The sequence below is a fragment of the Daucus carota genome, chromosome 3 (assembly GCF_001625215.2).
Source record: "Daucus carota subsp. sativus chromosome 3, DH1 v3.0, whole genome shotgun sequence".
Taxonomy (NCBI): Eukaryota; Viridiplantae; Streptophyta; class Magnoliopsida; order Apiales; family Apiaceae; genus Daucus; species Daucus carota.
In genome coordinates this window covers 64,062,632-64,203,952 of record NC_030383.2, presented here as the reverse complement: position 1 = coordinate 64,203,952, position 141,321 = coordinate 64,062,632, and the positions used below count along the sequence as shown (strand labels likewise).

At 33.3% G+C, this 141,321-nt stretch overlaps 19 protein-coding genes across 23 annotated transcripts in view; 10 read left to right on the top strand and 9 right to left on the bottom strand.

The window, feature by feature from the left end:
• Positions 1–9,120, bottom strand: part of LOC108215258 (AUGMIN subunit 3) — a 12,770-nt gene extending 3,650 nt beyond the window's left edge. The window contains exons 1-10 of one of the 2 annotated variants that reach the window (XM_017387674.2): positions 8,724–9,120; positions 8,091–8,127; positions 7,372–7,475; positions 6,379–6,574; positions 5,454–5,520; positions 4,561–4,664; positions 3,663–3,747; positions 1,884–1,941; positions 950–1,081; positions 523–592 (exon numbers count right to left, since the gene is read on the bottom strand). In XM_017387674.2, the coding sequence (XP_017243163.1) occupies positions 523–592; positions 950–1,081; positions 1,884–1,941; positions 3,663–3,747; positions 4,561–4,664; positions 5,454–5,520; positions 6,379–6,574; positions 7,372–7,475; positions 8,091–8,127; positions 8,724–8,908 (1,038 nt within the window). In that variant the 5' untranslated portion in view covers positions 8,909–9,120. The remainder of the gene's footprint in view (positions 1–522; positions 593–949; positions 1,082–1,883; positions 1,942–3,662; positions 3,748–4,560; positions 4,665–5,453; positions 5,521–6,378; positions 6,575–7,371; positions 7,476–8,090; positions 8,128–8,723) is intronic. The other variant, XM_017387675.2, reaches the window with a different exon arrangement.
• Positions 9,121–11,987: 2,867 nt separating this feature from the next.
• LOC108213240 (EPIDERMAL PATTERNING FACTOR-like protein 9) lies at positions 11,988–13,211 on the bottom strand. The gene is made up of 3 exons (XM_017385010.2): positions 13,013–13,211; positions 12,574–12,629; positions 11,988–12,407 (listed from the first exon to the last, which is right to left on the bottom strand). The coding sequence occupies exons 1-3, from the start codon at positions 13,083–13,085 to the stop codon at positions 12,225–12,227; spliced, it is 312 nt and encodes a 103-aa protein (XP_017240499.1). The 5' UTR covers positions 13,086–13,211; the 3' UTR covers positions 11,988–12,224.
• Positions 13,212–15,026: 1,815 nt separating this feature from the next.
• LOC108212986 (auxin-induced in root cultures protein 12-like) lies at positions 15,027–15,749 on the bottom strand. The gene has a single exon (XM_017384702.2). It carries the CDS (start codon positions 15,747–15,749, stop codon positions 15,027–15,029), a length of 723 nt encoding a protein of 240 aa, XP_017240191.1.
• A 2,511-nt stretch (positions 15,750–18,260) lies between these two features.
• On the bottom strand, positions 18,261–19,939 carry LOC108211586 (serine/threonine-protein kinase OXI1). Its single transcript, XM_017383224.2, has 2 exons — positions 19,435–19,939; positions 18,261–19,261 (listed from the first exon to the last, which is right to left on the bottom strand). The coding sequence occupies exons 1-2, from the start codon at positions 19,818–19,820 to the stop codon at positions 18,457–18,459; spliced, it is 1,191 nt and encodes a 396-aa protein (XP_017238713.1). The 5' UTR covers positions 19,821–19,939; the 3' UTR covers positions 18,261–18,456.
• Positions 19,940–22,226: 2,287 nt separating this feature from the next.
• LOC108210879 (E3 ubiquitin-protein ligase CHIP) lies at positions 22,227–28,217 on the top strand. Its single transcript, XM_017382332.2, has 8 exons — positions 22,227–22,553; positions 22,687–22,754; positions 22,850–22,913; positions 26,595–26,666; positions 27,152–27,285; positions 27,424–27,577; positions 27,693–27,803; positions 27,881–28,217. Exons 1-8 carry the CDS (start codon positions 22,446–22,448, stop codon positions 28,004–28,006), a joined length of 837 nt encoding a protein of 278 aa, XP_017237821.1. The 5' UTR covers positions 22,227–22,445; the 3' UTR covers positions 28,007–28,217.
• A 2,270-nt stretch (positions 28,218–30,487) lies between these two features.
• LOC108215318 (U-box domain-containing protein 9) lies at positions 30,488–32,977 on the bottom strand. The gene is made up of 2 exons (XM_017387766.2): positions 32,520–32,977; positions 30,488–31,803 (listed from the first exon to the last, which is right to left on the bottom strand). The coding sequence occupies exons 1-2, from the start codon at positions 32,850–32,852 to the stop codon at positions 30,718–30,720; spliced, it is 1,419 nt and encodes a 472-aa protein (XP_017243255.1). The 5' UTR covers positions 32,853–32,977; the 3' UTR covers positions 30,488–30,717.
• A 12,366-nt stretch (positions 32,978–45,343) lies between these two features.
• LOC108211605 (uncharacterized) lies at positions 45,344–46,575 on the bottom strand. Its single transcript, XM_017383243.2, has one exon. It carries the CDS (start codon positions 46,413–46,415, stop codon positions 45,513–45,515), a length of 903 nt encoding a protein of 300 aa, XP_017238732.1. The 5' UTR covers positions 46,416–46,575; the 3' UTR covers positions 45,344–45,512.
• A 23,049-nt stretch (positions 46,576–69,624) lies between these two features.
• LOC108211334 (transcription factor bHLH62) lies at positions 69,625–72,305 on the top strand. Its single transcript, XM_017382905.2, has 8 exons — positions 69,625–70,686; positions 70,769–70,993; positions 71,065–71,130; positions 71,219–71,287; positions 71,363–71,434; positions 71,526–71,711; positions 71,799–71,850; positions 71,938–72,305. The coding sequence occupies exons 1-8, from the start codon at positions 69,958–69,960 to the stop codon at positions 71,973–71,975; spliced, it is 1,437 nt and encodes a 478-aa protein (XP_017238394.1). The 5' UTR covers positions 69,625–69,957; the 3' UTR covers positions 71,976–72,305.
• Positions 72,306–75,514: 3,209 nt separating this feature from the next.
• LOC108214200 (peptidyl-prolyl cis-trans isomerase FKBP15-1) lies at positions 75,515–78,974 on the bottom strand. The gene is made up of 6 exons (XM_017386047.2): positions 78,824–78,974; positions 78,619–78,668; positions 78,134–78,196; positions 77,503–77,593; positions 77,099–77,203; positions 75,515–75,778 (listed from the first exon to the last, which is right to left on the bottom strand). The coding sequence occupies exons 1-6, from the start codon at positions 78,879–78,881 to the stop codon at positions 75,675–75,677; spliced, it is 471 nt and encodes a 156-aa protein (XP_017241536.1). The 5' UTR covers positions 78,882–78,974; the 3' UTR covers positions 75,515–75,674.
• A 3,229-nt stretch (positions 78,975–82,203) lies between these two features.
• LOC108214199 (chloroplast envelope quinone oxidoreductase homolog) lies at positions 82,204–84,603 on the top strand. Its single transcript, XM_017386046.2, has 4 exons — positions 82,204–82,394; positions 82,986–83,127; positions 83,231–83,322; positions 83,763–84,603. The coding sequence occupies exons 1-4, from the start codon at positions 82,326–82,328 to the stop codon at positions 84,447–84,449; spliced, it is 990 nt and encodes a 329-aa protein (XP_017241535.1). The 5' UTR covers positions 82,204–82,325; the 3' UTR covers positions 84,450–84,603.
• A 356-nt stretch (positions 84,604–84,959) lies between these two features.
• On the top strand, positions 84,960–86,768 carry LOC108212985 (chloroplast envelope quinone oxidoreductase homolog). The gene is made up of 4 exons (XM_017384701.2): positions 84,960–85,225; positions 85,413–85,554; positions 85,687–85,778; positions 85,886–86,768. The coding sequence occupies exons 1-4, from the start codon at positions 85,064–85,066 to the stop codon at positions 86,573–86,575; spliced, it is 1,086 nt and encodes a 361-aa protein (XP_017240190.1). The 5' UTR covers positions 84,960–85,063; the 3' UTR covers positions 86,576–86,768.
• A 41-nt stretch (positions 86,769–86,809) lies between these two features.
• On the bottom strand, positions 86,810–91,942 carry LOC108214198 (probable xyloglucan glycosyltransferase 6). The gene is made up of 5 exons (XM_017386045.2): positions 91,045–91,942; positions 89,225–89,533; positions 88,195–88,485; positions 87,997–88,110; positions 86,810–87,857 (listed from the first exon to the last, which is right to left on the bottom strand). Exons 1-5 carry the CDS (start codon positions 91,750–91,752, stop codon positions 87,219–87,221), a joined length of 2,061 nt encoding a protein of 686 aa, XP_017241534.1. The 5' UTR covers positions 91,753–91,942; the 3' UTR covers positions 86,810–87,218.
• A 3,456-nt stretch (positions 91,943–95,398) lies between these two features.
• On the top strand, positions 95,399–101,004 carry LOC108211024 (uncharacterized). The gene is made up of 12 exons (XM_017382503.2): positions 95,399–95,591; positions 96,147–96,262; positions 96,822–96,851; positions 96,965–97,101; positions 97,908–98,081; positions 98,158–98,221; positions 98,362–98,469; positions 99,005–99,158; positions 99,368–99,457; positions 99,607–99,662; positions 99,958–100,015; positions 100,544–101,004. The coding sequence occupies exons 1-12, from the start codon at positions 95,510–95,512 to the stop codon at positions 100,705–100,707; spliced, it is 1,233 nt and encodes a 410-aa protein (XP_017237992.1). The 5' UTR covers positions 95,399–95,509; the 3' UTR covers positions 100,708–101,004.
• A 972-nt stretch (positions 101,005–101,976) lies between these two features.
• Positions 101,977–108,255, top strand: LOC108210536 (serine/threonine-protein kinase MHK). Its single transcript, XM_017381863.2, has 18 exons — positions 101,977–102,224; positions 102,771–103,082; positions 103,185–103,263; positions 103,358–103,426; positions 103,867–103,956; positions 104,119–104,257; positions 104,364–104,466; positions 104,584–104,636; positions 105,390–105,456; positions 106,311–106,419; positions 106,509–106,574; positions 106,650–106,718; positions 106,802–106,862; positions 106,949–107,053; positions 107,369–107,400; positions 107,497–107,542; positions 107,652–107,724; positions 107,844–108,255. The coding sequence occupies exons 2-18, from the start codon at positions 103,075–103,077 to the stop codon at positions 108,046–108,048; spliced, it is 1,374 nt and encodes a 457-aa protein (XP_017237352.1). The 5' UTR covers positions 101,977–102,224; positions 102,771–103,074; the 3' UTR covers positions 108,049–108,255.
• Positions 108,256–109,004: 749 nt separating this feature from the next.
• Positions 109,005–113,982, top strand: LOC108214990 (probable pre-mRNA-splicing factor ATP-dependent RNA helicase DEAH5). Its single transcript, XM_017387281.2, has 2 exons — positions 109,005–112,104; positions 113,437–113,982. The coding sequence occupies exons 1-2, from the start codon at positions 109,211–109,213 to the stop codon at positions 113,828–113,830; spliced, it is 3,288 nt and encodes a 1,095-aa protein (XP_017242770.1). The 5' UTR covers positions 109,005–109,210; the 3' UTR covers positions 113,831–113,982.
• Positions 113,983–114,764: 782 nt separating this feature from the next.
• On the top strand, positions 114,765–119,511 carry LOC108213734 (uncharacterized). Of its 3 annotated transcripts, none has more exons than XM_064090316.1 (5): positions 114,765–114,910; positions 115,563–115,656; positions 115,749–116,014; positions 117,155–118,025; positions 118,265–119,511. In XM_064090316.1, the coding sequence occupies exons 3-5, from the start codon at positions 115,937–115,939 to the stop codon at positions 119,068–119,070; spliced, it is 1,755 nt and encodes a 584-aa protein (XP_063946386.1). In that variant the 5' UTR covers positions 114,765–114,910; positions 115,563–115,656; positions 115,749–115,936; the 3' UTR covers positions 119,071–119,511. The 3 variants fall into 3 exon arrangements, with proteins under 3 accessions (XP_063946386.1, XP_063946384.1, XP_063946385.1); XM_064090314.1 differs by having other exon boundaries at positions 114,765–114,925; XM_064090315.1 differs by having other exon boundaries at positions 114,765–114,992.
• A 684-nt stretch (positions 119,512–120,195) lies between these two features.
• LOC108211306 (uncharacterized) lies at positions 120,196–125,372 on the top strand. 2 transcript variants are annotated; one of them, XM_017382867.2, is made up of 9 exons: positions 120,196–120,381; positions 120,571–120,634; positions 121,478–121,708; positions 122,182–122,363; positions 122,473–122,647; positions 122,733–122,941; positions 124,116–124,241; positions 124,339–124,442; positions 124,540–125,372. In XM_017382867.2, exons 1-9 carry the CDS (start codon positions 120,339–120,341, stop codon positions 125,236–125,238), a joined length of 1,833 nt encoding a protein of 610 aa, XP_017238356.1. In that variant the 5' UTR covers positions 120,196–120,338; the 3' UTR covers positions 125,239–125,372. The 2 variants fall into 2 exon arrangements, with proteins under 2 accessions (XP_017238356.1, XP_017238355.1); XM_017382866.2 differs by having other exon boundaries at positions 120,197–120,381; positions 124,333–124,442.
• Positions 125,373–126,659: 1,287 nt separating this feature from the next.
• On the top strand, positions 126,660–128,895 carry LOC108211781 (uncharacterized). The gene is made up of 3 exons (XM_017383467.2): positions 126,660–126,981; positions 128,379–128,497; positions 128,582–128,895. Exons 1-3 carry the CDS (start codon positions 126,746–126,748, stop codon positions 128,614–128,616), a joined length of 390 nt encoding a protein of 129 aa, XP_017238956.1. The 5' UTR covers positions 126,660–126,745; the 3' UTR covers positions 128,617–128,895.
• A 1,502-nt stretch (positions 128,896–130,397) lies between these two features.
• Positions 130,398–131,085, bottom strand: LOC108211780 (chaperone protein dnaJ 20, chloroplastic). Its single transcript, XM_017383465.2, has 2 exons — positions 130,624–131,085; positions 130,398–130,529 (listed from the first exon to the last, which is right to left on the bottom strand). The coding sequence occupies exons 1-2, from the start codon at positions 131,083–131,085 to the stop codon at positions 130,398–130,400; spliced, it is 594 nt and encodes a 197-aa protein (XP_017238954.1).
• Positions 131,086–141,321: the final 10,236 nt, after the last annotated feature.

Genomic DNA, 141,321 nt, shown 5'->3' with positions numbered 1-141,321 from the left:
AATGATTTTGTATTATATGCAGATGAATGGGGGAGGACAACTGGGAGGCAGAGGTTATCCGCTGATAATACTAATGTGTGGGTGCATCATGTCACAGAGGATGAGGAAATTAGAGGTTCGCTATGTGTCTATTTAAAATATAAAAAGCTAATTAAACAGCTATTTACCAAATAGTTTCATACAAAACAGTTAATTCAATCCTCTAGTCAAAACTGCTACTTCAATTAGCTAGTCAAAACAGCTAATTCAATCAATCTGCTAACAACTGACCACTAATTGCCAAACAGGGCCATAATCAAAAACAAGAACAAGTTTCCAACAACTATAAAATCAAATTTGGAGGGAATAATTAACATAATAACTGCAAGTCTTAAAAAAGTAAACTCCAGGGAAACAGGTATTAATGCAGATGGATTAAAAGGCAGGGTTATATAAGAACTATATATGAAAGTGATAGTTTACAAAACTTTGTTACATGCCTAGCAGATTATGATAACATTGTCACTAGCTGGATGTACAAACCTCAGACAACAACTTTTCTTCTTTGTGATACAGGTTTGTGATTTCTCCAGACAATTCAGCATGCTTTCTCCTATTGAGTAGAAGTAATAAACAGTTATTCAATATTTATATTGATCAAATAACTTCTAAAACACACACACACACACGTATACATTAATACATATAGTTGCTAAGGTAATACAATATTACATGGCATGAGACACTTAATGATGTTACAAAGATAATGGTATCACGATTTCATGAAATGGTTCAGATACTCAAATCTATAGTTTCTAACAATCACTGAAACATTTCTTCATGCACATGATTTACAGTTGGGATGGCATAATGCCATTATCATCATTGCAGAAACATTACATAATGAATTGTGTAATGCTTGAACATTATTATTACTGCTACAACAATATATATAAGAGAATATAGATACCTAAGAGAATGAATATCAAGATGAATGTGGGCTTCATCTGATGTTACTTGAGCTTTCAAGGCTGTGAGGATAGCTTGCTGCTTGGCATTTTGAACTTGTGCTTCCACCCACTGTCTTTCACTTGTTCCAAATCTGTTTCAATATGATTAAAAAGAGTGTTACACAGTAAACCACATATAAACATATTCAATAGCACGCGGCATCCATGTTTTACTTGTGTAAACTAAGAAGTTACCATGATGGTTCTGTAATCTAAGCTTGTCTATAAAAAAAAAGTAACAGCATCACCTTTCCAACAGCTGCTTTTAAAACTCGGTATATTCTTTAATATACAATCACAACTAAAAAAAAATGGGCCTGTTTGCAATGAAGAAGCAAAAGCTTTTTCTAGCTTCTTGTCACGGATGACATTCTGCTCTTTTTGACCCATTTGTGTAAATAAGTAGAAGCACTTTTAAGAAGCTGAGAATACTAGCTTTTCTTTCACAAATTCTGCTTCTTTTGCAAACACTTTATTAACTTCTTTACTTCTCACTTCTACTCCACTTCTTTAATTTAAGCAAGAAATCACTTCTTTTAAGCTAACCCAAACGGCCCCTATATATGTCCCCGTGTTCCCCTCTAGCTGTTGCATTGTTTACTTTAAACTTATAAATAAGTGCCCGCGAAAAGGTTTAAATTATAATTTCAATTCTTCCAAGTTCCAACCCAAGTGCAAATCTAAGGATCTCTTCTATAGAAATGGACTAAATCAAAATAATACACCTTAATCTTTTTTTTATATATTATTGTCTCCAGTCCTGTATTAAACCTAAGAATCTTGCAAGAAAATCCATGCATCCTTCGTATGTAGAATATAAATTTGCATAAGGTGAAGAACCAAGGATGTTACCAACTTAAAAGGCAAAAAATGCTGAATATAATTTTCACATACATGGAGCGAAGCCTTTGCAATTCAGATACACGCTGATGATGTGATTTTTCCATATCTGCTGCATCAATTTAGTAAAACAATGCAGGTCAAATCGGATTACTTATTAAATAAACATATAGTAAGCTAGTGCAACTTGATGCCTCCAAGCAGGTCTGGATGTGTACTCTCCATGTTAGTGTTTGCCAGCAGGAATTGTTCAATGCAATCCTGCTGATTGCAGAAATATCTCTAGCTCAATGTACTCACAGAGTCACAGGAGTACAACAGATATGAACAACTTTCAGAAGAAACAGTTTCTTTTAAATTATTTGGGTTAAATATGAAAAGAATTTAGTTTTCCCATATAAGTGCGTGAGAGCATCTCCAGCAGTGTTGGATAATGTTGGTTGGCTAATTGACCTGTAAGCGAATGTGTAAAATTTGTTGAACCTGTAAGACATTTTGCTTCAATGGTGATGGTACTGAGTACTGACTATATTTTGAAAAACGGTATGTTATTATTATTTCAAGTTGTTATAAATAGAATATATTGTTTTAGTATGGTAATAGATGATGTGGAATCTTGCTACAGGTCTCTAGAGGTTGGCCAAATATAGCCAACATCGATGGGTAAAGGGTTTTTGAGGGTTGGAGATACTCTAAATATATGAAATCCTTAATATATATATATATATATATATATATATATATATATATATATAGGCTCATGATCAAATAGAAACCACTTTTAAAATAAAAACTAGAAACCAATACAAGTTAGTGATATCCTCAGTACAATTTAGTGATATTCTCTTTACGATTTAGTGATATGTGTTGCACGAATTAGTGAAAACTTGCGGAAACTGCCCAGAATTTCTGAATCTGTTCTAGTTGCCGATTCAGGTGGTGGTTGCGGTGGTGGAGATAATGGAGGTGAAGGTGGAGATGGAGGTGGTGGACATGGAAGGAGCCTTTAGCTTTGTCCGGCAGATTTTTGGCAAAGATCTGGAATTTAAATCGGCATTAAGCTAGATATACGGTATTGTAGGTGAGGAAGACCGAGGTGGAGGTGAGGACGAAGGTGGAGGTGGAGGTGGAGGTGGGGGTGGAATGGAAGGGGCGGTGGAGGCCGGAGGGGGGTTGGATTTGGTGGTGATATAAATAATGGAGGCCGACATGGAGGTGGTGGCTATGGAGGGTCGGGCGGCATGGAGGTGGAGAGAGTAGCAGAGACTTGGCGGGGGTGGTAGGGTGAAGCTGCCGGAAGTGGGGTGGAGGGTTGGTGGGTTGGAGAAGAAGAAGGAGAAAGTGGGGTTGTTTGAGAATTTAGTGATATTCTCTTAGAAATTTAGTGATAGTTTCTAGTTTCTATAATAAGGAGGTTTCTATTGGAGTAAAACTATATATATATATATATATATATATATATATATGAACAATTGGACAATTTTTTGTACGAATTTATGGAGGAAAACTTCAAATGTTAAGTGTCATGAACCCAGCTCCAATGTATGACCAAAATGAAGTTGAAGTTCACACGAATCAATTGGAACTCGGAAACACTGAAAGAAATGAAAAGATAACTGAAAAGGGGAAATTGCTGCATTCTATCACACACAAACACTCACACACAGATAGAAATCATCTTTTCAGTAAAATTGAACAGCACAAACATGAAGGTGGTTTGTTTTCCATATTATATTGCTTTATTTTTAGATATATCAGTGGGGAATAAAATGACTGTAACTGTGGAAGTGACTGCAAGAAACATTTTGTGGCATCGTAAGAAAAAAGGAATACCTTGTACTAAAGTATTTGAGATGTCATCAAGGCTCACTCTGGAACATTTAGATTTACCCTCTTCAGCCACTAACCGGAAAGGACCCTGAGTCAAGTTGGACCAAAATCAGAACTGTAAGGAAGATAGAAAAACTACTAGTACAGGAAGTTATTATGAGGAATAATACATGTGACCAACAAAATCATGGGTACATACAGAAACTACCACTAGTTCCCTGATTGACTACTTAAATAATGAATACAAAAAAAGATCGAGAGGCAATCCATACACATGTTGGCTATGTCATGCAAACAATATGTTTAAATTATGTGACAGCCCGCGGCTCACTGTAGGAACCTTCACTCTAGCAAGTATAATGTTCATCATGCTAAAGGAGTTTTAATATTTAAAAAATATTTTCACCATCTTTAAAGGCACAAACAACTTGACGAAAAATTGCAAGCACAAACCCAAAGTTCAAATTAGAAAATTTTCGATATCTGAATGTGCAGGAATGATTAAATAGGATGATATCAGAATTGTTAGCACACAATTTTCAATTCTATAGATTTGGTGAAAATTGAAAACTGCAATTTGAAAAAAGTAATTTCATCACATAAAGAGAGGACGAAAACAAGTGGTTTTCCAACAAGTCACAAGTAATATAAAAAGAGAAAAAGTTATAAAACGGTTTATATTTCAACAGCAGATTTCTAATAGTTAGAATTTGTCCAAATGTCAGCAAATAAACTCACCAGTTTTTCAATTAAGTTGCATGAATCATACGTCAAGAGTGGCAAATTAACACAAGAAACATAAGATTTTTAAAAAAAAAAACATAGGTATTTGTTGCACACACACAACTTAACCAAAATGTACAAAAAAACATTTATACACAATAGTTCAAGAGCCACCAACCGTATCTAGTTTCTTAGTAAACCATTGATTCAGCTCTTTCACATATGACGTATCCACGAGCAAGTATGGATGAAAATCAGAATAAGATAAGTATATGCCATTTTCTGCAGGAAGAATTCAAATACATCATACAGACAAAATTTAGCAGAATTGAAACAATTTATTTGAAGCGAAAACAAGAAAATGCAAATTCTAGCATTTGTCCTAAATCTTCGCTTTTACCAAAGATCTCCTAATCAAATTCTAGAACATCAACCCTATATGTGATATTAGGACATCAGCAATTATGGAGCAAGATATGTACAACTTATTAATGGCTTAATAAAAAAATCGTGTACTTCAACAGGTAGTCTTTAAGATTCCACGTCAACCATCGGAATTCAGGAAGCTGTTACTTGGCATAGAACTTTAACACTCAGATAAACCATAGTAATCAGACATTGAACTTGTATCTCTCCCAGAATTTAATATTTTGTGCTGAGCTGGCTGTTCGAGATAATGCTACTTAAGAAGAAAATTTCATGCAATCTTCCTCTGAGATTTTCACCGAGGTGAGTCATTTTTGAATCTATATGAAAATCAAGTCTAGCTATGTTACAAATTCTGAATACCCAGACTCGAACAGGCCAGTGATCTAAAATTTCTTTGCAACAAAATTCATATAATTGTAAGTATTTTAAATGCAACTCAATTCTTTTACCCGGGAGAGCACTTCAAATACGAGAGAATAAAAAGCATCATTCATTCATTTGAGAATTCATATTACTTGCAGAGCCTCACCCAAATTATGCTGAGTATCTACGCCTATTTAAAGTCATACATTTCGTACTTTACTAAGAAATATATGTACATATAGTAAAAGGCACAACTTAATTCATGAACGGAATATTTACCTTCCCCTGAATGATAGTGAGACAACTCTTGAGTTGTTGAGGCAATTCTTCCAAGAACTGCATTCATCTACAACATGAAGTATAGTATAAGGCTTGTGTAACTGTTGTCTATTATGTAAACATATCTAGAAGACTGCTAAATGAATCAAAATGCATATAAACATTGATCGCGAAAAATGCATAGCCGTATAAAGCAGCATGACTGATATGGTGAACAGCTATGAGATGTTCACTCTTAAACTTCAGAAGAAGAAAAGTCTGAACTAGGGATGACGTTCAAGTATGTCAATTTGACAGTGTTATTCTATTATTACTGATACACCTACTGACAACAGATCCAGAAATTGCTGCAATTAAAAAAGACAGAATATATGACTTCACTGGTATCCAACAAGTGTTCTAGAGTAATACCATGCATTCTCCTGTGGCGGCATTATGTGAATACTAGTATAACATAAATATGTAGAGTTATATAAGATAATACAAGCTATGAGTAAGGAAATAGGGAAGGATGCAGCTTACTTAGCTAGAACTTTTTCTTTTCGCTGTATTCTATATGATTGCAAAAGTTTAATCTAGTAAGATATGATATGTATGTATTTACTCATGCATTCCACATGTATAGTATTAATTTTATTTATATTACAATCAGTTATTAGATTAAATATGCGAAGTGGATAAAAAATTAATTAGCTACAATCTGGAGGTTTCTCTTATATTTGTGTCAGTGTTTGCTATTTAATGAATCCAGCTTAATAGCAGATATGGTCCACATGTATCCAACTTCCTAATTCCTAAGTTCCCCACTTCAATAAACAGAAATAATGGAGATACATGTTCCACATAAAATAAAAAGGATGAGTTTCCCGGACAGAAGACGGGAGAAAATTATATTTGCATATAGTATAATATGACAACATGTTACCTCCAAATTTCTTGCTGAAAGGCTGTCATCAATGTTAGTTAGTTGTCCATTTACAGTAGACGTAGCTGCCACCCGTGCCCTTCTTCCTTGTATTAAAGTTGAGGCCTGCCCAGAGAGCATATCATATTGAGATTGCAGATGCTTCAGTTGTCTCTGCAAATCCAGCGCTTCAGCTTTAAGCGCAGATGTAGCGTCCCTGTACCATACATCTCATCAATAAGTAAACCAAAGGACACAAATAAATAAGCATCTGCATTTAAGAATGCTTTAAATATATTACCTAATATCTAAAGATAGAGAGAAATACTTGTTATGCATATAAGAAAAAGTAGAGATATATTAAAAAGTGCAATTTAGACAAATAATATAGGATGTAGGAAATATGAGGCATTGCGGGTTTTGCAAAATTATAAGAAAATAAGAACTTAAGAAGGGGTTAGAGCTTGAAAATATAAGTGTGAATATGTGTAGAAAAATTGGTTTGTGATTGGGATTTTAACATTCTAAAATCTTGTAAGATATATTAAGATGGATGAAGATGCCATGGTGGAACTAGATTATTTTACAGACTAGCCAACAGTATACTGAAATAAGTGACAAGTGTATGGAGTAAATATCTGCTAAATGTATCTTCGAAAGCTCCTTGAAAGAGTCGTAACTCCTATACAAAGGTATCAAATTAGAGATATTAGTCATTAGTGTATACAGTGAATCTAGGTTACATGAATTAAAGAACATATTGTGCAACTTGTAACATACAACAAGAAAAGAAAGGCTGATTCTAAGGGGCGCACATCATCCACTGAAAGATTTAAAGGGAAATAGAGTCTACATAAATATACCGCTCTTGCAGCGAGACTTCATTAGTTTGAGTTCTGATTTCATCAAAAGTAGCTATTGGTTTGAACTATTCCGATTAAATGCACTCTGTTGTATCTCCTGAACTTATATGAACAGGCAGAACAAGACAAGTTGATAAGAGTGACCAGTTACCTTATGTCTTTCACACCTTCTTCAGCTCCGAAAACAGCCTCCTGATTGTCTCTCCTTGTCGAAAAGGCTGCAATGCTTTCATAAGCAAAATCTAGGTCTTCCCCCTGTTATGTAAATACATCCAAAAATGAGAAAAACTTCTTCCTAACTGAAATTAATTGTAAAAAGTAATGAGCAAATAAAGAAGGGAATAACTATTCTAAATGAAGGAACTGGATATGAGATTGCTTCTTATCACCAGATGTACAGAAGAATGGATTCCACTACATGACACGCAATTCAGATGGTCAAGCCTAAATCCTAATGCGAGGCCCACCGCCTAAATCAGATTCAGGAGCGAGAAAGATCGAATTTGGCCAAAATTTATTTCAAGTCTGACTATGATATATATAGATATAAGGTATCATAGTATCAGATACTTATATTTACTAAATCTAAAGTGGAACAAGGACTGAAGGATACATTATCTCACATGGAAAATGCAGGGTTATCATAAATACTCCCGATAAGGGAAAGATATTTAGAAGATGTATGGATTTTGACATAATGCTTACAAGCTGCTTCATGCACAGACTAATCCTAATTTCTGTAACATTCAACAATTTTTCCACGAATATATTCTCCCAAGTCATATGAGCATCCAAACTCAGTAGAAATGTGAGGAGATTTCATGTGTATGTGTGTTTTTAAGAGGGGAGGGGGGAGCCAATTGATAATACCTCCAGCATTTTCCCTTGTTGTAAAAATTGCTCATATCTGAAAGCAAAGAGAAGAAATGTATTAAGTATCAGAAAGGCAATCACTTAACGGCTAAGCAATGAATTCTAACAAACTCATATGCACAATGAGAAAAAGTAAATGAAAATAAATACAGAAAACTCAGTGCACAATAGGCAATGACTAGATGCTTGTTCATGACATGAAAAGGTAACTACTATCAACTATTAAGCTATTGCAACTCTGATTGTATATAATCTTCCTACCACACGAAAACATAATTAAATTTACTATATATGTACTCCCACCCCCAATATAATTAAATTTTCATTGCATATCTAGTAGCTCAGGCAACCAAAACACAATTTCACAATGCACATTGTTGCATAAGCCCCTTTCTATATGTGCAGGTACAATACAGTACAACAGAAACCAAAGCACACCACATTGACCATCACTCACTCAAGATTCCATTTTTAGCACATTTTAAACCCCAAACCTAATCCGCCCTCAAACCACAACTCGAAAAAACAATCACCAATCAAACCTCACAAATCGAACAAACCAAACAAAACCCAATTCACAAATCCACAAAAAACAAACACCAAGATCAAAGAATAGAGGAGAAAGCTTACTGATTGAGCTCAGAAGGGGAAAGAACATTAGAAGGGCGAAGACTAGAGCAAAGCCAATCAAGAATTGGACGAGCTTCATCATACTGAAAAGGCCATTCAAGACTATCTGGGTCAACTACACCTCCTTTTGAGTCTTCTTGGTAGCCCAGTTCACTCAACAATCTACACAATCTAGCTCCACTCATCTTTTCTTCTTGCTCACTTAAAGACTACACCTTTCTTTAACTACCCAGATCCAAATTATCATCACTTTTCGGATCAAAGCCCTCTCTCTCTCTCTCTCCACCTCTCTCTCTCTCTCTCTCGCTCTCTCTCGCTCTCTCTCGATGTAGGGGGTAATTTTTGGCGCCGGCCGGGTTTTCTAATTTCTTGCTTAAAGTTTTGATTTTTGTATGTTGCTGTCGTCTATCCCCCTCTCTCTCTTTATGTTATTTTACTTTTAATTAATTTGATATCAATGAAATCATGAAAATTCAGTCAAAAAAAATGAAATCATGAAAAGAAAGCATGTGCATAAAAATAAAAAATTGATGTATTAAAAAAATGTGAACTGATATCACACTAAATATTATTTATATATTAATACTGTTTTTAATCATTAATATAATATATAAAAACATCTTGTCTCTGTTAATAATTTTCTTAATGTTATCAATATTTCGGTTACTCGGATCTGTCACATAATCTCGATAAATGCATATTTTTGTTAAATACATATTATTTTTCCCAATCTCTAAGTGAATAAAATTTTTTGAGTCCGAATGCACACCTGCACATCAAAATTTAAAACACCATGTTGAATGCATTCTTGATGCACAACAAGGAGGGACCATAGAAAACAAGTCTAGAAACACATATATTTTCATTAGTTCTTACAACTTACAACCAGTACATCTTGTTTACAATCATCAGCAAAGAGGAAACAACTGAGGACGAAAGAAGACTAGAGAATCATAACAAGCTTCAACTAGTCTCCCATTCAACGACATTGCTGCAATTATTTTCTTAAACATCTGCGACGAATACACCACTCTCAGTTGCACTACTCGTCGTGCTCCAAACCAAAACCCGCGCTTATTCCCCAGTCTAATGCTGCCTATTCTTCGCCTCCTCACTCTTCGACGTAGTGGATACCATCCAACCACCACATTGGTGTTGGAAAGCAGAGAGACTGTCAGAATATTGTTCTTTACCATTGTAACACTTGCTACCACTGTTTGTGTTTTTGCTTATGCTTAGCTCTTGAATAATACTCTTTATATAATGTTCATCTCGAATCAGCTGTGGCGCTAATGATGACATTCATTATAACATCAATGATAGTTATGATTATTAAGAATCAAAATTTTCCTTTATGCATCTTTAGAGTTGTGAGGATCATGATCAATAAGATTGCTTTAGTCTTTTCATTAGTACTGTGTATAATTGAGGCTTTTAATAATCAGGCATAAATTATAAACTGGGGCATTTCATGAGGACCACATATTTTATCAGTACATATAATCTGAATCCTTTATTTCACGCCTTAATTTAGAGGAGTACGATTCAAGATACATATCTCGAATACTGATATAACGCCGTTATATTCTGAAAGCACAAGTGCATTAACCTATTATAATCCATTCTTTTGTCTACAGAAACGCATAGCTAATATTAGAACGAATTTCATAGCTTACTATATCTTTAGCTTCTCTCTGAGTGTCTGATTGCAGAACTCATTTGTGAATCGACAAAAACTATACTTAATTGCATGAATCAACATTTCTTGTAGAAACAGATTACAGAATCAGTCAATAGATATGAAGGTATATCAGAAGTTTCAATGTATGAATAAGTTTTTCTTTGATTTTATGAGCTAATAAAATTTATATCTATGCTTTGCTAACACAAAAAATTGTTTCTTTGAAGAGTAAAGAAAGATCACATGGTTCTATTAGTTGAATTGTAAAGAAAGATAGATCATATTCATGTTATGTAAAAGTTCATGACAACACACTTACTGTGACGGAGGGCATCAGGCAAAAGCCAAAGAAGAGGTACACAAATTCATGAAAATAAATAGTCTGGCAATAACGTATGCCTAATTAAGCAACTAAATCAGTTAAGGTGTGTAGAAGTTAGAACCGCTACAGCATAGACATCAACAGTAATATCAAAGCAAGCTGCGAAATGAGTGTGCCAGTGACTGAGTATGTTCATTATCAGAAAAATGCCTTGATATTGATCCAAACAGTTTAATTAAAACCCAAGTACAATGCAACTGCTAATCAGTGTTATGCAAATTCAAATCAGGGGCAGATACATTAATCCAAACAGTTTAATCAAAACCAGGGTACATTGCAACTGCTTATCAGTGTTATGTAAATTCAAACCAGGGGAAGATTCCACGTACATGTCAAAACCTTAGACATATTCATGTGTGGTGTTTTTATTTCTTTGAATTTATTACCCCTTGAAGTGTTATTAATGTAAAAAAAATCTCAAGAGTTATATGACCTGTTGAAGTGTCAATTTTTCTTCAAAATCTCTATATTTTGTATTTAAGTTATGTCATGGAGATTTTTCAGTTAAGAATTTATCATGATTAAAGACACTAGGTACTTGAAACTAATCCAAAGAATACCATGACAACTGAAACAACAACTGTCATGACTTCTTGTGTTTGTAAATATGTCATCAAGTTAAAATTTAAAGAAATAAAAACACCACACAAAGCTTTCCTGGACTGTTCAACAGTAAAGTTTGAATTATTGTTCTTGGCCAAAAATTGTAAAAACATTTAATCAAAGAGAACAATAAAATTTTGTTTGGTGGACCATATGAAACGGGTACCTCTCCTAGTTAATAGTAAAAGACACTGTGAGTCTGCCACCTTTTGCAAATACTGGATTTTTAATAAAAACATCCATGTGACTCATTGGTGACTTATATACATAAAATCTGGGACCATTTCTCCATCTGCAACTTGCAATTCTAAATTTCCATGCCCAGAAATTAAATTTCGGACCTTTTCTTCTGTTTTTTTCTACTTTCTTGCAATTTAAATTTGGCTCGACAGGAAAAATAAAGTACAGTGTTCACTAGGTGAACACCAGGTCCCCAGACAACATTCTTACTGAGCAATGCTTCAACTTTGCTCTTTTCCAATGCCATTCATTCCTCATATGGCATTTGCAAACTGATGTAACTGTTAGTTTCTAGAAATTTAGTCACATTCTATTCGGAACTTGCAGTAAATGGTACTTTTTTCACTGAACATAGCAGGAAAACAATGTTTTTTTATAGCAGATGAAGAAAAGGATACAAATTCATAAACTCTCCGGACCAAAATTTTCATACATTTCAGAATGTTAATACAATCCAAGTTGACGGAAAGATTTAGTACTTCAGCTAACCTTAGACATAGACAAATAGACAAGACATTTTTTCCGGATTCTGGCTGGTCGAAATTTCTCAACTAAACTTACATTCCACAAGCACAATGCCGCAGACAAATGATGATTACCGATGGCAAATACATTTGTAATGATATGCGCTGTTCATAGGGTCGTTGCCTTCCACTGGAACTTGCTCAGCTCTGCACCTGAACTTGCATCCTCTGCATTCATTGTAAGTGCAAGTAGGAGCTACTGAGCCAATCATCAACCTTCTTGCATTGCTGCGAATCCACTCTTTGTCATGAACCTAAAAATTTGATAAAGAAAGACAACAATGAATTTCTGAAGATTCCAATGAGACAATTCAAGCGTTGAGTACAAAGACAGAGGAAAAAATGACAAAGCACACTCTGATAAGATAAGGTTTATGCAGGCCTTAAACTTCAAGAGAAAAGCTACGCAATTGCACTCACCTGCAAGTCATTTTCCGGTGCTACTGAACCACGAAGAACACGTTGAGGACTGGCCCCTGGAACGAAAAATTGAAACATTTCAGATGACGGACTCAAACAACATAAATACATATAGTGTTAGGCCGTCTTAAATTTGGCGTTTCCTTGAAAATAAGGATAAGATGAAAAGATAAGAAGTTCACAGGAAGGCTAGGACAATCAACATCCCACACGCTCAACAAAATTTAAGGAAAAAATGGTTCATAAATAGCAATTGAGACAAGTTGAAATAGACAGAGATTTCATTTCTAGTGCAATTCAATGCACAAATGAAACAAAAATCTCAGCTTATATGCAGTCTGAGAGAGTGCCGTATGCAGGAGGGAAGCTCGGAACTAGTTGCACATGGTCTAGTTCTAATCACACACACACACAAACACACACACAATTAAATTAAGACCTTGCGAAAGTTGTGCAGACCACATTAAGATGAAGCACAGCAAGACTAAGTGGAGAAGTTTAAGGTTGGCCATTCTTAGCCTTTGGTATTGAGATGAGATAAGTGTGCAGGATAAAAATTGACCCTTTCTACAGAATGTAAGTGATAAAGAGGAAGATAAAATCAAGTGCTATTGGTCTAGTAGTGACCATATATAAGAGATAGATTCACCAGTTTCTGAGACACCCACATATCAGACAATTTCAGACTTGAGCTTTGCTCCATCAAGTCAAGTACATAACTACCCTTCACACAAATACTAATTTGGTTTGTGAAATATGGCTTGTGAGATGATTTGAAAGGATGGTTTAGGGATTTTTGTTTATAAAATTTTGTTTGCATGTTCTCAACTTGGCTTAGATTCTCATCCCCCACCAGCAAACTGGTAGAGAGTCTCAGAATAATAGGGAAAACATGAAAAGCTCGCTCACAGATTTTTCTACTATTATATGATTAAAAGAGCCCTTTTATAATTCACTAGCATATCCAATAAAGAATGCTGGCAATCAAACTCGGGAAGTGTTTCTCAATATATTATTAATTTGTCCCTGGTTTCTTTTTATTAAAATAAATGAGTATCGAACATGAGTACAAGATAGGACACTGGTTCCGGTTCCGGTTTTGATTAGAGTTTCGAATTCTGAGACCCAGCTGTGGACATTTTTGTAACGTGAACACTCAACAGACAGGAGCTTTTAGTACTGTGTTGTTCTTATTGTCTTAAAATCAGTGGTGGAATTGATAAGAAACAAGAGAAATTATAAGGTTTGGTTGGTTATAATAAAAACATTTGTCATATGTCAATTACACTTTCTTCTTTCTTGCTCTGTACATTCAAATTAAACTAATGTGAAGCGAGAGATATGTCTATGTAAGATTGTACCTGCAATGTGATGTGATGGTCACCGTTGTTTTCATGGATCTTTCGCTGCTCTTGACTGCCAAGTTGTTTTCAAAATTAGCAATTAATTTTTATGTTAAATTAATTACGTGAAGAAGAAAGTGGACCATTCATATTTGGTGAAACATTCTTTGCGATACGCACGAATTGGAAGGCCCGTTTCCATTCGGACAGTACTCTGTTTTTAAAAAAAAATTCAAGATTTGATGACATTTCCGTATTAATAATATAATTATAATTTTATATTAAAATATGTCTTAAAATGGATTTGGAGTGTCATCCTCTTTTCCGATATGAGTTACAAAAAGTTGAGGAAAAATTATGATGGCTTTCTCCGGGTGCAAAATAGTATTGTTCGTCGTACAAAAAAGAGTTAGGCAATCTGGCATATGAATTATTGGTGGCATGCACCAAAAGGAGAAGCCTTTGTACTTAAAAACTGGAAGTGAAAATGAAAAGAGAGAAGGCTTAATTATGAGCTAGGACCCCTCTTTTTAATTTAGCTGATTAAAGATTTAAAATTATTAGACAAAATAGTAGATGACATGGATACTTGATTTGTGATTGTAAGTTGGGGATTGATGTTTGATAGAGGTCATCATCTAATTAGTTGCTCATAACATCAATATTTCTTCATGCGACTCCTTACCAACGTTTAAAACAAACGTAGTATCCCCGCTTTACATCAAGGGCCCCCATCAACCACCCACCATTACAATTTACAACCTTATTATTTAAAAAATTAATTATTTTTATTATTATATTTTTATAACTAATAAATCATTTATATTTAAAATTAATCAAATAAACAATTTAATATATACATCATTTTTATTTTTAGATTTACCCGAACAATATGTTGAGTATAATATAATGCAGTATTTGACATATGTAACTTGGATACAAAAAGTTACTAGTGTACACCATGAAGCAGGAAGATGTCATTTAAAGTTTGTTAAGAAAAATAATAGGAAAATTTGAATAAAAATACCAATACGAATTATTGCATGGAGAATGAAACAGTATAAGAAATTTGAATTCTAATATCTACATTTGACAGTAGATGCCGTATGATCAATAATCTAAAATTCCAACAAAAATAGAGTATAGCATTACGAAGACTGCAACTTTCGTACTCACGAACTCTAAACTGCGACTGCCACTATTGCTGCTATGCTTCGCAATGTCACCATTAACATCACCGCTTGTAGCATAATTAATCGTCTTAGCATGATCTAGCAGCTGCAGCTTGCCCTTAGCATTCAAATTCGCATCCTCCAGGTCATGCTTCCCCGGTGTTTCACCGTCCACGACGGAGCCACCGGCCTGCCACAGCTGATTCACCGCCTTCGTATTCTCTGGTAATGCCAGTGTAGCAAATATTCTCATGATTCCATTAGAATAATCAGCGGACAAATTCGAGACATTGAATAAAATGTCCGACTCAACGACTGTTTCGTAGGAGCTGATATTGTAGGTCTTGACAGACATTGTTCCATCGGATCGTCTAAATGCGATCAAAGCCTGAGCCCCGATCATTCCAGCAGCGGAGGGGTTGATGGCCCATGAGGTCCAGCCACTAGGCGTTGTTGACGAGAGGAATGCAATGGAAAGGAATGAGTTCGAGGTCTCGTAAGACCAGTGGAGGTAGGAGTTTAGGGTAGGGAGATCGATGCAATTTTTGTAGAGGAAGTGATTGTTTGTCAGGTTTTGTGAAGTGCAGATGAGAGAATGCGAGAATGGAAATGAAATTTGGACTAAAAGAATCGAGTAGCGGAGAAATTGAAGAAATGCCATATGTTTATTTTGTTTCAAGGGAGAAAAGAGAGCACAAAGGGGTGGGAATTATGAGAAATGATGAGATTGTTGGGTGTAATATGGGAAGATTGCACGTATACAATGTGAAAACTGGATTTAGAAGCATGTATTCAGACTATAATTAAACACGGTGGTTGCATCTTGCATGGACGTATAACCAATGTTTCATGCATGGACAACGAGGGATCGTGATTTTGAAATAACCGAACTAAAATCATAGCCCTCTAAATTGGGAGCTCGGCTAAGACCGGAAAACATAGTTCATCAAATTTCTACTAAATTTTTTGGATTTTGAAGAAAATTATGTTGATTTTTGAAGTCCTCATATGAACTTCAAACTTGACCCTCAGCTGCGTTCAGATTGTGCTTCAAGCACATCGATTGTAAGGCCCAAAAATGAACTACAGTGAGTCCTGTCTCGGGCACTAATATGAATTTTACAGTAGTCGGCCCAAATAATCTGGGTAATGATATAACCGTAGTCCTGATTTTAGCTTTCATTATCACAATAATTATCATTATTGTTCGGAGTATCATGATCCGGAAAAATATTCTCCAAATTCATTTATTAACGCTAAAACGTGCAGCGTTTTGGATATATATCAAAAACGCTATATTTTCTAGCATTTATTAGAGTTAAAAAAACAGAACGCTACTTCGTGTAGCGTTCTGCTGGGATTAAAGAAAAACAACGCTCCTTCGTGTCGTATTTTATTGAGTTAAAAGAACAAAACACTACAATTGTCGACACAAACTAATTTTTTTCATAAAATTGAAAACGCTAGATTATTTTAATGTTACTGACTAGTATATGACGTCATTTTTCTAGTTATTTTGAACATTATCATCGTGCTTTGTGAGAAGTAGGCTTTTTTCGATTTTTATAGGGATGGTTTGCTTCAGAGGATTGTAAACTTATATTTGACGTTTAGTTACGGACAATGTTGTAAAAAATGTAAATCGAACTTACTCGGTAAAGTCACGGAACATGAATTTAGAATTTATTGCAATTAATGGAATTGATTGGTGATTAATCGGCATTTAATCAGTTCGGTGAGTTACGGAACATGGATTAGTCGGTGATTAATCGTGATTAATCACTGATTTTTGGAACAAACGATACAGAAAGCAAAATTTATATCAATTTTATCTATTTATTTATTCGAGTTATCAGCATTTAACGAATATCAAGTTGAATTGAAGATCTCTAGCCAAATTGCAGATGCAAGTATTTTGATTTCTGATTTATTATTTTTTTTTTTTGCCGAAATGATTACTACTACTTGCATAAAAATTCCAAAAACCACTAAATTTGGAGGGGACTACATACGTTTGATATGAGCATCCAAAGAACGAAAACAGAGTTAGTTGAAATGTAACAAGTAGATTTCGCGTACACATCTGATATCATACCACCACTTCCCGTCCTAAGCCGACCACAAAATTCCTTACGTGAATAGGTCATGCTTTCTAGAACCCTCATTATTTTATGACCAGACTCAAAGTTTAAGCTCTTGTTTTACCCATTCAGGTGGAAATCCACAAACAAGACGCTAAGTAACACCAAACCGATTCATTCATTCCGTAATTTGTGGAAAACTTGGAAGCTTGGAATTTAGAGGTGTGTGAAAATAATTAAAGATCTGGACCACAATTTGTGATTTAAATATAAAACAGAGATTTAATACCAAAAAGCATTGCTATATTTCACAAAAACCCAATATAATCTTCTCTCTCAGAATAACATTTCCATCAAACACCAGTGCCGGAAGAAACCAATATCAAATTCAATTAAACATTAAATTTTACCGAGCACAATTAGATAACATGTAATTAAAAATTCACCCCATGTTGTTTCAGGTCATGAGTTCGACTTTATTAGGTTATAAAAAAATATCACGTAAAAATTAGAATGCTGTTATACAACTAGAATTTAATAATTTTATTTTTAAACACACAACGTCAAATAGCTAATCATTACTCCCTCCGTCCCATTTTAATTGACACTTATTCCTTTTTGGGACGTCCCAAAAAGAATGAACCTATTACACTTACTATTTTTGAACACTACTTTTCACTATTACACCCACTACTTCTTCCATTATCTCTATTCTATAATAATATAAACACTATTACACCCACTACTTTCCTCCACTATCTCAAATCTATTATTAAAATTTTGATGGGTCCCATCACTTTACCAACTTTTCAACCATTTTAATTTCTTTTACTACCTTTTTCTTAATCTCCGTGAAAGTCAAAGCATGTCAATCTTTTTGGGACGGAGGGAGTATAAAATATGAATCCCAACTTAACAGAAAATGCAGTTAAAATGACTTTATGTCAAAATATATTTCTTTCAACCTGACCGCTCAAACATTGAACAGGCCCGTGAATTTTACTTTGCATTTGCCTACGTCATTGCTTACGAACACTATTTTTCACATTAAACAAAACAAACAAACAAACAACATGAAATCTGTATGCACGTATTTCAACAGATACTATCACACATGATGTATTGATTTACGTAATATTAGTATTATTAAAATTAACAAATCTACATCTCTTCACGTAGATTCGTAGATACATTTTCCGCTTGTTAAAATAAGAAAAAGGGGCCTCCTCTCAGACTTCACCTACTTTTTCCATATACTTTAATTAAATTAAATGCTCAAAATATAAATTAAAAAACCAAAAAATGGTTAGATTCGTTAGGAAGCTCATTCTTGAACTCACCAAACTCTTTTTCCTTCTCCCCATCAACTTTAAACACTCCCCGGACAAATAATTCCACATCAATTCCATTATTTCCATCCATGTCCTTAGGCTTAACACATGGCTCCACTGGAATAAAAGGTGGTCTCGTAACGTCCAGGACAAGACTCCAATCAACTCCCACGAAAAATTCGTGAGCCTTGATTTTTTGAATCGAGATCCTCTGTTTCGGGTCCTTTTCGAGCAATTTCCCGATCAAATCTCTCAACGGTGTCATTTCACCGACTAAGTCCGGAGATTTTGCTAAAATACGATAATACGTTTCCTTTCGATTTATTCCCTTGAACGGAGTCGAACCGTACAACATTTCATATAGCATCACTCCCAAGCACCACGAGTCCACCGCGAAATCGTGGCCCTTGCCTTGGATCATTTCGGGCGGCATGTACTCATCCGTTCCGACAAATGATTTTGATTTCGAAACCGTCGAGTCTGACTCGACGGTTTCATTCGATTCCATTGTGTTATCGGGTGAAACACCTGAGTTTGAACGTCGTTTGTAGAATGATTTCTTCTTTTTGACATTTGTTTTCTGTACTAAGTTGACTCGAGGCTCCTGAGGCTTGGCGGAGAGCTTAGTTGAGAGATCGAAATCGACAAGCATTAAGTGGCCGTTTTCTTGGATCATCACGTTGTCCGGCTTTAAATCTCTGTAAACGATGCCTAATCCGTGGAGATACTCCAATGCCAGTACCAATTCAGCCGCGTAGAATCTGATAACACAAAACAGCAAATAAATTAAAAACAAATATGAGTTTGATTTAAAATAAGACTGAACTATGACATACTCCCTCCGTCTCATGACTAGGATAGAATTATATTTTACAAGAACGATAAAGTACAGTGAAATGAAAATGTATAGAATTGAATGGGATAGAGGAAGTACCTGATAACATCATCGGAGAACATTTTTTCGGACAATTTCATTCGAAGAGAATGCAGATCACCTCCGGGACAATAATCAATAGCATATCCAAGGATGTTCTCAGTCCACAAGACTCCGCGGAGTTTAGGCAATAACGGATGTCGCAGGCGCCTCAAAACCTCCTGTTCGAAACAAACACGCTTGTACTCGCTGCCATCCCCGTTCCTCCTCTTCTCAATCGAAGATCTGGAGACAACTTTGAGCGCAAACAGCTCCTGGCTAGCTGATTTGGTCTGGACTAAAAACACCACGCCTTTGCCGCCTCGGCCGAGCACCGAGAGCGCCTTCAAGTCGTTGAGGTGCAGAGTTTGAATTTCTTCGCCATGTGGTTCATCTTCTTGTGTCATGCTGGAAATGATGCGAGAAATAGTTTGTTGAGCTATGTGATGGCTGTGTGTTGTGGTTTATATAACAAGTGTTTTGAGTGTTGGCCAAACAAATTGGGAGGCACGCGTTTATTGACTCACCTTTTTTAAGTAGTGTAGTTGTATTCTCTCGTGAAGTAAATGGGGGAATGTACTGTGTGTTGCCAAAATGTGCGGGATTTTAGATCCCTTCCACGAACCTGGATATCTTATTCTATTTTCTTTTCCTTAGCCTGCTCTACTTTTACTAGAAAATAATATATATAAGATTTTATAGAAGACGTTGTTTCATTTGAAACTGCTACTAATTAATTCTGCAGGCAATTACTAGAAATTCAACGCGGAATTCTAAAATTGTATTTCGAATCAAAAAATCAAAACTTTAGAAAGATCTAGCAGAGATGACTTGGCAAAATTGAAATTTTTTGTTGATACGATTAATGTTCATAGTAGAAAAGCTTGTATTATTTGCTGTTTTCATCAGTTAATTACTGTAGAATATTACACTTTTTATGCGAATTATTTTTAATCAATTTAGAATTCTTTTCCAATTTAGCAAAATTTTGCCTTAATAGTTAATACGGGTATATTCAAGAATAACGGTGTCTTCCATGTATACCCGACAATTTGGCACGTAACACGCTAAGACGAAACGAAATAAATGGATATAGGTTTTGATTTTTGATACACGAAACACAAATATACACGAACACGAAATTACACGATAGCGGCTGCACCCGAACGGTAGCGGCTGCGGATTCCTACGCTAAAAAAAAAAAATAAAAAAATTATACAATAGATTTCGTGTCGGACATGGGTTTTCATTTTGGATACACGAAATACACGAAAGATACGAAGTATTTGTAAAATATAAATAGAAAATACATATAAATAATAATTATTATAATATTTAATATATTATACTATTATTTTAAATAATTATCCAAGAGACGCATCGGCGACACGATAATTGAGGTACTTTCGAACATTTTTTAGGGCTTTGTACCCAAGCTCATGTAAGCCTATTCTCATTAGTCCTTACTGGGTTAAATGAATCCAATAATCATCAACAGGCCTGACCCAAACAAAAAGCATGTGGGCTGGTAAGTCGAGTCAAAGAATGAAAATGTGAAACCCCAGCCGTGAGCTCTAAGAAGATTTGTCGCCAATGAATTGCTGATGACTATTAGCCTGCCGATCCAGAACCTTCCACTCCAACCCACCACGTCCGCGAACATGCTGTTTTCCACATTTTCCTCCTTAAAATATTATTTTTGCACGTTCTAATAATTTATAACAAGATATTCGTTTAATTCTACGTCTCAGTCCTAATTAAAATATTTTTCATCGATAATATATATTATTTAAAATAATAATAACAAAAAAATTTAAACTGGAATCAAAATTATTCTATAAGTTAATACATTTTTCATCAAAAAATTATTTGGAACTGTAACATATTTTATTACCCTTGGTGCCCATGTTATTTTAAATTCATGTTTGTCAACAAATTTTATTTTGTTGAAAAAATTACACGGTATTTGAAAAATCGAGTAGAGCATAAATAAATTCCTTATGAAGTCACGATCAAATGATTTGTTTAAGTTGATATATGTATATGGAGGAGGTTCATCACAGTCAATATCAACTATCAACCGCAGTTGCAGTTTCATATAAATTTTTATTATTAAATCATAAATTTGAAAATTCAAAATTTTTCACATGCTGAACATTAAATTACATCAAAACATACCAAACTCTTCTATAAAAAAAAATAAACAAAATTTAAATAAATTGGTAACAAAACTCACCCGTAAAATTTTTTATCAAACAAATAATATAATATAGAGAGATAGAATTCCTTAACTAAAAGGAGTATTATTGAAAATATAAGAATAAAAAATAATTGATTAGTAATTTTTCACTGATGAAAATCGACGAAACGTCGACATCAGCTAGTAAAAAAAAGATGTCATGAAACTTTTGAAGGTTTGATAAATACTTATATAAATTGAACTAAAAAATGATAAATATAGATACCATATGCATGCCATACATCTCATATTGTTTTTTTTTTTTGAAATGATATATATCTCATATTGTTATTCCATCACCCGTTTTAAATTACATGTATGTTTCTAATATTTTTTACTCGAATTAATCTTGTCTTATGTTTCAGTAATATATTTAGTTATTTCTTTGAAAACAATGATATATTTAGTTATTGTTCTAAGTTATAACATACATATAAATTTTTACCGAATAAAGAAAGACATAATTTAACACATGTATATTTTAAATTAGATTATTACCAGTAATTGTGAAAAAAATATTTATTAACTAATTTCCGGTCACACTACAAAACTTGGAATTAACCAGAACTAAAATGAAGTTTCTCAAAAAAAAAAACCAGAACTAAAATGAATATCGTATAGATGTTGACTGACCGCGAAACTTAATACTGAAAATCAAACATACCTTTCTTCTTCATCATCTTCATCTTCTTCTCGCTTTCTTAAACATCCAGGTCACGCAGAGTATATACATACAATCTGGAATTTCATTTTAGGGATTTAATTTTAATCCTAAGCCGAAACAAGACATCAAATGGGCCCCACCGCTCCTCCTACCAAACAGGCCGAACAACTTCGACAAGATGGCAACTCTTACTTCGCTAAGAATAAGTTGTCTGCTGCCATCGACGCTTACACCGAGGTCCATCTTATTCACTTCTTTATTCATCTAATCCTCATTTATGCTTAATAATTGTTTAATAATCTTGTCTTAATAGTAATAGTTTAGTTCGGTTGACTCATTGGTTGATGTTCTGTTTTGTTGTGTTGTTTAGGCAATTACTTTGTGTCCGAATGTTCCGATTTATTGGACTAACCGTGCCTTATGTCATCGAAAGCGCAAGTAAGCTTGCTCTCTCCTCTATTAATTGTGTTTATGTTTGTTGTGTTGTTTAATGACTTGTCATTTGTTGAGTAATTTTATGGTGCATTTTGTAGTGATTGGATTCGAGTCGAGGAGGATTGCAGGAGAGCCGTCCAACTCGATCATTCTTCGGTCAAGGTCAGACTCAAACCGCATTGCTTCAATTAATTTGTCCATCGTATTGTTCTTGTGTTACTTTTTATTAGTATTTTGTTGTGCTATGTGTGTTTTGTTTTCTATTAATAGAATTGAAAATGTGGACTGATTTTCTGATGCAATCATGATTTGTTTATCGGTGATCATCTTCTAACAGAAAAGAGGTTATTGAAGCTTGATGAATGCTTTGTCATTGACACAACTTCAGGTTTTTGTTAGTTTGCAATGGCCGATGTACTAGACTATTTTACTGTCAGCTCATTTCTGAAAGAGGTCATGTGGATTTTATATGCGTTTCTTGTTATGCTATAAAATTTAGCGGGAATGTATACCTAAATGCAATGTTACTGTGACTCGGGTACGAAATGTCAGACACAACACGTATCCGAGTGTCGGACTCGAAGAATCTTAAAATTGGGGACACGGGGACATTGTCTTATTTTTTGGACACGGGTACAGGGACACGGCATAATACATTAATAAACAAGCATGAAAAGTAGATACCTTATCATAAAATAACTATCATTCTCTGATCAACCACAAGTTTGTGAGGAATTTTACAAATTAGGGATCTTCTCTACTTGTTTTATGTTTTTACTTCTTTATTTTTGTCTTTTTTTCTGGTTTGCATTGTATATTCAGCTTATATGTGGTCTTTTAGTTGGTCAAAGTGTCCAGATTTCAGTCAAGGGATCCGACACGGAATAAGTGTCCTGTCCGAGTGTCCAAGTGTCGGACGCCGCGACACAGGTACGACTACCTAAATAGAAGAGTAGAGCAACATAGCCTAAATGGCAATTTTTTTGCTCAAGTATGACGACAGGTTGACAGCGTATGCTGCAGGTTCCAGCTACTTTAGATGTGAGTTGTCAATTTTTTCTTCAATGAAAGCAGGAAATTTGTGACCCAAGTATTCAGCTGCCATGCTATGTTTAGTATTTACTTGTCGCAAATTTTGACCATGTTTGTTTCAAGGGTTTACCGTCCCTGGAATATCACATAGTTTTGTCTAAATTAAAGGACTATTATCCCATATAAATTAATTTCCACTATCTTTTTAATTCTTTTTCATGGGATTGTAATACTTGCTCTAACTATGTATTGTAATCCCCTGGAACTGAACTAGGAAAATAATCAAAATTTAGATCTCTGGGATAGTAGTCCTTTAAATTTATAATAAAGAAGATGATAGTCCGAATTATATTCTCCTATATATAGCAATTTTAAAGAAAATTCTTCTGTAACGTCAAAATTCTAAGGGAACTAAATTACAAAACATCCATTAATTGTTTCTCCCGCACTTTGTTAATATACATTCAGAATTCAGGGTAAATTTCCTTAAAAAGGAAAACAAAGGCGAACGAGGGTTGTTGAATATTAAAGAGCCCATAATTCTAAAATTTTTAGAAGGAGAATTAAATATGCTATATTTAAAGCTGTCAAAGGTATGCGAGTGGTGCTGTGCATAATTATTTTAAGGAATAAATGACTAGTGTAGTAAATGGGCCCTTTTAACAGACTGCCCAGATCTATAGGAGTGTCCGGTAGCTGGCTTAACAATAATGAACCGAAAGTTGAATCTTGCCCGACTTGCCCATCTGTCATTCTAAAAGAGAAGTTTTGTCTTAAATGTGAATGTGAAAGTCTGAAATTTCAAGTCATCAAGTGAAGAGATTTGTATAGCTCTTTAATATATCGGATAAGGGATTTACTGATAAATCAAGCCTCACAAGGATTTTCGTGGATTTGTGCCGAACAACTTTCTACATTTATATATAACCTTCAATGCTAGGATTCTTAGTATCTGCAGATGCGGCCCCTCACTTCTGTGGAATGTAACATTTATCCTTTTACACTATCTCCTATTGCTTTAGGCTTTAATAAGGCTGGTTTTGTACAATCTTCACCATGGGCACTTGATAAAGTAATGAGCTCCCCAGTGTTAGGGGTTTATTCTTAAATTGAGATGATGAAACTTATGTATACTTCAGCTAGAATCTCACCTTTTAGTAGTAAGTTAGTTTAAATCCTAATGTAGTAGTAGTGCATATCAGAGCATAGCATTTGCCAACCTTTTTCCATACAATATGAATGAGTGGCTTTAAAAGCCTGAGTGATTTTCAATTTTTAAGAATCTGTTTAAATTGAAAATCAAGTGAATTAAGTTAAAGACCTCTACCCAAGCATTTTTGTCTCATCGATTAGACAGATCGCTTTATAGCAGTTTGGTCAGTTTATTAGTTTCTTTCAGAGCTTCGTGAATGACACATAACTTTTATAGCACTATTTAGTACTTGTAATGTTACAAGTATATTGCTGAAGAAAAGAGGATGTTAGCCTCGTAATTATTATGTGGTATAGGAGTATTGTACACTTCCATCTTACACGTGTTTATGCATTTTAATATACAAAATGTTATAGTAAACAATACAGTTTTCCCCTTATTCCTTGATCTAGCTGTAGCAGCTAGAATGGTGAAAACGCACGCACAACCTGTGTTTGTTTGCTGGAGAATCTAATATCTCGATTATAAATAATTTGTAATCATTTCATACTTAATATGGTTTCATGGACTATGTTGGGCCCTTTATGATTTAGTGTGCCATTTTCTGTGTTTGTGGGGGTGGGGCTTATTACTAAAATAAAATGGACAAAAAAGTAAATTTTGTCATGAGGTAGCATAAACATTAACTGAAAATAGCACTTCATGAACAAGACTCCACATTAGTACTCAGCAGGGTCTAAAGGTAATGGTTCTTGTGTACGAAAGCCAACCCATGTTTTTATTGAAAATATTTGTTATAAGGATTGAACATATTTGCTAGTAGACAACAATTGGGCACTTTGACCATCACATTAATAATCTATGATATTAAATCTGGAAGGAAATTAGAACAAGGCCAATACATTTTTTTACCAAATATAGTTTGTTTTTAGTTGAATCTTCACATTTTCCATGTTTGTGTTGTTTAATTGTATGTGTAATTGCTTTGACCTATGTTGTCAAGGCAATTAAAATTGCAGTATCAAACTCTGTCGTCTCACTAGTTTGAAGATGTTGATGACTTAGGTCTTTACCACGGCTAGAAAAATAAGTTTAAGTACTAGCGCCTCTCCCTTAGTTTATCATCATTTTATATTACCATAACCATTAAATACATAAGCAACTGTTTCACTTTGCGTGACTACTGGAGTATTTCAATTCTGTCTCTTACTAGTGTTGACATAGCATTCATAATATCTGATGGTCTTTTTATTATAGTGTTCGGGAAGTGTGAAGTGTTGCTGACTTGCTGCCCCTCTTTGCACACTACCGTCTTGTGCCTTATAATCTTCTAATAAAGTATCTAGTACATACTATCTGACATATAATATGTTTTCACTATGTGTTGCTTCCCACGTGCAATTTTGACCTAAATAGCCTGGCTAATTGGCTATGCAATTTTGAAGTTTGGGGGCTTAAGTGCTGCAAACTACAGATACTCCTGCAGTGTCATAGTGTATAGAGTTAATTATATTCTTGTGTCTATGACTCTATGCCGTATGCCTTAAACTGCAATTTAGCATAAGCATGTGTCAGTTATTGTTGATCACAAGTTCACAACTAGTCGACGAGTTTCTGGTTTTACTTATTCAACTAATTACTCGTGACTTGCTATGCAGGCTCATTATATGCTTGGACTTGCATTGCTACAGAGGGAACAATATGCAGATGGAGTTAAGGAATTGGAAAAAGTATGAACTTCCCTGTTTTTCTCGTATCATATAGGTCGTCATTGTTTAAGTTTTCATTTTTATCATTAGGATTGTATATAGTTACTATGTCACCATTTGTAGAAATTCGAAAGATGAATTTTGGAGTTTTTAAATTTGCATAGGCTTTTGCACTAATTGGTGAACAACTATACAAGTAAACTGTGCAAAAGTGATTTAGATGGTTCTTCATATTACACAGCTATAAAATTTTGCAAATTCTTGGAGTTATATGCCTTGGTTTAGAAATATGGTTACTTAAAAGCTGAAATTGTGTGGAACAACAACATAATGCCTATTATAATGGGATCTATCATGTGGCTGTGATACTAGTTTGCTTTCCTTTTCATAGAGGCTAAATTACATATTAAATGAAGTACGCAAAAAAGTTTTATTTCAATTTGGTGACACAAAAGAGTTTGTTATCATACTTAAAGCTTAACTTTTGCGATCAAAAATCACATTAGGCATTGGATCTTGGTAGAGGAGCAAACCCAAAGAGTTACATAGTGGAAGAAGTGTGGCAAGAGCTTGCTAAAGCAAGATATCTAGAGTGGGAGCATGCATCAACTAAACGGTCATGGGAGCTGCAAAGCTTGAAGTATGTGCTCTTTTCCAAATAATTTGTTGGCTTCGCTGATTCATGCTCAAACTAATTCTATGAAGGTTTTATATTTTTCAGTTACGAATTTAGGAGGAGGTATTTCCTTCATCTTATATCTTTGTTTGGTTTTCACAGAGAAGCTTGTCAGTCTGCTTTGAAGGAGAAACACGATCGCAAATATTCTGAAATGGAAGGATTTGTAGATGATATTAATGACGACTATTCCAAGCAATTGGATGGTCTTGAACAAGTATTTGCTATAGCTTCTGAAGCAGATACGCCAACGGAGGTGAGCAATGACATTTCCATAAGCTCAACCTTTCCTCTTGTTGTATATGAATACTGTCTAAAGCAAAAAATAAAGAATACGTTATACTTATCGAAGGCTGTGATTGGGACTCCAGGTGCCAGATTATCTATGCTGTAAAATTACGCTTGATATCTTCCGTGATCCAGTCATTACTCCCAGCGGGGTTACATATGAGCGCTCAGTGATTCTTGATCATCTTAAAAAGGTGAAATTTCTATCTTATATTCCAGGGATTCATTTTCATTGGGTGTTATGTTTGATCCCATTACTATCTCTAACTAGGTGGGCGAGTTTGATCCAATCACGCGCAAACCACTTCATCAACACCAGTTAGTACCAAATTTAGCGGTGAAAGAAGCGGTGCAAGCTTTTTTGCAGAAGCATGGCTGGGCTTACAAGATGGGTTAGAAATTATATCATGCAACATGTAGTTGAGTTTATAATATTCTTTATGAACAGAAGTGTGTGCATGCAGATGTAAACATTTTTGTGTGGCCTGTCTCTTTGGAGCACAGGGGCTTAGCAAAATGTAATGTTGAATATTACTGTTAGTTGCATAGACCCAAATTCTCATGGTAAATATTTTTTCTGGAGGAGAATTGGACTCCCATCTTTTTTATTTTGAATCTTAAAGATTATTGATAGGCGTGATCAAGGGAACGATTATTTTGATAAAGGATCAATAATAAGCAGAGAAAATGCATTCAGTGTTGCAGAACAAGACATAATCTTTCACTAGAAGAATCTGATTCTTTGCTTTTCTGTAAACTGGTCGCATGTTGTTGAGATCGGAAAATGCTTTTCTAGGTATCGAAAAATCATACTGGTTGCACAAAGCTTTCTCGTCAAGCTGAGCCAGAAACATACTGGTACAGCTTATAATCACCAGCTGAACAGGAGCTTTTTCTCTGGAAACAAATTTATGTAGAAAGTAGAGTTGGCAAATTAAATTGGCCCAGTCTTTGCCCACACATTTTCATCTGATGATGAATCTGGCCGGAAGAAAATATAGAAAGTTGAGAATTACTGTATATTTTAATGCAGATCAGTAATGCTGGTTACTGCTTTTATCAATTTCTGGTTAACTTATTTTCGTTGTTCTACTTGCTGATGGGTAACAAATACTGTATAAGAAAACTATCTAGTGTATAAAGAAAATCTCCTTGGATCCTAGTTTAATTTAACTTGGGAGTTTATGAATCATTGAATTCTGGTTCAATAATACTTACAATGAGATAGGATTCTCGGTTAGTAGAATAATTTTCATTCATTTATTTTTATAAATACTCTCTTTTTTTTCTTTCTAATTTCATTTAAAAAAATCCATTGATTACCTGTTCCAAACACTGTTCCGTTGTAAAAAACGGAAATCGGACTTGATCGGTGAAGACACGGAACACGGATTAATCAGGAGATTAATTGAATACATTGGACATCATTCTGATAATTAATTAGATAATCGGAGATTTAATTAGTTGACAAGCTGCGGAACATGAATTAATCAGTGATTAATTGTAATTAATTACCGATTTTTAGAACGTTGTTTTGAATCCTAACACGTTATCGAGAATCAATTCCAGCAGCAGCAGGAGAACAAGGTGCCAAATGCTGAAGTAAAACTTAAAAGAAAAAACAGAGCTACTAGTGTACATACACATTGTGACAAAACTTCAACATCTAAAAAAGGGTATACCAGAACTACAATGGGCACGTATGACTCCAGTCCATATCAAACAGTACTGCACTGTCCAGCATGCACAGATTCCTCGGGTCTACGTGTGTGGACGAAGAGAGTGTATTTCAGAGAATCAGAATCATAAACAAGGAACACAAATTGACATCGATTTGAAATCTCAATCACTCCTCTCCGGTGAAGCATCACTTCAAAACCTTTAAGTTTCGGTGGACAATTATAATGTGCCTTTCTTTTCTGCTACGTGTTATGTTACTGTAACATCATCTGTTACGTAATAATATATATGAAATTTAGTTTAGACGGAAAGAACACGTAGATGATGTTACAGTAAGGCTTCCAAGAAAGAACTAAATCACAGCATACCGGACCCTTACTAGATCCGCCAACTGAGGATTTCAGAGTTTAGACGGAAAAAATCACAGCTTAAAATTCAAATCTTTCTATACTTTATACTCCATATACTAACCAACAATCACGCCCAGACTCAACAATAATTCGGCCTACATCGCTTTCATGTACGCATAATTACTGCTACGCAGGCAACTAGGTCATGCAAACAAGAATTCATTGAACTAGGTTGCAAGAGTCAAGCTTGTTGCAAATAATGATCATATCTAATCACATAGGATGGAGAACCATGGATGGTGGTGACAGAATTTGGTGCTGGGGTAGCAAGAGTTTTAATAGACTACTTGATCAAAAAAGTGATGGGTGACATTTTTGGATGGACCACATTTCTAGTACTATTCAAAAAGGCTAAATTTCCCCCATTGTCTTCCATACCTAAATCCTAAGCCATTCATTTCCATTATCACCATTGAATAATTCATAGTGGGTAACAATTCCTTGGCTTTTTGCTCAAATGGGACCAATATCTAAGTAAGAAAAACCCAAAATGCAGTGCCAGCTCTTCTACTTCTAGTAAAATTTTAAGAAATACCTAAAGCATGCAAGCCATTAGCCATGTGGAATGTGACAGATGAGAAACTTGAAAGAAAGAAAAATTGGTCTGCAGACAAGTTAAGAGTTTTGTTTATTGGTATTTCAACTGGAGTTGTGGCATCAAATCTACCAAGTGATCCATGTGCAGGATCAGTGGATAAACAAGTACTGAAAAAATGATTCTTATTTTTAATCTATTCATTGATATACAGTCAAATATTGATCAAGTAATGTAGTAAAGAAAAGCCATGTGCATGAATTATTGGATAATATATTATAGAGGACAACCAATCTTATAGATGAAGCTTCCATTCTTCATGGGACTTATTTACAGTGACTATGACTTTATCAATCTGAAATCGAAAGAACTCAAGAAAACACAATTTACAAAATTTTAAGCTGAGAACGATACCCGGATCCAAACAACAGCGGTGCAATGTACAATTTACAGATGTTGGTGTTGACAAAACTGATGTAACTATCAAGCAGTATGTGTGATATTCATAGCTCTATTTATTCTCTCAAGAATGCCACTAGCCTTCCTCTTGGCCCTGGAGGTGCCATTTTGAGCAACCTGAGATATTGTACTGTGTTTATTTTCTTCCTCCCGTATTTCCCTCCACTTGGTCCTGTCACTGAAACATATCGTATGAAGTATCGCTACGCAGTTTTCTGTGTTCCGAGGACATGAATTCTCTCTAATAATACTAAGCAGGCATGAAACGCCCTCAAGTTCTCCTATTTCCTCGACAGCCCTTTGATTAGTTGATAGCATAGCAAGAATGGCTAATAACTCATCAACACGTACTCTATTTAAGAGTTTTTCAAGGATCACTCTCACTGCACCGTCCCTGACGGCCCTCAACTTATTTTCATGAAGGATACAGAGATTAAAGATAGCTGAAGCAACGTCCTTCATAGCTAGCGGGTGGCCATCTTCTAAAAGATGGATAAGTGGTTTAAGAGCACCAGATTTTCCAATAAGCGCTTTATTAGAGTCAAGTGCTGATAATGTAAAAAGAGCTGCAGCTGCATTGCTCCTTGTTTCAATTGTTCCTGATCTCAAAGCATCCAAGAGGAGAGGGATAACCATTGGTGTTTCTGCAACTATCTTCTTGTTGTTGTCATGGATAGAAAGATTCAAAACTGTGGTAATTAAGTCTTCTTGAAGATCAAGGTGGTTTTCACTTTTCGATTTGTTTTGGGACAGGGGATTCAGTAATTGAGGTATTGCATCAACAGATTCACCAAAAAGTGCACGGAATGAGGGTGTTCTCTTGGTCAACAACCGCAATTCCCTAGCAGCTTTCTTTTGATCAGACAATGATGATGACAACTTCTCAAGCAAAGAGATGAAAAGATCTCGATCTGATTTCGTTAATCCATCCTCATCAGAGTCTTGGTTAGAGTCTGGCAACTGAACACCACGGCTCTTGCACCATTTTACTATCATATCCCGAATTAAGTTGTTCGGGGTAAGAATAGTGTGACTAAGGACTTGTTGAGTTTGAGGGCATGTCCTATTACCGGATTTTAACCATTTTTGGATAAAAGGTCTATCATACGTCTGCAAATCAAACAAACTAAAATGAGTTAAAATCAACCAACGTTAATGGTCGATCTCATAAACAAAACACCCCTAACTAGTAACAGAAAAACAATTAAGATCAAAATGAAGGAACATCAATGCAGATTTCCAGACTGCATCAACAGACAACATATATCACAGAATCGGACTCAAATTCTTGCAATTCACACTGAGGCTTCGGACGAAATTCTTCTCTTGAATCAGAAAGTTCATCAAAATCCCACAAACTACAATAAATCACAAGTGAAATTCTGATAACATAAAACATTGTCAACCATATGCAGCAAATTTATAATCATCTTCAACAGCATTTCATCAACCTTCAATCACAATTCACAAAGACACCAGGATAAAAAGCAAATTACCTAAATCATGAAAAGAACAGCCAACATTACAGAACTTCAGCTCTGCCAACCACCACCATACAGATTCAATCACAATTTAACACCAGAAAACACATAAAACCCAATAAAATTCCAAAGTTTATCAATCAAATCCCCCCAAAAGACAGTCGCACACAAAAAACCCAATAAAAATCCCAACTTTACCAATCAAATCCACCAAAAACACACAGTCACACACTAGAAACCAAATAAAAATCCAAACTTTATCAATCAATCCCACCAAAAGAAACACAGTCACACACTACAAATTCAACCAAAACTCAACAAACCCACATCAAAAAACACACTAACCTGTCCAGTAGCCACAATAACAGGATCACCCATGAGCTTCTTCGAAATTGGACACCTAAATTCTTGAGGCAAACCCCACAAAGACTCATCCTTTCCCTCATTCCCATCATTTCCACTCTCATTCTCTTGATGGGCCAGATTAAAACTCAAAGATCTTCTCAATTTCATCTCTTTCAATGCACACAGCATCTGATTAGCCTGATCAATAGCTTCCAAACTGAACACCTCATCATCTTCTTCAACCACAGCTTTCACAAGCCTCTGCAACTCCTTTTTCAACTCTGCTGCTTTTGTAAGCATGCTTGGATCATCCTCGAAAACCCCTTTAGCCATCTCCAAGGAAATCAAAGAGCTAATAAATTAAATAAATTCTGTAAGCATAGGTGTATGTATAGGTGAGTGTTTATGTGGAAAACAGTGGGGTCCTAGGGTGGTCCCGTGTGGACGCTATCACGGAATCCCTGGGCTACACAGCTGCCACTTTCTACGCGCATTTATACTGTTGAAATTGAATTTTAATAAATATATTTAATCAAAGTTAAATTAATAACACAATTTCTGGTATTTATACAAATCGTTTTATTTGGGATATTTAAAATTCACAATTTTCCTGAAAACTATATTAATTAATTTCTGGTAATTTTAATTTTATTATTTAAAATATAAAATTATAATTTTTATTATACTTTCAAAATATTAAATTAAAAAAATGTGTTAAAAGTCGAATGATACAAAATATTATGCATCTATGTTCTTTGGGTGTAACCGATGGTAGAATAAAAAAGTATATTGAAGATTTTATATTAAAATCGTGGGTAATATTGAGATTTTTAACAAGATCCAGTGATATTCTTATGGATAAGCAAGTAGTTGCTAGATTAATTTATGAGATACTGCAGGATCTTACGAATTAATTGCCACTCCATCAGAAAACTGAAAGGAAATAATTATTTAATTCAGGAGATGTATTCTTGATGCAGTAACATTCATGCTCCATTAAATATGAATTTATGAGATTTCAAGAAATGTTATAAAATTTATTAAGGGGTAGTTTATTTCGTAAAGGTCATATGAATTTTAAATGATAAATCAATTGGATTAATGTAATACGAGGACGGATTTTGAATGAAAAATTGATTAAAATTATTTGATATAAGTTGAAACTTGATTAATGATACCAAGTATTCAAATATAATTAATTTATTGAATTAGTTGTTCAAAGTTGTTTTATTTAATCAAGCACCGAAGGTTCGGCTCGATTACTTTCTCTGTTTTGAAATATTAGTCGTTTGATTTTTTGACATACACTTCAATATTTTTTGACTGCTAAATTATTATATTTAAACTCTTTTTTTTAGATTATAATATTAATTATATACTTTCATTCAAGAAAAATACTCTAAAATAATACTCCCTCATTTTAACTGATGTTTGATTTTTTAACACGTATATTGAGAAGTAAAAAAAATAATAATTACACTTAATGAAAAAGTTCAGTTCTTATATCAAATAAAAGTTTAGATTCTAAACTTTTATTTGATATAAATTTTATAAAGAATAGCTATGTTTAGATATGAATTTTTTAACGCCTTAAAATACGTGTAAAAAAGTCAAAAACAATTAAAATGAGACAGAGGGAGTAGTAATCTTAATTATAAGATCAAAAACTTACAAGTCAAAAGTCAAACTTCTAAGAAAAACGGAGGGAGTATCATTCCTTACTCGTAGATTTAATTGGCTTAATTAGCGGTAAATACGAATAGAGGAACCAAGGTTTGATGGTTTTGGAAGTGGAATTTTGAAAGTCAACAAAGATTAAAGCTAAAACCACTATGAGAGTATCAGCTTATGTCGAAACTTCCGGTACAAAACAAATTGCCTGACGTTTAAGCTTTAATCCCCTGCTAAAGTTGTTTTACAAAATTATTAACAAAATTTAAAGGCTAAATTGTGCTGCAGATGGTATTGATTCATTTTGTGTCGGCAGGGATAATGCTATTCTGCCTTTTATTAGTGTTTTGTTAAGAATTTATGCCCCCACTTTATACTCTACATCATTCTTTCATCGGATTGCCTAATCTGGGAATGAAATTATTTGGGGAAGAATTATTCTTTCACTTAAAACTTATAAGTAATTTATATATATATATATATAATTATTTATTTTAAATAAAGTCACACTTTTGTTTCATTATTTATAATTAATTTATACGTCCTTGAACTTTGGTCCATTTTTGATTCGCATCCTTGAACTAAGTTTGTCAATTTATGCATCCTCAAACTTTGTAAATTTCCAATTAAGGTCCTTCCGTCAGTTTTTGACTAACGGAAGTTAGTCAATTAGGGTTTTTAATTTGAGGGTTTTCGATTCGTTCATGGATTGATGAAATTGATGGTATGGGAAGTTTCGGGAGATCAAACCGAACAGATTAATGTAGGTTTCAATGATGGAGGATTGCCGGAATGGTGGCAATGTCTCCGCCGGCCGGAAAATGACCATTGATTCCGGCAATCCTCCGCCATTGAAACCTACATGAATCTCTTCGGTTTGACCTCCCGAAACTTCCCATACCATCAATTTCAACAATCCATTAACGAGTCGAAAACCCCCAAATTCAAAACCCTAATTACTAACTTCTGTTAGTCAAAAACTGACGGAGGGACCTGAATTGGAAATTTACAAAGTTTGAGGATGCATAAATTGACAAACTTAGTTCAAGGATGCGAATCAAAAATGGACCAAATTTCAAGGACGTATAAATTAATTATCCCTTTATTTATAAACTGGTTGAGAAACAGTACGTTGCGGCGGCCGATAAAAATTATAGTAAAGATTCAAAATTAATACTTAATAAAATAAATTTGCAGTGGTCCATAAAAATTATATTAATGATTCAAAATTAATATTTATAGAATAATTAATCATGTTCATCACTAACATTGTCATGAACATCGATTTAAATCAGATATATCCGATGTTTTAAGAACTTATTAATCTTTCATGATTCTTCGATCTCTATTTTTCTAGCCGTCACTGACGGTTTTGATGTCACCAAATATGTCAAACAACCAATAACATCTATATAAATAGAGATCAAAATAATATTATATATAAAACATGGAGTTTAAAATTTTGTAAGTACACACATATATATTAATATTTTGTATGGGAAAAACATATCGATGAACATTAATCATGTCGGGACGTATGAACTCAAATCCATGCATGGGTATATTAATGACTCCTTCCTCCAATTTTTTGGATTGATTGTCCGCAGAAACATCAATTTAAATTCATGAGATATCGGTTTATAATTACCATTACTTGCAAAAAATTTTATTTTTTAATACTGTATAAACAACTTTCACTTAAAAGGTGCTTGAACCGAGTAAACAGATATTGTGGTAGTGTTGCATGAATAATATTTTTCTGTGTACAAAGTAAACCATATAAAAATTAACAACAATACACATGTTCGACGAACAAAACAAATATTATAGAATAATCAACAAACATATATCATTAATAATTAATTTATTGACTTTTTCATTTATCAATATCATGTCAAGATTGTATTTTTCTCCCGTGTTTGGATTTGTCGACTCCTACATTAGACAAACTCCATCTCTATGGCTATTCAAAGCATCTAGTTACCATAGTGCAAGTCATTATTGCATTAAATGAGAAAATAAATAGGCAAAAAAAATTTGTTTATGTTAAATTTTATGATACATGACTTCAATTTATAGGGGTTGATTTTCGAGAAGACCGACATATCATATAAATTTTCTGTTTTTTATATACACATTTTTCAAAAATATGATCATCGTCTTGGAAGAAATTAAGCCTTTTTCGGTATTAAGATAATTAAAAAGAAGTTTTAAATTCTGATTTGATATTAATTAAGGTAGGTAGTTTTTATTTTTGATATATTAAAAAAGATAGTTTTGAATTTTTTTTCCAATATATCCGAAACTAAAAAGATAATTTTTATTTTCGATATTTTTTAAATTAAAATTATAATTTGAAATTTTCTTCCAATAATCTTAATACTGAAAAAGTAGATAGATTTTATTTTTGATATTTTAAAAAAGGTAGTTCTGAAAGTTGCTTCAAATATATCCAAAATTAAAAAAAGTAATTTTTATTTTTGATATTTTTCATTCAAAAATTTCAGAAAATTAGAAAAATAAAATAGAGATATCTGAGAAGCGCCACCTACCCGCCCTCGCTTCTCCTTTATACAAATATCTTGATTATTTAGTGCATAATATCCAATAATGCTAGGATTTTCAACTATCAAAATTACTAAACATCGGTAAACCCTATTCAAAGTTTCAAGATCGATGTTTACGTTCACATAACTGTTGAATTGTTCTTACATTTGAAGAGGATATTGCTCAATCACTTTCCTCGTGTTTATTTGTCTTCTTCTTTTGGATATCAACTAATTTTAGCAAATTAACTGTAGACTGTAGTTAGGACCATATTTAGATAAGAAATCATGATTAATTAATGAGGTTGGTTTAAAAATCATAATCAGTCACTGACAGTTTTCTATTTTAACAAGTGTATATATTTAACAAGTTTTTCATTATTCAAATAACTAATTGTGCCCATTCAAAAAGTAAAATAAAACAACTTCTCTGATGCATCGTTTTGTTAGTTTCTTCTTGTTTGGTAAAGGTGAGCCATAAAATAAATATCTTACGTGTATTCTACTTCTATTGAGGCTTTTGTGGTAAAAGAATTTATAATTGCTATCGTCAGATTGTAAGTATTTTTCTAAGAGTTCGATATATTTTTCACAATTATCATATATACATTTTTGAAGCTTAGGATCTTCATATTGATCGGATGAGAAGTAAAATATTTTGCATGATTGTCAAGTAGCCGGCTGAATTCTCGTTAAATCCTTATAGGAACATACTTGGTTGATTATAATGATTGATTAAATTGGATCTACAGGATATTATGTAAAATTTTCAGAAGCAGTAAAACTTTTTTATTCGATAGGATTGATTATATTGGTTGACTATAATTTAAAAGTAGTATGTTAATAATATTTTAGATTGTTATAAATAGAATCTATTACTTTAATATGATAACAAGTGATGTGTGATATTCTTACAGATTTTTTACAGAACTGCAATGGATCGACAAATATATTCATCCATAGAAAGTTGGTTATAATTATAGACAAGAAGTGTCTATAGTTGAAGTGTCGTTTTTTCGAAAGCGTTAGTTATCATTTTTATATTTTATATGCCAACTAAGGTTTCAGGATTTCTATGGTGGGAGATGCTTTCCATTTTAAAATATATGACAAATTTAGGCTAGAATAGTAACAGGATCTAATAGTAACTTGTGCTTTTCATGTATTAAAGGAAATATGAATTTTATTGATCATGATTATTCTTTAGTGATAGTTAAAATATGAGTTTTATCGATTATTAAAACGATCATGACTAGTCTTGAACGTTCATTTAAGAATTTTATGATCTATTGATCGATTAAATTCATGTTTGTCATAATAATCAATTTATTCTAAAAATCGTCGACTTTTTAAGAAATTCTGATTAATTTATATTAATATCTAAAAAATATTAAGCTAATTTCTCGGTTACACTTAATTAAAATTTCCTGAATTATAAAACAAATCTCAATGAATCCTGAATCGTGAAGTCAGTCGATTAGTCTGGATTTTTTTTTAGTTCCTGCAATAATGATTGTATGTTAAAATTATAATATTAGAATTTCGTTTTATATATAGATACATTATATGATTGAAATATTTGTATGCGGAAAAAATAATCATAAAAGAGGGAATATATGGTTGTCATTAAATTTGAGAAAGAGAATCGACATAATACCCGTGAAGTTGTTAAATTCAGGGAATACCACACAAATCGGCTCAATCCTCCATATGCAATTTATTAAACGGTCTTTCTAATGCCTAAGGGCATACAATAAGCATCAACTCTTATGAAAATGGCTTCATTTGGTTGGTGGACTTGATATAAATGCATGGGGTCAATAACATTTATTATCTATCCACCAATCAAAATCATATCTTCATGAGAGTTATTGACTATTGTGTGCCCATAGGCACACCATAGAAAATTCGTTTATTAAAACGTATAAACAGGAGGCACTAATAATACTGTGATGCCGTCACGTACTCACAGTTTGAGATTCATTTCTCTTTATAAATAATAAAAGAATCCAAGTTGATTAATAAGCACAAAAATATTGGATGACAATATAAATAAAAAATGTGTATAAACCTAATCACTCAAATATCACCTGCCAATTTGTTTCTCCCTATTCAGTCGGTCTTATCTGATATATCTCCCCTGCTGATTATTATCATTATAATGTGTGCTCAAAAGCACACAACAAACACCAATTTTTATAAAAAATAATTATTTTTTATCGGTGAAATTGGTGTGAATGCAAGAGCTATTAAGATTTAGTATTTTTGTGGGAATTAGTGAGAGCATCTCCAACGGCGTTGGCTATAATCGTTAGCTAAATTGGACCTGTAAAACATTATGTAAAATTTGCTGAACTTGTAAGACATTTTGCTTCAATGGTATTGGCTATATTGGTTGGCTATAATTTAAAAATAGTATGTTATTAATATTTTAAATTGTTAAAATAGAATATATCAGTTCAATATGGTAATAAATGATGTACAATCTTCCTACAGATTTTCTTACAGACCTGTAGAGGTTCGACAAATTTAGCCATCCATAGGGGGTTGGCTAAATTTATAGACAACAGGTGAGCATGGTTGGAGTTGAGTTTTTGGAGCTGTTGGCTAAATTTTTTTATTTTAAGTAAGCCAACTCACCTTTTAGTCAAGGGATTTAGACATTTGGAGATGCTCTGACTAGTGTGCGCTAATGGCACACCACATGAAATTGGTTTATATTTTTATAGCAGTGAATTGTTGGTTTGATTGCCTCTTTCAAAGGAGCAAATTGACTGGTTTGACTTGGAAATGGGGAAGAAAGTTAAGTACAGAGAAGATATATCCGAGATCTAATTATAACTAGCTGTCCATGATTCCCAACATCTCATGATGTAGCTGATAAATTAAATGTCATGTATTGAAAATTAGTGATTGGTAGGCCAGATTTGTAAACACCATTTTATTTGGTAGAACATGGACATTCTTTAGTCTTGACTAGGTCTTACATGGGTATATTCGATTGGGATTTTAATGCATTGTTTTTAGTCCATGGATTTTAATGGATTGTATGGAATTTTGATTTTTTGCGGATTCTTGATGAAATGTCGCAGAGTTGATAGGATTTAGGTACAATGCTTCAAAATCCCATTGAATTTGGTGGGATTTCAAAAAACTTAAAATACACTGAAAAATGCCACAAAATCCATCATTTTATGAAATGAAATAAAATCCATCAGCATTTGAATACCATCAGATTTAAATGGATTTTAAACAATCCCAATTGAATACCATCGGATTTTAAAGCATAATTTAAAATCCCAATTGAATACCACTAGATTTTGTAGCATAGTTTAAAATCCCAATTGAATACCTCAAGATTTTAATGGATTTCAAACAATCCCAATCGAATAACCTCGTATTTCATGAATGCAAAAAAATGCTTTAAAATCCCAATCCAATACACCCCTCTTAATCTCACAATGGAGTAGCTGTCAAGTGTTAACTATATACGTCTTCAGCTCTCGTTTTTCGACTGGATATTCGCTCACTCTAACGAATATATAGTCACCGCCACCGGCATTTATTTTTTACTGAAGTAAAATTATTTGAAACATTTATCTCGCAGAACTGTTTTTGGCTTAAAAATTGTTAACAAAGCAGGTCTCCTAAACTTTAAAAATAGATAAATTAACGCGATGGATAATGTCATTTGTAGTTTGCGAAGAAAAAACCGCTTATTTGTAGAACAGAGGTTAAGAGGTTATCTTCCGTCATCCCAGGTCCCCTGGCTCACCACGAGAGTTTCGTAGAACAGATACTTATAAGTCATATTTGTCAAAAAAGAATTAAAAAACTAATTCAACAATTATTGAACAAACAGTTTCATATAGAAATGTCAATTCAATCGGCTAATTATAATAACGGATTAAATCTGCTAACCGTGCCAGATAGGGCCAAAACTTCACTTATATTGTCAATATTTTATTTCAAACCAAATTTGTGTCGATGAATAATTAATCTACATCTGTGATTTCACTTAAAATGAAGATGTTATTGGACACCAGTCCATTTCTGCTAGAAATATTTTACACCAGAAACAGGAGAAGGTATCCATAAAAAAACAGAGACCTACAAAACAACGACACCTTAAAAATCATGTGGATAATATATAATTTACGTTCTCTCTTGTCTTTTTGCAACACGGACAAATCACACTTGTTATTCTCCTCATGGCCATCTTTACCCACCGCCAATCATTGATTCCAAAAACTCTGTACTATAATTTATTCATCCAGCTGCGATTCAATTCAAGGAATGTCACTGTCAAAAAATAAAAATGCTAATGAATGTTAAATTTCGAAAATAAAGTAAAAAATTATGGTTATTTTGTAGCCGAGACAAAAAGGTGCATTGTTGTGAAAAGCACAAATCGAACCTAGGCGGTGAAATGAACTTCTGACGCTTAAGCGTTTAAGCGGTTTTTAAAAGCGGATTATTAATCGAATTATATATAGATATATATATTTATATAATATATTGATTTTTCATAAAAAATATATTCATATATTATAATAAAATTTACCGGCAACATCTTTGTTCACAAAGTCCAGATGTACTCATGCTTGCTTGTTTTCTTTTTTTTTTTTTCTCTCAGCAGGTGTAAAAACATTGTAATATACACTTTATGTTTTCGGCGCTGCTTCTTTTGCGAGCGAGAAGTCTTATGCGCTTAAGCGGGTTTTGACCCGCTTAATCCCAAAAACGTTTTTAACCAAATTTAACTCTAATCGAAACGTTTTTATCCTATTTCCGCCGCTTAATGTGTTTTTCAAAACACTGAAGAGGTGTCACCGAATATGTGAAAATAATTAACACTAATTTATATTGTTGTCTTTGACATTTGTTTATATTCTAATTTTTCGATATTGTTGGGTTTTTTATGCAAATACTGAAAAATACAGTGCAAGTTTATAGAAATCATTATATAAAATAATATACCAATGACGGATTCATTTGGGTTTTCTTCTCAGTTATTAAAGTTTTATTAATTAAACTTTCGATACCATCTCTGCACGATTTTTGGTAAATCGACTTTTTTGAATGAAAGTTCTCCTTTCTTCTTAGTTCCGCGGATTTTGTTTTTCTTTAGAGAGTTTTTTTCAGACATTATAAATTTTTATCTAATTTCTAATGAGACATTTCGACATGCTCTCTGGTTAAATATGAAAGTTTTCCATGTATGAAAGAAGTTCTTCCGATTCTTTCGGTATTATATTTCGGTACAATTCAAAAGTCTTATGACAAAAATAAAAAAAATAAAAAATAATTTTTTTTGCATAATTATTCGTATTATGCTATTACGAAAACTATTGGGCCCAGGACTGCAAATCTATGACCCTATTACAGCATTTTACAAGCCGAATATAGTATTGTTCTGGCCCAATGGCACAGAAAACATATTCAGTAGATTAAAATTCATTGGGCCGATATTAAGAGAGATGACAGTCCAAATTATATTTTTTTATAATATTTTATGCTTTTTAACCGCTGAATGGGTGCACATTCAGAATTTAAAAGCGGTATAAATTATGCGGATAAAATAGTTCTTACGATCATCTAATCAAAAAAAATTGATGAATGGACAAATAATCATGTTACACATCTAACGACAAAGTTAAAATTCTGATCACTCAATATTCATCCAACAACTAAAAAATCTACATGGCAACACGTAATTGTTGAGTACGAGAAGAAAGAATGTCTTCAACTATAACCTTTTTATCTTATAAGAATTATAAAAAATATAATAATTAACAAAATGAAATATACTTTGGATCCAGAAAAAAGCATAATCATAAAACATTAATTTACTATAAATCACAGTTTTAAGAATAATATTTTTGATATTTTACAACTTCAAGTGAATTAGATTCTATATTTGATTTAATACTTTTATTGTACTAAAACGGCAATTGCTTCTTCTATATCTAATCTTGTTTTAATGAAATTTTCTCAATCTCGAGAAACAAAATTTTGTGCGTTTTCCAGGATGTAGAAAAATCTCATTACTTATATAGTACTCTTTCCGTTCTTTTTTACATGTTCCAGTTTGACTTTTGACCAGTCAAATTGATTATATTTTGATTGAAATTTTACATATATCATATAATTCAAAAAATAATAAAAATTATAGCATTAGAAAGTATATTTAGTTTATTTTAATATGCAACTTTCAGATTTCGAAAATAATGAAGAGATAATTTGTAATGTTTAGTCAAAATTTGGTCAATTTGACTGGTCAAAAGTCAAATGAGAACATATAAAAGGGGACGGAGGGAGTAATCTTTTTAATCATCGAAAAGTTCAATATCGAAATAAGATACTCCCTCCGTCCCTATTTATCTGTCCACTTTAGAAGTAAGAATTTGTCCCTATTTATCTGTCCATTTATACTTTCAAAACTAATTTAATGATAGTTTTTCAAATATATCTCCATAATTTCAATTTTCAAGGCTTGACTTATTTAAAACTTGGTTGAATTCATGTTTTCAAGACATAAAGTAGGGGTATTCCACCATTTTCAAGATATTAATTAGAGGTATTTAATGAAAAAGTTTATACAATCAAGTATTCCTTGGTATGTGTTTTTTTTCCCAAAATGGACAGATAAAAAGGGACGGAGGGAGTAACAGATACGAAAACAATTTTAAACAAGTCCTAAACCATAGGAAATTACAGCTCAACAAAGCAACACAATCTCATTATTCAATTTTTTCCCCTGAATTATCAAATTCCCCCAAGTTTAAACAACGTCTAATAACAAAACATATATAAAAGCAGCACAAGAAAATCAACGAGCTAATTCCGATACTAATTTTTTTGACAAACAAATGATTTCACTAATACCAAGCCCAAACTCAGCTGGAACAACCTGAACAGTCAACTACAATCTAATTGAGAAATAAAGAATGAATGTGAGCTCTTTCGGTATCCACCATCGTTCCAAAATCGATGCGAGTCTTGCAGATCCCCAAATTATCGTATAAATCTTTTTTAGAATAATAATCGAAAGACATATAAAGACACATAATAATATCAAAATATGACAAACTGATGTATCTCAAAAGATAGGCACACACGGACATCTCAAAAATGAGCACACACTAACAATCTTGATAACAAGATATTCAAGAGAAAATGAAAATCTGGAATGCGGAGAAGTGATAGCTCAACCGTCGACTCTCAAAATGAGAGAGAAAAGAAAACCTAATTCCGATGCTACTTTAAACATGTTTTACGCTGATTTGACTATCCCAACTGCGAACAAGTAGACCGATAAAGAATTATTTGCAAGATATACCGAATCGATAACGAAAGAGATTGATTTATTTGAGAAAATACCAAAAGCATCACAGAATATTCCGCAACTATGAAGCCTTCAAGGGCACCCCACCAAAAGTGACCCCTCCAGTACCCAAATTACAATCCCTATCAGTCATTAACTTGGGCACTTCAAAGGGACAAAACCAGCTTTTGCCCTTATCTTCATCCATTATTTTATATTATCCACTTTCTCTTCCTTATAATTCTCATTACCTTTTGTTTTTCCCATCTCCCTAGATATATCTGGAAACAAATTTAAAATTAAACCTTTGTCCACCCATCCAAGGATCAGTTTTCACTTTTCAGTTTTCAGTAAAAATAATAAGTAATAAAGAAAATGTTAGCTATTTTAAAAGATTTTCTCAAATATAGTTTATAATTGATGCAAGTCATATTAATAATAGATATCCGCTACCTTTTTAGATTAAATTAGTTACTCCCCGTCACATATATTGAGACTCCTATAAAATATAATTTCAAAATATTTTTTTATAATTTTATTTTTCTGAAGAAAAGTTTAAACGTCAACTTTTATTCAGCAATTGTTTGTTGAAAAAATATTATGAAATTATAAAAATGCGTGCTGAAAATTAAAATAAAAAACCTATTCATGTTTGGTAAAAAAAATTTGAAAACATAATTTAAGACACGTACGTAACATTGCTATTCCGAAGAATATTTATGATTTGCGACTATATTTCCGAAGAATGAACATTATATTCGTACAATTTATTCTATCTATTTTAGTTACACAAGTTTAAATAGAAAATATGAATAAATTTGATAAAATATTTTAAAAAGATTTAAATACTCTTAATTTTTTAAGTAACAATATTAAAAATAACATTTTAAAACTGAATTTCTCGGAGTTATACCAAAAATTTATAAAATTAATCAAACAATACACATTTTTGTAACAAACTTTTGACATAATTGATTTTTTACGTATTTTAAAATGTATATATATATTTATGTATTTTTAACTTTCTACAAAAGTTAAGAGATTCAAATTCTTTATAATCTTTTTTAGAATATAAAATATTATTTTTATAAGATAAAATAAACATGACAGAAAATTACGAGTAAGAGCACAATTTCCTATTCACCTCACCCTAATTTATTAAAAACATACAAAATATTAATTTGTAAGATTTTGAATTTTGAAAAATTACAGTAAAATTTCATTTTTGTCGAACGCCGCGCAGCTGCCCTAAGTTGTACTCTTGTAAGACTGTACCCACGTGAATCTGAACTCTTGTGCTTCCACACACACTGTTGATTTGCTGCGTACTTTAACAAATTTTCTCGTATATTAAAATCATCAATCCATACCAAATATGGAAAAGTCGATCAACACAGCAAGATAACCTATTTTATAAACTCCACATTAATTTAATAATTTTACGACAACCTATCGTGTACGAGTTGTCGCAGCCATGAACGGAGCAAATCCAACTGCCCGACATTTCACCGCACTTTCTTTCACCGGCGAATACGTATTCGACGTATTCGCCGGAATTAAATTCGAGGTCCTCTTGTACTTGCCGAACCATTTGCACTGCATGAACCGATTTTTTCGCCACGGAGGGAGATGCAAACCCTGGCTTTTTAATGAACGTCTAGCTCCGTCGCTCATTACTCGCACGATCTGCTTTAAATTATCGTTCTTTCCGATAAAAACATTAGGTAGCGCGCTTAGTAGTCGCTCGTACTGACTCGTTTGTCTCGCGATTTTAAATTCGCTAGCGAAATTAAAATCAACAAAATACCGAATAATTTTATCGTCTTCGGATCGGAGAACATCGATGAATTCGTAGGTCCCTGCGGTTAATCCACCGCACTTCTCCCATTTAGTCTTGCAAATCCCCGCATTGTATCCAACGCTTCGCAAAAACGCCATCACGTTACGTCTCAGAAGCGACGCATCGGATTTTACGAACCAAAATATTTCCGCAGCTTTCGAAACTTGACCTAGCAAAACATTTCGATATTTATCCGTACCTTCGTTAAAAATCGCCTTGCTCAAAATCTCGAAATTTTCATCGTAAATCTGATAATCACACTCATCTTCCGAATCGGAGTCGCTTTCTGTCGACGACTGATCTTGTTTGACGTCGTGCTCGTCGAGAAATCCGCAAAGGAGGTTCGATAAGCAAGGTGCATCATCTTCCTCGACATCGCCGTGTTGAGAACTGTGCTCACTCCCGCTGCTGATATAAAACGGATTGTAGAACCGGCCTGAACCGCAGATTCTCGCTTTTACTTTATCATCTAGCGGATCGGTCACCTTTTTTCTCCTACCAATGTTCGCCATTATTTTAACTTTCGAATCTGGTTCCGTCACTGCAGTCTAACTATCACCGGTTTGTGAATGTGAACATGTGAATGGCAAGGGGGTGAGGGTGGGGGTAGTTTTATAAGGTGAGAGCAGATGGCAGAGAAATATATATAGCTGGGGGAAATGAATGTAGGGATACAATTGGCTTTAATAATTGTAGTTATACTTATCATGTTTCAGTGGATGTGTATTTTAAATTGATTTTCAGTGCGTGGGGCATGGCATATCCGTTGAGTACCCAATGGTTTATTCTGTCTGGATTGACGTGGAGACACATTATTTGTTCACGTGTTGGAGAGTGAGAGATGAGTAGAGACACGTGGTTGCAGATATCGCTACGTGGTAATGGAGATTATTAGCAGTAATCAAATCGTAATTACTAATCAGAATGTTATGATTCTCCCTCTCCGCATTACGTGAACAGTGGAGTTTGAAAATACATGCAAACACTAAATCTCAAAATAATATATGCAACCTTATAAGACATAAAGAAAAGAAATGAGCAGGACAAACAGTAACATAAAGAAAAGAAATGTGCGGGACAAAAGAAGTATATTTTATATGAATCTCAAAATACATGCAAATAGTGAATGTTAACCACCTTATGAGACGGAGGGAGTAAATTTTTAAGAATGCGATTGATGGGAAATTTTTACTCGTTGAAAATGTTAAGCGTTCAAAATTATTTTAAATTCTTTTTCTAACAATATTTTATTGATTTCATCCGCACAAATAATAATGTGACTCCCGTATATATGTAAATTATTTATTTATTTACCAGTCATTAGAGAAAACTTTGAAACAAGATTCATTTCTGTACCTGAAATTATGGAGCCTTGAGAGTTGAGATGAGTTTGGGGACAGCTGAGCTGGAAGATGTACCTCTCTATTTATTCATGTGAATATGTGATTGACAATCGAGAGCTTGGGAGGAAAGTGTTGAGTCTATGGAGTCATGAGAGAGAGGAAAGAGAGAGGCAGTTGTTAGAATGACCCTTGGCGAGCTTCAAGGGTAATACTTAGCAGCACTCATAAGATCATGAGATGCTAAAAGATAGACATGTGAGACTCATGACTTTCATGCCATCACTCTCGATAAACATTATCCGCACCTAGCCAAGTCTGTTTCTACGGATAATCGTTTTTTCCCTTCTTCATTTCAATATTTTCTCAACAAATGTCTCTGGCCTCTTCTACTCATCATCCCTGCTGGTCAAACCAAGTGTCATTTAAATATGGAAGCTGCACCAGCTAGGAAAGGGACACTTACCCTCGTTTTGTTAATATCCTTAGTTCAAATCTTATCAAAATAATATATTACTACCATAAGATATCGAGAATTCAGATGTTATCATGGCAGAAATTTTTTAATATCCAATTCAGTATAACTACATCTACTGTCTAATAAAATTTGGTATAACTACCTCTACGGAGTAATAAAAGGCACTCCCTCCGTTCCACCTATTTGCATACAAATGGTTAGGACACGGAGCAAGGAAAAGTATATAAAATGAGTAAAATTAGATGAAGAGTGGGTATAATGATGGAGCTCATTTATATTTAATAAGAGATTTGAGATAGTGGAGGAATGTAGTGGGTATAATAGTGTTTATATTATCATAAAATGGATATAGTAGAAGAAAGTAGTTGGTGTAATAGTGTTTTATATTATTAAAAGTGGTTTAAGTTCAATGGAGACTCCAAATCTTTGGAGACTTGGAGTCCTGCATCTTGACCCTTAATCCATATTATAATCCAACGGTAGATATGATTTCTATTTATAAATTAAATACTTTCTTTTCATTATTTTGTATCTTTGTGTGTAATATATGCATACTGTATGTTGAATTTACAAATGACAGTTACAACGTGTGTTATCTTAGGCCTCGTACCATGTCAAGTGACCAATTCTCCTAAAACCTTAGGAAGGGTGCTAGGATAAGGGCTTACCAGGATCATATAATATTTTAACAATCATGCCATGATGACAGTTGTGGCTTGGTGGCTGGGAAAGTCATTGGCCGTATGTTTTATGATCGATATAGCAAGTTACTCAACTTTTCACTAAATATTATTTTCTTATTTTTTTCTTTTCACATTATACTAGAAATCTAGTATAAAGTTCGTTAAAAAATTGAGATTGACCTTTTAGTGCCCACTTTCGAGAATATTGTCCCGACCTTGAGTGAAGCATCCAAGGTAAAAAAGTATCAAACAAGATTGTAATCAGGACTTCTCCAATAAATAACCATCGTTTCCATAAGCAAGAGACTTGAACTGTCCCCATGTCTGAGAATACTTTGTCGAGAAATAAAGGTCTTTCGCCCCTGAAGGTGGGACTCTCAACTCCTTCACTATAGCCTGGTTTTTCTGTTTATAAAAACACGAATCAGTTAGACCGGGAACATGATACTAGACCCCCTTAATCCACAACTCACACTAATTAAATTCTTGGCTTGGTGATGCAGGGTTGATGATCTGTAGTGCTCTGCGAAATCCATCCCCAGTCGCCGTTCTGCAGCAACTAAGCTCACTCTAGCATCCATATATGTAGCAGGATTGTATTTTTCTTTGATTTTCAGGACCCCGGGAATCACCTTGAATAAATTGTGAGATTCCACTTAGTTTCTCATTACGATATATAAGAAATAAAATATCCCATTGATTTATGTTGGGATTCTCATTCTTTGTACATTGTTGCATTTATATATATATATATATATATATCAAGTATATCGATAGTTTTATTTACATCAATTTATAGCATATCAAACAACAGGTATCTCAAAATATTCTATAATTTTTTGAATTACTGCCTAATGGTCGAGAGAATATCACTTGTGCATGTGAAAGGCAAGATAGAGACATATTTAGACTTCACATAGCCATCTCTGTTTTTCATTTATTATAACTAAGAGGCGGTTTGGCTGAGTTATGACTTAACGTGACTTATTTGATAAGCTAGAAGTTTAAAATGTCTGTTTGGTAATTTTGACTTATTAACAGTATTAGAAATATAATAATAAAAATACCTAAAAATAAAAGTGTTTTAGGAGTAACTTATGACTTATGGGTAATTTTTATTAAAAAAAAAATTCAAAAAAATTAAGTCACTGGAAAGAGTACCCCAAACTAACTTCTGGCTTTAAGTCAACTTCGGGATTATTTTTGACTTTAAGCCGGCTTCTGACTTATTACACAACAAGACATTTTTCATCTTAAAGTTGGAAAAGCGGGGGACTCAAAGGGGCAGGCTCTAACACATTTTTTTCTTCCAACATAGCAATCTTAAAAGACCGGTCTTTGTTCTTTGAATCCTCCAAACCAGTAATTACTTATGTGGCTCTATTAGAATACTCAGAATCATAAGCCGCAATAGTTTTCTTTCACCTTATCAAAATTGGCAACCAAAAATTAAACCATATGAAAAGAAGATAAAGAGATAGAGAAAAAATTGATGTGAAGATAGAAGTAAGAATGTGATCCATCTATGAATTTTAATTACCGTTCTACTTCCTAGGGCAAGAGTAGATTTTGACTGGATGCCATTTTTAATTTTTACCTTAGTTTTTTGAATTTTGATTTTTGGTAGATTTTTCAATTTTTTGTGAGTTTTATTTCCTATCAATTTTGACAAGTTTTGATTCACCCTAATTATGAATTCATTTATAGTCATTTCAAATCTTTTACTTTGGGCGGATTTGTGATATTGGTAGGTTTTGATCCGACCACATATTTAATTTTTCCATAATTTTTTAGGAATTTGTAAAAAAAATAATCAACAAAGTCAACCAAAAAATATAATGAATTTTTTTTATTTCTTATATTTTATTAATATCGGTTAGAAATGCCTACATGATATGTGGATTAGTAATATATATATTAACAATAAAAAAGGTAGGTGGGTCTTTGAAAACATTAGTCCTAATTATCTCTATATATTGATCATCGGAAGTAATTTTTTTTAATTCAAAATATGTAATTCTAAAATGAATAATAAATTTGATTAGCAAATCAATATCGTTTTAACATCTATATTTAAATCATATAAAAGTCCTCGTATCATAAAATCTTAAAACTTGCATGAATCTTTAATAATGTAAAATGATGAATATTGACATAAATTTTAATTAATTATTAAGATACTAATTTAATATTGTGTAATTTCAGAATATTTCACAAAAATTCTAACAAAATATCTTTTATTGTTAGAACTAAAAAAAATCAATATAAATTATTTCTTCATATCTAATTCAACGAATCTAACTAAGAGATCATTTGTTTTGGTCAATGAGTAAAATTTTGATCTAGTGATAAATTTAAATGTCCAACAGATGATTTTGTTTGTTAAAATAATTTTTTTAAATGACACAGTTTATTGTTTTTCAAGATTAATTATTATTAGTTCAAAATATTGGAAAAAAATATCATTACTTATTTTAACATGACACATTATTTGATTAGTTCATATGTCTTTCAGAATATCGGCACATAATTTTTAGTTATATTAGTTCATTTATAAATAGTAATCTCATGTTATTTTGATGTAAAATTAATAATCATTTTAATAACCATGTGTAATTTATGAAAAATGATATAGATATTATTAAATAAAAAATTATTTAGTTAGTTTTAAATATAGATAATTCTCATAATGAGGATATTCACATAAGTAAAAATGAGTATAAAAGTATGATGGTTACTACTTGTAATTCTATTACTATTCAATTCAATAATAGTAGTGTGGACAAAAAGAAGTTACCAAACACTTTTTATTCACTTTGTGGGCTTGTTCACCATTCAACAAATGGGCCCTAAAACAATAAAAATAAAATTATATAAAAATCTCTCTTCCAACTTATTCACTCCATTGGGCTCGTTTACCCATAAACAAACGGGCCTAAATATAAAAATCAAACTATATATAAATCCATCTTCCTGCTGTATAAATTGTCTAGTTTCTAGGGTTACACATATGACTTTTATCACAGGTTGCGGCGCACCCATTGTTGATGAGTCTCTAGACAAGGAGTTAGAAGAGTCTGATGATAAAGAACCAGAAGACCGGAAAGGTGATATCTATAGATCTATATTCTATATACATCTCTATAAAATTTTTAAAATTTTGTTGTTGCTTTCAAATTTTTTTTGGGTTAATCTTTTTTTTTCCTAGAAGGCCTAGCTAAATCGCTATTATGTTTAGGATTTTCTTATCCAAATTTTTATTTAATTTTTTTAGCAAAGTCGGTATCACATTTTTTCGATTTATGTTTGTAACTACATGGAAAATGTAACTGTAATATGATCGTTAAGTTCCATTTTTTGTTTGAAAACAATTCAACATAAATGATAGTTTTTTATTATAATTTATTTTACGATGAGTACTATTGAATTGATAATTTTCTGTTTGTGGACATTATTTCACATTTTTGGCATGTGGGTTGTTTAGGGTGCATCAAATGGAGGCTGATTCCATCAAATGAAAGTTACGAGGATATTAATGAATACATACGGGAGCAACATATGAAATATTGTGTGTTGTGTTGTTTTTGTAAGTATAATTTAGTCTTAGTAATCTTTTTTCTAAAAAATCAATTTAATGTATTTCTAATCAATGATAAAGCTTAATATTGCTACCAATTACATATTAATATAGTTGCTTGCATGATATGATTGGTTTTTGTAGTCATATATATCCTTCATTTTTGTAAATATGAAATTTTTTGTGCAGTATTATTTTGAAAGTGAATAATTTAGTAGTTGTGCACCTTCATAAATGGATAGTCGATTTTGATTTCATAAATCTTCTTATTAGTCTCAATTATAGTAGATGCCATGTATTTTCAGGACAAATACCCTTTGATTGTAACTAGGTCACATTTCATGTACTCTTGCTCAGCTTTATCTTTTCTATTTTCTATTTGTGTTGGTAGGGTGGCTAGCAAGCTGGACGGAAGACGAGGATTTCAAAAAGAAAGAGGAAATCAAAATTTTAGTAATGGTAAAATCTTGAATCTACTTATTGTCATTTTCTACATACATAAAATCTAGGAAACTTTTCTTCAATGATCAGCTCACAATTTATTGTGGCACACATTGAATTTTCTTTCTAAAATTCCCACATCAAATATATCTAATATCTTCAAATAAATTTATGATGGATATTTTTAGCATAACTCACCCTATCATATTCTTTTGTGTTCAGGTAACATCTATAAATGAAATACTTGAAACAAATAATGAAGAAAATGCTCCAAAAAGGATTATTTTAAGGTAATGTTATCTTACTTGTATATAATGAAATTATTCCTTGTTAATTGATATACATTGTTAGGTAAAGAACTTGAAAAATCATATAAAGATAATTTTTTTGAATATATTTTTTTACTTGCTTACATTTGATGGGGTTAGTGAGTATTAAAAAGTAAGAGGAAAATTTTATGTATGAGTAAGGCGAAAAGCTTGAAACTAGATACCATCATATTCAGGTATTATTTGATGGTTGTTGGTGTCAAACCCAAGTACAACTATCTAATATGATCATAAGTATTCAATAAACTCTCGTGACCAATCCGAAAGATTAAAATCTCCAACTAGACACTCTCATGACCCCAATTTACGGAGAAAACACTCTCGAGAAGCAGAGCTGCCAAGGAAACAATCCCAAGATCTAGGGCCGCGAAACCCACCTTGCAGACCAGAGTTTGACCGCGACCATCGAAAAGAACAACCCCGCCATGAACCCCCCGCCCCCGACTATCAAGAAGACCGTGACGCCCACAAATCGGAGTAACTATCCACCACCCCCCCGATGCGTCAAGCTGAACCACCACTAAAACTCAGTTGTACTAGTGTCAAAGACAAGAAGAGTTGCCCTGAGAATGAGGCAGACAAGAAGCTAAAACCCGTGACCTCTTCTTCTGCAACTCTCTCAGATGATCACGAAGAAGATCATTATAAAAGCCGGGCAGCAAGGGCGGCACCAAAGAATATCATTAGCAGCACCAGTGGTAATCATGTAGAAGAAAGCTACCAGTACAATGCTGAGGACGATGAGTCAAGTGAAGATGAAGAAGATGATCGCCACTTCAAGACGCGGCCATCAAGGTATGTCGCGGTAGAGGAGGAAAGGCATTTTAGCAGAGGATCAAAAGGAAGAGAAAAGGGCAGTCATGGCAGCCATAGTCACAAGAGAAGAGTTTTTATTCTGATGTTTGAAACTTCTTGCCACGTGAAGAGTTATTACTTGCTGGAATTGATATCTTTCACTATGCACAGGCCAATGCCTTATTTCTAGTTGAGTGTGGAAACAACAAAAAAACACTGCAGAGTGCGCTGAAAAATGGTGTGATATTGAGTATTTGAGTGTTACCTTTTATTTTACCTTTATTACATCAAAAATTTCATCTATATTAGATTTTTAAAAAGTAGACCAAACGTAGGAGTGTTGTGGACCATGTTGTACGTTACGGGAGAATATCATATGCACAGGTACTAAGAGAATATCATATGCACAGGTACTAAGAGATTGTAATACTTCGGAATATTTTTTTCGTTTCTTTTTCTAATTGTCGGATTGGATCCTTTTTGGTATTTAATTTCAGAATGAACTATTCAAATTATTTCATTTTTTATGATGAGTAATGTTCATTTCTCTAACTTGCATTTTGTTTTAGGAAATAGCTCCTACATTTATATAATTCACATAATGTAGGAGCTATTCCCTACATTTACACAGATATGAGGCGATATCAAAAGAGCACGAGAGGCTCAAAAAATAAGTGTCAATATGAGAGTTTGAAACTCCTTGCCACGTGAAGAGTTATTATTTGCGGGAATTAATATACTATGCAGGCCAAGGCCTTATTTCCCTAGTTGAGTGTGGAAACAACAAAGAAACACTGTAGAGTGCGCTAAAAAAAGGTGTGATATTGAGTACTTGAGTGTTACCTTTTCTTTTACCTTTATTACATTGCAAATTTCATCTATATTAGAGTTATGTTTCTATTGTAGCCTTACTGGTTTATTTCTTGTTGAGTCAGGAACAATGATTGGCACCGGTTACTTTGCTTGTGCGTGGGCTCCAAGATGGCACCAAATTGACTTATTGTGTTAAAGGAGAGGTTGTGTCTGATTTCAGTTACATTTTATATATGATGTTTGGATGGTTTATCTTTTATTTTTATAACTGAGTTTAGATTTGCAGGATATACATAACGGCTACAAGCAGGGAAATGGTGTAGACTGTAGCAGCTCGCTAGTGGCGTCCTAAGATGTCGTCATGTGATGTTGACCCTGATATATATTCGGCTGGATGGCAGCAGGTTTTGGATGTCTTACCATTAGGCAAGAGACTTTGGTCCACGTTTGAAGTTCAAAGGTACTTCTTTGAACATCCATACGAGGAGTGGGAAGGAGTCGCAGAAACCAATTAGACAATTGTACAATGGTGGTTACTCATATATATAGACTTCTTGCAATACCAAGGGAATGGTGGTTACACGTGTATGAACTTCTAGCAAGACCAAGGGAGAAAGACCTAGGCAAGGTTTAAAACTAGTTTATGCTTTATACCATGTGTTAATAGTCTAGTGTGTTAGTAGAACAGTTCTATCAGGCCTCGTGTTGAAAAACGAAGCTAAATGTTCAGATTTGGGAACTAATAGAATCTCATGGTTTTAGCAAGAAGAGAAATTAGGGAGAATGGTGCATTCTACAATTGTAGTTGGTTTGTTGACCAGGGTAAAAAAGCTGTTGTTACTTTGGAAAAACATATTACTCAAAATGTAGGTGGATAAGTTCAATTCTAATTAAAGTATTTGTTGTTGAATAAAAAAATATGTAATTATTTATCTTTTTTAGCTGGTGATATTTAGTTTGCAAGTTTTTTTTTCCAAATATTTTTTACATGTATATTCTCTTTCGAGTGTATGGTTACAATGTCCATCTAAATTTTTACCTTTTAACTTGAAAAGGAAAACTTAGTTAGAAAATTTCATGTAATAAAATTAATAAGTTATAAAAAAAACGTTGTTATATAAACTAAAGCATAACAAGACAATGAAATTAGTCGTCTTTTTATTAATGATAAAAATCATTTACCCACTTTTATTTATTCTAAATTCTTCTCGAGATCATTTGTATTTATTAAAGATTCATGATATTCTTGTCCATATGACACACAAAAATAAAGAAACACCCCATTTGACAAGATTGTTGCATGACAATAGAGGTAGCCAAATAAAGATAAACAATAATTGACGGATTATTTACCTATTTAGAAGCTACACATTAAAAAGTTATATGTTAAGTTGGTTGTTCTATTTGTTTTGTGACACTGGAGCTTACCATGTGTAAAGAAAGTAAATCAAAGTGAGACAGTGTGGAGCAGTGGAGTAAAGTAAGAACACTCCAAGGATGGTAGCATAAGGGTTATTGTGAGAGACGATGAAATGAAAGTAGTGGTTAGAGGCCATTCTTTAAAACATTTTGAATTTGGTTGGGCGCAGAAGTTATTAAAAATTTCACTATTCCTTATTGTTGTTGTTGAGCATTTTTTGCTTTTTTAAATATCAGTTATTATAAAATGCCAGTGGTTGAATACTTCTCTTCATGAATAATACATAAATTTTAGTGTATTTTATTGCCATTCATGTCCACATTTAATAGAAAACAATCCATCTTTTCTACTTGAAATCTTGTTCTTTTTTATAAGATAGTTTTACTGAGGTGGGTGATTGGATTTCAAGGAAAGCAAAAAAAAAACTATGACTTCCATGATTCCGGGTGCATGGCTTCCATTTATTATAATTTTTATGTTGAATTGTGAAACAGGACTGAAGTATAATTTTTATGTTAAGTGTTTTCCTGAAGACAAATGTAAACTCCTCGGAGAAGCAAATTCTGATTTCGATCAGGTTATCTTAAGGACTCATAGATGACCTAGTTTGCACCTCGTGACCAAAGATAAATGTGACTAATATTACAAATATGTGAGTTTATTTAAGTGCAATGCAACTGTTGCTACTGCAGTTGTTTGAGTACTTTCTTTCCATGCATCCTCCACGCGCTAGCAACGACTTGGTTTAGGATACAACCCATTTGACAAGATTATTGTATGATAATAGAGGTAGCCAAATAAAGATAAAAAATAATTGACTGATTAGTTACCTACTTAGAAGCTAAACAGTCAAAAAGTTATATGTTAAGTTAATTGTGCTATTGTTTTTGTGACACTGAAGCTTACCATGTGTAAAGAAAGTAAATCAAGTGAGACAGTGTGGAGCAGTGGAGTAGAATAGAAACACTCCAAGGATGGTAGCAGAAGGGTTATTGTGAGAGACGATGAAAGTAGTCGTTAGAGGCCATTCTTTAAAACATTTTGAATTTTGTTGGGCAGAAGTTATTAAAAATTTCACTATTCCTTGTTGTTGTTGTTGGCTATGTTTGATTTTTTAAATATCAGTTATTGTAAAATGCCAGTAGTTGAATACTTCTCTTCATGAATAATACATAAATTTTAGTGCATTTTATTGCCATTCATGTCCACATTTAATATCAAACAATCTATCTTTTCTACTTGAAATCTTGTTCTTTTTTATAAGATAATTTTCCTGAGGCGGTTATTTGGATTTCAAGAAAAGCAAAGAAAACGACGACTTCCATGATTCCAGGTGCATGGCTTCCCATTTATTATGATCATTATGTTGAATTGTGAAACACGGCTAAAGCATAACTGTGATACCACCTTCAAGGCTTGCTGTGACCTAGTGTAAATCAAGTAGAAGGTCTTGGTATTAACTGAAAATTATAAAGCTGGAACTGTCAAGGGCTTGGAAACCCTTGGACAGTCAATGCTCTCAGGGAGTGGTGCTGGAGGGGAAGGCCAGATATAACTTCTTTATCGAGACAATGACTAATATATATAGATTGGAACATGTACAAATATTTGTAGTATTGTTAAAGGGTTTGTTTAAGTAGTGCAATTTTTGTGTATTGAGATTGCATACTCTTTTTATCAACTAGTAATGTTTCAAATCCATATCGATGAGTATCCACATAAATTTTAATTAAATTTAAAATTTTCATTAAATGTCATTTGATATCAAAATATTATTAAAAATCTTAATCGAATATCTTTGATTTTTAATATCCTAAAAAAAAAATCAATACAATCTGCACCCCAAATACGATGAGTAGTTTAGCCAAGAAAAGAAAAGTATATGTTTGAAAAATCTAATAGAAAAATTTGTCTACCAAATTCAATGAATCTAGCTTAGAAAACAGAAAAGACAATTAAAGATGTCACAAGACTTTACTTGAAACCCTGGTGGCAGAGCAAGTTCATCAATAAATCTATCTCAGAAAAGAAAAGTATATGTTTTTAAGAAAGACAATAAAACATGTTTACAAATTTAATGAATCTTGCTAAGAAATGAAATACAAATGAAGATGCTACATGGTCATGATTAAAAACCTGTGGTTGCTGCTGTAAATAATCCCTACATACATAAATGTATAGCTGCAGCTTTATAAACATGGTGTTAGGTTGCTGCACAACCAACGCTGCAATAAAGAACCACAAGACTGGAAAGGTTATATGTATATACATCTCTATAATATTATATAATATTTTGATGCTTTTAAAAGATTTTCTAGTGAGAGTGAATTTTTTGGCTGCTAGATGACCTAGATCTAGTGGAAACTGCCTTAGTTACACGATTTTATTTACGATCTATTATGTTGATTCCGACTTTTTTTGGTATATATTCAGATATACCTGAAAAATGTAATTTTGATTTGATTTTGAAGTTTTATTTTGAGTTTGAAAGTATTCAATATAAATCACATCTTTTAACTTTTGGTTGATTTATTCTATGGTATATTGAATTGATTAATTTCTATATGCAGACATTATTTGGGATTTTTACCCGGGGTTGTTCTTGATACATTATAACAACTGGTATGTGTCCCAAATCTCAGTAGCTACATTAATATCAGCTTCTAGTTTGTTATGTAATTATTCCCTTTTACGGTTCAGTGTGCAAAATGTTTCAAATGGACACTGATGCCGTCATAGGAAAAAATACATCCTAACTAACCATCATAAAAACTTTTCACTAAATATCATAAAAACTGGTATGTTTTATGATCGAAGGTGTACTACAAGTTACTGAAATTTTAACTAATATTGTTTTCTTTCTTTTTTAGTTTCACATTATACTAGAAATCTAGTATAAAGTTCGTGAAGCAATTGAGATTGACCTTTTGGTGCCCACTTTCCAGAATATTGTCCCGACCTTGAGTGCAGCAGCCAAGGTAAAAAAGTATCAAACAAGATTGTAATCCGGACTTCTCCAGTAACTAACCATCGTTTCCATAAGCAAGAGTACTTGAACTGTCCCATGTCGGCTGAGAATACTCTGTCACGAAATAAAGGTCTTTCGCCCTGAAGGTGGGACTCTCAACTCCTTCACTAAAACCTGGTTTTTCTGCTAATAAAAACAGGAATCAATTAGACTGGGAACATGATACTAGACCCCCTCAATTCAAAACTCACACTAATTAAATTCTTGGATTACTGATCCAGGGCTGATGATCTGTAGTGCTACGCGAAATCCATCCCCAGTTGCGGTTCTGCAGAAACTGAACTCACTTCTGTTAGAACTTAGAAGTCAAACTCTCTGGAAGGTAAATAATATCAGCAAATCTTGAAAACAGATGTAGTAGTATGAAAGGCAGAAAAATAAAAGATGCAGCAGTGAAATCGAAGCCGCTGGACAACTCTGAAGGATTTTTATTTAGTCCATGTTATTAACTATAACAGCTTGCTTTGTGTAAACTCAAAATCAAGACTACGTGCATGCATGAACCAGCTTGGATTCCTTAAAACAAGGTAGGCTACACACGGCTTGAATAAATGGAAGGTTGAAAAATAAAGATAAGGAGAGCAGCTGCATAAATGTGTATTCAATATATATATCCTAAAATTATGGTGGGCTGTAGAAATATGAAGCAGGTTTATTAATTGTAAACATACATAAGTGAATAGGTGTGCAGGTGTTAGACAGGCTTATTATGGTACTGCTTGCATGCGTAGTAAGATATACAAGTTTGTAAAACACAGAAGTGAGGCTCTTTGCATGCTGTAGCGTGAATTTGTTATAAAGAATAAGCCGTAGCTTTATCTACTAAGAAAAAGTGTGTTGAGTTTATTTTCTTGTTAAATCATTACTATACTATTTATATATTTAGTGTGTGAAGCTTATATCTAATTTAATGAATTTAACTATGCAGACGCTGTGTTGGGCCATCTGGAGGGCTCGCAAGGATCTAGTTTGGAATCAGAAATTCTCATCTGTTAACAAGATAGTAGCAGCAGCGAAACACAGGCTTACACAATTTACAATCGCAGCAGGTCTTATAGCATTCTTCTTGAACCACAGGCTAATAGAGATGGAGTTACTTCCTGGGCAAAGCCCCAACCAAACACAGTTAAGGTTTCCGTTGATGCAACTATTTCTGAAGTTGGTTTCGGAATGCATGGTCGCTAGAGATTCAGATAGAAGATTGATAGAAACAAAAGTCTTAACTAAGTCGGAGTGCATTAGCCCAGTTTTTGCGGAGGCCATAGCTGTGAAGGAAGGCTTAATTAAGCTGGATTGATCAGAAGAAATGGTTATCAGTTACCCTCGAGTCTGATTGCTTGGTTGTGGTTCAAGCCATCAGGTCTGCAATTCCAATGCGGTCTCATTTTGGAGTGATTATTCGGAATGTCGAAGTTTTATGCAGTGTCTAGACAATGTTCAATTGTTATCTGTCAAGTGTTCTACATATATGGTTGCTCATCAGTTTGCTTAGGGAATTGTATTTATACCTAGTCGTAGTTTTGATAGGTCATCTATTACTATCAATATTCAAGCTTGTATTGAGATGGAGTTAAGTTAATAAATTTCTTGCATGAATGCATGCTCCTTTCTGACTGTTCTGTGCTAGTTAATAATGTTCTCAAGTTGAAATCTGGATCATTATGGGAAAAAAATCTTCAATTCCTTTAGCTTAATGATGCCTTGCACAAAGTCAATATTTCTTATATTCCCAGGCGGCTAAACTCCTCTGCTGTTTGGCTAGCAAAAGAAGGTGCAAGAAGAAATAGATTTATTGCAGCCTGGTTATAGCAGATTTTGATAATAGTTTACATTGGCGAGTATTAATGTTCCTAATCAACTTCTTCAGGTTGCTCCTCCATTGGCTCTTAGAACCAATGCATGTCCAGCTCCATAAATTTCAAATCTTTGGCCGAGCTTTCAAGAAATTTTGCTGCTCAGCTCTTGAATTGATGTCACAGTCATCATTGTAAATATCTTGCTTAGTTTTGCAAGCATCAGCACTATAAATTGATCAATGTATGGTGTCAATGGAGCCGTGGGAGTCAATGGTGGCATGCTTGGAGCTCAGGATGTGGAGGAAGTAGCTGAGCACGAAGAGGTGTTCCATGCAGGTTTGGCAGATAGATTTCTCTTCGCTGGATGCTTAGGTCGCTATTTAGGTGGTTCTCTAGAATGCTTCAGCTGTAGTTGTATGTTCCGGCTGTCAAGGTTAATAAGTAGTTTAGGTTGGTTGTGTTTGGTTAGCGTTGGTATGCTTGCTTCATGTTCTGTTTTCTCTAGGTCTGCTGTCTTCTGTTTTCTTCCCAGCTTCTTGTTGGAGGCTGTGAACTGTGATTAGTAAAATTGTGATTAGTAAAATTGTCTGCTTATCTTTTTTTTTAAAAAAAGTTAATAAAATCTCTAGCTTTTCGTCAAAAAAAACTAAGAAGTCGTTTGTTTTGGTGAGTAAAATTTTGATGGAGTGATAAATCTAAATATTCAACGGATGATATTGTTTGTTAAAATAAAAAATTTTAAATGACACAATTCATTGTTTTTCAAGATTAATTATTATTAATTCAAAATTTTGGGAAAAAATATCATTACTTAACACTCATTATTTGATTAGTTTATATGTCTTTTGCATAATTTTTTGTTATATTAGTTCATTTTTAATTAATAATCTCATGTTATTTTGATGTAAAATTCACAATCATTTTAATTTTAATAACGTGTAATTTATGAAAAATGATATAGATATTATTAACAAATATTATTTAGTTAATCGTAAATATAAATATAAATAATTCATGAGGATATTCATTTATGTAAAAAAGTGTATAAAAGTATAATTGTTACTGCTTGTAATTCTATTACTATTCACTTCTATAAAAATAGCGTGGACAAAAAAAAGTTGCCAAACACTCTTTTATTCACTTCACTGGGCTTGTTCACTCTTAAACATATGGGCCCTAAAAAATTAAAATCAAACTATATAAAAATCTCTTTTCCAACTTATTCTTCAATGGGCTCATTTACCCATGAACAAATGGGCCTAAATAAAAATTAAACGGTATATAAGTCCCTCTTCCTGTTGTCTAGCGTCTAGGGTTATACACTTATACTTATGGCTTTTATCAGAGGTTGCCGCGGCGGCGCCTCCATTATTGATGAATCTCTGGACAACGAGTTGGGAGAGTCTCAAAATAAAGAACCAGAGGACCGCAAAGGTGATATCTATATACATTTCTATAAAATTTTATCATTGCTTTTGATTATATTTTTTTTTGTGAATCTTTTTTTTCGTTGGAAAACCTGGATTTAGCGTTACTGTTATGTTTAGGATTTCTTATGTTGATTCCAAACTTTTAATTAATTTTTTAGCAAATTTATATCTAATTTTCAGTATATGTTTGTATCTGAAAATGTAATTGTAATATGATTGTTAAGTTGCATTTGTGATTTATAAATATTCAACATGAAGGACAGTAGTTTTTTTATTTTTAATTAATTTACTTTATGATGAGTATTGAATTGATAATTTTCTCTTTGTAGACGTTATTTCAGATTTTTGGGATGGGGGTTGTTCTTGGTGTATCAAATAGAGGCTGATTCTATCAAATGAAAATTACAAGGATATAAGTGAAAACATACCATAGCAATATATGAAATATTGTGTGTTGTGTTAGTGTTGTAAGTATAATTTAGTCTTAGTCAACTTTTTCAAAAAAAAATTAGATTTATATTTTGCTAATTCAGAATTAAAAGCTTTATATGGCCTACTAACTATATGTTAATATATATAGTTGTTTACATGATATGATTGATTTTTGTTGTCATGTCTACTCTCTTTTTGTAAAATATAAAATTTTGTGCGCAGTTTTATTTTGCGAGTATAATTAATTGTCTTTTTGTTTATGTACCCTTTAAAGCAAAACAACTCAGTAGGAGCATGAGACTCTAATTTTAACATTAAATATTATTAATATAGTAGTTGTACACCTTCATAAATGGATAGTCGATTATTTAATAAGTTCGATTTCATAGACCTTCTTATTAGTCCCAATTATAATAGATACTATATATTTTACGGACAAGTACTATTATTTGCTTTGGATTGTAACTAGGTCACATTTCATGTACTTGCTCAGCTTTATTTTTTTTATTTGTGACTTGTGAATAATTTTTTCTATTTATATTGGCTAGGGTGGATAACAAGTGGCAGGGAAGACGAGGATTTCAGAATGAAAGAGGAAATGAAAATGTTGCTAATGGTAAAATCTTGAATCTACATAGAATTTTGGAAACATATCTCCAATGATAAGCTCACAATTTTATTGTGACAAACATTGAATTTTTTCTCTATAATTTCCATATAGAATATATCTGATATCTTCAAAATGATTTATGATAGATTTTTTTAATATAACTCCCCTATCATATTCTTTCATGTTCAGCTAACACCTATAAATGAGGTACTTCAGGGAAATAATGAAGAAAATGCTCCAAAAAATATTGAGAATCAAATGTCCGCGGTACATATTTTAAGGTAATATTAATTTACTTTTATATAATGAAATTATTCCATGTTAATTGATTATTGAATTTAGTTAGGGGTTGATATGGTTATGTCCTTAGAAATTTGTTGTCTTGTACCTATTACCAAGTACATAACTTGAAAATCATGTAAAGAAAACTTTTTGATTATACTTTTTTCCTTGCTTACATTTGATGGGATCAGAGAGTATTAAGAAGAAAGAAATTTTTTTTATGTATGAGTAAAGCGAAAACCTTGAAGCTAGACATCATCATATTCTGGTGTTATTTGATTGTTTGTGGTGTCAAATCCAAGTATCAAAACTAAATAATATAATAAATAGTCAATAAACTCCATTAGGCGGCCTTTTAGGTGGCATAAATATAAGTTCTCGCTGTTGACAACTCATGAACATGAAGTATTACTATCGATAGTTGGGTAGGAATGTATGTTAAAAGGAATCAGTAATACCAATGAAAATTTAAATTTGAACTTTCGAGCAATAATGCACATTAAAACCTCCTGTAGTTTACATTAATTTGGGTTGCACTTAATTAAGTTGAGTTATAATGCATGTGCGACCTATAGTTTCTCTTTCTTTGTTTGTCTATAATCGACACATGGATAGTTCGGTAGTTTCTTGCAGTTTACTATAGATAGTTGGGTAAGAGTGCATGTCTTCTTTCTTTGTTTTCTCCCGTAGTTTTTGCAACATGTTCATTCACTATATGCTGCAATTGACCGCCCTTCTCTGTGCAGGCCAGGGACTTTGGTAGTCTACAATCCTCCTCCTCCGCCACCGCCTCTACCGTTCAGATCTGGTGGTTTCAAACTACCGGAAGGTTGGGAGGTTGAGGAGGTGCCTCGCGCTGACGCATCTCATATTGACAAGGTCCTCTTTCCATTTCCCTACTCATTTAACTTCTCTAATCATGTTTTCAATATTCCGGCTCAATCGAAGTTCAGTCTGAGTTAGGCTCTTATTGGTTCGGCCACTTGTGTTTATGTGCACCTGCGTCACAATTCAGCTTGATATCTCTTATGATTGGTTTGATTTGGATTGTGAGTGGGGTTATATCTGTGTGTGTATGTTTTAACTAGAAAACTTCATGCGAAAAATGATAAGAAGGCATTTTGAGATTCAAAAGCTTATTCCTATTAAAATTAGGTACATGGTCCTGGAGCTGACTTAGACACCTTGTGTGTTGGGCCTTATAATGTGAGACTAGAGGTACGTGAAATATAAATTTCTTTAAGTAGGAGATAAATATGGCAAGTACCAGAATATCGTGTTAAATTAATTTGGTTGTTTGCGTTCTTTTCTCTACAGGAATTTTTTTCCTCCTTGCGTAAAATTTTGGCTAAAATGGATGAAGTTACAAATCTGCAAACTATTGTGGATCCTTATGTCCCAGTAATGAAATTCAAGTTCCAAGGAATATTGATTAATCTCGTTTATGCTCCTATATATCTTCGGGTTGTTCCAAATGTAAGTGTCAGGACAACCTTTTAATCTAAACTTATTTTTGTAGTTTATTGGTATATCTAGCTAGTGACAAAAAATTATATAATCTATTATTTAAACATTAACTCTTATTTTAATGAAGACTATGTGATTTGCCCTTCATTTGGTGTCTCAAGAGTAGCACTGAACAATGAGCCTTGTAATAAGTCAAGTCGATCTATCTTTAGTACTCATGCAAAAGGCCTTCTTAATTACACTTTAGTGCTAGAATTGCATCTTCGTAAGCAAGTAATCCCAATTAATGTCATATATATACTGTTGATTCAGCTAACATGTTTGTATAGATGACGACTAGATAATTAAATTGTTGTGCCACATATGATTAGCACACTCCATCTTCTAAATGATGTTGTCAGTGGAAATGTGCAATTATCACAAAAATTATTATAATTAAACAATAGAAATAGATAAGAGTTCAAATATACTCTTAATTTACTATGTTGCACCATATTTGTGTATGCATTTTCTCACAATCAGTGAAATCTTATTAGGAATATGCTTAATCCTAACTAGAATTTATATTGTGGCCATTGATGTCCAGGGAACTTTTACCCTCCCCTACCAGCTAAAATGTATAGCTAGATAAAGAAGTGCCTTCCAGCCAAAAATTATAGGTGGAAGTGGAAGTACCTTCCGGCTATAATTTTGTGCCAATCAGGAAAATGATGGCCGGTTAAATGGTCCTGGACATTGATGGACAGGGACCGGGAACCTTAAAATATTAGACCAAGGCGCTACTGCTTCTCCAAATAGAACCCTTGTTTTGTTTAGTAGCCCTTTAATTTGAAATAAAGTGATAAACATGATGTAAATTAGAGTTGCCTAAAAAACTCAAGTGTTAGATTGTACATAGCCTCAAATAAGATATTGAAAGCTGTCGACTTAACTAAATCTGTATATATATCGACTATCGCTGGCTTGTTGCCAGATGCTGAAACTTGCAGATGAAAAGGCCCAAATAAGTACAAAATGGTGATTGTTCCTGCTAGAAAGACCCCATTTAGCTCCCCTTACAAGCTACCAGAAGGTTGGGTTGTGGAGGAGGTACCTCGTAACACCCATGAGGGCTATGTTGATAAGGTATGTTCTTTCTCCAAAATATTGGCACTTCATTTTAGCCTTATAAAGTTGGTGTTTCTTCAGAACTATAGTTCTTGTAGTTACAATTTTCATCTCTGTTGCCAGCAATTTGGAGGATTTTGCAATTTTCTCAAGATAACTATTTGGATGAGTACAACTCAGCATGCTAAATCCAATTAATTAGGTCTTGAGTATTTTAGGGTGCACTAAGAAAATGTGTGGTATCAAGTATTTAGGGGTGTATGCCTTTTTTTTCCTTTGAACTTCATTACATTCCAAATTTTCATCAATATTAGCTTTTTCAAAGTGTTTGTTATTTGGGTTCTGGTTCCATTGTTGATTTGTTGCTTTTTAAGTTTCTATTATAGCCTTGCTAGTTCATTAGATTATTCTTTCTATCATTTTTTGAATTTGATGGTGTAGTTCATATGCAGATGATGTTAGGAAAAGGAACTGCATATGCTTTAACCATTTTTTTGTCTTTTTTGATACACTCCTTAAAACTTTTTATCGAGTAATTGTGTTCATTTCTGTAACTTGCATCTTATTTTAGAGAGTAGGTCCTACATTTATATAAAGCACATGTTTGCATAATATGTGTTAGTATGAGAGTTTTTACTTAAGTTTTCATTCTGAATTTTGAAACTTCTTACCACGTGAACAGTTATAAGGAATTGATATTCTTTCGCATTGCAGGCCAAGGTCTTATTTCTCAAGTTGAGTGTGGAAACAACGAAGAAACACTGTAGAGTGCGCTAAAAAAAGGAATGATATTGAGTATTTGAGTGGCTTTTCCTCATGAGGCGGAATGAGTGGCCTTGCCTCAATTTTCTTGACTCGAAGGCCTTTTCAAGAAAACTACGTGAATAGCCGAACACCTCATATTGCTTTTCCTGATGGGGGTACTATGAGGACTCCCAGATTTTTTGATCAAGAGAGGCCCTTATCATGGGCACATCCAGAAGCAAATACAGACTTGTAGCTCGGAATGCTAGACTATAGTTCTCTCTATCAGACCCTGAACCTGTAGAACCAAGTGGACAGATGTACAATGTTGGTTACACATATATGAACCTCCTGCAAGACGAAGGGAGAAGAACCTAGACATACGGGAAAATAGTTCATCATACGGATTTAGTTGGTTTGTTGACACGTGTAGAGAAGATGATGTTTAAAAAAATATTTTATTTACCATATTTGTCTGTTCATAAAAAAAAAGTTCTCTAATTTTTTTTGTTTGTAATTGTATTACTGGTTAGCTGTTTTTTATTTTAAATATGGCTTATTGTAAAAGATATACAATTGATATAAAAATGCTAGTGACTGGATATACTTGTCTTCATGAATGGTACATGAATTTTATATAGTGTATTTTAGCTGCGGCTTGTTATGATAATTACCATGAAAAGCCTCGTGCTTTTGATTATCACCAAGCTTTTACTTCGTCAACAAGACAGTTATCTGCTTCTTGCTTTTGATTTCCTCTAGGAGCTTTTGATCAGCATCAATTTCTGTTGTTATCATCCTCAAACTCTTAATCAACATCAGTTCTTGTTATCCCACAACGCTTGTCACCTTGTAGATGATCATCATGGTAACAACTGCTTAGGTGTCTGAGTGTGACTATTAAAAAATAGTTGTATTAAGTCAAAAATACTTGTCCTTTGATTAGATGAAGATTTTTAATATATTAAAGAAGCTCTCTGATCCTTTCGGTATTTTGGTACAATTCACAGCTAAGGGTCGTTTGGTTCGTGGGTATCTCGAATTATGAGGATTGTCCATTCTAAACTCATACCTAGTGTTTGGTTAAAAAAAACAAAATTTCAAACTCATATCTTAAACCCCCAAGGTATGGGTTTTGATACCCATGTGGGGAGGTGGTTATGAGATGGAGGTATGAGATGCATCCATTTTTTATTTTTTTTGTCTCTATATAAATATGAAATATTAATATTTTATACAAAATTAAATCAATGATGCAAAATATATAATATTGTATATACTGATTTCAGCACTCAACCAAACACATGATATAGATATGATACTTAAACTCATACCAGTTTAACCGATTCGTTTCAACCCCGTACCACTCCTCGAATCAAACGACTCGAAAAGACAATTAGAAACCGATACAGTATTTGACCTGTAAGAATATTTTTTATTTACATATAATTAATTACCCCAATATTTGAAGTAATTGGTATGTGTAAAACAAACTTAAAAATATATATAATAATTCATCACAATAAGAAATTCATGAAATGGGTTATGTCAAAATTTAAATTTTAAAAAAACATCTTTCCAAATTTACTTTACATAAAATAAGGGACTAGGTGTTATTTACTCATTATGTTGTATTCTCTCTGTTCCCCGTAGTTGTTTACGTTCACTGTTTGCACACATTTTGAGGCTCTTATAAAGTATAGTTTTATAAAAAAAAATTAAAATTTTCTTTTTGTGAATAAAAATTTAGACATCAAACTAGCATTCAGAAAAAAAATTAAAAAAATATATGATGGAACTATACTTTAAATGAGTGTGAAAAAACGTGCCAAAAAGTAAGGTAAAAAAAATGAGAGGGACAGAGGGAGTAAAGTTTTTGAGAGGCTTATTATTAAAAACTGAAACACTTTTATCCGTTATTTTTGAAAACTTATATCGATTAAGAAATACTCCATCTGTCTCTCTCATTTCTTTACATTACTTTTGGGCACGTTTTTCCACACTAATTTAAAGTATAGTTACATAATTTTTTTCTAAAAAAAAAGTTTTTCTGGATAAAAATTTGATGTTTAAACTTTTATTCAAAAAAAATTAGAAAAAATTTATGAAAGTATACTTTATAGGAGCCTCAAAATGCGTGCAAACAGTGAACATAATCAACCACACTACGGAGGGAGTATATATTACTCCCACATAAATATATTTTTGAAATTAAATTATATATTTTTAAACAGATATAAAAACGAATATTGCATGTTCGGATTTCTCACTTGAAAGAGAATCATAGTTTATTTATTTTAGTTTTGAGGATGGTGGATATAAACAAGGTAGCCCACTTCCTATACATACATGTATTATTTCATTCCGCTCTAAATCAACCGAAAAATTAGGATGAAGAGTAACGTTGTATCCGATAATATTCTTTGGTTTCACGTTGAAATTAACCAAGATAAATTGGAGAGACATGGTGGAGAACGATCTTTACAAGCAACGCAGCTCGATGACATAATTATGAATTATCGGCTAAAATCGGAATGGAGTAGCCTACTGACTTTCATAGATTGGATGAAAAGCTTTGCAAAATTGTAGAAATTGTTTCAAATCATTGGACTGCACAACTTTTCTACTTTGGTGTGCATGTTCTATAGCTTCATGTACTCTTCTCCTTTTTCTCTCTTCCAATTTTCTATTGCTCGTGTTAGGTGTGCGTGAGTGGAGTGGAAGCGAAAATCAAAGTTAATTTTACTAAAATCTAAAAACTAAAATTAAAAATAATATTTAATTATTCGAGTTCCAACATTAATTGAAAATTATTTAATTAAACAAGATTAAAAGTTAAATAAAATATTTACTGATTTTTTAAAAAATGGAGACTTCAGTCTAGATTAACCTCCTATTGTTTAATGCGCGTGACCTATGTGGTTCCGTGACTATATAACTTCCATTCCTTGGCCTATACTTTCCCCCCTTCTCTCTTATCTTTCCAATTCTCAAACATCACAAATCTCATTCATTCACCAACTTCACCAGCAATATCACTTTCCAAGATTGCAATCATTTTGAGCCCACTTTTCATAATTTCCATTCATTATTCTTCCCCACCTAAACTACTCTGTTTCCTCTGTTTTTTCACATACATTATACTCATGTAGCTGCATCAAGAACCTTAAAGACCTAAAATCTTCACAAGTTGAAATCTTTCCTGCAAATCCTCATCTGGGTTCTCAGATTCATCATTGTTTCAGATACCCTGTTTCGAAAATCACTTCTTTTTTCGACAACATGGAAAATGAGTATTTTTTTAATAATGGAATTTCATCACCACAAAACCAGTTCCAAACTTCACCAACACAATTGCAGATGACCAACACCTCTCAAATTCCAAATTTTCGAAAGACGACAGAACAATATTCTCAATTCGAGGCAAATTTGAGCTCATTAGTATCTTCCCCTGTAACCAACAACGCATATAACACTCCTTTGAATCATTTTGTGAAAGAAGATTTTTCTGTTTCAAGAAGTTCAATGTACATGAGCCCTGTTTTGCCAGCATTGCCAACTGATCCTGGTTTCGCGGAGAGAGCTGCCAAGTTTTCTTGCTTTGGAAGCAAGAGTTTTAATGGTAGAACAAGTCAAACTGGACTAAACAATGCTGAATTTCAGTACAGATCTAGTGGAATTGTTTTGGGAAATTCAAAACTACCTAGAGTTTCTAGTAGCCCATCTTTACAAGCCCTTGGATCTCACATGGGTATCCAAGAAAACAAGAATGCAAGTCAACTTCAGATGGACATGAGGCCTAGTGTCAATGCTTCAGATTTAGATACAAAAATCAGCAATTTATCATGCTCTGGTGCCAATTCGAATGAAGAGTCCTCTGTTTCTGCACAAAACACTAGCGTCGAAAATGTGTTCAGTACTCCGATGGGATTAAATTCAAGAAAAAGAAAGGGATTTTCGAAAGAAAAAGGCAAGGAAGCTCTTTCAACACAGGGTAAAAATGCTGCAAAGGTAAAACACAAAAATGCTTCTTTTTCCCTTGTATACAAATTTATCGATTTTTTTGAATTTGATTGAGAAATCATTAGTACAGGAAGCAGGAGGCGACGAGGTTTCAAATGTGAATAGATCAAAGATGAAAAAGTGCAATGCCAACAAGAACGACGATGTTAAACTGAAGGAAGAAAAAGGAGATTCTTCAGATGAAGACGATAAACAAATTTATAACGGAAAGAAGCCTCTTGAGCCATTCAAGGACTACATTCATGTCAGGGCAAGAAGGGGTCAAGCCACTGATAGCCATAGTTTAGCTGAAAGAGTAAGCAATACGACACACATTACCGTCATGCTAAAAGTCATGAACTAATCTTTGTCACATTTTTTGATCAGGTTCGAAGAGAAAAGATTAGTAAAAGAATGAAGACACTTGAAGATCTCGTCCCAGGTTGTAATAAGGTAATGCAATTAAACTTATCGTCTGAACCCAAGTTATAGTATAGTCATCGTATGTTACTACATTTAAATTTTTACAATGTGATCATAGGTGACTGGAAAAGCACTAATGCTTGACGAAATCATAAATTATGTACAGTCGTTGCAGCGTCAGGTCGAGGTAAATTTACTGAAAATCACTTAACTTTCATATAAGATATAAGAAGAATTTCTGATCTTTGAACTTCTTCTGCAGTTTCTATCAATGAAATTAGCTACAGTTAATCCCAGACTAGACATTAACATGGGAAGTCTTCTTTCGAAGAATGTGAGTGCCTAACATAATTTCTTCAGAACAGGTCTTTATTCCACGAATTTTATTCAAGTCTTAAATTTGTCTGTCTCCTAATGCAATGCAGACTATCCAACCAAGTGATACTATCCCGCATCAAAGCTACCAGTTCAATTCTCCGTCCTCTGCGTACTATAGCCACCACCAGAGCCACCAAATTCCTCAAGTACATAAAACACCGGAGCCAATAGATCCCGCGTTTAGCAGAAACCCTGGTATGCAAATTGATGGACATGGAGAAGGTCTTTCTCAGGTAGCTTAACATAAACTTTTGTAATAATGTCTTAAACCATATATTACCGCGGTCTAATCACTTACAGTAAACTGTTGCATTGTCCAGTTTCTTTCATTTTCTGAAGATGATCTGCAGAGCATTGTTCAAATGGGCTTTGGTAAGCAATGATCTTTCATGAAACTAAAAATCTTGAAATATTATTCAATTGCAACTGGCCTAAATGATTAGCATTTCTTTATTGCAGCCACAAACCAAACACCTCACATGAAACTTGAGCTCTGATCAGTGATCACCATTCAATGGTTCTGCATTCAGATTCCCTAGAAGGCTTCTGTATATACATATACATCAAGAGATGACCTGCTGAACCCCCCTTAGGACTAATCTAGAATATATTTTTTTCTAATTAATTGATTCGACTTTTACCAACTAAGCATTCGGGAATCATTTCGGGTACCCGAAAATTCACCTTGTTTTATTTCCTGTCATTTCTCTACTTTGTCATCTGGTTTGGTGCAGAAAAGTCTAACAGCACCAACTCTAAGATATTTATTTTCTTACACTAAATCTATGAAGTTAAACATGTTACACCAGGTTGAAAAAGTACCATAATCTTGATGTGAAATGTCCAAGATGTGATAGATGGATCATTATTTATCGATGCTTGTGATTAATTAGTTAAAACCAGCTGTATTAGTGGGCTCCTCTGCTCACAGAATAGTCTATTATTATGATGGCTACTTTGATTGTTTGGAAGCAGACAACCAGTGCTTAAATTCTGGCTCTGTCCCTGCAAATCAATATTTCACAGATTTGCAGTCTTGCAGACACAGAAACTTCTGTTCTCTTCTTACTGTGCCAAGAGGAAAAATAAGATAAGCAAAATATACCGTAGATATTAAAATTAGGGGTGAGCATTCGGTTCGGGTATCCATATACCGAATGGATATATCCGAAATATTTTGGTTCGGATATCGAACCGATAAAATATAATTCGGTATATGGAATGTTTTTAGATAATTTCGGAATTTCGGTTTTTTAAAACGGACTTTTGGATTTATCCGAATTAATCAAAAATCCAAAATTTTGTAATAAATATCTTTTATACTATTTTCATCTACTAATTTATATAGTTATGTTGTAACTTATCCTTTAGGTTTTTTTGAAACATAATAAACAATATCAAATTTCAAACATTATCTATGTGTATGTTTATCATTTGGTTGTCTCTAATAAGCTATGATTTATCAATTTATTTCTCTGAGATAAATTATGATTTGCACTTTGTTTTATTTAAATAAATGGTGCCTTATGTTCCTGTAGTTTGACTAGTTAATACGGTCTAGAATGAATATTATAATTTCATTTTAAGAATTTCATTTTCTTTTTAATTTTGTTATACACATGCAGTTTGTGTTATATGCACAATTAAGGTTGTGTTATATGATACTTTTTGTTGTTTGGTTTTTTGGAAAGTTTGGAATCCAATCCGGATTAATATTAATGGTTTGGTTTCCATCCGAAATTAATTCGGTTCGGTATTTGGAAATGAAATTTCACATTTTTGGAAATTTGGATATCCAAAATAATTTCGGTTCGGTAACCAAATTTCCGAATACTCACCCCTAATTAAAATGTTAGGTATCTCAAATTTTATTTTAATCTTTTTTCTTAAATTACTCAACATATGAGTGGTCTTTTAAGTTATGCTGTTTTATTTGTGAATCTGTATATATACACACCCGGATATTATCGTACCGAAGTAAGGGCTTATTTATGAAGAAAAATGTATAAAATTTTATTTTTTTAAAGTAAGTCCTTATGTTTTCGTCAAATAACAAATATAAAACATTTTTTAACATCTATATTCGAAAAATAAGAGCTTATTTTTTAAAATAAGTAGTTGTCAAACCCTGAGCATTCGTCAGCATGCACAAGATTCTACTCTACGATCATGATTTTAAATACAGATAATTTGATATTCGATATTTTGCTATATATTTCTTTAATTTTGATTATTATTATAAATAAGGTGATTTATTAATGAATCATACGAGAGTCCAGGTTCGGTAACTAATCCATTAATTTTAATCTAAAAAGGATTAAAAAATCAAATCTACCTAATATGAAACAGTGTGAACAGGAAAAAGGGCAAAAATCTAGTGGATCCATGCATGCAAAGATGCTCTTTTAAATAAAGTGAATATAAAATGAAAGGGCAGTTGTTAAATTAAATTTTGGGGATTAACAAAAGATATCTATACTGCAGCCTTGTATTATTTTATTAAGAACTGTATTATTGGCTTTCTGATTGATTACTCTTGTTATTTCTTTATAAGAAAGATTCCTTGGTAATTATTATTTTTGCAGAGAAGAGTTAAACAACAAGTTATAGTAGATGGTTGGTGACAGATTTGTCCCCGAATTTTTAAATCAATTAATGAAAGAGTAATCATATAGTGCAATTGTGTGATATTTAAATAAGTTGGTATAAATAATTTATGATTATATATTATTGAGAGTATTCAAATCATAAACTTTTGGAAAAAGGGCTTTCACTTTGCAGAACCATGAGTTGGACTTCTTTGTTGGGCCTATGCTTGACAAGCTTGTTAAATATAAACTCTTTTGTAGAAAAAAATACTACATAAGAAAAGGGCCTTACTGGCCTAGTTTGAAAGCAAATGGCCCAAACAAGTCCAAATTCAGTACTTCTCCCAGAGGTCAGCAGATCTATTCATACTTCATAGTACATCTGTTATCCAAAGCACAGTTTCTATGTCAGTTAGAAGATGCAAAAAAATCTTCTCGGCTAACCTAAGCCATAATATAAGCTAAGCTTATATTCTTGCTATTAATACTAGCGAGCTTTTTAATTATTTATAAACTTTTTAAATATATTTTAAATGGTGTGAAAAAATTTAATTTATAAATAATAAATTAAAATTTTCAATAAAATAAAATTCGAAATTGTGATTTGTTTGTAAGTTAGAACTTTGGTAAATACATCATCACAGCCATTAATGGTTTCAAATAAATTATTTTAATCAAGCAATTCCTTTTCTCGTATGTATCATGCCAAAGTATTAAATTTTATTTATTAAATTTTAATATATTTTGAGTGGAATACGTTATGCCAGCTCCTATTAGATTATATTAATAAATGTATTTTATATTAAAATTATTATAATGTGATTTAAATATTTTTCAAAAAATTTATATGGTTCTAAATTAAAATTGATAAACATAATTTGTTTTGAATTAAGAAAAGGAATCATAAATATGCAATAAGAAGGTAGAATCTATTTTGGATTAAGAAAAAGTTTTTTATCTGTTCCTCACATAAATCCGGCTTATTAATTTTAAAATATATTATAAAAAAATTGTGACGGTGAGATTTATATGATTCTACGAATAAAACTGGTAGGAAATATTTATTTAGGATTAAAAAAAATCATATACATGTGAAAGACATAATTTGTTTTGGATTCAGAAAAGAAATTATAAACATGCAAGTAGATATCAGTTGCCTTCTAGAACAGAATTTAATTTTGTTCCAATCTAACGGTGCTTATTTGTTCAATATAAGATCCAACGGATGATAAGTTTTTGGACCAGAGGACCATGCGACCAAATTATCTCCCTTACGCTTATTATATATAAGTATATAATGGAACGAACATTAATACGAAGTTCGTATTTTCGGAATTCAAATGGAACGAGCATTGACAATTTGTGCACACTCTCCACAAATCATCCCGAACAATTATCTAAGCTTCTTTCAGTTTCTTTTCAACATGATATCCAGAGAAAAAAAGAGAGAAACTAAATGCTCATGAGAATTAGAATATGCTAATCAAGGCATCATACAAGAAAAAAGCTAGCAAGTACTTAATCGAACGGCTCAAGGTACAAACAGTTGTATTGGAATACAAAAAAACTTAACTAGCAAGAAACTTAAATGTCAAGAGTACTCTCTGATTATAGTTCTTCACTATCTTCTTCAACTTCATCATCTGCATTGCCTGTTGATGGCTTTCCATTGACAGAGACGAGTTCGGTGTCAAATATAAGTGTTGCACCACCTGCAAAGCATAAGCAAATTTGTTGATAGTGATATTAAAGTCATGCTTTTACTTTTACAGTTACTTGCTAATTTATGCGCGGCTTTACTCGAGTTGATAGAAGTTTAATATAAAGCAACAATAAATAACAAAATGCAACCATGTTTACGGTCTACAATGCCAGGTGTCAGATACTGCTTCCATGAGGTTACCAATTATTGCCCTATCAGTTCTAATGACAACGTAATGCACATTTCTCATATATCATTTACTCTTTCCCTTATATGCTAATAAGAAATTTAATATTTCTAGACAAACTATAAATATAATCATAAGCTGGTTATAAAATTTGGAAAATAATGTTTGGGATCAATACTCGATGGAAAACAAAGTAAATATATTATACTACATGCTGTATACAATGGGCAGCTTATTTCACTTTGCGGAGATACAAATTCAAGCATCCCTATCCAAGAAGTCTAGTCAGCAAAGAAATAAACAAAAGACTTACTATTCAGGGTGTCTAGCTATCAGAAGAATCAAAATGATATGAAAACTTGTTCAAGTAAAATGAACAACTGTGAATTTGTAAATGATCTCAAAGATGTGCAGATTAATAAAAGGTTTTTAGTTAGTGTGTCATTTTAGTTCTTGGATATATAATTCTAACACTCAAGATTATGCTATATGAGGTCTGGCTCTTATTGTTGAAAGATGTAGCAGAAATATTAAGCAGGAAGATTCATATCATTTCTCCCCCATATAAGAGTTCATACCCAGTGCAACAGGTCCCACATCAAGGCTCCTATGGATGGTTCCGGAGTACAAATCAATATTTAAAAGAGCCATTTGTGTTCATAGTGTATACGAAAGCTATAAAAAAAATTATGTCTTTGATGAGAAATTCTTACACAAAAATCCTTGACCTAGACTATGCAGATGAGTTAAAAGCTTGGTGCTTGTTGGAACTTGTAGTTCAAGGACCAGTCTTTGTAAACACAAAGATCTTTGTAAATTGTATAGTATTGAATTAATTAACAAAATTCATTGTCACTATCGTTACTTACGGCGCCAACCCTAGTTAAAAAAAAAAATATCAATGTTGTGCATTTATTTTTACATCAGCTATTTCCTTAATATTGCGCACAGAAATTTCTGCAGCTCTATTTTCACATTCAAACACCCATACTATTCAACTTCCTTATATTGTTTAACTGTTCAGTATTCACTTGTGGCCGGCTATATTTGCCAAAAAACAAGTATTATATGTTTAAATAGTCATTAAGCGTATAAATCTGATTTTTCTAAATTCAGAAGTTGAGTGGCAAGAGAAATCCTCACCTGGGATGGTGGGTGGGGAACCTTGTGCTCCATAACCAAGTTTAGCGGGTATTTTCAACTTTCGCTTCTCACCCACGCACATACCTAAGAGTCCTTGGTCCCATCCTGAAAGCAAGAAACTCGTTATACAATGATAAACAAATGGAAGGTGATATCAGGAATGCAATGCTTAACTACGAGTTTGAAACAACAGGAATAACAAACAAACTGCCTGGAAGACACAGTGAATCTAGTAAAATTTAACAAACTCATGATGGAGAAAGCAAAATGAGGTCAGTATAAACCAAAAAAAAAAAATTGATATTGGTTCTTAGCTGAAATTCTATGTAAATTTATCCCGTTACTTGTGTCACAATATAACAAAAGGAAAACAAAGTATTTGAGAATTAGGTAACTTTACATGCCTTTAATCACTTGACCGGTACCAAGCTCGAACTCTATGGGATCACCCCTTTCAAAGCTAGAATCAAACACAGTTCCATCAGTGAGTTTTCCCTGCAAAAATAGGTAAGAAATCAACATTTATTCTAACAACCATAAACACTAGACAGGTTTCTTCCCAGAAAGCTAGTTGGCAGAAGTCAAAAGTTTATAATCCTGCCTTCTTTTGATTACCAAAATGACTTATTCTGCACTGCGATATTAAATGTTAATCAGCTTCTGGTAGTGATAAGACACTAAACGAGAGGCTACTTAATTGAGGATATCATCGAATTACCAAACAGTTCAAAGTGACCAGACAGATTATTCATGTCATATACAAGGTCGCAGAGAGGATATAAAACTGGGCGGAAAAGTGGCAACATTATATCATTCACGTGTATTTATTTTGTCACGCTAGCATAATCACAACCCAAATATAAATAAAATGATGCCCTAGCTAGTAGCTACCAATTAGGAGACTGCTTAACATGAAGCCTTCCGATTTGAATTCCGCAGTATATTGAATTAGGTAAGTTTATTATTCACAGCATAGATGTTGAACCTTATATGGCCGATAAATCATACGACTATACAAAGGTACCAGAATCTAACCCGGTAATGTACTCCGATTTTATCACCCTTATGGGCCTTGATGTCACAAGACTGAGGCTTAAACTGTAGCAACAAAAGAATGTTGTTAAGCATAACAGAAGGAGATTTAAAAACATCGCTACTGAATGTGATCACAAATCAACAAAACCCTCCAATCTTTGCTCAATTAAGTAGACTAGCAATCAGCAAATCAATAATTTAATTCTCAAAAGCATATCTACACTACAAGCAACCGAAATTATAATAAAACCATTTAGAACCCAATATTCATCTGGCTCTGAATTCTGATTAAGTGCTCCAACACATCAATTTTATCGCAATTATATACTAGCAGAAACTACTACATCTCATCACAATCAAATTATTTATGCAATCATAACAAAACAAGATCAAAAATCAAACACACATAACAAAACTAAATAAACTAAAAAAACAAACAAAAACTACAAAATAAAATAAAAACTACAAAATAAAAGAAAAATGACCTTGACCCCGATCTGAAGTTCAGTAACATCCTTCGACTTGGCAGCATAAACTGAAAATCAAGTGAAACAACATCAATAAATCAACCTAAACTATAATAATAAGCTCTATAACCAGGTCTTGGGTTCGATTCTCGCTCATTACGAGATTTATTAGAGCGGATTCTAGTAAAAAATATACGTGTGTGTACTGAGTGCTGAGTAGTACCTGAGAGTGTGGTGGCAATAGCCAAGAGAAGAAGAAGAAGTGATGGACTCGTCTTCATTGGAGTACAGTATGGACTCAAACTCGATGTACATCTGTGTGTATATGTATGTAATCGAAGTCTTTGACAATGTAAGACATGTGTGTTTTTACCAATAGGAATTTGACACGTCAGCGTAACTCAATTGTTATTGGATCATTTTTATGTCGGTTATATTTTGTTTTCCAGTTAAATAAGAAGAGAAATTGTCCATATATAAAAACTCTATATAATTTGTGTTTGTATTCGAGTAAAATACTCCTTCAATCCCGCCAGATTCTTTAGAGCAAGTCGAAGAGATGCTCTATCTCATGTCCTAAGTTATAATTTAGGGCAATTGATGAAAAAACTTGATCCAACAATGTCCTAGTGATGCTCTATATCACTAGGACAACCTCCCCAAGCCCTATTTTTGGGCCACATCTCTCCTTGTCCTATTCTATATTTTATTATAAATTCTCATCAACACTCTCTTTCTCTCTCTACTTTTATATTATGCTTTAATGATGAAAAAGAGTTTTTAATAATAAAATATTAGACATATTGCGAGAATAAGGCACATTGTTGGAGTTCAAATTACTAAAGTATGTCCTAAATTACTAGGACATGATATTTTATATTATATTTGGGGCTTGAACTAGGACACTCTTGGACTGCTCTTATAGTTTTGTTTTTAGATATTTCATCCAATTATTTACATTTCAGAACTTACCTAAAATAGTTGATAGATCCCACCACTTCCCAACTTTTCTATCCTTTTCACACTACTTTTACTTCCTTTCACACAACTTTTACTCCACCATCTCTTATTTATACATTAAAAATCAATAGGTCCCACCACTTCACCTATTTTTTCTTTCACTTTTCCACTACTTTATACATATTTCTTAACCTCCGTGCACAAATCAAACGTAAAGAATTGTCTGGGACGAAGGTGGTGGGGTTAAAAATTAAGAAGAATTATATAATAATTTTTATTTGTTTTCGAGTTAAATATATTCTAATCAAAAATATATATTATTAATATTTATATTTTTGAAAAGATAGTGTAAACGATAGAGTATTCTTCTACTTTAAAATAAATAGACGTTCATTTTTCCTATGTAACTTGTTACGTAAAGAAAATATATTTTTTATATTAGCTTTTAATTTTTTATAAATATATTTATATTTTATTCAGGGAAAAATTGAAAATAAGATTATATTCTTTTTGTACCTTAAATTATGTATAAAAAATTAAAATAACTTTTATTTTGACGGGCTATTATTTAGCACAACATATGATGTTCATGAAACAGACGGGCCTGGACTGGACTGCTAAGTGGGTTCTCCTTTTTATCCAATTATATACTTATTATATAATAAGCGTAAGGGAGATAATTTGGTCGCATGGTCCTATGGTCCAAAAGCTTATCATCCGTTGGATCGTATATTGAACAAATAAACACCGTTAAATTAGAACAAAATTAAATTCTGTTCTATTAGGAAACTGACATCTACTTGCATGTTTATAATTTTTTTTCCGAATCCAAAACAAATTATGTCTTCCATGTGTTTTTGGTTTTTTTAATCCAAAATAAATTTTTCCTGCAAATTTTAATTATAGAATCGTATAAATCACACCGTCAAAAAATTATTTTTATCCATCGGATCCTATATTGAACAAATAAGCACCATTAGATTATAACAAAATTAACTTCTGTTCCATAAGACAATTGATATCTACTTACATGTTTATAATTCCTTTTCTGAATCCAAAACAAATTCTGTATTTCACGTGTTTATGATTTTTTTTAATCCAAAATAAATATTTTCTACCAATTTTATTTGTAGAATCATATAAATCGCACTGTCACAAAATTATTTTTATCTAATATATTTCAAAATTAATAAGCCCGATTTATGTGAGGAACGAATACAAAAACTTTTTCTTAATCCAAAGCAAATTCTACCATCTTATTGCATGTTTATGATTCATCTTCTTAATTCAAAACAAATTGTGTTTATCAATTTTAATCTCGAACCATAAAATTTTTTAGAAAAATATTTAAATCACATTATAATAATTCTAATATTAAATAAATTTATAAATATAATCTAATAGGAGTTGGCGTCACATATTCTACTTAAAATAATTTAAAATTTGATAGAAAGAATTTAATATATTGGCATGATACATACAATTTTAATTTATTATTTATAAATTAAATTTTTTCACACCGTTTAAAATATATTTAAAAAGTTTATAAATAATTAAAAAGCTCCCGTGCCTTGCACGGGCTATAAGCTAGTACTCATAGTTAAAGCGGGCTTTGTTATTTTCAAGTCCACTTGATGGCTGATGCTGGTATGCGAAACACATGGATAACTATAAAACCACCATGCATGAGCATGAGCACTGAGTCCCGTAGACATTTCCAGATTTTCTATTTATACATCACAAACTTGCCATATGAGTTATAGCTCGTCGTTTCTTGCGTACCATTTCAATTTTTTTCTCTACAATCACACAAACCAGCGTCATCTGTATTATCAATATTTACAAGTGAAGTCGATATGTGTTATTAAAATCATTCATAATTTAATTATATTTGATTGCAAGGTATATACGAAAACTGTATTTAATTAGTTCAGTTGCAAACGTCTTCCAAAAATATTTATAATTTTTAATTGTATTTAATTAATTCACTTAGAGAAACCAATGTCATTTATAATTTATCTTACAGGGGTGTATTGGATTGAGATTTTAAAGCATTTTTTGCATTCATGAAATCCGAGGGTATTCGATTGGGATTGTTTGAAATCCATTAAAATCTTGAGGTATTCAATTGAGATTTTAAATTATGCTACAAAATCTAGTGGTATTCAAATGGGATTTTAAATTATAATTTAAAATCCGATGGTATTCGATTGAGATTGTTTAAAATCCATTAAATTCTGATGGTATTCAAATGCTGATGGATTTTTTTTCATTTCATAAAATGATGGATTTTGTGGCATTTTTCAGTGTATTTTAAGTTTTTTGAAATCCCACCAAAATCAATGGGATTTTGAAGCATTGTACCTAAATCCTATCAACTCTGCGACATTTTATCAAAAATTCGTCACAAAATCAAAATCCCATACAATCCATTAAAATCTATAAACTAAAAACAATCCATTAAAATCCCAATCGATATATTAGATATCACTCACATGTATGATGTACCACCATTTGAGATGTCTTTTGACAAGGGAATAACAAAAGCAACAATTCGGGTAATAAAATTACAAAAAAAGCATCTGCTTTATATAAAAAAAAAACACACTTGCCCTGGCTCTTACATATTCTGTGCATGCATTCGTATTATCAACTCAGACACTATATATCATCATAATCTTCTTCTATATTTAGTACCATCTCAAGTTCTTATCTTCTTATCTCAATTCCCTCTGTTTCTCGAGACTCCATAGCTTGCTTGTTTGATGATGGCTTCCAAACTTATGCATGTTGTTCAGTACTCTAGTTATGGAAAAGGTGCTGCTAATTTGCAGGTATTTCTCTTCAAGTTTCACTACTACTTGGTCGTCTTAAAAATTATTTTATGGCCCTGAAATTTTGAGTTTTTGTAGTATTCATGTTAAAGATTGCAACGTAACTTATAAATCAGCATATAGTCACATACAGGAACACTCTTCTTCATTGTGTATACATCAAGAATCTTTCTTTGAATAAAGTTGGAATAAAAGTAATTTTTCAAAATATTCTCGGGTTTGAGTCCTTTCAACCCCATCCGTTCATTTAATTACTTGTTTGTCCGCTTCCGATAACGTTTTATATGGATCGGTTACTTGACACCGGACAAAAAATCAAAGAAAGTGTAGTCTTAAATATTTGTATTTCTTTCAAAAATATCCAAGTTTAAAAAAAATTGAAAAGACGGTGCAGTCATACATGCAACCTGGTTTGCAATTTCAGTAACATGAAAATCGAACTGCTTTCAACCGGCGTTAAAACCTGATTTGCAACTTCAGACCCTTAATATTTTGTGCAGTGCGATTTTCAAAAAATAATATGTCAAAAGGCTGGAAGCATCAGGTAAAAATGAATCCAGCTTACATAATCTTGAATTCTCCCTTTTGCAGCATGCTGAAATTCCTATTCCAACTCCTAAAAAAGGAGAGGTTTTGGTTAAAGTGGAAGCAGTTGGTATAAATCCGATTGACTACAAGATACAGGGTGGATTTTTGCGTCCCTTTGTTCCAAAAAAGTTTCCTCACGTACCAGGTAAGCTCAATCTCACTGATATGCTTGCAGTTGCAGTTCTTGAATTTCATTGTAAACATCAATGTAAAATTGTCGATTTGCTCACGGTTTCTTCGCGGGACAGGTTCTGATATAGCAGGTGAAGTCGTGGAGCTTGGATATGGAGTCACAAAATTTAAGAAGGGTGATAAAATTGTAGCCATGCTTGGTTCTGCGGTATCTTTCTTTTTGATATGATTATGCAGACTATAATATGACGGTCATTTTATCCGCGATGAGCCTTAGTCCCTGTTTGTTTACCGGAAGCAGGATGCTTCTGAGCTTTTGCTTTTCTTGACCCGTTTGTGTAAATAAGTAGAAGCACTTTTATGAAGTTGAGAATGTTAGCTTCTCTCTCAGAACTTCTACTTCTTTTCCAAACACTTTATTAACTTATTTACTTCTCACTTCTAATCCACTTTTTTATTTTAAACACGAAGTCACTTTCTTTAAGCTTGCTGAAACGGCCCCTTAACTTGTTACCAGCTTCTAGTTCTGCTAGTACTACTAGTCTCTCAATCTCTGCAGTTGTGATATCAATCTATTTAGTGGCATTAGTTAGATGTATCAGTGAAACAAGCTTTGTTGAAATACTTTTTGATTCTAAACAATGACAGACTGGAGGTGGACTAGCTGAGTATGCAGTGGCTAAAGAAGAGATGACGGTGATAAAGCCATATGAAGTTTCAGCTGTAGAATGTGCTGGCCTAGGCACTCCTGCTCTCACCGCTTACCAATGCCTCATCACAGCAGGGGTCAGGCTCGACAAAACAGGACCGCCTATGAATGTTCTTGTGACAGCAGCTTCAGGCGGCGTTGGACACTATGCTGTCCAGCTAGCAAAGCTAGGAAACACTTTTGTCACAGCCACTTGTGGTGCTAGGAATGCTGCTTTTGTGAGGAGTCTAGGGGCTGATGAAATCCTCGACTACAAAACTCCAGAAGGACAGGCTTTGATTAGTCCATCAGGGCGGAAATATGATGCTGTGATCCATTGCTCAACAGGTATGAGTTGGTCTACTTTTAACAATGTTTTGAGCTTGAGGGGGAAAGTGGTGGATATCACTCCCAGTCCAAGTGCATTGGCTACTTTTGCTATGAAGAAACTTTCGTGCTCAAAGAAACAATTGATTCCCCTTCTGGTGTCGTCGAAAGCTGAGGATTTGCAGTTTCTTGTGAAGTTGATGAAGGAGAAGAAGCTCAGGACCGTGGTCGATTCAAGGTACCATCTGAGCAAGGCAGAAGATGCATGGGCTAAGTGCATTGAAGGACATGCTGTCGGAAAAATCATCGTGGTGGCCTAGATATAATTCTCTTTTCGAGTTCAAGACAAATGTAGGAAAGTTTGATGTTTTCAATAATACTGTGTGCAATAAGATCGTGTGCTTGATAATCAAATAAACTGTATCCGAATACTTATTCCTTTCAATGATGCTGGTTTGTCTTATAATTTTTCAATTCCAGTATATGTTTCTTGAATCTGTGGTTAAGAAATTTAAGTCCTTCAGTTGATTCATCATGAATGCGCGTTTGTTTTTCTCTCGGTAACAAAAGATAGAGGAAGATTCAAGCCGCGAAAATCAGTAGGCAACGAGCCATCATCCTCTGAGACCGATTTTTCACTAGCAGTTGTGCATGTGTGGAACTATAACCGAAAAATGTGGCCTCATGACGAAGAAAAGAAAGTGTCAGCATGCCTGCAGAGGAGAAAGAATGTACAAATTTAGCGAGAGCTGCGAGAGAAAGACAAGTGCAGAGCCACAAACATTCCCACACAAAACGGGTCTATTGTTAGAATGTTCAAACTTGTTTTCCTTAAACTTCTCTTGCCTTGTTTACAAATTGAAAACTCTGCTTTTTCTCTGATCTTCTCTTTTACGTTTATGATTACTCAATCCTACCGCAAATTTTAGTAATCATGGTTGATGGTGATACTGCTAAAGAGGCTGTGGTGGACGAAATCAATAAGGAAGAAAAGAAGGAAGAAGTGAAGAATGAAGAGAAGGAAGCGAAAAAGGAAGAGAAGAAAATGAAGGCTATTCAATACTCTTCATACGGGGGAGGAGCAAATAATTTGAAGGTAATCCACATGGTTCATATACTGATTCTTCGTATATTTGTTAGAATACAGTATGATATGATCCCGGTAAGACCTCCTAAAACCTATACCATGTTAAGTTACCAGCTCTCCTAAAACGTCAAGGTGTTAGAATATTATCAAGTTTAAATGTAGCATTGGTTTCTAACATGATCGTTTAACTTGGCAGCACGTTGAGATTACTGTCCCTACTCCGAAGAAGGATGAGGTTTTAATAAAAACAGAAGCAGTAAGCATTAATCCACTCGATATAAAAGTGCAACATGGTTCGTTTAGGCCCCTTTACCCGAAGGGATTTCCTTGCGTACCTGGTAAGTACAGCACTTCTGTGGTCTCTATTTGGTTTCTCAACCTTCCTTGTTACCATGAAGACTGTTTGCACTGTGTTCTCCATATGTGCTGAACATTCCGAACTCAAGAATCTACATTTCTTGTTTGAACAGGAGGCGACGTAACAGGAGAAGTTGTTGAGATCGGATCAGAGGTCAAAAACATCAAAGTTGGTGATAAAGTTATTGCAATGCTTAATGTTTATGTAAGAATCATTTTAACATCTTGCCCTTTTGATTTTGTATTTCATTTTGGCATCTACAGCATTATAATCAGATGTTTCTTATTAACATGAATGGGATTACATGACAGGCAGGGGGTGGATTGGCTGAATACGCTGTGGCTAGGGAGATCTTGACAGTGCAGAGGCCCCCGGAAATCCCAGCTGCTGAGGCTGCTGGCATACCTGTTGCAGGTCTTGCAGCTTACCAGGCTCTAACTCATCACGATGGAATCAAGCTGGACGGGAGTTCTTCAGACAAAAATGTACTCATCACAGCCGCTTCAGGAGGTGTTGGTTGTTTTGCAGTTCAGTTAGCAAAACTTGCAAATGTACATGTGACAGCAACCTGTGGTGAACGAAACATAGAATTTGTACGGAGTCTAGGGGCAGACGAGGTTCTTGACTATAAAACAGCAGACGGAGCAGCTCTAAAGAGCCCGTCAGACAAGAAATACGACCTCGTCATTCACTGTGCTTCATCCATTGGCTGGTCGACGTTTGCACATCAATTGACATCTCACGGGAAGGTAATCGAACTGAACTCTGGCCCCAAGTCCTACTGGTCTGTTGCTCTGAGAAGAGTCACTTTCTCGAAGAAACAGTTGGTGCCTCTCTCTTTTAGTCCTAAAAGTGACCACTTAGAGATTCTTGTTAACTTGATGAAGGAAGGGAAGCTTAGGACAGCCATCGACTCAAAACATCCTTTCGACGAAGCAGAAAAAGCCTGGGCTAAGAGTGCTGAAGGCCATGCTACCGGAAAAATAATCGTCGAGTTCTAATAATAACAAGTGTCGAATGTGTCTGAAATTTGTTTTCTGAGTAATGTTGCATAGATTAGTTATGAAACATATGCAATAGTGTGTAGATACTGCTAGAGTTGAACAATGGTTTTGGATATGTAACTCTGATATGCATGTAAGTCCATTGTTACATGCTTTGTTAATAAGTCCATTCTATTGCAAAACAAGACTGAAATAATCTAGAGTTCACAGGTTTAGCAGCCAGAGTGAAAGTTACACTGGAAAATGGAATTCGATCACATATAAGAAAATGATTACACCATTTACAGAGGCCAGTTCTACGGCGGTATTAAATTATCAAACAAACAGTTTGGGAGAGCTTATAGCTCTGGCTGTATCTGAAGTCTTGATCTATAGGACTGAAACAATTCTGCTCATATTTTTTAACAGCAATAATTTAAAGAAAAAAGGAACCTGCACATCAGTTTTGAAGTAAATGCACCCCTTGACAGGGTGATATAGGCGCTATAGTCACAGACAGGGTGAGCTTGCTCATCTCTGGTACCGCAGTCAATGGTGTTTTTGAAGGCTGGGCATGTGACCCTTTTCTTATCGAACTCCATTGTGTGAAAAAAAAATGTAGAAAGCTTTCAGTGCTCAACAGGGGCAGCCAAAAGGAGGATTAGCTTACCTGTTCCCCAATTAAGTCGAGGCCAACAACAAGAAATGTGACCCCTTGAAACAATAGGAAGTAAAAATGTATGCCCTGGGCAGATAACAAGCTTCTGACAGCAGCAAGTAACAAAATAATTGCCAAAGCAAGTTCCTTTCTATATAAACGATTTCTTCTTTTCTTCTTCATGCTCTTGGACATCTCTAATTTGGTCAGTTCTGCAAGACCTGATTCTGAGGACGACTTGTGCATATTTGGACTTTCTCCAGGAATCTCAGCTTCCTTCTCGGCGAAAGCAACCAGGTCAGCTTCCGAGGATCTGCCCAATTTCTTAGTAACTATCCATTCATAAGAACTTCCTAGCTGAAACAGTCCGGATATCATGGCATTGAATTTTGTCACAGACATAGTGTTCTCAAACAAGAGGTAGGGAACAATAAAGGGAAATGAACGGGGCGCTGGAAGAATGTTGAGGAGAGACATGACTCCAGGAACATAACAAACTACCCAAGCCGGCAACTCAGCTTCTGGCAGGAACATGGTTAAAGGGAGAATAATACAGAAGAGGGTGAACGAATAGAAGGGCAGGATCAGCTTCCGCAAGAGAAAGAAGAGAAATATCAAATTGGTTTTCTTGGCCAAACTTATCTGCAATTTAGGAAATGTAATAGACAGTTAGACATGAAGATGTTAATATGACTTCAGCACATGACCCTGTATATTATTGAACTCTCAGTGTCATACTTAACAGTAAAACACAATTAATATTGATTTAAGTGTTTCAGACCTTAGAACGGATAATGTCAAGAAAGCACAAACGAAACAGCTGCATTGGACCCGAATGCCAGCGATGCTGCTGCTTCTTGTATGCCTCGTAAGATTCTGGAAGTTCGCATAGGCACTGCAAAGAATGAGCAAAAGGTGTTATGTCCATAATACTGAAACTCAATATGGTGTAGGGTGTTTCCTATCTTATGCTACTAACCTTAACATCATTCAAATATATAAACTTCCATCCACAAAGGTGTGCACGGACAGCAATGTCCATGTCTTCAACTGTAGTTCGTTCTAGCCAGCCACCACAGTCCTCGAGGGCCTTAATTCTCCATACTCCAGCAGTTCCATTAAAACCAAAAAAGTTGATGAAAACTCCATTTACTTGTTGTTCCACCTCAAAGTGAAAAGCTAAATTAATATACTGCAATCTTGTGAGCAAATTTTCATCCTTGTTCACAAAAGACCACCTTGTTTGAACTAATCCCAGGTCTTCTTTCCCCTAAGAAGGAAATGGGAAAAATTCTAATGATAATAAGGCTTTGGAAATCAAAGCTGAATCAAGTATTTTACCAAAGACTACATCGTATAGGCAAGCATAAAATCTTGTAAAAAGCTTTCTATATTAATTAAAGGTTTGACAATTATAGAGAAATATATTTTTCATGTGAAGAGAATACAAGTGTCTTTCATATCCTTCTTCACTTCTCCTAATTATTCTTTGCTTATCAGATAAGTAGACTTCAGAATTTAGACAATTTGAAAAGTCTCAAAAGATTAATATAATAAATGAATATATATAGATAACGGTGTACATGCATCTTGAAAGCTTAAGTGTGAATGACATCTTATAAACTGTAAGGTTGTAAAATAGTTGACGAATAATTATATATTGACCAGGGGAGAACATCACAATATTACATAAGTGAAAAGTGGTGAATTTTCTTGAAGTAAATTGGGATAGGAGTGACAGATCTTCCATCAAGTGCATTCGGGTGGCTGTCTGGCTGAGGTGCTCGTTTACAGTAACTCTTACAATGAAAGAACTTTGTGTTTGACAACAATTGACATATTTTCTCTTTCAAAATTGGTAAGTAACAATGCCACTTAAATTGTCTGATATAGCATTAAAGAAGCCAGCAAATTGAAATGTGCTCAAGAAGAAAAGGCAACTAAAACTGAAGAAAAACTGGGTACTGCATGAATGTTTATAGGGTATAAACGGGATGATAATAATTTACCTTGAAGTAAGGAATGGTTTTTTTCAAGAAATCTGGTGATGGTTGAAAATCTGCATCAAAAATTGCCACAAACTCGTAATCTTTGACATAGTCACAACTCATTGCAGATTTAAGATTTCCTGCTTTATAGCCTGTGCGAATAAGTCGATGTCGGTACAGTATGCGTACACCCCTCTGTTGCCATTTATGCACCTCTGCCTTGATAAGACTTTGAACATCCAAATCATCAGAATCATCCAACACCTGAATAAGCATTCTTTCCCTCGGCCAATCCTGTACACACACTGCTCCAATTGATTGGTGGTAAACCTATGTGATGCCACAGTAGAACAATGCGATAGTCAACACATAGGATCACATATCCAAATAAACAAACCAAAGCACAATCTAAATCAGGGGTGCAATCACACATACCATTGAAAGATATACGTGAAAATTGTACAAACTAACTTATAGCAGGAGATCACAACTGTACAATATATAGTAGCCTAGAAGGTAGAAAATCAATAGATATAATCTATGAATATTCAGTTAGTTGGCCCTAAGATGTTGCAGAGTTCATGTCTGCTTGTGACCTATATCAACGACTGACAGAATATTTACTTCTCAAAACTGAGACATGCTAATGTAGCTAAAAAGGTGGACACCAGCTAACACGAATACGCAAATCTTAATAAATTATGTGGTGCACCAACATATACATCTTCTATCAACTCAATGGAAAGCCTATAGTCTTAATGCAAGGACAAAGAGCACGCCTTAGTCGAAGGAATAAAAATAGCAAGCTGGCTCAATTAACAAAATGACAAAAGGAATTCAGATTATCATGTTTCTGCCTAAGAAGCAAAGCCTACCTCATTTACTTAGGTTGAGTAATACTAACCCTAGTTTTTCAGTTGGACATTTTTACCAAATAAAGGAGATCTCTAGCTTCCAAAATTAAACACTACAAAGCCTAACCTATAACTTAACTCTTCAACTATTTCATATGGGAATGTTTTCAAAAATCTCCACCTGAACTCGGCAAGTGCAGCTTGTTTTATGAAAACATGGAGTTCTGATTGAAGACAATCTCAGCTGTGATATTCTATTGTACAATTCCTACACTAGCATGAAGTTCAAATATGACCACAACTTGAACTTCTGTATGAACATAGAAGTTTAAACTATGTTCAAGCTCAGTACTAAAACACCTAACCAATTACAAATATGGTAGCCAATTGCTGGAGCATTGAGTTAAAGTTCCCAATTTAGGGTTTTGCAATTGAATCTAACTGCAACTTTTTAACGGAAGCTACTTGTTATTACTCAAAATAGAACCTAAGCAACAAAACAAATATGACCACAGCAAGCAACTTAAAACCAAGTTGACCTTTTACTGCCTAAGAAGTAAATACTACTCATATCCTTAAAGATGACTAACCCTAGTTTGTCTGATGGCCTACACTTCAAAAAGAAGTTTCTTAGTTTCCAAAATTAACTACCATATAAGGTATAAACTCAATAATTATTTCATACGAAATACTGTTATATATCACCAGATTACCTCAGCTAGTTTGCTTTCTCCATTAACACATTCAGTTCTACTTAGAAAACAATCTTAGTTATTACATCTTATTATATGCTTCTTTAACTAGCAATGTATGAGTGTATGCCTATCAAATGTATAAACTACATGGAACTAACTGTTATGACAAACAATTATTGCAAGAATGTTAATCAATGGCATCTTTATTAGCTAAAATTTCAAATTTTGAGATTTCATATCCAAAACTAAAACATATTAACCTATAAATTCAAAACCTACTACATAGCATTACCTCTCTTTCATTACACATTGGAATTTGCACCAGAACCATAGGATAATTCTCAACAATCACATTATCCCCCTCATCTAAATACTCGATCTCAGCAACCGGCTTAATCCCCCGAAACTTAATCCAAAAGCATCCAAACACCATAACCATCCGATCCACAGACTGAACCATGAACAACACTATACAAACATTAATCAAACTTTGAAGCATCGGCGCCAAGTAAACCGCCCTAATCTCAAGCCACTTCGCATAAACATGCTCAACCAAATCTTCAACCTCGGATTTAACCAATGGTGGACTAAAATGCCACCCCTTAAAATACGCAACAAGCTCAAACACTAACAACAAAACAACAATCACTAAAAAAAACTTAATCACCCTATAAAGCCTCCTAGATTCAGGACCAACATCACCCGAGTGATTCGAACTCAACCGACGCTTCGCTGTCCCAAGAATCGAGATAAAAGCATTGGTTATATAAGCAAATGAATGAGCAATCTGCTGAAACTTCAAGATATAAAGCCAAGACAATTGTCTAGCACTTCTAGTGCGTTCTTTCTCCAAGATTCGATCATGGGTCGGGTTAGAAACCTCTAAAGTCAAATGGGTATGGTTCGAATTCAAAGATTTGGTGTCATAACCACTTCCCAAGTGGCTGTCTCTTTGATTGTTCCACCATTCTTGAAACTCATAGTTGGGAGCTCGAGACATAAATCTAGGTACAATGAATTCAAGTATTGTAGAGATCTGTTAGTTTGGTTGGGTGTGTGTGAAAAGATAGATGGACTAGAGAGTGTGAATCATTACATAGATTCAGGGGAGAGATTGAAGTCAGTTCTGTCCGAAGGGAGATGAGGATTGTTTGTTGAAAAGTTGTTTTGAAGTCTATGCTTGTGTAGAGCGCAGTGTTTTTATTTTGGTGGTGGTAATTTTACGGGGTAAACAAAGTAATGTTTTACAATTTTTTAAATCATTGTATTCTATATTTTTTATAATTTGAAACAAATATAATATATATGTTGTTACTTACATGATTTATATTTCAAATAAATTTATAATATACTATTGATATCGATCTAACCTAAACCTTCACGATTATTCCGTCCATTCCAAGTTAAATGTCTCTATGTATTAGGGAATTTTAAATGATTGTAAATAAATAAATTGAAGAATATATATATTAATATATAATAATAAATTAGAAATATATTAATTAATATTAATTATATATATATAAAGAGAAAATTATTATATATGAACAATAGATAAGGGGAACAAATAGAATATGTAAATTAATCAACAAACAAGTTGACATTAGAATGTTAAAATAAAATTGTACTTAGCGAACATATATTATATCGGGTCATGTTCAAGGGAGAACCATTAGAAAGAGAACCCATGAAACTCTTATCTTATTTCTAGTATTAGTCAGGCTTCTGCAGCAGAACTTCACATGTAAAAAATGTAAATATCTGTGTGTTATATTTTAAAGTTATTTTTGAACACACACAATGATGAAAAAACATGAAAAAAATATGTATTTAGATTTAGATCCTAAAAATCTATTTAAAATTTAGAGTTCTGTAGCAAAACCTTAGTGGTTCCATGGTTCTATATTAACGACTGGTTCTCTCTTGAGCGCGACCCATATCATATAATACATATAGTTCGATTCGAACTACAAACTTTTGTTTATGACCGCAATCAAATCGAATTTTAATTAGGGCTGGATTGAAAAAGCGAATAAACCAAAGTTTTAGAAAAACTAGATAGAATAAGACTGAATTTACACAATTTGGTTCGATTTGTTAATTCCTATGGCAAGAAGTTAATACTGATAATCGACCCATAAATATAATGCTTTCATAAGAAATTATCCCTTAATTATCAAAGATGAGTTGTTACAAAGATCGATCACCTTACTGAAATCTTGCAAATAATTTTTTGGTGGGATAAAAATCTCACGAAAGTAAAAGGAGTACAGTTTCTTCTTTAATAAAATATCTCACGTTTTAGCATCCGGTCATATCAAGTATCTTAATTTTCGAATGTCAATATCATACCATAACTTCTTAAAAGTTGATGCGGAGTGACTTTACTTTACAAGTATATTTGATAGATTATTATATGATCGTACTTTTTGTATATCACTGTAATCGTTTTTTGAAGTTTCCGAATGGAGAAATATTTTGACAATGTTTGTTCGATCTTATTTATCATATATTTCTTTTAGTTGATTATTATAAGTTGAATATTATCTTCAAACATAATTGTAGGATTGTTTAAGATTTTCATAAACCCGCGTAATTTTCAAATATGTTGAATGATATATTGCAACTAAATATATTTCCCGCTTGTTTCATGAATTGTAAATAGTTCTGTTTAACTTGATAAGGTTCTTTATAGTCAATTTTGTAGAATTTCATTAAGTAAAAGAGCCGTAATATGTTAATAACAACATGTTTGTGATCATCTAAAACAAAGATCTGATTAAAATCTATCTACATATCCTGATAGTTGTAATTGTGATTTTTTTTAAAAAAATGGAATAATCCAAAATATATTGTTCCTCGAAAATATCTCAATATATATTTAATTCCATACGAACATACTGGTGTCTTTTATTAATATTTTAATTGAATCTTGCCAACAGATTCACTGCAAGTGTAATATAAGGATGCGTGTTGTTAGCAACATGCATAAAAACACCAATTGTACTAAAATATGAAATGTCATCCCCAAGAGCTTTTTCACCCTCTTTTTAGGTCGGAACAGATCCTTTTTAATTTACACTGATCGATTAATTATCAGTGTAGTTACCGGATGAGATATATACATGTAAAATCGATGATGAACCTTTTTAGTGTAGTTGGAATGATGAATAATTATGCCACTCTGAGTAATTATGCCACAAAGAGTGGTGCACCATTATATGTTAATAAAATTTTGTGTTTCCAAGATCTTTTATATCATACTCATTTTTTAAATAGTGGACAACATTAATAGTATTTCTAATAGTTTGATGATATTAAAAACATCCGCATATATAAAAATAATAATGAAATCAACTGGTGAAAGTTTAATGAAAAAGCAACGACACACTTGATTATTAACATGTTCATCATTTTATAAATTTTCACTAAGTTTGTTGTTACACATATCCTAGTTTGTTTCAAATCATATAGTAATTGTTGTAATTTGACATAATATAATCATCGAGACTTAGTGTCCTCTAATTCCAATCCTTTAGAAATTTTCATACAAATATTAGTATCAAGTGATTCATATAAATATATTGCCATAACTTACATCAAATTTGTTTCCAAAAAATTTAATATAGACATGAATATTAAATTAAATTATAAGTATGATATTATTTTGTCAATTCAGATTTAAACTAATATATGCATGTATCTTTGAGATTTATTTTTGAATGATTCAAAAATCCAAGTATGGTTATGTAGCTTATGATTAAATCTGATAATTTCAAAAAGCATATAACCCATAAATATTATACACACAAGTGAGTAGTATTAGAATTTTTTTGATAAAGTAAGGTTCTGGATCCCTCAGACATTTAGATTTGTTATGTTTTTATGACAATTAATCTTATTAAATTCTAAATTTAAGAAGAATAATATTTACATATTTCAATTATAAAATTCTAATTATATTCAACCCTAGTATTAAAAACATGTCCCTCTTTTTACTTGTCACAACTTCATCATATGAGTATTCAAGATACTTTTTAAAAGAACTTTTCTCACTTATATCATTTTGTTGATAAAAATTTAATCGTCATTCAAATAAATTATATATCAAATTTATTTTTATTATCGTAATTCTATGAATTATAAATTATCAAAAAGTTACTCCCTCCGTTCCAAAATGTTAGTCTTGTTTGTCATTTTCACACATATTAAGATATTTTGAATGTGTATGTTTTTCTTTTTATTTTTAGTGCTATTTAATGATTGTGACCTTGAAAGCTAGTTAACTGCATTTAATAAGATTAAAAACTGCATGAAACTTTCACCAGATAGGTGTATCCACTACATCTAGTCAATTTTGGAAAGATAAATTCAAAGTTAAGTCTTGAAAAAATGTATTGAAAAAAGAGTAGGACACATATTATGAAATATTTTTTTTTAGCAAACAAGACTAACATTCTGGAACGGAGGGAGTACAATTCTAATATCAAATTATTGAAAAGATCCCAAATTTAAATTATAAATTATTATTTTAAACTCATCCAGAAGATTTGTAAGCGGATTTTGAAGTTACTTTTGCACATTGTCAAATAAGAAAACCGTATGCAAAACAAATAAAAAAAGAGAAAAATGTTGTGAATTCTAAGACAGGGTTTAAGGGCTCTAATTTTGGGTGTTGAATAAAAAGCTTACAAATCGTAAAACCCTATACAAACACATACACAAAGCTCAACTCATCTTTTGGCGCCGCATCAAAAATGCCAAGAACAAGTGTAGTCGAGTGTCCTGGCTGCCCCCCAATTCGAGCTCTGACATTTGATGATCTGGGTCTTATCAAAGGTTCAATCTTTACTACCCCTTTTGTTAATTTACATACTTGTTCGTGTTTATCTAATATTTTCTGTTCTGGGTCTTACTGAAGATTCAATCTTTACTAACCTTTTGTTAATTTACATACATGCTTGCGTTTATCTAATTTTTGATGTTTTGGGTTTTACCCTTTTTTTAATTTAAATACATGTTTGCGTTGTGTATATCTAATTTTGATGTTTTGGTTCTTACTAAAGATTTAATCTTTACTGCCCTTTTAATAATTTTACATACTTGTTTGTATATATCTAATTCTTGATGTTTTGGGTCTTACTAAACATTCAATCTTTAGCACACTTTTGTTGATTCACATAAATGTATGTATACATTCAACACCGGATGTTCTTGGTCTTGTTGAAGGTCCAACTTAAATTCCGTTGGCTTATACATTTGTGTGTGCACGGGTTGTTGTTTATACGTATAGGTAGTTGAAGCTATAAAAATTACTACCCTTTTGCTTATAGATGCACACACATATGTGTGTGTGTAAGGGCTTGTTAATTATTTTGATTTGCATATTTGTAGTTATTGAAGCTCGTCATAAGGAAAATGGAGTTGCTAAAGTGGTGGAGAGATGGGGTGACCCGGATTCCTCAAAATGCGTGCTTGCCGCTTCCATTGATGACCGCGAATTCGATCCTGTATGTAAATTTGTCACTTCAATCTGCATATATCTTGTTCTTATTGTTTGTCCTTTTTTATGTGTATTATGGCATGGCCTTTTAAATATGTATCAGTGCTAATGTGCCATATAGTTTTAGGGCAGTCACAACATAGTACATATATAAACTCACACAATCATCCTTAAGAGGATTCCTCGACCACCATAAGGGGAAGAGGGTGATAGCAACGGGCACTGAATAGTCAGTTTGACTGCTATCTATAGATTAACTATATAGTGCTAAGCTTGGCACATCCAAGATATTTTTATACGGTCTTCAATGGCTGGTTGCACTTTAAATGTTACAACGATGAGAAAAATCTCGACATCTGCAAAAAATCATTTAGTATCCAAAAAAGCTACACATGCTTTTACAGTTACAGTCTTACATACATACCAATCTGAATAGTGATTCTCTTTTATTGGGTCTATTTAAAATGTTTTTTGTTTATTACTTGCCACCTTTCAGTAATAAAAAACAAGACGATGATACTAGTTATTGTTATATGGAAATCTGACCCTGTTTTATAATGGTGTAGCTGTTAGCTGTAGCGAGGAAGTGTGGTTCGGTAAGTCTTTTCTTGAAAATATTTAACAATTTTTCTAAAATTGGTAGGCCTGCTATTGTTTCAGATGAAAATTCTAATTTTTCAATGAATGTTATAATGTTATATGTCTGCAGGTTGAGTTGATTAGTCCTGTTAATGGAGATTTGCGCTTTTCACTTTCCAATGGTAGTCGAGTTGATGGTGGATCAGAAGAGGATCCGGTTTCTGGTTTGCATTTGTTTAAGAAAAAAACTTTGCAGTCATCATCCAGGTATATTTATTTCTTTACTTCAAATTTAGGATTGTGAAATTTGAGGATAGGATCAGGAATAAAGCTACACATTTCTTCTGTAAACTCTCACCTGAGCCTAGCTGCCACTTGTCGTTATCACTGCAACAGAATTACAGTTTCATCACGGTTTCTTGTGTCGAGAAAATTTAGAGTTTTCACAGTGAGAATGCTGGTTATTTTCTAATAGCAACAGTGCCCAATAGTAAGGCTGCTTCATAAGTTCTAGCTATCAAAGATTTCTCAATCAACACAGGGTAAACTTGTATCAAGCTAAATCATTCATGTCAAGCCTACTTTGTATCTTGTATGCAATAGCAATACGTTGGTCGAATGAATCTATCAGTTTTCTAATCTAAGTTGCATGGTCAGTAATCGCAAAGAAGAAAGTATGAAGTTTCATTACTCAATTTGTGGATGATATGTAACCATTTCTATTTGTTATGGGTTATTTAGTTCACTAAAGTATCTCTTGCTTGCCACACAACCGAACCTTGACTAGTTGTATATTTCGTTTGATGAATAACAAGCTCTTTTGACTTCTTGCTGCTGCTTGTAAGTGGAGTTTGGCCTTGTATTTTGGTTGTATACATTCCGTAATGTGTTTCCACAGTAGGATATTGCAAGTTACTGATAATTAGCGAGTCAATTTTTGGTTGATGGTTTTGGTACATTAGTAACTATTTAATACTGTGAAGAATGCAATCTGTAGATCTCTATTTAAGAATACATATTTCATCAACGGGCTATTGATCTCATTTGTATCACCTATCTCTGTCTTGAATTAGGTCATGTACCTTGCTTTCATGCTCAAAAAAAGGTCATGTTGTTTTGAGGTCTGTTGAACTCCCATCGGGCGATGCTACTGTCAGTGGTACTCCATTGACCTGGACAGTATGTGGTTCTGGAGAAGTATTGTGCTCTAAAGTTCATGAAAGTGAAGACTATGCATTATTTGGCGGGTGAGTTGTTTTTCTGCCAGTTTTAACATAAACAGGTTTTTTTCCTAATAGTATCACTAATTGTTTTCTAACTCAGGAAGAGAATTGAAGTAAATGTGTGGGATCTAGAAAAGCGCACCAGAATTTGGACAGCGAAATCAGTAAGTTCTGGTGTCCTGGCTCTTAAATAGTCCTGCATGTCCAATTGAAAACCTTCTCTTAAAAATTAATTTGTTCCTAGTTTCTTGCTTAAAATTTTTTTTTACACGAGTTTTTACGTTCTTACTCTAATATTGTGCAGCCTCCCAAAAATAGTCTTGGTATATTTGACCCTACTTGTTTCACATCAGCAACTTTTTTGAATAAGGATGATCACAGGAAATTGGTAATGGGCACAAAAAGTCACCAGGTAAAACTCCCTTAAAATATTTCTCTTATTGGCAAGTAGTTGCATTGGGTGGCATTTCAACAATTGATATCTGAGGAAAAAACTACAATGTTATTTCTTGGTGATTGCTTAATAATGCCTTCTATTCGTGTTTTATGTTTAATATTGTACGGGCATTTGGACCTGAGAATCTGATAATTGACCTGGAAGGATTCATCTCTGCTTGTTTTGGAGATCATAGTGATAATATAATTTTTGTCATCCTCTGCAGTAGACCTTTGCTTAGATGAAACAATATCAAGAAGATTATTCCAAAATTTTAAGTCTAACAGTGAGCTGATTTATTTACTGTTTCTTATACTTGTTATCTTGTTTCTTGAGTTGATGCTTGATTTATAAAGTTTAACAAGAGTGATGCTGTGAGTTGTTTTTCTTTCTTTTGTTTCTAAACTTTGCTCTCATTAAGACATGTTATGTTATTAGTACTATATCATTCAGTTTCACGATGGTTTTCTGTTGTTTGTTTACAGTGATTGACCATAGTTATTATCTTCAGGTACGCCTCTATGATATTTCAGCTCAGAGAAGACCTGTTATTTCTTTTGATTTTCTGGAGGCCCCCATCACAGCAGTCACTGAAGATCTGAATGGTAGAACAGTTTATGTGGGTAATGGATCAGGCGACCTTGCTTCTTACGACATACGCACAGGTATTCTACTGAAGAGATTTCATGTCTTCTTCTAGCTTGAACATTAATTTATACGTTACTAAATATGTATTTGTTTGTTGACAATTAATTATTTGTGTATAACGAAATTAGTTGACTTTGACTTGTAACATTAGTGCTCAAGTGTAGTATTTCAGTAGCCCATTCATCACCGTTTGCTTATTCTGATCATTTTAGTTGGTTTGTCATAGGGAAACTATTAGGCCGTTTTTCAGGAAAATGCTCCGGAAGTATAAAATCGGTAGCCAGACATCCGGAGCTTCCAGTGATAGCTTCTTGTGGTGAGTATTCAGTTGAACTATTGTTTTTGTGGACACCACTCTTTTATTACCTTTATGGTTATTTGGAAGAATTATGTTCTTGATTTTGGGCATATTAATTAATATCGTCATTATTTTTACTAGAACTGTTAATATAACTTTTCCTACAGGTCTGGACAGGTACTTGCGTTTTTGGGATACCGAGTCTCGTCAACTTCTTTCTGCGGTATGCTATCAACCTGCTAATAAAATGATTTCTCTCTGTTTAACTTCTTATCAGGATTTATCAGATTTAATTATAAAATTTAACTTAGCAAAATCTGGTGAAGTAAATGAATCATAAAGTGCTGGGAGGAAGAATGTGTGCTTAAGTAAATTATAATGTCAATGTCACAACTAATAAAATGCTGCGAAGGGCAAAGATCATACTAGTCAGCATATGGCTATGGTGCATATTTGTAGATCACTTTAGAATGTTTCAGTATGATTTCAGATGGTTCTTATTGTTATTTTTGATGCAGGTCTTCCTCAAGCAGCATCTTACAAGCGTGGTTCTTGATTCCCAATTTAAAGATGAAGGTATCTACTATCTAATATTTTGTTAAGTTATCAGCGTTGTGATTAATTTCATCATGTTGGTGGTGATATGGTGATGAGTGAGAAGATGCAATTACAAATTTGACGATTTTGCAACCACTCATTGATATTGAAATGACTCTTTCGTTTTGGGTGGAGGGAGTAATAGCAGTGCACCGTGTTGGGATGAACACATTGCTCCATATCCTGTAACCGCTGCACCAATATGCATTACTCTAAATGTTAGCATTAATTAAGGGTGATGAAAGATTTTAGGTCAAAGAATCATCTACTGAATGCCAGGAAACTTGATGTAGCGATCCTTCTCAAAATTTGAAGAATCACGAGTATAAATATGTTATATTGGGAAAGAAAGGAATTGCTTCATATGCACCAGTTAAAAGAATTCCAAATATAAATTTGAACCAGTTGCATACATCATTTGTGTAATCAGTTAGAACATCACATTTGCTATTTGCTTCTCGTAGTGTTACATATTATTGCTAACACGCTTTATTTTATGTTCCACAGAAGTCGTTGGTTCTGATGCTCCTGTAATACCGGACGCATCTGTGGAACTTGACGAGACGTTAGATGAGGACAAGGAAGATACACCACCACCTGTCAAGAGAAAGAAGAAATCAAAAGAAGGTAGTGGGAGCAAGAAGAAAAAGACCAAGAAAGTAACTGAATAGTCGATTTAAAATGATGAACACTCATCATTTTCGACATACAAGACAGGCACAAGGAACACAGAATGATCGGAGGATTTTCAAGAATTTTTGTGATTCAGAAGTTCAATTCTAGGGTAGTTTGTATCAATATATTCGACCAAGACTCGAAAATATGGAGTAACCTTATTTTACGTCTTAGTTGTAAATGGATGGTCCTTGTGACATTTTTGGATCACTGTAAGGGCATGTTTATGGTCATCTAGATGCAGCATTAAAGCGTTCATGCTTAATCGAAATAGGTATTATTCTCGTTATAAAGATTTTGAGATACGCCTAATTTACAAAGAACCTGCTCAATTGTATTCCTTGAAGAGTTTATACGAAAACAGGGTCCTGCTTCTGTTAACTTTCTCTAGAGATTAGATGGCCAAATACCGCGTTTTTTTTTGGAAATATCTGTTTTATTGCTAGAAATAACTTGTATTTACGAGATCATATAATTAATATAAAATATATGTATCTTATGTAAAAAATATTCAATTTCAATTATATATTTTTATTTATAACAATTTAAAATACTAATAACATATTATTATTAAAATATAGCTAATCGAGATATCATGAATATCATCCGACCAGATCATGGATGTATAAGTGGGGTGATATAATAGTGGGTTTTTTCTTAATTTATATTTTAGTGATTCGTTTTTGAGCAATTTAATAAATATATATACACGTGAAATCTTATATTGTTATTAAGAAATATTATCATGAATGCATTCACATGTCAATATTTAGAAAATTTGTTTGATTTTTTTTTACGTGATATTACAATCAGCAGCGAGCAAATCAAGCATATTCCAATATTCCACAAGATACACAAAAATTATTATTCCCTTTAAAACCAAATCATATAATAATATTTATTTATTCCAAAGGAGATTTAGCAGTCATATAGGATAAGAACACCCCAAGCATATTGCGTTCACACTCATCCCTCCTACCCCGTCACCATAATAAAACACAGATAACAAAACAAACAGCACAAAACCTAATTACCCTATATTACCCTTCACACACAGCTAATTCCCCCACAAAAAAATTTTCACACAAGGGTAATATGGTCAAATGCAACGATCACCTTCCTCACAGCCTTGTTACCTCAACAAACCCGGAAATAATAATATAAAAATAATAAAAAAGTCTTTGTGGGGCCACCTGCTTATACCCACCATCACGCAATTGTTCCTGTAAAAAATACTCCAATTTGTTTCACACTATTAAAATTATAATAATAATAATAAATAATAATAATATAATAAGAAAATATAGTTTTCCTTCTCTTCTTCTTCTACAAAATATATTTGCCTTTATATTTAAATCCAAAACACCATTAATCTGCTGCAATTGTTTTCAACGTTTTTGCAATTACATTGTTTGATCCCATTCTCTTAACTCTCTCTCTCTCTCTCTCTCCCTCTCTCTCTCAATTCTTGCAATGGAATAACTGCAGCAAAGCATAGTTCTTTACACATTGGGTGAGTTCCTTTCATACACGCACCCATATGTATATATTATAATTCTGTTTTCGAGAATTCAGCTGTGCTCAAGATTTCAAATTTGTTGATATATGTGTATTAATTGAATGTAATTTGTGTGTCTTTCTTGATTCTTTGTGAGTTGGGATTATTTTTTTTGTGTGATTAGTTTTTTCAGTGTGATATTATTGTGTTCTTGATCAAGACTGCAGTTTATTGTCTTTTTTTGAGTGCAAAGATTGTTTTTTTGCTTAAATTGTGTATGGTTTTGATTGAAAGTTTTGATTTTTATTGTAATTGTGTCTGAATGCAGATGATAGATTAGAGAACAGTTTATAAAGAATTGAATTTCTTAATCTAGTGGGGTTCTTGGAATATTAAACTATTTGTTTGTGTTTGTTAATTGGAATTAGTTTGATTAATTTGATTAGTTTCTTGCCTTCAGTGACCAAGAAACTGTAGTAAACCTTCAATTTGTAAATTTTGTATTTGGCTGAAATCTTGTTTTTACTTATTATTGACAATTGATTACAACTTTTTTTGCAGATTGGTTTCTGATTGAAGTAGTTGCCAAGAGAAAGATATTAGCTCATGAATTTTCAGTGATTTAGATGTTGCCAATTAATTGCAGCTTTTAGAGGCTGCGCCTAAGCATGTTGATAGATTTTTGGTGGACTTTTAATCATTCCCACAGTGAATACTGCGATGATATTTTGTATTTTATGCTACCATTGAGTACTAATGTATTTTTACAAGCGAATGAGGAACACTGTTATAACAGTATTGAAACCGCTATTTGGACTTTAGAAGTCCATTGAGAATTTGATTGACAGATTCCCTAAACCCAACAATGGAAAGGTAAAATTATATTTCAAGCCAATATATATAATTACATGCATATTGTATAAAATTTGTTGAATCCTTGTTCATACATGTTTTTTGGTGCATAAAATTCCACAGATATAAAATTACAAAAGAACTTGGAGATGGAACTTGTGGTAGTGTATATGAGGCTATTTGTCTGGAGACATATGAAATTGTGAGAACATCTACTTCAATGACCTGGAGATTTATTCGTGTGCGTGTGTGGCTTATTAGAGTAAATCCGTTTTGACAGTATTATGCTTGTATAGGTTGCAGTGAAGAAGATGAAGAGAAAGTTTTATTTCTGGGACGAGTGCATTAATCTGCGGGAAGTTAAGGTATTTGCATTTTTCTGTCATTTTTAACAGTTTAGTCACTCTGTGTTCATTTTTTATGAGGGAATGAAAGAGAACCGGATCATGGTGAGTCAACCATCTAGTAATTGGTCATTTACATAGATGTTCGCTCCAACATAAACACCTGTGCCATACTAGAATCTTAACTGTTAGTTATGCAACATGGATCATTTATATTTAGCAAGATAACCCCTTAAATTGATTTACTTAGGTTTGTTGTATACGGCTTCTTTAGCATTGGTAGAATAACTTGAAACTGATTGGCAATTTATGAGCTACGTTTGTATTATTGACTTTTCTCTTAAATTGATTTACTTAGGTTTGTTGTATACGGCTTTTTTAGCATTGGTAGAATAACTTGAAACTGATTGGAAGTTTATGAGCTACGTGTGTAGTATTGACTTTTCTCTTATCGGGTGCAGGCCCTCCGCAAATTGAACCATCCTAACATAATAAAGTTGAAGGAGATAGTCAGAGAAAATAACGAGCTATTCTTTATTTTTGAATACATGGTAAGCTTTTTCTCATTATGTTTTCTTTCAGAATCTTTAGATAACAATATGTACAAATTTGTGTCTATGAAGTCACAGGAAATATGTACTTTTGTGAGCTTACTAAAAGTAATTGATTTTAACATTTATAGCTTTATTTAATATTTATTTTGGACGTCACAGGAACTTAATTTGTACCAAATAATGAGAGACCGTCAAAGACCTTTTACAGAGGCAGAGATAAAACATTTGATGCATCAGTTGCTGCAGGGACTTGCACACATGCACAGAAATGGATATTTTCATCGGGATTTAAAGCCTGGTATAAATTTCCTCAAAACACTGTGCTAATATCTTTCAAGGGTTATTATATCTTTGACCTTATGGAATTAATTTATTACAAATAATCACCGTATCTCTGTATCTAGAGAATTTGCTGGTGACGGGCAACTTGATCAAAATTGCTGACTTTGGACTGGCTAGGGAAGTAGCATCATCACCGCCGTATACTGATTATGTTTCTACGCGGTGGTAGGTCATTAAACATACGCATTTAAGTTCATCCCCCATATTTGTCATGTTTTAAATGGAAATTCACCATGTATGCTGTCTATATTAATGTATTTTAATTTCTGATGTTTTTGTCAGGTATCGAGCACCAGAGGTCTTGTTGCAATCTTTATCATACACTCCTTCAATTGGTATACACTTTTCTTCTGTCTCTTCTTAAATATTTTGGGAAGCATTTTATAATGTGTATGATATCATATTCTGATACGTGCAAGTACTTTATTTGACTGATTACTAAATTAACTGGTGCTTTATTCACCTGTCTTGTTATAAGAGTCTTAATTTCTCATTTGTCTTTGTGACTGAAATCCATCTTAGCAATTCACTACTATCCTATGCTCCTCATCTGGGATGCTGATTTTTTTATTAAATAGCCAAACACTTGGAGTCGTAGAGTTGATTCAATTTCACTAGGGTCCTAGAAGTCAATTAAGAGGGATGTCTTTGTTTCTATTATTTCCACGATCAGAAAGTATCTTCATCGTATGATTTGTTTTTATTCTTATAATGATATACTGAGTTCACTGCTATCTTTTTAACAAAACATTTGATATCTAAATATATGTGTTTTTGTCAAAGCAAGTCTTAAGCCTTTTAACAAACATTCCAGGATGCTACTAATCTTTGTTATTGAACGTTCTTTTGAATATAAGTTTGTTTGATTTTGCTGATATACACCTGTGCCGTCAGTCCCCTATTTTCTGCTGACACCTATTGAGTTGAATTACTGTCATATGTGGCCAAAAACAAAACATGTGAACTACAATGACCGAATGTTGTTAAATTGAGCTCTAGCTGCCTATTATATTCTTGAATCCAAAACTTCGGGAGACTTGTTTAAATTTGTCTTTGAACCAATCTACTGACCCTTAGACTACTTGCAGACATGTGGGCAGTTGGTGCAATTCTCGCTGAACTTTTCACTTTGAGCCCAATTTTACCTGGCGAAAGGTATCTCATACATACATACATACATACATATACATACATACATACATATACATATATATATATATATATATATATATATATATATATATAGGGATAGGATCAAATAAAAACTTTTTTAAGTTACAAACTTACAAACTTTTTTTTATTCTCCTATCGTGTTAATCCTTAGTTATATAAAGTATCCATGTTGAAAATTTTTCAAAAAACATCACAATTTTTAAAAATAACACATAAATAAATCGCGTTTTCAACACATTTATAACTGGGGTTCAACATCGGGTGTTGAACACTAATTATCATTGTGTTGAATATATCTAAAAATATGTTTAAACTATACCTCTAGGGTTTGGGTAGGGTCTAGAAACATAAATATTAGTTATATAACATGTTTACCTTAGTTCTTACATTTAAAAATTGGTTTATGTACTTCTCCACCACTATTTTAGTCATTGTTCAACAAAAAATGTTGAAAAAATGTTGAACTCAAGTTATATATGCGTTGAACAAAAAAAGTTTGTAAGTTTGTAAGTTTGTACCAGAACCCTCCCCTATATATATATATATATATATATATTAAGCTATTTCCTTTTATATGTATATATTTATGTCTGTAACTTCATATACCTATTTGCTATGGCGATGGATCGCCTCTAAATTCTTTTTTCTACACATTGCCCTCTGCATTAGAGTCTTGCTCTACATTTAATTGCTCCCCATTTCTCCATTTTATGTTGCTTTATCCGTCTAACATGTGAAAGAACAAAAGATTGATCTGAATTTGATATCTGGATCATAGTTTTACTGCTGTTTAATGTTCTAATATAATTTGCTGAAAGTGGTTCTTCTCATGTCAGTGAAATGGACCAATTATACAAAATATGCTGCTTACTTGGTACACCAGATTGGACTGCCTTTCCTGATTGTAGGAATACTGTGGGATTGGTCAATGTTTGTTATTCAGAGGTTAGTCTTAAATTGAAACAAATTAGTGGAATCCTTTTTCCTCTTTCTTTTTCAATCTCACCGAGTTGTATATTGTTGTTCTTTGGTAGATTATGCCTGCAAATCTATCAGACATTATTCCAAATGCAAGTTCGGAAGCTATTGACTTGATAAAGGTATGCACCATATGGTGTTTTTACTAGCAGAGGATTGACAAGTTTTATTATTGATGTCATCTTCAACTGTTTTAGCAACTTTGTTCATGGAACCCACAAAGTAGGCCAACTGCAGAACAATGCTTACAGCATCCCTTTTTCACGGTAATTGATGTTTACGGATTTGTCCAAATTGCTTTTTTTTTTTTTTATAGAAACTATAAGCTGCTAACACTTGTCAATGATAGGTTCACATGTATATTCCTCGTCCATTTGGTGATCCACTGCAGCTGAAGCTAAATAACATAGGTGAGTTCACTTGGTGATCAATTGCTCCACCTCGTGGGTTGTTATTCATTGGGTTCTCTTAAAATTTTAGCTGCCATCTTCTGCAGATGACAAGCCGAATCTTGAGTTGAGCCTTGGGGGCTTTGGCAAGAAGACGGAGGAAAATTTTCTTGGTCTAACCCTGGGTGTAAATTCAAGCGCTTCAGACTATGGTAATAATTGGTTTTGTGATATACATGTGAAAATCGAAATTGATTCAAGTAGTTTACTGGGGTCATTTTGGTTCTCTTTCATACATATAATATTGATTTATGTTATTTGCTGGGGTCATTTGGCAGTAGTTCATTCGTTCTACAATGATGTTACATTAAACAGATGGTAGTGTGTAGATATGTAATGGGTTTGTCGAACCCTGGCCGGTTTCATGAAGTATTTAAATATGCATATCTAAAGCCCAAATTTTGTAAAGTTTTTGAATATGCATATCTAAAGCTTCTAAACTATCTTTTTTGTGGAACTTCTTGCAGAGCTAGTCCAGAAAGCTCAAACATCAGGCGAGGTGTGTTTGTAAATTTGAAATCATACTTTGGAACTATCTGACGTGTTGCTCTTTATTTTAAAGCTAATTTGATCATACGTGAACCTTTGTATATAGGGTGTTCTAATTTGCCCTGCTTTAATCAATAAACAACCAAACTCAGGTAAATCTATACTTTAGAAGTTCAATTCATCAAGAACGAGTCTGCAGAGAAATTTAAGAAACATCCATATAATAAAGTAACTGAAACTCATTAGTTTGCTTTTTTCCAGTTTATTGGTCTCTGCTTCCTGATGCTCCCCATAGAGTCTCTGCCCCAGTGGAGTCTTTATCATTATCTTTCAGGTTGGTTGATAAGCTGACACTATGCAAACCATGTGATGAATAACAGTGTCAGTACTGATTTGGTGGTTGCAAAAAGATAATTTATTTCCTGCAAACTATATTCATTTTTTTTTTTACAGCACTATTCCACAATCAACAATCGGAGTACCCCCATCAGCTGGATTTTCGGTGGCTCCTTTGCAACCTAACATCTTAGATCATCCATTTTTGGCTATGTCCTGCCCGTTACAGCAGGGGCATTGCCTTCGAGGAAGTGAACTAGCTCCTGCAGCCCTAGGGTGGGTTGACCAACTACGGAGCGATGAGTTTTTAAAGATTTTGTAATTATTTCATCTGATCATCTCTAATTAAGGTGCCCACAAAGTAACCATAAATTTTCCTGTAAATGCATTTCTGACACCTTGGCTACCCTGGAAAGTATAATATGTTCATTCTTACAGTTACACAAAAGACATAAACATGTTCTTTAGTTGTCCTGGAGAATAATGTACAGTTCATTTCATATGAATCACAGAGGCTGCATTTTCTGTCCATAGGGTGCATTATTATTTTCTTTTTTTACTTTTTAAAAAAAAAATGTTAATCGTCAAATTTGGAGCACAAAGCATGCCAATTTTGTCCCTTGTGATAATACCTTCAAATTTGCCGATGTCTCGGGATCCTTAGCAGGAACAGAGCGAGCCATCCTTTAATCTTCTCTTATAGGAGGAAGCAGTCTATTGCATATACGACTGAACTGTGGATGTCAACACAGTTGTAATGACTAATGAGATTGCTGGAGTGTAGATCCCATGTACAAACTGTGAAGTCCATGCTACCTGACATTCTTACATGATAATAATTCAAAATCTTTGTGACATTGTTAAACCTCTCAATAAACACATTACCATGGAAAACATTTTGTACAATGGTAAGACAATTTTCAGATTTTCCATCGTGTGCTGAGGTGCGTACATAAAATCAACTTCTGAGTTAGATGACAGATTTTTATTGGCTTTTAACTCGTTAATAATGATGGGTCTGTATGCCCAAAAACACTAACAATTAAAATCTTCCACACTATCTTCACAAGCACCACTAAACCAAACTCAGAGCCAACAGATATAGTTACCAACTATATCTGTATTTTTCAAATGTATTTTCCCAGCCGTTATTTTTGAAGTGAAAATATAACTAGTATATATAGAATTCGATTAAAAAAAGGTTTTGTGAAAATATAAAATTAGAATAGAAAATTGAGAATCCTGTTGAAAAGGCAGATGGGTTGTGAAATTGGGTCCAAGCCGGGTTGTTTATATAAACATGCATGGGAAAGAAGATTAAAGAAAGAAAAAAGGGTTTAGTTTGTGGGGATTCAAAGTTTCAAACCCTAGGATCAATCCCCATCTCTGTGGAGGTCCACGTGGTAAGCTTTCGTGTTTTCCAGAATCAAATTTATACGTACTTATAATAATCATCATCATCTCAAGTAATATATAATACTATAATGGCATCTGAGCTCAATTGTTCCTTGTTAGAGAAACTCGACTACTTATCGCTTCTTTCTAAAGTCAGTACTGAACTTGAAACCTACTTCGGCGTCTCTGATAGAGTATTAGCTGAATTTGTCACTGAATTAGGTCGCGGTTGCTCGAATGTTGATGTTTTTGATGCTAAATTAAAAGAAAACGGTGCTGATTTGCCTTATTATCTTGTGCGTACTCTGTTAACTAATATTCATGCTATATTGCCCGCACAAGAGGTCGGACTAGTAGACAAGGATAGATTTAGGGGTAGAGATGGAGGAGATGAGAGACGTAGAGGGCGCGAGGAGAGGGGTGGGGAAGATGACAGCGCTGCTGATAGAAATCGGAGAGATGAGTGTGATCAGCACGTTGATAGCAGGACTTGTGAACCAGAGTTGTATCGGGTTTATAAGGGAAGGGTGAAGAGAGTCATGGACACCGGTTGTTTTGTTCAGCTGAATAGTGAGTTTAGGGGTAAAGAGGGCTTGGTTCATGTGTCTCAGATGGCTACTAGGAGGATCACAAATACCAAGGATTTCGTCAAGCGGGATCAGGAGGTGTATGTCAAGGTGATTTCCATTGCGAATCACAGGTTGAGTTTATCCATGAAAGATGTTGATCAGACTACAGGTGAAGATCTGCTGCCTCTGAAGAAGAGCAGCTTGGAGGAGGATGATATGGCAACTCCTTCAAGATTGAATAACAGGAGGCCTACTTCAAGGACTGGGATTTCTGGGATCAAAATTATTGACGATGATGATGCTCCTCATCCATCATGCCGACCCTTGAAGAGAATGACTTCACCCGAGAGGTGGGAGGCGCAGCAGATGATCGCCTCTGGTGTTTTAAGTGTAAAGGAGCATCTCATGTTCAATGATGAAACAGATGGCCTCCTCTACGAGAAGGAAGTTGCTGAGAAAGAGCTGGAAATCGAGTTGAACGAGGATGAACCACCCTTTTTAAACGGCCAAACCCAATATTCTGTGGACATGTCACCTGTTAAGGTATTCAAAAATCCTGCGGGATCACTGAGTCGTGCAGCAGCCCTTCAGTCTGCTCTTGTCAAGGAGAGGAGAGAAGTGAGGGAGCAGCAGCAGAGGGCCATCCTAGATTCTATCCCGAAAGATCTTAACAGACCGTGGGAAGATCCGATGCCCGAGTCAGGTGAGAGGCATCTAGCACAGGAGCTGAGGGATCTTGGTTTATTTGCATACAAATCACCTGAAGCGAAGAAAGATGCCTGTGCTGCAGCTCTCACTTTTGGGCAGAGGTCAAAGCTGTCCATACAAGACCAGAGGAAGAGCTTACCCATTTACAAATTGAAGAATGAACTGGTACAAGCAGTGCATGACAATCAGGTTCTGGTTGTTATTGGTGAGACAGGTTCAGGCAAGACAACTCAAGCGACACAGTACCTTGCTGAAGCAGGTTACACAACCAGTGGTAAAATTGGATGTACTCAACCTCGTAGGGTGGCTGCAAAGTCTGTGGCTGAGAGAGTGGCTGAAGAATTTGGTTGTCGTTTAGGGGAGGAAGTTGGGTATGCCATTCGATTTGAGGATCATACCGGTCCGGACACTGTTATAAAGTACATGACTGACGGTATGCTTTTAACAGAGATTCTTATTGATGAAAATTTATCTCAATACTCCATTATAATGCTTGATGAAGCGCATGAGAGGACCCTACACACAGATATTCTCTTCGGGCTACTCAAAAGGCTAGTGAAAAGACGTCCGGACCTTCGTTTGATCATCACATCTGCCACACTGGATGCTGAGAAATTTTCAGGTTATTTCTTTAGTTGCAATATATTCACCATCCCTGGAAGAACTTTTCCTGTAGAGATACTGTATGCCAAACAACCAGAAATTGACTACTTAGATGCAGCCCTGATCACAGTCCTGCAGATTCATTTGACAGAACCTGAAGGAGACATCCTTGTCTTTTTGACCGGTAAAGATGAGATCGATCATGCATGCCAGTCTCTTACAGAGAGGATGAAAGGGTTGGGCAAGAATGTACCTGAGCTAATCACTTTACCAGCCCACGGAAGTTTGCCCATTGAGGAGCAGTCCAGAATCTTTGATCCTGCTCCTCCCGGGAAGAGGAAAGTGGTAGTTGCAACCAATATTGCTGAAGCTTCTCTGACAATTGATGGGATTTATTATGTCATTGACTCTGGATTTGCAAAGCAAAACGTTTACAATCCTAAGCAGGGGCTTGATTCACTGGTCATAACGCCAATCTCGCAAGCATCGGCAAAGCAACGAGCTGGACGTGCAGGACGGACCGGACCAGGTAAGTGTTACCGCCTGTACACAGAGAGTGCTTTTCACAATGAGATGTCCCCCACCTCTATACCTGAAATTCAGAGGACGAATCTCGGAGTCACCACTCTGAACATGAAAGCAATGGGCATAAACGATCTACTATCGTTTGATTTTATGGACCCTCCTTCTCCTCAAGCTCTAATCTCTGCCATGGAACAGTTGTATAGTCTTGGAGCTCTGGATGAAGAGGGGCTTCTCACAAAATTGGGTAGGAAAATGGCAGAATTTCCGATGGATCCTCCCTTATCGAAAATGCTCCTTGCTAGTGTAGATCTTGGTTGTAGCGATGAGATTCTGACCATCATAGCAATGATTCAAACCGGAGATGTGTTCTACAGACATAGAGAAAAGCAAGCTCAAGCTGACCAAAAAAGGGCCAAATTCTTCCAGCCTGAAGGAGATCATCTTACCTTGCTTGCTGTATACGAGGCCTGGAAAGCAAAAGGGTATTCTCGACCATGGTGCAGTGAGAATTTTGTCCTATATAAATCATTAGATATGGCTCGAGATGTGCAGGGACAGCTCCTTTCTCTCATGGACAGGTATGTCTATCCATCTTCCAGTCTTTATACACATTTTAGTTTGTTCAACTTCTGTTCATTTACTTTAAAGAAAATGTTGGAACACAAATTAAATGCTCGTGTGTTTGTGTGTGCGCGTGAGAGATTGAGAGAGGGGGATGTATGTTGGAGGCATATATGAACCTGCACATAACAGTGTTTGTATCTAGTCATGCATTGCATATTTGAAGCTGTCTAGTTTCTGAAGTGTAATATATTTATCTACTTTCAGCTCTAGTTTGTATATACACATAGTAGTTTTAAGTTCTTTATTCTTGGTATTTGTTAGCATGTTGTAAGGCATAAAATTTTCAACTCTAAAACCAAAGCAGACAACTTTTTATCTTCTCTTCCCTTACTTGATTGAAGCCCAAAACCAAAACAAACATTCTTAGAAAACATGTAAATTCTATAAAACGCTTCTCCTGTATGGAAGGAGCTCAAGAATATAGTTTACTTTATATGCAGCCTTAGAATAGTAGTTCCTAGTAAGCATTAATGGCAATGGCCGAAAATTATGTTATCAAACTTAATAAATTTCTTCAGGCAGTTTAGCAAAAATAAAATAAAAATTACAGTTTTCATTTTGAATGGCACTTTCTTACAAATACTATTCCTATTAATTAAAGTAAGTCCTAATTGCACTTTGTTGGCCTCAATTTATTTTTTTTGCACAAAAAATGACTCTTTTATAAAAATTGACATTTTATGATCCAGGCTATTTTTTAAAAGAATTTTATTGTATTAGGTCAACTTTGACAATGTCCCTTTTCCGGCCACCATGAAACATTTAACTGATCTAAAATCTATTACTGTTCCTTCCATTAGAATTCTAAAAATTGGTATAGGGTTTAGTTCTCTGCATTAATTTTAATAAATGGAGGAACTGGTCTATCTTTTGTTTGATATACTGTAGTCTGTATATGCCGAGCATAGATCACCTCATAGGCAATCTATAGATGGAGAGCAAAAATTGAGATACTACCGGAACGGTGGAAAAAATTAACTTGACCCTGGTAAAACGTGGTCTATGATCTATGCCTTTTCTTCCAAAAATTATGAAGATGGTGGGTAATCTGGTGGGTGCTTGTGAAGTGATATTAGTACGGGTTGATGATTCAGCCAGTTGTTCTAAAAGGAAGTAACGGAATGCAATTAGTATATGTTAAGAAAATAATTGATATCAATTTCTACTAAAAGAGCCAATTTTTTGTAAAGTTAGAGGCCATCATATTGCCATTAATTCTTGAAGTAAGATACTTCTCCGGTAACTAGCTATTTATTTGTTATTGACTCGTATTGTGGATTATATAGGTACAAATTGGATATTGTGAGTGCTGGGAAGAACTATTCGAAGATAAGGAAGGCCATTGCAGCAGGATTTTTCTTCCATGCAGCTAAAAAGGATCAGCAGGGAGGATACCGAACTCTAGTGGAGAATCAATCAGTTTACATTCATCCCAGCAGTGCTCTTTTTCAAAGACAACCCGATTGGGTCATCTACAACGAGTTGGTATTGACAACAAAGGTGTACATGCGTGGAGTTACCGTTGTTGATCCCAAGTGGCTTGTTGAGCTGGCACCCAGGTTTTTTAAAGTAGCAGATCCAAGCAAAATGAGCAAACGCAAACGTGAAGAACGTATTGAACCTCTTTATGACAGGTACCATGAGCCTAATTCTTGGCGTTTGAGCAAAAGGCGTGCTTAGTTTTTGTGCTGGAATTACAGGATGTTTATTACTGCTATTAAATGTAATTGGGTCAATATCAATGTAGAAGATGATCTCTGTACTAAATTAAGTTTGATCAATATTTCTGTTATCCCGGGAGACCCGGGTTTGACTCTGACTCATCCGAAAAATATTGGAACAGATACTAATTTATAAAGCATATAAGCCTGCATTGTCAAAAAAAAATAGGGTGTTGAAATGTTTATTAATTGGAAAAAGTTATATGCCTGATTATGAGCCCTCTTCATAATCTATCTTTTTACAGCGACGGTTTGTCATTAATCTATCTTCATCTCCATCTCCTGGATTCTTCAATGGTCACAGTTAAGGATCTGTAATAAAGATTTAAAATTATAAATTTGAATTATCGAAATTAATCAAAAACTTAAATTTGCTTTTATTTCAAACTGCAACCCATCTTTAATTCTCTCCCTCCTTATTTTGTCCGATTCCATTACAAATGTGGGACCTACTAGATTATACTTATGAAATCAAAACTACTACCGGTTTATAATAAAAACTTATCTCTATCCTCAATTTTTCTATAATTTATGTGTTTTTACTTTTTACAGAAAATCAGTGGGACCTATGTAACTACATTAGTGGGTCCACAACCCAAAATTTCAAATTTATTAACCACTTCCTTAAAATCTAAACCATTTTCCTAAAAATTTTCACCTCGAATTTTTTTAATTATAAATCGTAAAATTAGAAATTACTATACTAACATTCGAATTCGATTAATCGAAAATTGATAGTTTTCGAACTAGTACTGTATAGATACTTCTCTGTTAAATTTGGTAACATAAAGACAGTAGTTTAGTAGTTGTACTTTTTTAACCCCCACTCTTCTCTCTCATCCGCTATAAATACCTCTTAATGTGTTGTCAAACACTTCTCTCCCCCTTTTGTGTTTTCTTTTCTTCCCAGAAAGAACTGAGAAACACCAAGAAAAAAACACACACAAACACACACATAAAAAAACCCATATCAAGAATTGACAGAGCTTCCCAGGATCCAAACATATAGACACATAGATAGACACACTTAAAGAAACAAGTGAGGAGATATCTAGTAATGGTTTCTCTCCTTTTTGTTTGATCTCCTGTGTTTGTTTGGCTTCTGCATTGCTTAATTCAGTGTAAAAATCACACCTTTATGGCATTTTCTTGAATTCTTGGGGTCTTGAGTAATTTAGATAAAACCCTTTTGATAGCTTAAAAATCTGAAATTTTAAGTGTTTGTGTGGTTTTTGTGAAGTTGGTGTTTCCCCTTTTGTGGGGGAAAAATTTGGGTTGTTTTTTAAATGTTTTTTGATTTTTCGATTTTTTGATGTGTACTCAATGAGCCCTAGTTGCCAGGTTGAGATATGAACTGAAGAGTATAGATGGAAGGTGATCAAAGGACATTTCGTTTGTTTATTTAAAATTGGGTCATTATAAATCAGTATTTGTTGGACTACAATTATTGTGATGTGCTATAGCTTTAAGCTTTGTGCATTAAATTCTAGAGAGGGTTTGACAGAGCTATGCTTTTCAATCAGGACTGAAATGAGTTTTTATTGTTTAATGGTTTTTTTTTTTTTTTTTTGATTGTTTTTATAGGTGCAGTAATATATATTTTGCATTTTGATTTTGTGATGTCTTTGTTGTTCTTTAAGTTGCAATCTACATTTAGGCAATGTCTGATATTGATATATGTTGATGGGCAGGTCTCGAGACTTTATTGTACCAGGAAATCTTGCAAATATTCTGAATTTTGTTGAGACTTCATTTGTTGACAATCCTTGGGTTAAAAAATTTCTGGTAAGTTCAAATTTTTAGGCGGATGGAGATTTTTTCAAGCAGTTTTGGTATCATAGATATTGAATTATCTTTGCTGTCTAACAAAAATCCAGGTGACTGAATTTGAAAGTCCTGCATTGCCATATAACAAAAAATCGCTAAAGTGGGAAATGAGTACAATGACAGGGATCACAAGAAAGATTGTTGTTATTTGTATGTTACAGGGTGGAAACACAATGATCAGGGATTAGTAAATTTTCACAATTACCAAGAAGTTCACAGTTGGCCAGGCGTGTTTGCAATGTCACGTTGCTTTCCCTTTCCTCCCCCAGGATACGATAAGAAGATCCCTTTTGCTGACGAGAAGTGGCTAGAAAAGGTATATGCTTGTGTATGTGTTTGTGTTTGTGCATAATGCACTCTCGAGTTTCTGCCGAATATTTCTTTTAAATAGTTGCTATTCTTATTTATGGATCAGTATCCAATATAGCCAATCATGAAACATGTTATATCCTAACTGTATAAGAGGTTGCTTATGGTTTTCTTCTAGTGCTTGCCTCTTAACTGAAGGATCCTGCAGCTGCAGACCTACTTTTATTGTGTGATGTCATGTTGACTAGGGTTTTTACAAGATTCTTTTTAACTTAGAATTGGACGCCTTCAGCTAGACTTATTTCATTATTTTTGCGGCTGTAGTGTCATCTAAGTAGCTCATTTATTGATGATAACTTGCTTTTGGTGAACAAGTGTTGTAAACTTTACACATTCATGCAAGCAGCTCCTTGTTTTTCACCAGTCTGCTAGGTAATTAATACTTTTGCTGACTGTCTAAATGAATAAAATTAGTCAATGCGTAAATATGTATATTTTCATCTTGCCAATCATCAGCTATGAAATTGCCTTAATTGAAAATATTGGTGTAGTTTAGTGATTTTTAATGATCTGTTTGGCACCTAAATATGGTCAATCCATATATAGATTTTCTGTGCACAATCTATTGATGAAATTATGTAAACTTAGTAGAAGACGTTATTGCTGCAATTAATTCTGTTTGATGCATTCTTGTATATATACTTTGCCATGTAGGTTCATATTTTTTTGTTATGGTGATTACTTGGTCAAGATTTACCCTCCAGCCAAATTTGGATTCCCTTCTCTTGTTATTTTAGAACCTTCAAACTTGCTAGTCTTCAATGTCACAGAACAGCAGTGATTGTCATTGTTCCTTGTTCATGTGGCACTGAGTCAATGCATATGTATTCAGAGTCTCGTCAAATAGAGATAGAACTATAAAGTATGTTCCTCATGGATTCGGCTGCTCTTTAAAAACGTTGACCATTGTTATCTATATAAGCTGAGTCTATCTTTTATTTTTCACTGATTACCACTTGCTCGAGTGTGGTATATCGAACTTGACATTGTTCTCTTAGTAGTCATTTAGCTCAGATATTAATTGTCTCTTTCCCCTTCTGCTTATTGTACATCTATTTACTTTTCTCAAATGTGTAAATTATTTTAGGTGAAGCGGGAGAAAAAGCATAAGAAGGAAAAGAGAGATAAGAAAGATAAGGATAAGAAGGATAGCAAAGAGAAGAAAAGGGATAAGAAAGAGAAGAGAGATAAGAAAGAGAAACGAAGGAAACATAAAAAAGACAAGGAGAGAAGTGAAACTGAGCTGAGAGAAAAGGACTCAACCGAGAAACTCACAGACAACGAGAAGCACAGAGAAAAAGAACTGAAAAACACATCAGTTGAGAATGACAAGAATGATACTGTTGGCCCAAAATATAACAGTTTCGAGAATCTTGAATCTAAGTGCATGCAAAGAGATGATACTAGTGAATTCAAATTTTTGCTGGACTCAGGAAAAAAGAGAACCAGAGATAATATCAAGGTGAGCCCTTTGGTTCAGAAAATTAATCTTGCTGGTAGAAGTGATCTTGAGGTACCAGGGACTGTGCTCAAGGATAAAAGAGACAGTGACAGAAAAGTCTATGGGGAGAGTAAAGAATTTGTTGCAAGGCCTCATAATAATTGTTCTCTTCCGAGTAATATTGGAGGCAATGAGAGACAACTTGCACGGGTCCCTGGATTGGAGGACAGGTATTCGGAAGAGCAGAAAGAAAACGGTATGCATAAGAATGTCTATGGTGACAAAGATGGGAACATGGATCCAAATCGAGAGAAAATAATCAAATCAAAGGGTGAAACTGGGGGAGATAAGGCAAATGTGAAGGTACCAGATATAGAGCTGTTAAAAACAAAAGAAAACAGCTGGAATGCTGCATGTTTTGATAATGGTAAGCCGTCACCTCTTTCAAAGGCAGACAACGAAACTTCTCATCTTGGAAAAAGAAAGGCTTGTGAAATGAATGATGTTCTTCTACATGGTATGTTTTCCCCAAAATTCAATTGTGCTGCTTCAGCGTTTATTATATTTTGCAAAAGTAACATAATCTTTCCTGATATCTTTTATGATATATGCTTTCTGTTTACGTGGTGTCTACCTTGGCATGTAGCTTAATTTTTAAATTTATACATGGTCCACATTTATCTGGAGTATTGTTTATAGACTGACCTTATGATCTTATCTAATCACGCCTGCTCTTTTGTTTCAACTTCCATACAGATAAAGAAAGTCAGCCTTGTAAATTGACGAGATTTTGCCCTCCATCCAATCATGTTTCAGAAGGAGAAAGAAATTCAGATCCTTGCACAACTCCCACCCAACCTATTGCTAATTTTGGTGAAAAAGTGCAAAACCATAAGGTTAATGTAAAGTTTTCATGCAATGAATCCAATTTGGAGGCAACCCAAGCTAATCTCCAGCTCGTCTCTGAGAAGCAAGAGAATCGTGATAGCTATGAATTAAATAATAATATTCTATCGTCTCATCCGGTTCTACAAAATGACGGGGTGGCATTAAACATGTGTTATGCTAGCAATCAGTTTGCTTCTGAGCGGCTACAAACAAGCAACGGACATTATATAGATGGCAAGATCTCACTGGATCCGGTGGTGAAAAATGGAAAAGTAGTTGATGAGGCTGTTACCCATTTGTCTAGTGGAGGCTATGTGATGATTGATGATCACAAAGTGAAACACAATGATCTCAAGATCGATAGGTTGGAAGAGGGTAAAACACCAAATGTTTCTTCAACTAGGCCATCTTCCAAAAAAGTCAAAAAGAACAGAGATATTTCTGCTAAACCTCCGCACCCTGATTCCAAGTATCTAAGCGAGATACTAAACATTCCTGGTGTTGAGTGGCCAGACATGGATAATCAAGAATGGCTTTTTGGTGGCGACAATCAACAGTCAAATAAGTCAAAGTCTGGCGCTCCTCAGGTTGCCGAGTCAGAACATGTGTGGTCAAAAGCTCTGCGGATAGAATCTGCTGATATAACTGCTCTACCTTATGTCATTCCTTACTAGTCAGCTCTGAATGCTTGTATATCATCATTTTGGACTTCCTCACTTCATTTCCTGGCTCATCTACTGCTGGCCATCAACAGCCATGGACTTCTTTGGGCTTTACTCCTGACTATTATATTCAAATCTTGAATGTCTCAAACGTGGAGATCTCTCTCGACTTTGCTTGACTGCATCTTGTCTTGAAACGATCCGTGAAGGTTTAACTGCTACCGCACTTCGTCTAGTAGTAGATTTTTGGTTTGATCGGTTGAAAGGGATTAGTTAGAAACTCAGGATGGCCGGAGCCCCGAGCCTGGAGAGTGAAGTAGGATTATTTTTGGCAGTTTTGAACAGAAAATCATATAGTTTTAGTCTTTTCAAACTCATTATGTTATCATGCAAGTTGACAGCTCAGTTATAACTTATAAGAGATCAGGAGGATTATTACATGACTTTATTATATGGCTCCTGGACTTACCATTATTTACAAAATGGAAGTTTTTATTTCTTGAGCATAGGGTTGGCTTGTTTGTTCTCTTTTTGAAGTTAACATGGAAAATATGCATGTTCTTTTTAGCAAAAGTAAGATGCAGTAGTATCTATTTTAAATCACATATATCATTTTGAAAAATAAATATTTTGTATATTTCATCGATAATCGTGGAAGATCTCTTTCTAATTGTGTTTACAAGGAGTCATTTACCTTATAGATGGACGAACCAGTTGTTTAGTTGTTGAATTAGGAGATAATTTTATTGTATCAAATTAAAAATTGATTCTATTTACCTTATAAATCTTGACGTATAAACTGCACAAGAATGGCGACATATAGTAAACTGCGCAAGCTCTAATGACCAAAAAATTGTGTACGTGTGAAATATACCAAACATGTAAAAATAATGTAAAACTAATTCGGGGGTTTGTGAGCGGAAAATGTATCATAAAATTAATTCGGGGGTTGTGAGCGGAAAAAGTATCATACTCCTTGTTGAAGTATGTTTCGGAGTAAGAGATAAGACAGAACTCTTATACCCGAGTATCAATAATAATTGTAGCGAAAACTAACATAAAAATTATACACGAGTACAGATTTTGTTTAACTTATCCAATATCCAACCAAATAGTCAATTTATTGGGGGCTTTGATACGTGGTCGCGTAATAATGGACTGCTGATCACAACTACATAGTAGGGCTCTTCTGTTTTCTTCTTTATAAAACCTCTGTTGCTTTCAAACTTCAAAGTGCATGATATTCACTTTTCTGATCAACCCAAGAAAGTAAAGTACCTATGGGCGGCGACACAACAATCTCCCCTCCTCTTTCTTCTTCAGGTACCCTCCCTCTCTCCCTCCCTCTCTCTCTCCCTCCCTCCCTCCTCTCTCTCTCTCTCTCCCTCCCTCCTCTCCCTCTCTCTCTCTCTCTGTAAGTTGTAAGTATGTCTTTATGCAGAGTTTGTCTGTCTGTAATTATGCATGTGGAATCTATATTTAGTTAGACTATAAGGGTTTCTGTAAGTGCAGATGAAGAATCTTTGTTGGAACAAGAACTTCAAGACTACCCTTTTGAACCATCTGCTTCACTTAGGTGATTCTATATTCAATATTTTATGAGTTATATGCAATTTGCACCCCTTATGTTTGGACAAAATGCACATTGCACCTAATAGTGTTGGATAATACACTTTGCAACCCCAGACTTTTAACCCGTAGACACTTTGCACCCTTTCCGTTAATTTCTGCCGTTACCGTTAACTTTTGCAGGGGCATTTTGGGAAATTTAATTATATTTAATTAAAATCGGACCTTTATTTAAATTTTCTGACCATCTAAACGATATTTTTCGGAAAAACTTAAAGAACGAAAGTCGTAGAGAATAAAAAGATCTTTTTAGAACAATTAAGTTCAAAATTTAAATAATTATTTAAAAACGATTGTTCATTTTTACAAGATTTCTAATTTTTGAATTTTTTTTAGAATAATTTTAAAAAGAATTACGAAAATTTTGAACCTTATAGTTTTAAGAAGATCTTTTTATTCTCTACAACTTTCGTTTTGTAAGTTTTTCCGAAAAATATCGTTTAGATGATCAGAAAATTTAAATTAAAGTCTGATTTTAATTAAATATAATTAAATTTCCCAAAATGCCCCTGCAAAAGTTAACGGTAACGGCAGAAATTAACGGAAAGGGTGCAAAGTGTCTACGGGTTAAAAGTCTGGGGCTGCAAAGTGTAATATCCAACACTATTAGGTGCAATGTGCATTTTGTCCAAACATAAGGGGTGCAAATTGCATATAACTCATATTTTATTTGTGTTGAATTTTAGTATGTTTTTCAACTTACCAAAAAGACAGAAAAAAACTTTGTGTTTTTCAACTTTCTTTGGATGTTTGTGGCTATATATTGACATTGGGTCTTGAATGAGTACAGAAGAGATAATTTAAGTTTGAAGGGAGATGATGGTTCGGTGAGGGCAGAAAAGGGTTTGATGCTCAAGAAATTTAATGATGTGGGTATTCAAGTGTCTAGGGATTCTTTGTACTTCACAGCTAAACAAAAGCAGGCACACCACGCTTACATATATAGTGAAGTTTTATGGAGTTATGATGAATTGCAGTGTCGAACTAAGAGTTTGGAGGCGGCCAAGTTAAGAATTTTGAGGTATGTTTAGATACTTTCTTGATTAATGTTTATTGTGTATCTGTGGACTGTAGTAGAGTTTGTGGGTATTGGTGCACGCCAGCAATTCTTTACCTTCCTTGAGTATTAAGTAATCAGATATGTGTAAAATCTCGTTGAATTGTGTTATGTGAAATTATTACTATGGTTGAATTGTGTTATGTGAAATTATTACTATGGAATTAATTATATATCCCAAAAAAGGCTGAGCTAACATGTGTTATTACTTTACCTTCTTTGAGTGGTTCAATATGTGTAAAATCTCATTGCATTGTGTTATTTCGTAAATTTAATGCAGCGGGATTTATATCACTCAAGAGAAGGTGAATTGTTAGCTATTTTGGATCCACTAGATCAATATCTGTGATTTTGTAAATACGTTTTTGTTTAAGTACATTTTTTATGCTTATGAACTGGCTATATCCAGTTGATTGACATGATTATTGTAATGACAGATACAAACCTGGAACATGGACTGAGAAGGTGGGTGGTATGGAATTGAGGGATTACATTGTACCAAAGACGGCTACACTTTTACTGGTTGGCCCAGAAAGATCTGGAAAAAGCAGTCTTGTCAATAGAATTTTAAGGGCATTCGACGATGATAAGTTTTCCCCAGAAAGGGCTCAAGTATCATGTAACTTGATATCACTTCAACATAGTTTCAAGCTGTAAAGCATGAATAAAGAGTTTAGTTATTTCATCTCATTACTAAAGATTAATGATGCATTTACCTTTTTCTACAGATAATTGTAATGATGGAGATGGAACATACTTCCTTCAGGAGAATATGGTCCTGAGAGGTTCATCTTCTTTTTGCTTATATGACACACGTAGTTTGTCTGATAATGAATCTGAAAATACAGACATTCTAAATCAATGGATGACTGAGGGTGTCCGTCATGGAGAACTTGTTATTAGGTCAGTGTTAAACTTCAAATGTCTATTATTTGTGGTCTAGAATAGAATTATATTAAACAGGTTGCTTCTGCGAACTACTTTCCAGGAATTCTGATGGTCCTGAATTGAGAAACAAATTGAATTGTAAATCTCATCAGAATCTGCATTGCTCCAGTAAGACCAGGACGGTTAATTTTGTCATATTTGTTGTTAGTGGCCTTTCTGTTCTGAATTGCATGGACAATGGCGATGAAGATGATGGGTACAACAAGATGATTGCCACAATGTTCAAGTGTCCATTCTTGTCCTTTAAAGGTACTAAGAGCATCTCCCACAGCATTCTTTTGGTTTTTCCTAAATATATAAAAAATAGAACTCCTTGTAAACAAGCACATTATATTGAATGACAATTCCAACAACAATCCTTATTTGTGTTCCTTATTATTAATATAATATTAATTTGAAGTCCATTAGGAGGGAATTAATTTTCAAGAGAAGGGAAAGAGTGTGAAAAAAGAGGGTAGTGAATACTTTAATTTCAGAAAATAAAATGAGGAATGGTTCCCCATTTCCCAAAAAGAGGAATGAAGTAGGTACCTAACCTTTTACGGAATGGTTAGGATGCCGTTGGAGCGCCACACTCCTCAAATTATAGTTTAGGACATCATATAGCTAATCTCTTGGAGATGATGCTCTGAGAAGTATCTTTGTTTTGTTCTTTTTGACATGAACTTAGTACCTTTCATATTACAGTACACCAATTATTAATGAGAAGATTAAACTTTCAAGTCTATGTGATGGGAACCTGAACCCGTGACAATCATGTTTGTATCTTTAAGATTTCATGCTTGATGAAAGATTAAATTTCTAACATGTAATGATGTTAAAATCATCGTGTTTGTGTTAAGTGCGAGAGTTCTTTTTTGCCAGATTAATAAAACAGAATTGGAGCTCTGACAGTAGTTTTTAGTTTCTCCATCCTTCAAACCTGAGACCAATGTATTTAATTGCACATGAAATGTATTTACCAGCGATAGCCAACTAGATCAACATAGTTTTTGCTTATATAATCCCAATATAAAGCAGAAGGATGTTGGCGAGATTTCATGTATCTCTTGTCTGCTTTAGCAATTTAACTTGTGTATGGGATTGGCAAAAATATCATTCTCAAACAAGTCAGGTATTATCTGGTAGGCATTATCTGACGACTCTTCTAAAAGTTTTTTAGCTAGACTTTTTACAGTTCTATAGTCTGCTGAAGTATTGCAAATGTGGGTGCAACCCCCACCTTTTGTAGTTCTTCATCTGGCTCCTTACTGCAGATAAAATTCAAATGCCTCTGGATATATTTTTCATTTTCCCAACTACATATTATAGTTTTGTTAAGGGAAAAAAATTGAGCACCTTGTGTCATAGTTGTATCTATTACTCTGTTGTGCATGTGATGCTGGCTATACGTTCTCACATTTTTTCAATCTTCTGGGTGCAGATGATAAACCTGTTGTTGTGGTCACACATGGTGATCTACTTTCATTATCTGATCGTGCACGTGTTCGTGTACATTTGGGAGAACTGCTGGGTGTACATCCAAAGAAACAAATATTCGACATCCCAGGTGATCATTTTTACTTTAATATTTTAACTATATAAGCTCTGCAGATAAATTTTGGACTGGGATAAACAATCCTAAGTGATTTTATCACTAGTTGCAGAAGATTGTGACCCAGCAACTGATTTGACAATTATTGAACTTTTACGCTATTCCCTCGAGCATGCTGATAGGAATCTTCCCAACAAAGCCCGGTCTATTGGCAAGGTAAAGCATTCCTTTATAGCACATTCATAAATCGGTGCAAGTACTTTGCACCACCCAATTTTCTTTTGGTGTCACTGATAGAGAGGCTGATATGCAGATTCACAAGGTATGGCAACCAATATCTTTAATTATGGTGCTTATTCTGGGCATTGCAATAATTTCAGCCCTTGTCCATAATGCTTATGTCTGTAATGGTCACAAGCTCCATGCCCCCCACACAAATGCTCCTATCGGCAGAAACGCCAATAATGCCTCTAAAGCAGATAGTCTTGGTATTAAAACAGTGCATACTCCCGAGGCAGATGCTGCTACTGGTACTGGTTGGACTGCAGAAAATTTCTCCCTGGTGAATCCATCTGATATGGACACAAAGCATGGGTGCAGAACAAAATCATCATACCTGCCTCAAAAAGAAGCTACAGCATCTCCAAGCACAAATGACGTCCCTACTAAAGATGCTCCTACTGGTAGAAATGCAGATAATCTCCCGCAAGCAGTTGATCCTTCTGGTATGAACATAATGCTCGAGCACAAAAGAAAATCAGCGCGCTTGCCACCAAAAGAAACTACAATAGACGTCCCTGCAAAAGACGCTCCTGGTAGAAATGCAGATAACTCTCCTCAAGCGGATAATCATGCTGGTATGAAAAGAAAGCTTGAACGCAGAACAAAATCATCACACTCAACTCAGAAAGGAGCAACAGTATATTCCAGCAAAACAGTATCGTCGAGCTTACCTGAAGAATCCGCTCAAGAGGATTGGAATAGATTTAGACTGTGGTTAGATTTAGACTAGATAGCAAGACTGGTCGAACAGGTAACAATTAAATAAAATAATATTGTTACTAAAGTAATATTGTCTTTATAGCAAGATGATTCAAATTTACAACTTATACAAATCATTATTATCGTTGCATATGATTAAAATAACCAGAAGGTCCAAAAAACTCAAGGACTTACCGGTTTAAGTAAATATTTAATGCGTTCTCCCACCGGACAAGTCATATTTGGAGATGATAAGTTTATTAAAGTAATATTTCTTGGGTACACCATAGCAGAGATCGTGCGTATTTCGTTCTTGATAATATATTGAACTTGATAAAGTAATTCTTTTTCTTTTTCCAGATTTAGATGTAACAAAATAGAGTCGCGCTCAATAGAGAACCGGTCCTTAAAATAGAACCATAGAACCACTGAGGTTCTGCTGCGGAACCTTAAATTTTCCTAAATTTTAAATAGATTTGTGTTCAAAAATAATTTTAAAATCTAATAAATAGATATTGACATATTTTACATGTGAAGTTCTGCTCCAGAACCCTAACTTAACTCATACTTAAGTGCTGCTGCATAACCTGCCTTATAAGGTAAGGTTCTCCTCTGATGGTTGGAACTAGGGCTGCTCATGGGTTGTCCAACCCGTTCAAACCAACCCAACCCAACCTTGAACTAGGCCGACTAACCCGACCCATTCCAAACCGTGGGTTAATTGGGTTGATTTTTGGTTGAGCCGTTTATAATGGGTTGGGTCGAAATATGACTTTTAAAAACCCTAAACCAACCCAACCCGGTCAAAATATATCTTTAACACTCTGATACTCCCTCCGTTTCTTTATTCTTTTCTCGTTTGATATGTCGGGACTGTTCATAACATGAGACTAATTACTAATTTACGTCTAATCTATAAGACTAAATATAGTCGTGAGTGATCTTGTTGGATTCGTATTCACGAGTACTTTAATACAATGAAGTTTTTATATTTAATACTAATACAAAATTAATGATATTAAGGATCAAAAGTGTGTATTGGCAAACGTGCTAAAGATTATATATCATGGCGGAAACATGATTTTTAATAGTTATTAGTGTATTAAGATTCAGCTATCCACCTTAGTATGAAGAGAATATTTGCACTCTAAAAGCACCTGATATTTTGTATCGGTGCAGTGTCCTATGTTATTGCTAATTGTATACAATAAAATGGTGCGAAACATATTTTGGATTATGCTTAAATTTTTCAACCCGATCAACTCTACCCTAACCAACCCAACCCGTCATACAATTAGTAGGGTTGGGTTTCTAATTCTTTTTATGATTAATGGGTTAAATTTTTCTAACCCGTACTAAATGGGTTGGGTCGCTTGAATGGCCGAAACCGGCCCAACCCAGCCCATGTGCAGCCCTAGTTGGAACATGACCCAACAAAATATTTGAGGTAAAAATAAAAATAAAAATTGGTCAACAGCTTGACTTTTTACAAGAGAGGCTCGAAATATTCAAAAGCTGCACATTTTCGAACCTGACTCATGGACTATAGCTCCCACTGCCACCCCCACTGCCACCGCCACCGCCACCACCACCATTGTCATCACCACCATCACCATCATCACCCCTTGTTGCCTCATTGCCCAATTCACTGCTCTCAATTGTCCAAACTGAACCCTAATATAGCCCATTTTCTCCCTTTTTCACCACTCAATTTCTGTAAAGATTCAAACTTTAAGGTCTCTGATGGTCTGCAAGCTGCAAATGAGGATACCCAGTGAGTTTTTATGCAACCCCATTTGAAATTTATATTCTTGATTTTCTGTTTATATTGTTCTTGCTATACACTTATAGCTGTTTGTATATATGTCTCTTTGTGTGGCTCAATGTCATTTTTTAAGCACCATAGCTATTAAGTGATAAAACAATAACATTGTTGAGCATTTTGTTTGATTTTAAATGATGATTTTGCTTATGTAGCATTGTAATTTGTAGCTCTATGGGAGGTTGAAGAGAGTCGTGAATAACTTAGCGGCAAAAGGGTATTTCATGTTTAAATAAATTAGTTCTGGTTATAAAAAGTCAAAAGGAGAGATATATGTAATATTATAATTGCTTTATGCTGGTTCAATGCTTAGTTTGTTCCATGTTTTAATCATTGGCTAAATCATGTGATAGGGCCAAGTGATAATACCAAATCTACCTCCGTCCACAGACCTTTTTGATTTACTGTTGCTCCGTCAGGGTGGTACGTAGCGTAGCTGTTAGTAGGGTCCTGCAAAACAATGCCTGCCCGGTGATGGTGGCCGTCAAGCACCTCCGCGACACTATTGTCTTGCAGGTGCCTACTAACAGCTACGTTATTTTAACAAAATACTTGTACAACCATCAAACAAGTACATGTTCGAGCATCATTAAAAAAACTCCACGGAGCAACAGTAAAGTCAAAAGGTCAGTGGACGGAGGTAGGCTTGGTCTTATCATCATGTTGTTTATCATGTTAAAACAAGTTGAACTGAATCTTTTCTCTATATTGATTGTCCTTTTATATGGTTTTTCAGTTTCTTATATGTTTTATTTTTTTAAAGTCGTGTTAGGAAATATGTATTTTTAAAAAAAATTCAGGGCATGCATATGTTACATCTTTCATTTATAGCATACTAGCTAGGTTTGTTATAATATAATACTTGGTTTCTTTGACATGCAACAAATAATGATTGTGAGATTATCGTGCTATTATTTTATCTTATAGCTTTGTCGTTTTATAATTTGTTATAGTTAGGCTATGTTACTTTTGTGACAGTGACTTGTATGAAATTTGTAGGTTTCTTGATATGGACAGTGTCCATGCTTCAGTTTTAACTATTGAGTCTAACACATTTTAGTTTGATTCATAGCACCAAGCTTGGCTTATGTATGATTGTTGAACTTCTGGGAAAAGCATTGTAATTTTACTTTGAATTGTATTAGAGGAACTAATTTCTGTGTGCAAATTAGAGCATAGTGGTTGAACAAATGTTTCTAAAGTACTTCAATCTTATATTTAATGACACCAAGATAATACGAAGCATTGGATCCCCCCAGTAGCACCACTTAAGTGACTTAGTTGTTCCAGTTTAGCCAACATTTTTTCATGCCTCTAAATTTTATTATATTCTTGATTGGAATATGTAGGTTGATATTGGAAGGGGATGGGAAAGGGCTGGAAGCAGAAGACGAAGTAGAATATGCTTTTGTTCTAACTGATGAATGGAAAGAGTTCTTCGCAAAATCTGAAGCTAAAAGGAGATTAGGTAGTTGGTGTCTTCTCTCAGTTGCCATTTTTATGAGCATTGCCTAGCGTTCATTTCTAACAAATCTTACACTGTAATGAACAGCAAAGAAGCAAGCGAAGAAGAAAATGGGACAATAGACTCCACAATCACAACTTTTGTTGGATTATATACTTTATGATTCGTGAAGGGGGATTCTCCTTCAAGTTCCAGCGTGCAATATAGAAACTGTTAAGAAGAGAGGTGCAACTTACCCTACCTAGTGCCTTGTACTTTACAAATGTTTCATCCTTTTGTTTCTGTGTTCAGAATTCTTTTTAATCAATATATAGTAGATTTTTAGCATTTGCAAACATGTAAACCCTTAAGCATTTTTTGAGACCTAAAATATAACTAATTAAAGGAGGATTTTTACTTAACCTAAGTTGTTATTGATATATTAATACCAAAAACCCTGCTTGTTTCTTTAGTATATTGAAGGTCCTTCAAGACGGAGGCTCTAAAGAATTTATTATTATTGGAAGTACGCGTACTTGAAAAACTATAGGCTCTAACAGGGGACTGTTTTTACTGTATCAACATTTAAACCTTTAACGCATTTAAATGTGAAAATTGTTGCAAAATTACTATTATTGCTATTGATCTTCTTTATAATCAAGCTATTACATTATGTTTTCTAGTTCTTGGAGTATAATATGCATGTTTAGAAGGATAGATATGCATATTAAAACATGTTTTATATTGTATTATTGGTGCCTCGCTGGTGATTTTACTTCAGCCTACTTGTTCATGAGATATACCTTTCCTGTATTTCTTTATCCAGTAAGTTGTCCTTTGCTTGTTTATCCTTTCAATGTGATAAAGGGCAAAGTAGCTAGCTGTCCTTGGAAGGCAGGTAAAAACCACATGTTTTTTTTGGCCAAATAAGAAACAAAATGTTGTTATGGCCAAAGTTGTCTTCAATATGTCATCCTCACTAATTGTGACCCGAAGATTAATGATAAAACAATAAGCCAAAGAAATGGAAAGCAAAACTAGAGGGTCAATATTGTCATCAAGAGTGAAAAAGAGAGGAACAAAAGTACAACCATAAGAACTGAAAAAGAAAACTAGGGCTCAGAAGTGCTGAATCATGTCATATATGATGTCATTATCAGCTGTTGCTACATCCAGTTGTTAGAGAATTGAATTATTTGACCCCTAGGGAATTTGTGACTGATTTATGAAGCTATGATACTTTTAATATGTGCAAGTGTGTGATATTTAATTACAACTAACATACTGTCTTAACTTCATATGAAAATTGAGTGTTATCATGTGTTACTCTGACCTTTTCAAAAAATTCGGACTCCATGGTTGCGTAAACTTTCATTTCACCGAATTTATATACTGTATCACCAACCTTTACTTTGTTTTATTTTGTAATTTACATTTAGGTGAACTTAGCTGAAGATGAATATTATCATTGGAGCAAGAACAAAATAGGTTTCCTTTCCTTTAGAATTCTCTGCAATACAAAGTCAACTTAATTTTAGTTGAAATGGTCAGTCCTGATGTGTTAAATACGGAGTATTTTGTTTTAATTATTGGCAGATATACAACCAGATTCTGCTCTAGATTGACCTTGGAGACGAGCCACCTAATGTTAGGCTCTGATAGTTAGGTGGCCTTAAAGATGAGCCGCCTAACATTAGAACATGATAGTTAGCTTTACTTGAAGTAAAGAACAGATTCAACCCAAAAGCTCAGAATTATTCATCTTTAAAGGGGAAGCTTCACTACACTGAAGACATGATTATTGATATAAGCATCTAGTAAGTACATATTTTTACTGGATCTATTCCTCTGTTCGAAACAGAGCAAAAGCACCTGTTTTAATATTTATATTATCTTGGTAAGCATGATAACTTAGTGCACTGATTTATTCACTATGCTGTCTACGCATTCGAGATCCCCATGACTCTCTTGTATCATTATTCTTCATTCTCATATGTTTCAGCTCTGATAGTTGAGACATCCATTTGTTCTTCCATTCTTTTCTCTCATCTGTTGTCTGTCAATAAAGAATTACAAATTGTGTCAAGGCCAAGTTAAAATGGAGCTAAGTATGTATTGTAAGCATAAAAGCTAATGACACAACCATATACCTCATGATAATCAACTCTTCTTCTTGCGGAGAATGAAAACTGTAGACCCTTAGTCATATCATTATCATATAAAGCTCTTGTTTGTGGATCAGCTAAAGTCTCGTAAGCCTCTTGAACAAGAATAAATCTCTGCGTATACTCCTCTGCTCTATCTGGCGGAGAAACATCAGGATGATATTTCCTGGCCAACTGCTTGTAAGCTTTCTTGATATCAGATAAACTTCCACTCTCTGGTATACCCAACAGTTCATAAAAATTATCTGTACTCTGATCCAGTGCTATTGTACTAACGCAGGCTTTCGTTCTCGATTTGCATGATTTAGTTGATGAACTTTTTACGACAAAGCTCGGGTTTTGGAGCAGGGTATTGACAGAAATGAAACCAGAAGGCTGAAATTTGTAGGGTTTTGGTGAAAGATGGAATACAATAACATTGTTTCCAGAGATGCTACTGCAATGCATTTTTTTTTTCTTTCAAATCTGATCTGCTGTGGATAGATTTTATGCTGAATAGAACTATATTTATAGATGGCCAAGTCACTATCTGTCCAACATGTGCACCCTTCGTGCACTTTCGCGGTACCAAATTATTCGTTCATTTTAACCAACTTTCGCGGTACCAAATTATTCGTTCATTTTAACCAACTTTCGCGGTACCAAATTATTTGTTCATTTTAACCAACTTTGCGTGGCGGTATTCTATATTCCAATTTTTCCAAAGAAAATATTAAATATTAATTTTTTTCACCATAACAAAAAATATTAGAAAAATTGTAATTATGTGTTTGATATGAATCTTAACATATATGTAAAAGTTAAAATAAATATAACCTAGGTATAGATTTGAAATCGAATATGTTAATCATTGTGAAATCAAAAATCAGAACTAATCAAGCTGATGATTCAAATTTTGTTGGAGAATTTTTTGTTATTATAAATGTTTAGTTAAATAGGCATATAATTTATAAACGGACTTTTAATGTACTCATGACACAAAATAATAACCACTTTTTTTCGTCACAAATAATAATAATCACTTTTTGATTTTCAGTTAGGTGATGAATTTCTATTAGTTACAATCTCATGATCTCCGGCAAATAAAAAATCTTCACTGAATAAAAATATTTCAACTAAATAAAAAGGTTGTTAGGAAAATTTATTTATAAATTAGCAAAATAAATAATAAGGAATAATTATGAATTTTTTAGTAAATCAAAATTTTACAATAGTATCACCTAACTAAAATTAATCTATGTCAAATTCCAATTTTATACGGTGTCGGTGTACCTCCGGTGTAAATAATTCATTTCTTGATTTTTGACCATCTGCTTCACTAGGAACGCCTCCATACGTCTAATAAGCTGATGTTTATTTTATTATTATTACAGTTCACAGATTCGTGAAGATAAGTGTTCTATTATTTAACTATTGTTTTTTCCTCTCGTTTCCAGTACACCGGACTACTAAACGCGTTGAAATTACACTATGACAATAAAAAAAAAGGAGAAACTAAATCACACTTCTTGTGGAGGGGGATGAATATTTCAGAACAGAGGACAGAAAGAAAAACACAAAATTTTTATTGAATATTAATATATCATAAATCATAAATTAATAAGTCAAAATTATCTAAACAAACATTTTAATTTCTCAGTCAGGCTAAATTATAAATCACAATTTTAAACACGGTTTCAGTTTAAATGACCCGTTATTTCCATAAATGTGTTGTATATTAATGCATCACATTTAAAAAAATGACAGTACAATATATATAAGTATGTTTTTATGTTACTAATTAATTATTTTTAACATTGTTAATATAAAAGCATGAGCCTGAGTTTTTAAACACAACATGAACTCATAATTTAAAATTATTACAGTGAGTGGTTGATTGCTTGAATGACCCATATTTTATATTATTATGTTGTACCCCTTCAATTTGTTCTTTTAAATAACAACTACAAAGAAAGGTCTAGTTTCATTCCGATCTCAGATTTCGAAGTAACCAATAACATCGATGTCTCCTGTCAAGAAAATAATTAAAAGAAATTTCGATGTCCTATGTACAATTTATATGTAATATTATGATCCAAAGAGCGACATTTCACCAACTAGCAACATGATAATATAAAATACAAAATTAGGCCGTGACCCTAATTTTAGACCATACAATTCTAAACGTGTATGCATTTGGACGATAATTAATAATAAAAAACTGAAAATTGGTACTAACTGTACAAGTCAGGATTTATAAAATAATGACATTGTTTTATATGATCTCATTCGAAACGAATCAGAAAAATGTCAATAATTTATAGCTTGTGTATATCGCCAACTTGTAAACTCGCAGACATTTTTTCCCCTTCGCAAGTTGCTCAACTCTTGCCCCTTGTATGCAATATTGATCTCGGATATGTTTCACAATTTTCTTAGTGCTTGTTTGGTATGTAATTTAAAATTATCATGGAAATTATAATAAATGGAAAGTTTAAATTTGTGTTTGGTTGATTGATAGATTTTAACTTTCTGCAGGAAGTTCAAGTTATCAAGGGGGGTCTAGGTGAATAAATTCCTATGTTTTGTAGGCATTTAAAGTTCCAAGGAACTTACACTTCCCCAATAAATGTCAACCAAACAGTTTCTTCAAATCCTAATTCCTAGGAATTTCTACTTCCTACATATCTAGATGTCAACCAAACAAACACGAATTTATCCGGATATTGATGGTATAGGTTATTAATTTATATTGATGGTATAGGTTATATTTATACTCCCTCTGTCCCATTTTAACTGATGTTTGATTTTTTGACACGTATATTGAGGTGTAAAAAAATAGTATCTACACTCAATAAAAAGATTTAATTCTTATATCAAATAAAAGTTTAGATTCTAAACTTTTATTTGATATAAATTTTATAAACAATAATTATGTTTAGATGTGATTTTTTTAACACCTTAAAATACGTGTAAAAAAGTCAAAAGCAGTTAAAATGGGACGGAGGGAGTACTTGATAACGTGTAAATTTATTTAGAGTCTTATCCCGATAAACTGATTGTTTAGATCTTTTCAATGACATAGGCATGATTATTTATAACAAATGTAACATTTATAACCGCTAGACGGGTATTTGTTTTGTACTTTTTAGCCGCTAGTCAAGGTCATTTTACTTATTTAACGATTAAAAACAATTGAATATATTATAAAATTGTAATAATAATGACCGCCAAATATTCATCCAACAGTCTAATAATAATTTGCTATTTGAATATTGTGCTCGGATCGGACCTATAAGGAGATCATGTCAATCCTTTTATTTATAAGAAAATTCAGTTAATCATTCTACTAAAAAAAAGTTTATAAACTGATCTAGTTGCTTTTTCATTTCTTGCTAAATCATGCAGTTTCTTTTTTATTGTTTTAATTTAACTAGTTGAGAAGCCGCGCGTTGCGGCGGCCTATAAAAATTATATTAATGATCTAATATTAATATTTGTAGAATAAAATAATTTTATGGCTGTCTATAAAAAATATACTCCCTCCGTCTCAATTTATAGGTCCAGCTTGGAAAAAAAATTTGTCTCAAAATACTTGTCCCTCTCTTCTTTCAATACAAATTTATCTACATATTAATTGTGATTTTTTTGAAACTCAACATTATTCTCATTTCTCAATGCACTAAATCCCTATATTTATTGTGATTTTTTTGAAACTCAACAATATTGTCACTTATCAATGCACTAATTAATGAAACATGATTAGTCCATATTTTTGCATATTTAAGTGCCTATCTTTTGTTTATTTTCATAGTATTAATTGCTTATTTATTTTATTTCAGGAAATTGTAGATAAATAAAGAAAGAAGAGAAAATGCAAGAAAAAGGGAGAAAAAGAAAAGAAAAAAAGAAAATCAAAGAAAGTTGGCAAGTAAGGGGACACATGGAAGGCTATGATCTACCCAACACACATCCCACATGGATGAATTAGATTTAGCCACCCTACCCCTAAACCCTACATTTTTAGCTATAAATACCCCCACCCCTTTACTTGTAATGACAATCTTTTTAACCTAGGATTTCATATTTTTAGTAGCCTCTCTTTTATGTAGTAGATCTAGTAGTAGCACTCTAAATTTGTAAACACTTTTATTATATCAATACAAGTATTCATTTTTGTTCTTAAATCTTGCTCTTTACTTTTACTTCTAGGCTATGAAATCTTTCTCTAACCACATGAGACTCAAAATTACTTGTGGATTGAAAGGAGCCTAATTATATGTTTTAAGCTTGCATTTTTTAGTATTTAGATTGAGCCCCTTTTAATTCTCAATATTATTAGTGGGTTCAATGATTTAGTTGATGTTTTGGTTGGTAGTTTGATGGGGTTTTGTTAGAAACTTGGTAGATAAGTTAGATTTAAAGTTTGGTGTATTTTGGAGTTGTTTTGGCTTGATTTGGGTCTTGTTTTGGTGAGAAATGGGTAGTTTATGAGCTATTTAGTGCAGAATTTATTGTTGAATTTGGTTTAGAGGTTAGTGGGTTTTTATTTGTTATATTTGGAATGGCTAGATTTTCCGGTCAAATTAATTTTCCGGCGAGATTTAAGCTATTCCGGGCACCTCCATAAATTCCGGTGGGTGTTATTTCCTTGATCTACGCGGCGACTCGCGACCCTCTCCCTCTGCCTATGTATTAACGTGACGCTGCTGCTTTTGTATAATTTTTCTTTTTTGTTATTTAATTTTATTAAACTGCCGCTTGTTCTTTTTTTTATCTTTCTGTTTCCTCTCGTCGGTGTTGTCACCTCTGTTTGAGTGTACTAGCTGGCCATTAATGATTAAAAATTAATATTTGTAGGATTTAACTTCTTTTGTTTTAAGGTTAGTTAATTTTAGTTTCTATAATTATAATCTAGAAAAAAATCAATATTCTTCTCAAAATCAAAATGGTCTAATTCGATTAAGTTAAAAATTAAGTTTTCGCGAAAATAAATTTAGTCCTTGGAACGAATCTTATATTACTAAAACGGGATCGTGCACTTGCGATTAAAATCATATTTTGAGCATATCAAAACATGAGATAAGATTCCATCTAACCAACTTTTTTCTTAATATGCGTGTTTATTCCAAAATGGACCTATAAATTGAGACGGAGGGAGTATTAATGTTTTAAAGTTAATATTTGTAGGATAAAATAAATTTATATTATAAAAATCTTGATTTAATACCAATACTAATATATAAAATTGCAAAATTAGATTATAATTCATGGTGAAAAATGAAAATAAATAAATTTATACACGTAATTAACAATTTAAAGCATGACGAATTTTAATTTTATTTGTTTTTTTTTTTTTGAAAAGTAATCATGTTCTTACATTGTCACCTTCCTCCAATTTTTTTGGATTGATTGTGCACAAAAATATCTAACTTAAATATAACTAACCTCTTAAAAGTTGCTTAAACAGAGAAAACAGATAATGCATGAATAATATTTTCATGTATACAAAGTAAATAATATAAAAATTAACAACAACAAACATGTCCGATGAACAAAACAAATATTATAAAAGAATAACCGACAAACATACATCACTAATAATTAATTTATTGACATCAACCATCAATATCATGTCAAGACTATATTCTTTTCACGTGTTTGGATTTGTCGACTCCAATGTAACGGTCTATAACTACATCTGTTTGCAACAACCTTTACTGTATAAACAGCCTTCACTTATCGTTGCAGAAGAACGACACCTCCAAGTTAGAAATCGAGCAAGAGAAAGGTATTTCTAATTTTTGATATTTTTCATCCAAGAATTTCAGAAAATTAGAAAAATAGAACGGTGCTGTGAGAGGCGCCACCTACAAGTCCCTCGCTTCTCCTTTAAAAATCGAGTAGTAAGAGAACTATCAGGTAGGTTTGTGGTATTGAGAGAGGAGGTTGTGTTTAGATGATCCAAAACCCTACGATCTATACGGTATTTATAGGTGCAGAGAGACTTGTTTGCTACTCTTTCCCATAATTAAATAATCTGAACAAAATCAGATTAAAATTTTCAAGCTACCATATTCCATAAATAATCTGTCTTTCCCATAATTAAATAATCTGAAACAAAATCAAATCAGATTAAAACTTTCAAGCTATTATATTCTATAAATAATCTGAAGCAAAATCAGATTCTGAAACTTGCTTCTAATATACCCGAAACTAAAAAAAGTAGTTCTAATTTTTGATATTTTTCATCCAAAAAATCCAGAAAATTAGAAAAATAGAACGGAGCGATGTGAGAGGCGCCACCTACACGCCCCCCGCTTCTCCTTTATATAAGTATGATATCATCCATCAATATCATGTCAAGACTATATTTTTTTTCCCGTATTTGGATTTGTCGACTCCCACATAGCGGTTTATAACTACTTTTGTTTGCAAGAGAGGTAGGGTTATGGTATTGAAAGAGTGGAGGTTGTGTTTAGATGATCCAAAACCCTACCATCTATAGGGTATTTATAGGTGTTGAGAGACTTGTGTGCTACTCTTTCCCATAATTAAATAGAACAAAGTTCCATGTAGTCCACATATTTACTGTGGTAGCGTAGACCACGTATGTTCTGCAACTATAGAATGGCATAAAAACATTGCAAAATGTATGAAACTTGTTATTTTGTGAAATACATTCTATAAATATCACTATTTCATGAAAAATATTGAAAATCATTTATGTTCGACAAGTAGAACACATATGTTCTGTAATATGTAAATATGTTCTGGAAACTTAACATGTTTTGCAGAATAATGTGTTTTTCTCTATTTAACTTGTAGACTATTTAGGATTGTCAAAATTTTTAACAAAATAATGATGTTTATAGAACATGATTTGCAAAACCCCACAATCTATAGGGGTATTTATAGGTGTAGAGAGACTTGTATGCTACTCTTTCCCATAATTAAATAATCTGAAACAAAATCAGATTAAAACTTTCAGGTTACTATATTCCATAAATAATTATAGAGAGGAGGTTGTGTTTAGATGATCCAAAACCCTACGATCTATACGGTATTTATAGGTGCAGAGAGACTTGTTTGCTACTCTTTCCCATAATTAAATAATCTGAACAAAATCAGATCAAAATTTTCAAGCTACCATATTCCATAAATAATCTGTCTTTCCCAAAATTAAATAATCTGAAACAAAATCAAATCAGATTAAAACTTTCAAGCTATTATATTCTATAAATAATCTGAAGCAAAATCAGATTCTGAAACTTGCTTCTAATATACCCGAAACTAAAAAAGGTAGTTCTAATTTTTGATATTTTTCATCCAAAAAATCCAGAAAATTAGAAAAATAGAACGGAGCGATGTGAGAGGCGCCACCTACACGCCCCCCGCTTCTCCTATCTTTCACATAATTAAATAATCTGAAATAAAATCAGATTAAAACTTTCAAACTACTATATTCCATAAATAATTTGAAACAAAATCAGATTCTGAAATTTGCTTCTAATATACCCGAAACTAAAAAAGATAGTTCTAATTTTTGATATTTTTCATCAAAAAATTCCAGAAAATTAGAAAAATAGAACGTAGCGATGTGAGAGGCGCCACCTACACGCCCCTCGCTTCTCCTTTATATAAGTATACTAGTGAAAAAAGCCGCGCTTCGCGGCGGCGTGATAAATTTTGATATGAATCAATATTATAATAGCATTAAAAATTATTTTGAGTCATCTTCTCGTTAAACATATCACTAATAAAAAATATTATAATTGGTATAGAAAATTGTTTAAGTGGTCATCATGTCAAACACAATACTAATAAAAAAATTATTTCGAACCCCATCCCGTCAAAGACAATATTATCCATAATCATTTATGATAAAATTAAATATTATAATTTATATCAAAATTAATGCGAGATGCTCTCTTGTCAAACACAATACTAATAACAAAGTATTATAATTTAGATTTTTGTTTCCTTACTGTCAAACACAATACTAATAAAAATTATTCTAATTATGATAAAATTAGAGATTATAATTGGATAAAAATTATTTTGGACCGTGGTCACGTTATGACGAAAAAATATATTATAACATAGATAAAATTTTATTTTAGCCACTTTATTCTACCCACTTTCCCGTCAAACATAATATTAATAGAAAATTTATTATTATTTAGATAAAAATTAGTTTGGACCGCCTCTCGTGCCCGTCAAACACAATACTAATCAAGAATCATTTGCATTATCATAAAATCAATATATGATTCCAATTTTATATATCTTATTTTATTTATTAATTATTTTTATTTTATGTTTCCTATTTATTAGTTAAAAATTAATATTCTTTTATAGTTCTATTTTTTTGCTATTAGTTTTTTAATGATTATCATCTTTACAATCCTTTATTTTCTATTTGAAATTTAAAACAATTATAAAACTAAATCGAAAATAAATTATACGTATTTCCTTACAAATCTTAAATATAAATTTTATTTTATCTATGATTGTTAGTTTAAATAAATATAATTTTTTTCCTTTTAGGATTCCAAAATAAGAAAAGAACTGTAATTGTATTAACTTTTGGAATCCTTGAACTTGATTTTTTAAATTATAATTATATTTTCTATCTCAAATTTAATAAAAGTATAAGAAAAGAATTTTCTTATTTTTTGAATCTAATAAAAAAAGAATTGTATTATCTTTAATATAATTGAACTTGATTTTTTGAATTATAATTTTACTTTCTATTCGAAATTCAAGAAAATTATACGACTGAATCCAACTTTTATTGAGATTGGTCGTAAGTTATGTATGCATACTATTTGAATGAGGTTGCGACGATCTTATGATAGAGTTGATATCTTATTGATCTTTTTGGAACCACGTGAGTTTACCGCTACGAACAGACAATTTGATATTCGGGAAGATGCTGATTTTTATTTTTTAGATATATGATTTGAGAAAAACTAATAAAATAAGATTATAAAATTTATAATTTTTAAAAATAAGAATTATTTTTTTAACTATATTTGTTAAATAATTGTTATTTTGAATAAATAGGATCCTACTATTTTATGATTTTTAAATAAATAAGGAATTGTACTATCTTTGCAATCCTTTTATCTATACAATACTTGAACCTGATTTTTAGATTATAATCATATTTTCTATATTCTTAATTTTATTTTCTACTCTAAATTTAAGAAAATTATATATATATATATATATATATATATATATATATATATATATATATATATAGGAGTAAGATCCTGGGAGAACTCATACTATCAAGAGAACCGAGAGAACTCCTACATCTGCCGTTGATTAAAAATCTTAATATAATTGTATTCAGATATAATATCTTTACAAAATCAATCAAATCTAGTGATGTTGGGGGTATTTCTGTAAAAAAAAATACATATAATCAATAACAATTTATTATCCTTTATTACAATTAAACTCCAATTTAAGAAAGAATCTTGACTTATTGATTACCTAATTTACAATGCATCTCCGTGCACATTATTCATCTAAGTTTTCTCAATAATTTTGGTAACCAAAATTTAAAAAAGGCAAGATGGGATTATATAATCTGTTTGTGGAGTTCTAAAACGATTTAACCAAATACGTGTAACTATTCTTTTTCATATATTCCGTCCTGGTTGAAAAAATATTCTGATTTTTCATAATCATTTGAACTAAACCTTAAAAATACTATTATCATATATTTTTGAATGAAAGAATTTAATTTAGATAAGATTATAATTTATAATATGATTTCACTTAAAAATAAAATAATATCTCATTTGAGAAATCAATACTTTATTTTCTGTTAATGATTCTATAAAATGTTGTGTATATATATAGTAAAATTAAGTTAATAATTTAATATAAAAATATTATAAATTAGTCAATAAAATATAGTAATAAATACAAGAGATTTTGCGGATATTACAATTGGGAACCTCATTGATATCACTGTAATGAACACATTATCGAATCTCTCAATAAATTAAAATATTAAATCATTAATAACAATTTTTTCAATTCTCTACGAGGAATTTTTATCGTATTAATACAAAAAAAATGTAATGTGTAATGTGTTTAAGCTTATTTAAACAATAGATTTTCTAGAGTTTGGATATTTATAAAATAAGATTCCACAAAATATTTCCTATTGTTTACACTAAAACACTACAGAGAACATTCAATAAAAAACACTTTAGAGCATCTTAATTTATGTAATATCCAAACACTCTGGAGAATCTTCAACAAGAATATCCAAAAATTAGTTTTCAAGAATCTAGAACAATCTAAAAGGTGTTCTAAAAAAATATCTTAGAGAATCTTAATTTATAAAATACTTGATTTATACTAATAAAATACTTAATGGAATTTTAATAAAATATATTTGTCTGTGACAAATTAATTAATATTAGTAAAACACATTTAAATACTTTGGAGCGTATTTAATTTATTTTTTTAATTATCTGACGAAACACATTCGAACACCTAGCAAGAGCTTTAATATATTATTATTATGCATTAGAGATTTTTAATGACAATATTAAAATTGTAATAAGGGTTCCATTAACAATACAGAAATCAAAATAATTTTTTAAATTATGTGATTAAATGTATTTTAAAAAGTACATTAAGATTCTACTATAAAAATTATTAGGTGTTTCTTTA

Bases quoted from the DNA above. Each gene is read 5' to 3' on its own strand.
- LOC108211780 (XM_017383465.2), bottom strand. From the start codon at position 131,085: ATGCATTGCAGTAGCATCTCTGGAAACAATGTTATTGTATTCCATCTT. The intron at 130,530-130,623 runs GTATATGGTTGT...CTTTATTGACAG, and splicing joins GAAGAGTTGATTATCATGAG to ACAACAGATGAGAGAAAAGA.
- LOC108211334 (XM_017382905.2), top strand. From the start codon at position 69,958: ATGGAAAATGAGTATTTTTTTAATAATGGAATTTCATCACCACAAAAC. The intron at 71,131-71,218 runs GTAATGCAATTA...ATGTGATCATAG, and splicing joins TCGTCCCAGGTTGTAATAAG to GTGACTGGAAAAGCACTAAT. The intron at 71,851-71,937 runs GTAAGCAATGAT...TCTTTATTGCAG, and splicing joins CATTGTTCAAATGGGCTTTG to CCACAAACCAAACACCTCAC.
- LOC108214200 (XM_017386047.2), bottom strand. From the start codon at position 78,881: ATGAAGACGAGTCCATCACTTCTTCTTCTTCTCTTGGCTATTGCCACC. The intron at 78,669-78,823 runs GTACTACTCAGC...CTTGATTTTCAG, and splicing joins TATTGCCACCACACTCTCAG to TTTATGCTGCCAAGTCGAAG. The intron at 77,594-78,133 runs GTTAGATTCTGG...CTATTTTTGCAG, and splicing joins AAATCGGAGTACATTACCGG to GGAAAACTCACTGATGGAAC.
- LOC108210536 (XM_017381863.2), top strand. The intron at 104,637-105,389 runs GTATACACTTTT...GACTACTTGCAG, and splicing joins ATCATACACTCCTTCAATTG to ACATGTGGGCAGTTGGTGCA. The intron at 107,725-107,843 runs GTTGGTTGATAA...TTTTTTTTACAG, and splicing joins TCTTTATCATTATCTTTCAG to CACTATTCCACAATCAACAA.
- LOC108213240 (XM_017385010.2), bottom strand. From the start codon at position 13,085: ATGGCCAACCTTAAACTTCTCCACTTAGTCTTGCTGTGCTTCATCTTA. The intron at 12,630-13,012 runs GTCTTAATTTAA...TTTTCGTTCCAG, and splicing joins GTCTGCACAACTTTCGCAAG to GGGCCAGTCCTCAACGTGTT. The intron at 12,408-12,573 runs GTGAGTGCAATT...TCAAATTTTTAG, and splicing joins CACCGGAAAATGACTTGCAG to GTTCATGACAAAGAGTGGAT.
- LOC108211024 (XM_017382503.2), top strand. From the start codon at position 95,510: ATGCCAAGAACAAGTGTAGTCGAGTGTCCTGGCTGCCCCCCAATTCGA. The intron at 99,458-99,606 runs GTGAGTATTCAG...CTTTTCCTACAG, and splicing joins TCCAGTGATAGCTTCTTGTG to GTCTGGACAGGTACTTGCGT. The intron at 99,663-99,957 runs GTATGCTATCAA...TTTTTGATGCAG, and splicing joins CTCGTCAACTTCTTTCTGCG to GTCTTCCTCAAGCAGCATCT.
- LOC108214990 (XM_017387281.2), top strand. From the start codon at position 109,211: ATGGCATCTGAGCTCAATTGTTCCTTGTTAGAGAAACTCGACTACTTA. The intron at 112,105-113,436 runs GTATGTCTATCC...TGGATTATATAG, and splicing joins CTCCTTTCTCTCATGGACAG to GTACAAATTGGATATTGTGA.
- LOC108215318 (XM_017387766.2), bottom strand. From the start codon at position 32,852: ATGGCTAAAGGGGTTTTCGAGGATGATCCAAGCATGCTTACAAAAGCA. The intron at 31,804-32,519 runs GTTAGTGTGTTT...TTTGATTTGCAG, and splicing joins TTATTGTGGCTACTGGACAG to ACGTATGATAGACCTTTTAT.
- LOC108211781 (XM_017383467.2), top strand. From the start codon at position 126,746: ATGGACTATAGCTCCCACTGCCACCCCCACTGCCACCGCCACCGCCAC. The intron at 126,982-128,378 runs GTGAGTTTTTAT...TGGAATATGTAG, and splicing joins GCTGCAAATGAGGATACCCA to GTTGATATTGGAAGGGGATG. The intron at 128,498-128,581 runs GTAGTTGGTGTC...TGTAATGAACAG, and splicing joins TGAAGCTAAAAGGAGATTAG to CAAAGAAGCAAGCGAAGAAG.
- LOC108211605 (XM_017383243.2), bottom strand. From the start codon at position 46,415: ATGGCGAACATTGGTAGGAGAAAAAAGGTGACCGATCCGCTAGATGAT.
- LOC108212986 (XM_017384702.2), bottom strand. From the start codon at position 15,749: ATGGCATTTCTTCAATTTCTCCGCTACTCGATTCTTTTAGTCCAAATT.
- LOC108214199 (XM_017386046.2), top strand. From the start codon at position 82,326: ATGATGGCTTCCAAACTTATGCATGTTGTTCAGTACTCTAGTTATGGA. The intron at 83,128-83,230 runs GTAAGCTCAATC...TTCGCGGGACAG, and splicing joins AAAGTTTCCTCACGTACCAG to GTTCTGATATAGCAGGTGAA. The intron at 83,323-83,762 runs GTATCTTTCTTT...AAACAATGACAG, and splicing joins TAGCCATGCTTGGTTCTGCG to ACTGGAGGTGGACTAGCTGA.
- LOC108210879 (XM_017382332.2), top strand. From the start codon at position 22,446: ATGGGCCCCACCGCTCCTCCTACCAAACAGGCCGAACAACTTCGACAA. The intron at 22,554-22,686 runs GTCCATCTTATT...TGTGTTGTTTAG, and splicing joins CCATCGACGCTTACACCGAG to GCAATTACTTTGTGTCCGAA. The intron at 27,804-27,880 runs GTGAAATTTCTA...ATCTCTAACTAG, and splicing joins TTCTTGATCATCTTAAAAAG to GTGGGCGAGTTTGATCCAAT.
- LOC108211306 (XM_017382866.2), top strand. From the start codon at position 120,339: ATGGGCGGCGACACAACAATCTCCCCTCCTCTTTCTTCTTCAG. The intron at 120,635-121,477 runs GTGATTCTATAT...GAATGAGTACAG, and splicing joins GAACCATCTGCTTCACTTAG to AAGAGATAATTTAAGTTTGA. The intron at 124,242-124,332 runs GTGATCATTTTT...TTTTATCACTAG, and splicing joins ACAAATATTCGACATCCCAG to TTGCAGAAGATTGTGACCCA.
- LOC108214198 (XM_017386045.2), bottom strand. From the start codon at position 91,752: ATGTCTCGAGCTCCCAACTATGAGTTTCAAGAATGGTGGAACAATCAA. The intron at 89,534-91,044 runs GTAATGCTATGT...GGCATCACATAG, and splicing joins CAATGTGTAATGAAAGAGAG to GTTTACCACCAATCAATTGG. The intron at 88,486-89,224 runs GTAAATTATTAT...TTTCCTTCTTAG, and splicing joins AAACCATTCCTTACTTCAAG to GGGAAAGAAGACCTGGGATT.
- LOC108213734 (XM_064090316.1), top strand. From the start codon at position 115,937: ATGTCACGTTGCTTTCCCTTTCCTCCCCCAGGATACGATAAGAAGATC. The intron at 116,015-117,154 runs GTATATGCTTGT...AAATTATTTTAG, and splicing joins ACGAGAAGTGGCTAGAAAAG to GTGAAGCGGGAGAAAAAGCA. The intron at 118,026-118,264 runs GTATGTTTTCCC...ACTTCCATACAG, and splicing joins GAATGATGTTCTTCTACATG to ATAAAGAAAGTCAGCCTTGT.
- LOC108211586 (XM_017383224.2), bottom strand. From the start codon at position 19,820: ATGACACAAGAAGATGAACCACATGGCGAAGAAATTCAAACTCTGCAC. The intron at 19,262-19,434 runs GTACTTCCTCTA...TTGTGTTATCAG, and splicing joins TTCTCCGATGATGTTATCAG to ATTCTACGCGGCTGAATTGG.
- LOC108212985 (XM_017384701.2), top strand. From the start codon at position 85,064: ATGGTTGATGGTGATACTGCTAAAGAGGCTGTGGTGGACGAAATCAAT. The intron at 85,226-85,412 runs GTAATCCACATG...TTAACTTGGCAG, and splicing joins GAGGAGCAAATAATTTGAAG to CACGTTGAGATTACTGTCCC. The intron at 85,555-85,686 runs GTAAGTACAGCA...TTGTTTGAACAG, and splicing joins GGGATTTCCTTGCGTACCTG to GAGGCGACGTAACAGGAGAA.